General features: G+C 42.2%; 9 protein-coding genes across 16 annotated transcripts in view; 2 read left to right on the top strand and 7 right to left on the bottom strand.

Moving 5' to 3' along the window:
* Window positions 1–5,155, bottom strand: part of LOC148347875 (ras-related protein Rab-5C-like) — a 7,921-nt gene extending 2,766 nt beyond the window's left edge. Inside the window, exons 1-3 of one of the 2 annotated variants that reach the window (XM_088324297.1) lie at window positions 4,990–5,155; window positions 2,868–3,151; window positions 912–1,063 (exon numbers count right to left, since the gene is read on the bottom strand). In XM_088324297.1, the coding sequence (XP_088180423.1) occupies window positions 912–1,063; window positions 2,868–3,036 (321 nt within the window). In that variant the 5' untranslated portion in view covers window positions 3,037–3,151; window positions 4,990–5,155. Of the gene's footprint in view, window positions 1–911; window positions 1,064–2,867; window positions 3,155–4,989 lie in introns of both variants that reach the window. The other variant, XM_088324298.1, reaches the window with a different exon arrangement.
* A 14,112-nt stretch (window positions 5,156–19,267) lies between these two features.
* Window positions 19,268–59,145, top strand: cpxm2 (carboxypeptidase X (M14 family), member 2). The gene is made up of 14 exons (XM_088324290.1): window positions 19,268–19,804; window positions 27,794–27,892; window positions 33,176–33,285; window positions 35,288–35,427; window positions 37,819–37,903; window positions 41,501–41,651; window positions 41,714–41,802; window positions 46,003–46,126; window positions 47,954–48,150; window positions 50,308–50,487; window positions 53,006–53,303; window positions 54,602–54,741; window positions 55,689–55,788; window positions 57,180–59,145. Exons 1-14 carry the CDS (start codon window positions 19,555–19,557, stop codon window positions 57,434–57,436), a joined length of 2,220 nt encoding a protein of 739 aa, XP_088180416.1. The 5' UTR covers window positions 19,268–19,554; the 3' UTR covers window positions 57,437–59,145.
* A 1,089-nt stretch (window positions 59,146–60,234) lies between these two features.
* Window positions 60,235–75,354, bottom strand: gpr26 (G protein-coupled receptor 26). Of its 5 annotated transcripts, XM_088324295.1 has the most exons (5): window positions 75,312–75,354; window positions 67,290–67,406; window positions 64,655–65,218; window positions 62,642–62,755; window positions 60,235–61,880 (listed from the first exon to the last, which is right to left on the bottom strand). In XM_088324295.1, the coding sequence occupies exons 2-5, from the start codon at window positions 67,320–67,322 to the stop codon at window positions 61,674–61,676; spliced, it is 918 nt and encodes a 305-aa protein (XP_088180421.1). In that variant the 5' UTR covers window positions 67,323–67,406; window positions 75,312–75,354; the 3' UTR covers window positions 60,235–61,673. The 5 variants fall into 5 exon arrangements, with proteins under 5 accessions (XP_088180421.1, XP_088180422.1, XP_088180418.1 ...); XM_088324296.1 differs by lacking the exon at window positions 75,312–75,354; XM_088324292.1 differs by lacking the exon at window positions 75,312–75,354 and having other exon boundaries at window positions 64,655–65,631; window positions 67,290–67,384.
* A 14,538-nt stretch (window positions 75,355–89,892) lies between these two features.
* Window positions 89,893–97,852, bottom strand: bub3 (BUB3 mitotic checkpoint protein). Of its 2 annotated transcripts, none has more exons than XM_088323833.1 (7): window positions 97,703–97,852; window positions 94,594–94,788; window positions 94,441–94,510; window positions 93,574–93,725; window positions 92,400–92,558; window positions 91,242–91,416; window positions 89,893–90,254 (listed from the first exon to the last, which is right to left on the bottom strand). In XM_088323833.1, the coding sequence occupies exons 2-7, from the start codon at window positions 94,783–94,785 to the stop codon at window positions 90,034–90,036; spliced, it is 969 nt and encodes a 322-aa protein (XP_088179959.1). In that variant the 5' UTR covers window positions 94,786–94,788; window positions 97,703–97,852; the 3' UTR covers window positions 89,893–90,033. The 2 variants fall into 2 exon arrangements, with proteins under 2 accessions (XP_088179959.1, XP_088179958.1); XM_088323832.1 differs by having other exon boundaries at window positions 97,588–97,756.
* Window positions 97,853–100,177: 2,325 nt separating this feature from the next.
* On the bottom strand, window positions 100,178–107,488 carry hmx3b (H6 family homeobox 3b). Its single transcript, XM_088323834.1, has 2 exons — window positions 105,441–107,488; window positions 100,178–101,242 (listed from the first exon to the last, which is right to left on the bottom strand). The coding sequence occupies exons 1-2, from the start codon at window positions 105,667–105,669 to the stop codon at window positions 100,686–100,688; spliced, it is 786 nt and encodes a 261-aa protein (XP_088179960.1). The 5' UTR covers window positions 105,670–107,488; the 3' UTR covers window positions 100,178–100,685.
* Window positions 107,489–108,801: 1,313 nt separating this feature from the next.
* acadsb (acyl-CoA dehydrogenase short/branched chain) lies at window positions 108,802–118,794 on the bottom strand. Its single transcript, XM_088323497.1, has 11 exons — window positions 118,697–118,794; window positions 116,392–116,554; window positions 114,717–114,817; window positions 113,223–113,429; window positions 111,957–112,127; window positions 111,760–111,885; window positions 111,073–111,165; window positions 110,913–111,002; window positions 110,420–110,557; window positions 109,270–109,369; window positions 108,802–109,185 (listed from the first exon to the last, which is right to left on the bottom strand). The coding sequence occupies exons 1-11, from the start codon at window positions 118,727–118,729 to the stop codon at window positions 109,109–109,111; spliced, it is 1,299 nt and encodes a 432-aa protein (XP_088179623.1). The 5' UTR covers window positions 118,730–118,794; the 3' UTR covers window positions 108,802–109,108.
* A 173-nt stretch (window positions 118,795–118,967) lies between these two features.
* On the top strand, window positions 118,968–124,532 carry LOC148347869 (zinc finger protein Pegasus-like). The gene is made up of 3 exons (XM_088323499.1): window positions 118,968–119,386; window positions 120,770–120,958; window positions 121,586–124,532. The coding sequence occupies exons 1-3, from the start codon at window positions 119,269–119,271 to the stop codon at window positions 122,263–122,265; spliced, it is 987 nt and encodes a 328-aa protein (XP_088179625.1). The 5' UTR covers window positions 118,968–119,268; the 3' UTR covers window positions 122,266–124,532.
* pstk (phosphoseryl-tRNA kinase) lies at window positions 124,521–130,383 on the bottom strand. The gene is made up of 6 exons (XM_088323498.1): window positions 130,136–130,383; window positions 128,042–128,282; window positions 127,217–127,418; window positions 126,334–126,409; window positions 126,171–126,264; window positions 124,521–124,769 (listed from the first exon to the last, which is right to left on the bottom strand). Exons 1-6 carry the CDS (start codon window positions 130,316–130,318, stop codon window positions 124,558–124,560), a joined length of 1,008 nt encoding a protein of 335 aa, XP_088179624.1. The 5' UTR covers window positions 130,319–130,383; the 3' UTR covers window positions 124,521–124,557.
* Window positions 130,384–134,057: 3,674 nt separating this feature from the next.
* adam9b (ADAM metallopeptidase domain 9b) overlaps window positions 134,058–140,116 on the bottom strand; it is a 20,419-nt gene continuing 14,360 nt past the window's right edge. The window contains exons 17-22 of one of the 2 annotated variants that reach the window (XM_088323400.1): window positions 138,757–138,843; window positions 137,368–137,473; window positions 137,025–137,160; window positions 135,412–135,502; window positions 135,254–135,291; window positions 134,058–134,361 (exon numbers count right to left, since the gene is read on the bottom strand). In XM_088323400.1, coding sequence (XP_088179526.1) covers window positions 134,262–134,361; window positions 135,254–135,291; window positions 135,412–135,502; window positions 137,025–137,160; window positions 137,368–137,473; window positions 138,757–138,843 — 558 coding nt within the window. In that variant the 3' untranslated portion in view covers window positions 134,058–134,261. Of the gene's footprint in view, window positions 134,362–134,627; window positions 134,749–135,253; window positions 135,292–135,411; window positions 135,503–137,024; window positions 137,161–137,367; window positions 137,474–138,756; window positions 138,844–140,116 lie in introns of those variants that run through there. The other variant, XM_088323401.1, reaches the window with a different exon arrangement.

Here is a 140,116-nt window from a genome sequence, read left to right as displayed (position 1 = left end):
CATAATGAAAACAGACTTTTTACCCAAAAGCTCTAGCAAAGCAATCAGAGCCATTCGATCGGGCGTGCAGTAGGAATGGGCAGAGCTTTACACGCAGCACCCGCACTCCTCCGACCCCTCGCCCAGCGCTGTCTGCACTGAAATTTAATAGGGTATCTTTTTCCTTTGCAGTATTTGGTGACATTTTTACAAAAGAACTTTGCTTGCACCTGGCTTTGAAACTTGTTTTGTTGAATTTCGGCTCAAAGTATATGGTGTGGCTCTCAAAGAATAAATAAATTAAATCAAATAAAGTATTTTTGCTGTAATGGCTCTTTGAGTCAAAAAGGTCCGGAACTCATAATAAATGACAACCTGTTCTTAAAGCCCTCCCCTGAGTCTCCTAGGTTACAAAAGCAGTGTTTTTCAACCACTGTGCCAAGATTTGGTCAGTTATGCCGTGGGAAATGATCCAAGTTGTGTGCCTGTGCAAAAGCTGTTTACTCCAGGTTTGTGCACCGGACAAATTCAAGCCCTTTCAAGGCCATTATTTAATGTTTCCCGTACCTTCAAAGGTAAACACCTAGCGCAGTTTGAATGTGAATGGGTAAGTGTGAAGCACATTGTAAAGCACTTTGGGGGGTCTTCATTGACTTGAAAAGCGCTATAGAAATGCAGACCATTCACTATTGGATGAGTGCAAAGGAGATTCCATGGGTTGCCAGGTCCTTGTTTTGACTATTGAATCATTGACGCTATCGGCTTGGATTTAATAAAAAAAAGAGCGCTTGGAGGAGATCTTTAGAAAGGAACGAGATTTTTATAATCGGAGAGCCCTTCTCCCTGACCTCCTTGCAAGTTTGAAAACCATTCATGTCTCCTTGTCTTATTTTGAAGGTCTACTTATGTTGAATCTCAATACGGACACTTACTGTGTTGGTGATGTCGTAGACCACGATGGCGGCCTGAGCGCCCCTGTAGTACATGGGGGCCAAGCTGTGGTAGCGCTCTTGGCCCGCCGTGTCCCAAATCTCAAACTTGACCGTGACGTCGTCCAGGTTGACGGTCTGGGTGAGGAAGGCCGCTAGTTGGGCAAAGTACACACGAGTCACTATCTGAAAACATATGTGTATCTTATAAACTGAAGCTGGGTGAAGGTTTTTATATTTGATTTAATTGACTAGAAGGGATTTAATATAATACAAATTAAATTTTGTTGAATGCAGTGGGGATTTTTCACAGGGAAGGCTTTCTTGTTGTGAGTTCCTCTAGACGTGGCGGCGTCTTCCGGCGAGGAGGAGGGGACGTTGGCACCTGGCCCGCCCCAGGGAAGGAAAAAACACGCCCCGTGGGGGTTGGCCGACGCCCCGACGTGTCAAAAGGACGGAACACGGAAGGGACAAGACAGACAGGATCGGAGAACGGGAGATGGGAGGCTCAACGAGACTAATTTGACTAATTCGACAATCATTCGGCATAATTCTATGGAATTCACTTAAAAAAAAAATGTAAGAAAATAAATCTGCCCCATGTGGAAAAGCCTGTCTCTTGTCAATACGTTTCCCTAAATTAAGAAAACCAGCATGCATTGTTAGGAGGATAAAGTTTGTGTTTGGTGAATGGAGTCCGATAACTCGTCCGAACAATTTGGTAAACGCTACATTTATATTATAGTTTAATTCCTAACAATAGCCATCGCTAGCTGCCAAACTCTTCAGCCAATAGTGATGATTGACACGTTGCTTAGCCAATGAAATTGCCAAAATAATATCGTGCAATTTTAAATCAGAACCCAAACTAAACGTGCATTAATGCAAATTCAAAAACATTTCACCTGGCTAAAGCCCATGGTGGTTTGCTCGTCACCATTGTATTAGAGTCTATCTTAGTCCCGATATGACAAAAAGTATGGAAAATCCAATGTTTCCTGTGACTATATGTTTCAGAAATATTACAACCCCCACAGTGCCACTGATAGGACGAGTTTATGGCGCCAAGGCCACTAGTTCGAGTGGTAACTACTCCCATGAACTCTTCTTGCATTTTAGGTGTAATGAACAACACCAGACCCAAACTTGATTGCCAAATGAATGATTAAGTGGGCATGGTCTCAATGGTCTGAGGCCATGAGAGGGAATAAAAGCTTTTATATAACATTCTATTATTTCATTTTTTTTAATATTTCTTACTGTTTTTGTTATTTTTCTATTCTTATTTTTGTAGGGGTTATGTCACGCACAAGTGTGCAATATCAGTGATTCACTTCTGGAAAGAGAAGTCAAACATTTACAACTCTTTTACAATGTCTTAAAAAAAGAATTACAGTAAAATACACGGTCGCAACGGTTTCAGGGCTGTAAACTGGTCGTCTTTCAAATGGCTTTGACAAATGTGTAAAATGCAATGTTTAATTTTTTTTTATTTTGATCAAATTTTACCTAAGGCTTCATGCTATTGTCCCAGCTATTTTCCAGCTAAGATGCCTATGCTACACTCCACTGCAGGCATGAAATTGCAAAAATGAAATCAGGCGAGAATAAAACCCATTTTTGTGTGTTCCAACTCAGATTTCTCAATGTAAGTAGCGCTTGCAGTGATTATTTAGGTTTGGGAAAAAGCTTGACTTGGGGTACGCCCAGGATTGGGAATCTAGGTCAATTTTACAGGAACGTTAACGGGTTAAAATGTAGCAAAAATGTAACGATTTGTAGTCCCCGATTGATCGTACTTCTTCACTGCCGCCATATTTGTGGTATGAAGCGGTAGTTTAGTGTTTTAATGCCATTTTGTGGCAAGGACCTACATCGGCACAGGTGGAATATCTTCATCGAGATAAATATAAAGTTATTAAAAATCAAAACACAGATAAAGCCTACAGGTGTTAATACCTCCAATGGTGCTCTCTTGGAACTCGTGGAACTGGCCTTTGACGAAGCGCAGCACCAGGCTGGACTTTCCCACCGCCGACTCCCCGAGCAGCACCAGCTTAAATTGGAAGCTTTTGCCGGCCGCTGCCGTAGCGCCGTTGGGCCTACTCGCGCCGCCGCGTCCCGCCATTGACAAAGAGAGAAGAGTCGGATTCCGGATGGGGCGACCCCGGGCTGGGATGAAACCGGACTGGCGACTCGGGCGCTGGTGGCGAGGGAGGGTGAAGACCGCGCTCCGGGAGATGCTGCTTGGTGAAAGGGAAACAATGAGATTATCACCTCATATTTAGAATTCTTTTTCATTGCGAATGTTCATATTGCAGCGCAGGTCAGGAACCTTTTTGACCCAAAAATGTTTTGAGAAAGAGCCCAAAATCAACAAAACTGCCAAAGCCGCTCTTCAGACAGAAGCTATTTTTATTATCTATTTTATTTCACCGTGTGATGTTTGGGGAAAATCTATAAAATCTATAAAATAATAATCACAATTCCAGAGCCTGTGTCCCAAATCAATACAAATATAGCACTTAGAAGATGGATAGATGTCTAGATAGAAGTCTGGATAGAAGTCTAGATAGATAGAGATAGATGTCTAGATAGATAGATGTCTAGATAGATAGATAGATACTTTATTCATCCCCTTTGGGAAATTCACACTTCCAGCAGGCAGTGTGTTGAAATATAAAATAATAAAATAAAAGATAGAATACAAAAATACCCAATATAACGTTTTAATATAGAGTATTCAAATAGTGCTATGGAAAATACATACTGTCATAAAAATAGGGTAATATGCAAATTTGAGGGTGGGGTTTAATATGAGCTTTTACTCCTCCGGGTAGAGTTAAAGAGCCTCATGGCACGAGGAAGAAATGATCTCCTCAGTCTGTCCGTGGAATAAGGCTGTGACAGCAGTCTGTCGCTGAAGCTGCTCTTCTGTTTGGAGATGGTGCTGTGTCGTGGATGTAATGAATTGTCCATGATCGACCGCAGCTTTTTCCGGGTCCGTCTCTCGGCTACAATTATCAGGCTGTCCAGCTCTGTGCCCGCCTTCCTCACCAGTGTATCACCCTCCTGCAGTTACTTAAGAGTGTCGAGGCTCATTTTGTCCTAAATAATGGTTTGAAAATAAGGTGCAAGCAAAGTCTTTGGTAAAAATGTCACAAATTACTGCTAACGAGGATACCAACATATTGACCTTCAGTGCAGAAGAGAAGAAATGTGTGCGCTATGTGTATAGCTTCGGCCGTTCCTACCGGTCACCCAATCAAATGGCTCTGGGTGCATTGCTTAGGCTTCTTGGTGTCTACACTTTGTTCTGTGGCTTTCCATCATAAAGTGTCTCAACGATGAAAATAGATTGTTCAATCAGCTTCCATTAAAAGGATTATTTAGATAAAGAGAACTTAAAGTCATCCCCATTCCAGGATGACCAGGCCAACATGGATGTTCCAGGGGCATCAATAGACCATACACAGAAATCATAGTTTGTGATCTGTGCAACCCTCTAAACTGTTTCTCTTCCTCATGCTGAGCTTTTTGAGTTTTTCCTTGCCCTCGTGTAGCTTTTCGATCAGGGGATGATGTCATAATAGTCTGTACAGCCTTTTGAGACTTCTAGTAACTAAGCACTGAACAAATAAACTTGGCATCGCACGTAACGTGATATATTAAATTGATGTTTTTTCCCCCGAACATTGTTTAAACATTAAAACAGGCGCGTCCATTTCTGAAGGAGCAATACTCGCTTTCCTCCAGATTCCAACCCAAGTGTCAAGTGCGCTCTATCGAAGGCCAAGATTTCCTCCAAGTGTTTATTAGACGATCCATTGACTTCTGCACTGGGTGGAAAACGACGCTTCCAAGATTTTGGTGTAAAATATCATATGTCTCGTTGAGAAACACAAATTGAGAGCCAAATAAATGATTTCCGCGGACCTGTCTGGTGTTTACGTTGTGAGGTGTCAAAACAAGGCTGTCAATTAGCCGCGAGGCTAAATCCTGTTAGCAGCGCGACTACCTGTCGTCGGACGGGAAAAAAAGTTGTCCCCAAATCCAACAACCACCGCGGGAAACTTCTTACCAGAAACGAAAACTCGTTCAAAAATCAGCAGCGACCATGTCAGTCCTCCGCGGCGACAGATTTGATCCTTTTCTCGTCGCTTAATGTTGACAGGCACAACAAGAATGTTGCACTTCCGCCTTGTGTACTTCTTCTTCTGCGTTGGTTATCTAGGTCCGGGATGCCCGCTTCGTGCGCGCTACTGCCTTTTACTGGTCATTTGGAGTACTGCAAAAGATAACGTTTTGATCTGATTTTATTTTGAAAAATACAATCTTTGTTATTAGTATACGATAAGGACTGAAATTGAACTTTCCGGGCATGTCCCACCGGCAGGAGGCCCCGGGGGCGGCCCAGGACACGTTGGAGAGACTATGTCTCTCGGCTGGCTTGGGAACGCCTCGGGGTCCCGTCGGATGAGCTGGAGGAAGTGGCTGGGGATAGGGACGTCTGGGCTTCCCTTTTAACGCTGCTGCCCCCGCGACCCGACCTCGGATAAGCGGAAGACAATGGATGGATGGATGGATGGAAGGACTGAAATTAAGAAATAAAAGTGTGATATTCTAAATTAAATTACAGAAATAAAGGAAACTAAATGACTGTGATCCGGTTTTCGACCCGTCAAATAATTACCTAACTCGATTCGAATTATTATTATTAGTAGTAGTAGTATTGTTAGTATTTCTTTAGAAATATTTGTATAACAATTTAGTTTTATTTAAGTATAAAATAAAGAAAACATACAAAAACCAAAAGTACGACATTCTAAATTAAAAGAAAATGCAACCGTCGAATAATTGTGTCATTTGAATTGAATTATAATAATTATTTTATCAGATAAATATCCGTGTAGTATTTTAGGTTTATGTTGGTAATAATTGTACAATAACATGAAAAAAATAAGTACGATATTCTAAATTAAATGATACAAATGAAAATAAATCACTCTCATACGATTTTTAACTGCTGCCCATCAAATAATTTTCATTTGAAGTAATTTTTCAATTGTATTCTTTTTAAGATCGATGTTATTTGTGAACAGGGGCATTGTACTTTACGCCGCTAGAGGGCAATATTTATCAGCAAAACGGAATGTACAGTATTCCATTGAGATGAGAGCGACATAGGAGTGTAATTTAAAGGGATGGTGTCTAATATTTAGTGCCTCCTAGTGGTAAAAGTCAATTAGTAGGAAAACTAGGCAATTCCTGAATTATTATACAAATGTTCATTTTTATTAAAAAAAGAAATAAAAATCTTGGTTTGAGAAAATTATGGCAGGGGTCTCAAAGTCGGTTGAGTTGGGGGTCTTGGAAGCTGGGGTCCGGGTGAGGGCGGGCCAAAGGGGCTTTTCCACAAAAACTGTGCTGATAGAAACATTCTGTCGTCCTTAAGGGGACAGTGTTTTCTATGTGTCCACCAGATGTCGCTGTCATGTGATGTGCAACCTAACCTAAAATGAGGACGAGAAACTACGGAGACTGAAAGGGAGCAAAAAGCACCCTTTTATTCACATTTATACCCAGGATTTCTCAGAGAAAGACAAAAACAAGGGAAAAAGACATTTTTTTTAAAAGGGAATTATATTTTTCTTCTTCTCTTTTTTTTTCTTGAGTTTTACTTTTTTCCTTATTTTTTTCCTTTTTTTATCTTTATCTTTTTTAATTTTTTTACCCCTTGTTTTTAAATTTTTACCTTATTTCCTTTCTTTTTTGTCCTTTTTCTTTTCTTATTTCTCTTATTTTCAAAAGTAGTAACGTGCATTTTGGACACTTTGGGCTTCCGTATTTTGTCTTCTTCCATTGTGCCTTAAGACTTGTTTTCGGTGGCATGACAGTATACAGTGACACCTAGTGGGCAAATATTCCACACTGACCCTTTAACTTTCATATAAAGTTTATCTGGAGGGCCACAAACGGGGCGCGAGTTTGAGACCACTGATTTATACGCTTTCCTTTTGTTTCAAAAGTATTCGATGAGTTCGAATTGTGTACGGGGCAGCACGGCGGGACAGTGGTTAGCGCGTGTGCAGCACAGTTCCGAGGTCATGAGATTGAACCTCCTGTGTGGAGTTTGCATGTTCTCCCCGTGCAAAAACATGCATTTCAGGGTAATTGGCTGGTCCAAATTGTCCCTAGGTGTGAATGAGTTCTCTGTCTCTGTGTCCCCTGCCCACTGCCCGAAGACAGCTGGGATGGGCTCCAGCCCCCCCGTGACCCTACTGAGGATAAGCGGTGCAGATTACGGATGGATGGAAATTGTGTAGGCCTTATAACATTTAATATATGAATAAAGAGGTGGACAATGAAAATGTGTATTTTTATTTATCCAATTCATCGATCAATCCAAAAAATAATAATTTGATTGATTTATAATTGTTAGTTGTAGCCCTAGTTGTTACTAGGTTATTAGCAGGTTAATTATTGGAAGTAGAGTTAAATAGACTCAGTCAACCACTAAAGTATTCATTTTACTAGTAACTATTAATAATGTAATATCTGTTTGAGAAAATAATAGATAATGATAACATTTATTTTTTCGCTCCGTCGTGAACTTTGAACTTGTTTTTGAATTCTAAGAAACTTTAAACTGGAATCCCTGCACGACAACAAAATGTCTATTCAAAATATTGAATTTCCAGTGTAACAACAAAGAAACTACAAAATAAAAGAAAAAACTGTACATTTTTAATACAGTAATAATGAAAGACATCTCTGAGAAACTGTCAGGACCAGAACGGAGACAGGACCCACTTGCCTTGCGTTTCTCACAAGTCTTTATTGGAAGTAAGAGAAAGGGTTGCGCCCACCATCCGGTGTTCATTGGATGCCAGATGCAAGTCTCTCTGAACGCGTAAGTGGATCTTTTTGGGCGAGTGATGGCGGTGTCAGGGACGGAAAAAGCGGGTCAGTAGCCGGGACTGGGAGAGCAAGGCGTGGTCGGGGTCAGAAGCGAGTCGTAAGCCAGGAGAGGAGAAAAGACGTCGTCGGGGACATAAAGAGGTCAGAAGCCGGGACGGGAGAGCAGACGTGGTTGGGATCAAAAACGGGTCAAAGCTGGGGACAAACGGGACTAAAAAACGGGACAGGTGGGAGTCAGGGTCTTGCCTAGTGTTCACTGAGGTTCGCAGACGGACTGACAAAAGGGGACAGGCAGGACTGGGTTCGAATAGGGACAGGGAGCCAATCAGAACCCGCGTTCAGTTGGCACCAAAAGAGCGGACGCAGCCGAGTCACATCAGTAATCGTGACAGAAACCCTCGAAACAGTGTTGTGGAAAAAAAAAAGAAGAATTGGTGGTCAATAGTAGTGGTGCCCCCCCGTTGAGACTCTTGGCTGGCAACGGCCCTGCTCAAGACCATTTTTGTGTGATTGACATGAACCCTAATAAACAATATTGGCAGCGTTTTTGAACAACGACGATGGAAAGTGTCCTTCTGGATTCGGACCCCTTTTGACTCTCAGGGGCCGAGAATATTAATAAAGTTCACCCCGGGCAGGGGGGGCGCTAAGAGGAGGTCTTTGATTCTAGAGCCACCGGGCCGACGCGTAGGCCCACTTTGCCAAATGCCACCGGAGCGGCGGCGGGGGGGTGACGGCACAAACGGAGCAAAAGATCATGTCGGACCCCCAGGTGAATAGCGCTCGCCAGCCTTCTTATTGCTCGCAAAAATGGGAATATTCTCTTTAATGCTCGTGCAGAATCCAGGCTGAAAAACTGTACATAATCAGTTACGATTACTAGTTACTCTGATGCAAAAATGACCCCACGGGGTATCATTTATCAAAATCTGTCACGATTACTGATGCGATGCACCATTGCCAACTGCCTCGGACACTGATTGGCTCCCCGTCGCTTTTGATACCCGCGTCTATCCGTCACCTGTTGTCAGTCCGTCTGCAAACCTCAGTGTAGCTTTTTCGACCCCGACTCACACCTGTTTTTGCTTCGTTTCCCGACTTCGACCTGTATTTTGATCCTGACCACGTCTACTTTCCTCTCCTGGCTTTCGACTCGTTTCCGATCTCGACCGAGTTTTTAGATCTCGACCCGTTTTTCCCGTTTCCGACACCGCCGTCGCTCGCCGCGGAAGTCCCACTTTCTATGCTATGGGTGATTTCTTCTACAGCATCAATAAGAGCCTTTGTTGCTGATCTGTTTGCTCTAAAACCATATTGACTTTCACGAATCCATTGATGTTTATCTATAAATTGTTCTAGTCTGTTACCGGTCTATCATTTGTAAAAATGTGCTCGTTTCCATTTTTGTACATCGGTAAAACTTTTGCTATTTTCATGTGATTTGGAAATTTGCCCGTTTGAAATGATGGATTACAGATGTAGGTCAACGGTTTCACAATGTTATTTATAATTTGCTTAACGAGTACCATATCCATGTCAAAACAGTCCATAGATGTTTTGTTTTGACGGTTTAGAGCGACCTGCTTCCTGCGACCAGCGATCACCGGATTGTGGGTGCAACCCTTTCCTTTCTTCCAGAAAAAACAAAGAGAAACGTAACGCAAATGGGTCCTGTCTCCGTTTTGGTCCTGACAAAATCTGCAATAAAAAAATGATGTCATAAAGTCCCGGTAATTCTCATAAAGCATGTTCATGACATGAAGCCATTAAGGTAAGTCGTGTTTATTTGTTTAGCCATTAATCATAAGAAGTCTCAAAGAAACGTACAGACTAAGGAATTGTCAAGAACCGGAAGAGGAGGAGGACCCGGATGCGTGACGTTTCTCACACAAGCTTTATTTTACGGGAAATGGGGCAGTCCAGCACGTTAACCCAAACGCCAGTCATTCGGCGATCGTCGGGCAGAAGACATAAGGCGGCAGTCTGTCGTGACAGGAAGCCAGAGGCCGACGAGATCGATACCAATTGCGCGAGCAGAAATCGGACAGATGGGGTCGATACCGGACAGGACGGGACAGACAGGATTGATATCAGGCACTGGAGACCGGAGTCCGATAACAAGCAGGACGAGATAGACGGAAACGATCCCAGACACTGGAGATCAAAATGAAACAGGACAAACTAGACGGGAACGCTACCAGACACTGGAGATCGATAACAAACAGAACAAAATAGCCGGGAATAAAACTGGAGATCGATATTAAACAAGACAAAAATAGACAGGAACGATACCGGACAGGAAACACAAGCAGGAAACCGGACAGAGTCAAAACCCACGTCTTGCGGGTGCAAGGTTTGTTGACGGCCTGAATAAGGGTGAGTGAGAGCACTGAGCTCAAATAGGAGGGAAGCCAATCAGTAGGGAGCCGCAGCTGGCGCCAAATGGGCGGGACCCATTGGGCGCCATGGGCAACCGTGACAAGAATATAATAGTAGCATCCCCTGATCTTAAACCTACATGAAGGCAAGGTAGAACTCAAAAAACCTCACCATGAGGAAAATGAAGAAACCTTGAGAAGAGAGTCTCAAAGGGCTGCACAGACCACTTCAGACTATTATGACAGCATCCCCTGATCTAAAACCAACATGAGGGCAAGGTAAAACTCAAAAACCTCAGCATGAGGAGAATGAAGAAACGTTGAAAGGGAACAGTCTCAAAGGGCTGCAAGGACCACAGACTATTGCAAACTACAGACTTTTATGACAGCACCCCCTGATCTAAACCCTACGTGAGGGCAAGGAAAAACTCAAAACCTCAACATGACCACAAAACTATGCAGGTTCCTTCTGCCGTGATTTAGGCGCGTTTTATTAAGGTCGATGTCAGCACGAGATCGAGAAAATTAAGGCAAGCTCAAGTTATTTCTAGAGAGGCGTTGGCAGGGGGTGTGTGAGCTGGGGTTTGCAGGAGTTAGCTTTAAAAAAAAAATGGGGCTTGCGGTTGAACGGCAGTTGGCATCTATCTTTATGGTGCATTATCGCCCCCTACCGTCACACCGTTCCACTTCTCAAATCCTGTCCCGTACTCCTCAAAAACTGTTAGAGTCCTCCTCGTTGAGGCCCACCGTTTGAATCCAGCAACCGTGTCTCTGATCGTTCCATTATTCCTACTTCCACCGGCCATTTCTTCATTTCCTCCCTCTTCATGGAGTCGATTATTATCTGCTCCACCGACTTCTTGCACAATCCAGTGTCATGTTTCCCCATCGATGTCCTAGTTTAGTTTAAGGAAGCGTGTCCGATCCTTAAATGTGACGAGACAGTCTCCACTCTCTCGCATTCACCGGCAACCCTTACGGACCAAGTTTGTCAAAAAATGTCCTTTTAACGGCTTCGGTATGAATGGGTACAAGAGTGTCACAATTGTGCCCAGTTCAAAACACCGGTTGGGGCCCTCAGTACCGAAACGTGTAGGAACAAAAGCGGAGTTCGAAAACTCGATGAATAACGCATTACAGTGCTGGTACCGATAAAAGTATTCATGTTCCATTGCGTTAGTCCCAATTCAAATTTCTATTCCAGTTTCCACTCAAGCATGTGTTTCATATCACGCGTTGGGCAGGAAACATATGATGCCATTTGATGTCTTGGACATCGGTTTAAGAGCCCGGGTCAGGCTTTCTTATTCTCTTTATACCGCAGAATTCGTCACACCATCCTTTATGACCATTTGTATTAAGAACACATTTTGGAAGCTCGTTACTTTTAAGGGAGACCTCCATTTGGCGTTTTGAGGCGCCATTTTGCTGCCGCGTGGAAATTTTTGATGTGTTAGATGCCGTGGCGGACCGTGCAGTTCACACCTACGCTTTCACTCCAGTCAGAATCCGGAATTGAGCCGGTTTATCTGGGAAATACACATTTTTTCCAGGCTCCCTGTCACTAATTGAACCCAGTCCGGTCTGTCCCCTGTTGTCAGTCCGTCTACGAACCTCAGTGTATACTAGGCTAGCCTTTTTCGACCCTGACTCGCACCCGTCCCGTTTTTTTGCTCCCGTCCGTCTCCGGCTGCGACCTGTTTTGATCCCGACCACGTCTGTTCTCCAGTCCCGGAGAGGATAGCTGGGATAGGCTCCAGCACCCCCGCGACCCTACTGAGGATAAGCGATGCAGATCATGGATGGATATTAAGTATATATTCAATTTCTTCTATTTACAGGAACATTAAGGGGTTCAAAAAAAGGGCTACGGGTCACGTTTGTGCAATTTTTTTTTTTAAATGAGATTTTCCTGCAGCGTGAACTCATGATAGCATTACTGCAGCAACTTTGCGTCCATAATCCGTCCAAACACGCTTTTGTGTCTCAGTGAGTGCGAGACGAACAAACAGTACGGTCTCTTTTTGTAGCGGCATCAGAAAATCCAACGGTCCCCGAGTTCCCCTGGGTTACCAGGGCGACGGTCAGGCGCCCGTCGTGATTAAACTTGGCCTTCTGATCACAAAGACCCCCTCACCCCCCGCTAGCACTGATTGGGTCTTCACAACCGGGACATTCGAAGAAATTCTCCGATAGACTCAATTATCGTTTTTTGCGCTTGGACGAGGACCCACCAGAGTCAAAACCGGCAGAGTAGAAATATTTCTTTGGTTGGTCGTTAACGCTTCAAAAGCCATTTGAAAAGTTTCAGCCATTTTGACCACACTGGACACGTCCCAAATGTCCAGACTTCTTGGCTTTTCCATTCTTTCTATTCAGGCAACGGCCTGGACCACTACCCTTCTAAGGTCGTCGTAAAACTGAAAAGTACAGAAAAGTGCCGTTGGCTTGCCAACTGTACAGAAACATCTGGTGCTAAGCTAACACAGGCTAATACAGAGTCACACTAAAGTACGTCAATGCGTACAAAAAACGAATGAAATCATTTTCACAGAGGGTACTTTCAAAACAATCGACATGTTGACCTGTAGAGGGCGCTTAAGACCGCTCTATATTTTTTTACCCCAAGGCAGAACAGTGAGGCCACTTTGCAGTTGATTGCAAGAACACTCAACTCATACAAGAACTTTGCAAGAACTTTTCAGTCCCCAATGTTTCCAGTGAAGTGATCACATGATTCTGGTCACCATGGTGATGGCGTTCCTGCGGAGGTGCACGAAGCGTCGTCCCTCTCTGCCCCGGCGAAGAGACTTTTTATTAGAAATAATAAAGTTTGAAGGCGAAGGTGAGAAGCTCAGTCATCCAGGAGGCACTCTGTAGAGCCACTGCTCCTCCGCATTGAGAGGAGCCAGTTGAGTTGGCTCGGGCATCTGATAAGGATGCCTCCCTCAGGAGGTGTTCCGGGCATGTCCCACCAGCAGGAGGCCCTGGGCACACTACTGCCGCACCAGTCTCACAAAACTGTGAGACCGGTGGGGAAATATTTGTTGTCCTTAAGAGGGATGGGCGCCCCCAGGCTGTGCTCACCCAAGACACACCACAGGAAATGGTGCCCTTAAAACCCCAGCACCTGAGGGATTTTTGAACCGTGTCTTTGATGGAGACCATCTTGGAAAGCTGTCAACATGGCAGAGTAGATTCTCTCGGACAAGTATTTTCTCTTCTACGAATCGCCTTTGATGTATTGCGTCTTTCCCGTTATTAAATATGATTAAAAGGCGCTCTTTGAAGAGGAAAGCAGTCATTATGTTTCGCACCGTTTTCCTCAATTATTTCAAACAATCATTAGGAAAGGGAAAGGAGCAACCGCTATACCAAAAAGAGCCTTTTTAAAGGGACAGTGTGTAATATTAAGTGCCTCCTCGTGGTACAAAAAAACAACAACCTTGGATTGGAATACTTGGCGAAAATATATTAACTATCATACCAATGTTCATTTTTTTGTCAGGACCAGAACGGAGACAGGACCCACTTGCATTGCGTCTCTCACAAGTTTTATTGGAAGAAAGAGAAAGGGTTGCGCCCACGATCCGGTGATCGCTGGACGCGGGAACCAAAAAACTGGTCAGTAGCCAGGACAGGAGAGCAAAAACGTGGTTGGAAGTGAATCGTAAGCCAGGAAAGGAGAGTAGCCGTGGTCAGGGACAAAAAGAGGTCGAAAGCCAGGACGGGAGAGGAGACATGGTCAGGATCAAAAACGGGTCGAAGCCGGGGGACAGACGAGAGTAAAAAAGAGGTGGGAGTCAGGGTCGGAAAAGGCTTGCCTAGTGTTAACTGAGGTTTGCAGACGGACTGACAAAGGGGACAGATAGGAGTGGGTTTAAACAGTGACAGTCAGAGCCCGCAGCAGTTGGCGCCAAAGGAGGGGCACAGGTGAATCACATCGGTAATCATGACAAAAATATAAATATAATTTTTCTTTATTTGACATATCCCTACCTTGGATCACCGCCATGTTTGTCTGGTGTCTTGCTGCGTCCCTGGTTTGCATTGGACACAGTCCCAAAAAGGTAGCTTGATATTAGCTAGAAATGGAAACAGGTTAAAAACTAAAAGGGATCTAGAAAGCTAATTAAAAAAATTAAAAAGCCAAATAGAAAACTAGAAAGAAGACAAAAAAGTATCTTAATAACTCAACAAAAAAGTATAAATATTAGCTCGATGGCATGCAAACAAATGTAAAAAGCTAGCTTGCTAAATAGCCAAAATGTAGAAAGACAGCAAGATACCAAATTAAAACAGTACTCAGATAGCGAGCTAAAAGAAACTGCACATTTTTTGCTCATTCGCTTTATCAGACCTATAAATTACAATTAATTGTGTTGTATTTACTGTCAAATATACCGATACAAATGTTAGACACGAATTGCTAAATTAGCAACTTGGCTAGATGACTTGCTAAAAAGGTAGCTTGACAGTTAGCCAGAAAGGTAAACAGGACTATCTAAAAGGGAGATAGATCGCTAGCTAAAAGTAAAGAAACAAATAAATAACAAAATAGAAAGCTAAAATAACTAAACTACATAGTGAGCTAGAAAGAAGGCCAAAAATTAGTTCCACAATTAGCAAAAAATGTGTACTCGATGGCATGAGAAGTATATAATAAAGATAGCTTGCTACAAGGCTAAGAAGGTTGCCAGATATCTACCTAAAGAAATGGCTCATATGTTTTATAGAAGCCATACATTGGAATTGAGTTTGTTGCATTTCCTGTAAAATCAATCAAAAGGTTTGATATATATTTCTAAAATAGCATCTTTGCTAGATGCCTCACTTAGTTGCTAAAAGGGTAGCTTGGTAGTTCGCTACCACGGTAAACAGGTAAAAAAAAACTAAGAGGGAGATAAATAGTTAGCTAAAATAGTGAACAGTAATCTAAATAGCTGGATAAAAAGCTAAAAACAAAAGCTACATGCTAGCTAGAAACAAGGCTAAAGATTGTTCAGCAAAATGGTAAAATGTAAACTAGATAACATGTAAACATATAATATAGCTTGCTAAAAATCTAAAAAAGGTAGTTAGCTACACAGCTAAACAGATAGATAGCTACAAAATGGCACGTTTGCTTTAATGAACCCGTACATTGGAATTTAGTTTGTTGTATTTCCTGTGAAATCAATTTAAAGGTTTAATATGAATTTCTAAAATAGCAACTTCGCTAGATGGCTTGCTACATTGCCAAAAGGGTAGCCTGATAGTTAGCTACTATGGTAAACAGGTAAAAAAAGGAGATAGTTAGCTAAAATAATCTAAATAGCTGGATAGAAAGCTAAACAACAAAGCTAGATGCTAGCTAGAAACAAGGCTAAAAATGAGAAAAGCAGCAAAAATGCTAAACTGTGCTAAACATTTAAAAAGGTAGTTAGCTACACAGCTAAAAACGTAGCCAGATAGCTAGCTACAAAACGGCCCGTTTGCTTTATTGAACCCATACTTTGGAATTTGTTTTGTAGTATCTCCTCTAAAACAAATCAATAAAAATGTTTGTAAAGTACATTCATTCTATTTACTCAATCAATTTCTTAAAAATATTTGAATCGATTTTTTAAATTGGTATTTCTGAAACAACAACTTATCGTGTTATCACTATGTTGTTACTATGTTATTAAAAATAAGCGTAAATAGATCTTTTTACTCGAAAATCACAATGACCCAGGACCAGTAGGTTATTTTCAGAACATGTCTGCAGGCTCCTCAACTGTCCCTAGGGGGCACCACTCTTTGGGTTAGAAAAACCGGGGGGGAAAAAAAGTTTGAATTCAAATGACAAAAACTCCTGTTTTCTATTAGTTTTGACGCTGCGCACGTTTGAATAGGCAGCGGCCACATGTCTCCCAGGGGAACCATCAGAATGAAAAGGACTTGGAATGAAAAATACTCCTCGGAATGTCCGCAACACATCAGCCAAACTTTGAGGAAGGCGTCAGAAGATGGGATTGGCAGCCAAGGATCCCTTCTGCCGCACTTTCCAGCAGCTGCCGGAAACAGGACAGACAACGTCGCCCTGCTTCAGTTCTTGTTTTTTTGAATCGCCCGTGAGCAAAGGAAGGGTGGTGATACCATTTTCCTTTTGGATCAGAGTATATATATACAAATACTGTATACATTGGTTTGTTTTCCACCTAAGAAAAGGGGGAACGTGCTTTGATATGGCCACCATCTCTCACAGGCAGACAGGTTGGTTACCCTAGATGTGAAAAATGCCAAAGACAATTCACCAAGTACTTTTGGATTTGTTGAGTCAGAATCGTTTGTGTTTTTCTCCACCCAAGAAAAGGGGAAAGGGGTTTTAATATGAACACCGCCTTTCACAGGCAGACGGGTTGGTTACCCTAGATGTGAAAAATGCCAAAGACAATTGACCAAGTACATTTGGTTTTGTTGAGTCAAAATCGTTTGTGTTTTTGTCCAACCAAGAAAAGGGGAAAGGGGTTTCAATATGACCACCATCTTTCACAGGCAGTCAGGTAGGTTACCTTAGATGTGAAAACTGCTCTTGAGAAGCTGAATTTGCAATTTTGGTTTTGCAGTCTCAGCAACTTTCCCAGAAAGACATTTTACTTTTCCAGGCTGGAACAAGCTCAAATCTTTCACAACCCATCAGGTAGATCACTCTCGAGGTGAAAATGCAAAAATAAGATGAACTTACCAAGAACTTTTGGTTTGACTCAGCAGTTTTTCTGGAAAGAAACTCCCCTCTTCTAGGCCAGAACAACTATTATTTTCATTGCAATGTCCTGCAGACAGTTAGAAGAATTAATCTATAAATGTGAAAAATGCTCCAAAAAGTCGACTTAGCACTTTTTTTTCCAGAAAGATATTCCACTCTCCCAGTCCAGAAAATCATTGAAGATCAACACCAACTATTACAGGAAATCAGGTAGGTTACCCCAGATGTAAAAACTGCCCAAATGAAGCTGACTCAGAGTTTAGGGTTTTGCTGACTCAGCAGTTTTACCAGAAAGACATTCTACTTTTCCAGGCTATAACAAGCTTAGTCACAATCTTTCACAACCCATCAGGTAGATCACTCCAGGGGTGAAAATGCACTGGCAAAACAAAGATGAACTTACCTAGAACTTTTCATTTGACTCTTTTTTTCTGGAAAGAAATTCCCCTCTTCTAGGCCAGAACAACTATTATTTTCATAACAATGTCCTGCGGACAGTTAGAAGAATTGATCTATAAGCGTGAAAAATGCCCCAAAAAGTCGACTCAGCACTTTTTTTTCCCTGACTTTCTTTTCAGAAAGACATTCCACTCTCCCAGTCCAGAAAAACTTTGAAGATCAACAACGACTTTTACAGGAAATCAGGTCGGTTACCCCATATGTAAAAACTGCCCAAATGAAGCTGACTCAGCGTTTAGGGTTTTGCCGAGTCAGCAGTTTTCCCCAAAAAGACATTCTACACACTCAGGCCGGATCAAGTTTAGCTAGGATCACACTCTTTTACAAACAATCAGGTAGGACACACTGAAGGCGAAAATGCCAGCCAAGATTGGTTTTGCAGGTCATGGTCTAATTCTAGTTGTAATTTCTATTTGTATCTTGGGGGATTCAGACACCGAACCAAGTCTAACAATCCGCTGTTTGATCGTTGAATCACTGGAATGGATTTTTTTCCCCTCTACTTCTTTCCGCATCAGTTCTGTGCAACGAAGCGTTGTTTTTAATTAAGAGCGAGTTTCCTGCTTGTTGACGTTGCCAAGTTTGTCCTGTCTCAGCTTGATGAAATGTCAAAAGCCCTTGCACGTACCGTATTTTCTAAACTCGAGGCGCAGCCAGAAACCCCAAATTGGCCAGAAATTTGAGAGTCTGTCTCACAATCCGGTGCGCTTCCGTAGCGAGCGATGGCGGTGTCAGGGGCAGAAAACTGGTCGGTAGCCGGGACTGGGAGAGCAAGACCGGGTCGGAAACGAGTCGTAAGCCGGGACGGGAGAGCGGACGTGGTCGGAATCAAAAACGGATTGTAATTCGGGACGGGAGAGCGGACGTGGTTGAGATCATAACAGGCCCAAGCGGGAGAGAAACGGGAGCAAAATACAGGACAGGTTTAAGTCAGGGTCGAAAAAAGGGCTTGCCGTGTAAAAACAGAGTTTGAAACGCATGGTTAAAATAAATGATACTGCCTACGGTAACTGTTCTGCCTTTGACGAACTTCTACAAAATAACACACTCTTGTTTGAATTGTTGTTGAATGATACTGTAGCTATTTCTGTGCGCCTTATACACAACAGAAAATACGGTAGTAACAATTTGAACCGCATAGTCACTACATATGGTAACTGTTCTACCTTTGAGAAAAAGAGTGGTCCTTGACTGCCCTCTTGTGGTTAACATGTTCATCGTTTCAATTTGTGTTCAATTTTGTGGTAAAACCAGATGTCATAATGTTAGGTCCTATGTAATAATTGATTCAAATTTCAATGTATTTAGCTCAGGAGGTTGAGCGCTCGTCTTGGGATCAAGAGGTTGCAGGTTCGATTCCCGGCTCCTCCATGTAATATGTCGAAGTATCCTTGGGCAAGACACTGAATCCCTAATGCCCCCAATAAGAAGGTCTGCGGCTTACATGGCCGATTCCCTATTGCTGTGTGAGTGTGTGTGTGAAGGGGTAAGTGTGAAGCACATTGTAAAGCGCTTTGGGAGCTCTTCATTGACTTGAAATGTGCCATATAAATGCATTTATGCAACCCTAGCTTTTACTGTACTTTGAAATCCATGCGCCTTATAGTCAGTTGCGCCTTCTATATTCAAAAGATATCACAAAGTAACCATTTTTTGGGGTTGTGCCTTAGAATCCAACGCACCTTATACAGTAGGTGGGGCAAACACTCTGCAGGACTAAAGACAGGACGTTCTCTCTGCGAATTTGACGGGACGGTATACTTGTTTTTCTTTCTTCGGCTTATCAGGTGCTTGACTTCCCCCAAGGAGAGAGAGAGGAAGAACTTTCCCAGGCTTCCAGCAGACGGAGTGGGAGGAGATGGAGAGGAAAAGCCACTCTTGAACACTTCCCAAAGACTCCCTCACCCAAAAACTTTCGGAGTCACCTGCCAGCGTCCTCACTCAAAGATCCGTTCCCGTCTTTCCTCTTCCCTCGGGCGCTTCTCCCTCCCTCCCTCTCTCTGCATTTTTCACAGGCTGAGGCATCCATGGACCCTCTGGCTCCGCCGCTCTCGCCAGAGACTCGGAAAGCCGGGAGAACTTTTTGAAGTGCGCCGAGGAGTTGCCGCCACCGGGACCTTTGGGGTTAGCGTCCTCCCCCTCCTACTCGGGTGGTGTCATGAGGGGTCAGGGTCCCTGCAGTTTCCTCGTCCCCTTGGCTCTGCTGGGACTCTTGGCAGGGTCGGTGGACCTCAGCCGGGGTTCCACCAGCGAGGACGAGGACTACTACATGCAGGAGTTGCTGACCAGGGAGCAGTACGCCCGGGTTCAGGTGCCTCACAGACCCCAGGAACCCAAGGAGCATGAGCCTCCCAAGCAGAACAGCAAGAAAACGGCCAAAGGGAAGGTGGACAGAGTCGGTCAGGCAGGTAATACCGCACGATCTTTTCATAAATCAACAGAAAAATGAAGATCCGGCTAAAAGGATAAATACTTGAAGGTAGCGTTGGGTAAAGGGGCAAAGTAGTTTGATATACCCTATGTTTGGACAGGTGGACAATAGGAGTAGGTTCATGGTTAAGCTATTGCCCAAGGCCTGGTCTTAAAATTCAAGTACCGTATATGCTAGGTTTCTGTGATATTTTGAGACTTTTAGATACTATTTAAAAAAAATACATTTGTAGTTCCAAGTTGGGTCTTGTAAGGGTATGAATTCGAGGGTAAGTTTAAGGTTTACGTCATACCAAGATGCTCAAGGTGGCAGTTCTAGCTAAAAGTTGGGTTTCTTTAATGATCTAGTTTCAATGGTCTTGGGTGTGGGTCCCTGAGATGGTTTTATGGAACTGGATACGATTGGGATGGTGATTCCAGATGGGGTTTGTTCAGGAGACTAAAGTGAGGTCTTCATTCTTTTGCTGGCTGAGAGCTATTTTATGTTATGGATTAGTGTAAAGGTCACACAGTTTGATATCTATTACTAGAATAACTGCTTATGATGTTATTACTATGCTATTACCAGGTTAATTGCTAAAAATATGGTTTAACAAGGGTGGCACGATGGATGGGTGTTTAGCAAGCAGCCCCACGGGGCAGAGGTTCAGGGTTCATGTCCAGCTACCGCAACCTCCCTCTGTGGAGTTTGCATGTTCTCCCCGTGCAAATACATGCATTTCAGGGTAATTGGCCGGTCCAAATTGTCGCTAAATGTGAATGAGGGAGTGAATTGTCTGTCTTTGCGTGCCCTGCGATTGGCTGGCAACCAATTGAGGGTGTCCCCTGCCCACTGCCCGAAGATAGCTGGGATGGGCTCCAGCACCCCGCAACCCTACTGAGGATAAGCGTTGCAGATAATGGATGGGTGGAAGGTTTAATAGACACAGTTAACCACTAAAAAAAGAAACATTTTACTAGAAAATCACAATGACCCAGCACTGGTGAGATATTATCAGGACAAGTTCACTGTTCTTAGGGGGCACCAGGTTCGAGACCTCGGATCTACGGCAAAGCCAGGGGTCTCAGGGGCCAGATTACAGCAATAGTAGGTTCAGTTTGTGGATGCTAGGTTCCAGGGTTTAGGTACCGATTTTAGTTTCTGGTCAGGGGTCTCGAACGCGCAGCCTGGGGGATCATTGTGGCCCCCGGGATGATAGTTTGGAACCCCTGCCTTAATTTAAATCAACCAACCAACAGTGGTTAGCACGTTGGCCTAACACAAAAGGTCCCTGGATCGAGACTAGGTGGAAACATTTGTTGGCCTGGTGGGGAATGGTTGCCACCAGGCTGTACTTGCCCAAGACACACCACAAGTAATGGTGACCCTATTTGTTAAAGGATCCAACCAACCAACTGTGGTTAGCACACCGGCCTAACACGCAAAAGATCCCCAGTTTGAGACCAGGAGGACACATACGTTGGCCTGGAGAGGGATGGGCGCCACCAGGCTGTACCGGCCAAGACACACCACAGGAAATGGTGTCCCCATGACTCGTGTGCTAAGGGGATACACCTACCCCATTTTACAATCAAGAGTTTGAACTATAAAGGTCAAGGTTAAAACTGGTCAATGCCATTTTATAAGCTCAACAAAGTTCAAGAACAAAACCTAAAATCCCGACCATACCAATTCACGACTTGTCCTCTCGTCTTTCACGCTTCCTGAATCGGTCCGACAGAGTTTTCGGTTAGGCCGGCGTCCTCCGGGAATTGGGCAGACATCTTAAATCAATCGACGACATGATGGATGTGCCGGCCGAGCGCGCTCAAAAACAACATCCACTCCGCTCTACTCTCAGTACATCTATCAAAGATTTACGGCAGGGGTCTCAATCCTGGGTGAAAACTGCGGCCCACGGGCCACATTTGGCCCGTCAGGCTTCTTCATCCGGCCCACCAAACAAAAAGGGTCAAAATATCATGAAATCATACAGTAAACATAGTACTTGTGTTTTTGTGTTACTGCAACAAACATACTACAAAATGACTATATAACTAAATTTAAATTTAGTGCTTAAAACAGAGACTTAACACATATTTTGTCCTTATTCTGATAAGAAAAATACACCATAGATATACTACAAGGTACTACTAAAATAATACTATGATACAAAAATGTACGGATTTAACAACAGACATACTACAGTAATATTAAAAATTCTAGAAAAAAAATACTAAAAAGATATCCGTATGGAAATATTTAAAAATACTATACAAATAAAAAACAAATACTACAGATTTACTATAAAATTAAACTATGGGAACACTACAAATAAAAGTACAGTAATACCATAAAATACTACAAAATTCATACTGCAGAAATACTAAAAAAAATACACCTTAAGTTATATGACAAAAATATGACAGATATACTACAAAGATTCTACTATGGAAATACCACAAAAATACAACTAAAAGAATACCCCCAAAACAAAACTACAGTAATACTACAACATTATGACTACAGAAATACTTCAAAATAAAAGTAAAGAAATACTTGAAAATACACCTAAGGTAATACGACAAAAATATTACAGATATACTACAAATATTCTAGTATGGAAATACCAGAAGAATACAACTGCAAAAATACTACAATATCAATTCTAGGTAATACTAGAGCAATACTACAAAATGATGAGCATAGAAAGACGACAAATATACTACAACAGTAACGCTAGAGATATCGCAAAAAATCCACTTTAGAAATACAATACTACAAAAATACTAATGCAGAAATACTACAGTCCGGTGCTAGGAATGAAATGGACCAAACCACTTTGAGGAAGTGTTTTGATACTGCGTTGTTTACATTTCTTTTTGTAAATCTAGCATTTTTCAAAAATCCTATTGAAGCCTATCCTGAACATTATTAAGGAAAAGAGAGTTTTAAAAATGCTATCATTTTGGGGGGTGCAGGGGTTGAATTGAAACACCCCCCTTTTTGTCTTTCTGTGAGAAAGGTTAGGTCAAAAATGGAAGAAAAGGCGGATTTTTGCTTACTCAAAGAAAATAATTGAAAAAAAGAAGACAAAAAGTAAAACAAAAAAAAGGATGAGAAAAATAAGAAAAATAGAAAGAAAGGAAGAACAGTTTCTTGCCTAGTTCTACTTGACCAGTGTTACAGGTTGTGCGAGTTTTATTTATCCAAATTTTACACAGCATCGTTTAACTTACTTCATATTGTTGCACTGGTTCCTTTTCTTGTATGAAAATTCCACAAAGTATAGTTGCATATGTCTACTTGACCAGTTGCCTGATTAGAGATTGTGATTCATTCTTTAGAATAAAACTCACTTTCTATTATTTTACATTTGACTTTTGTTCTGGACAAGACATTTGAAGTACAGTAGGCTACGTCTACTTGACCAGTTGTCACAGGTTGTGAGAGTAACGTTGATATGGATTACGGTTTATTTTTGTTGCACTTTTGTTGTTGAGGTGCAATAAATATGACACGCTTCTAGAAACAACTCTTCTCTACTCGACTGACTTCTTTGACATACAACTTTTTAAAGAAACAGAGTTATTTTCCTTTTACTGTGGAGTAGTTTCTTTTTGGAAAAAGTAGTAAGTAACTAGAGATGAACAGCGAGAGCGCTAGTGCGCGCCACACGGTAGCGTCAAAAACACGAGCTGTTTGAACTCTTCATCTTTGGACGGGCGACAGCTGTGTTCAGAACCCGACCTCACGTGTTACCTGTCTGTCTGATTCTGGAATGGAAGCCGGTAAACAGTAAATACTCCAATGGAGGGAAGTTCCTGAAAAGGACCCGATCACGCTTACTTTAGGTTTGTTCCTGTTGTCGGTCCGTCAGCAAACCTCTGTTTTCACAAGGCAAGCATTTTTGACTGACTCTCGTCCGTTACGTTTTTTCACCCGTTCGTTCCTGTTTTACCCGTTTGTCTTTGGCTACGACCCGTTTTTTTTTTTTAATTTTTTTTTTTTTTTACCCCGACCACGTTCTGTTCTCCTGTCCCGGCTAACGACCTGTTTTTCCGGCTACTACGCTACGATCTCCCGCTCCGGGAGATCCACTTCCGCATTCCAGTGAGCACCGTATCGCAGGCGCTGCCTTTCCTCTATATCTCAATAAACTTGTGATTAATGTTACGCATCTGGGTCCTCCTTCCGTTCTGGTCGTGACCCATATTCTACTTCCAGGAGTGCTTTTTAAATCACTATAAAGTGTTACCTCTACTTACGAATTTATTTGGAAGTAGCTTTGTAACCTGAAAATTTCCTAAGTAAAATCGCCTTTTGAATGTAAATGTGTTAATCCGTTCCGAGCCCTGCAAAAATATATTTTTTAAAAAAGAGCATCTGAACGCGAAACAAATACGTATTAAAATTAGATTTCCGCACAATTAGACACATCATTTAAAAAAAATAAAAAGAAATAAAATATGTATTTACATTTTAACCGTGGACACGAAGAGCATGCCGGGATTCATGCAGCACACCGGTTGCCAGGTAGAACTCTGGGAGCGGCGCATACTGCACTGTACTTTTGACTTGAGAAAATTAGAGAAGATGAAACCGTACTCTTACTCTGCTACATTAGGCTACTTCGAAGCCGTTACTTACATTTCCTCCACGTAAATACGCATCTGCCGGTCTATGCTTTTGATTTTGTTTCTTTTATTTAGATTTAACCAGTGATCCAAACAACCACTAGGTGGCCCTCTTGAGTAGGAACATTTTTTTAACTATATTTCATTTCACATCTTTTCATGTAGATCAGGGTTCTCAAACTATTGCCCCTCAGGATGATAGTTTGAAGCCCCCTGCCTTAAAATGAAAGTTATAGGGACAGTGTGTTGAATTTGACATCCAGATGTTGCCGTTTTGTGTCGTGCAACCAAAAATGAGTGCTACAAAGCACAAAGGGAAAAAAAACAATTATAGGCGCAATATGACCCCCCAAAAAATGAAAAAAAAGCCTTGTTACTTTTAAAAAGAAAAATAAATAAAAGAAAAAAGAATTGTCAAAAATAAATAAATATTTCAAAATGAGTAGGTTCTGTTTTTTGGGGGGTAGCAAGATGGCAGACAATAAAATCAGCTCTCTTGTTGAGTCTAATACAAAATTCTCGACCTACAAGTAAATTAAAAAAATACACATTTATACAATGTATTTTTGCTTATTTAAAATCAAGTGTTTTTTTTTTACCAATAAGAAGAAATAAATAATATATACCATCACTTTAAGTGCAGTTTATGGATAAACATATTACTGATTGATTAACATTATTGTTTTGTTGATCTTATTTCGTACAAAAATCATTTCAAAGCTATTTAAGAGCGTTTGAATGTTTATTTCAGTGTTTTTTTGTGGAAAATCCCATCCGGCCCAATCTCACCTGGACCCCAGCTTCCAAGGCCCCTAACCCAATTTCATTTGAGACCCCTGATCTAGATGTTTACCCATGCATTTTCCAGGAAGCCATTTTCTTGAATTATTTATGTATTTAGGGAACTAAAAGCCACGAGTGATACATAGCTTAGTGTACAATTTCCATCTATCCATCTGTTATCTGCACCGCTTATCCTCAGTAGGGCCGCGGGGGTGCTGGAGCCCATCCCAGATATCTTCGGGCACTGGGCAAGGGACACCCTCAACTGCTTGCCGGTCAGTCGCATGGCACAAATAATTCACCTGACATGCATGTTTTTGGAATGTGAGAGGAAACAAGAGTGCCCAGAGGAACCCCAGGCAAGCACAGGGAGAACATGCAAACTCCACACAGGAGGTTCGATCTCATGACCTAACCACTGCGCCGCCCTAGTGTACAATTTGATACTCTAAATAAAGAACAACAGATTTAGCTTCCAATATCAGTTTGATCTCATGCCCTTGTGTGTAACGGAACTATGAACTGTATGCGCAGTGTATCTAGCTCTAGCCTCAATTATTTATATTTTTAATCCACAGAAGGTTCACACGAACAAACTGAGTACACAGACTGACAATTATCATATGAATCCCACTCCAATGCGCCTTTCAGGACACCGCTTTAGACAGAATACCAAACAATCATAAGGAGGTCAGGCGACAGTGAGTTCCAGAGCTGGGGGGCAGACTGGCCGAAAGCTCTACTCCCTATGGAGGTGAAATTGGCAACGGGCACAGTGAGATGGAGGGAGGAGGAAGAGAATCTGGCGTGGCAATGTGAGGGAGGTAAGGTTGTGAATGGCTATGTAGGTGTGCAGCAGGATTTTGCAGTTGGTTCTTTGGTTTATTGGGAGCTAGTGGAGTTGAAGGACAGGGGGGTGATGGTGAGTTACACAAATTACTAGGACTTGTCATTTCTTGTTGATTGGATGGACTGAGGATCTAATGAAATATTTTTTAAAGTACCAATAAATATGACACAGCTACAGTGACTCAGTTCTTGTGTGGTTTTTTTTCACCTAGTACTTTTACTTTTACTCGTCGTTTTACTTGGATTTGAGTAATATTATTCTGAAGGTACAGGGTCTGCAAAGATCAACTGAAAACGCGTTAGCTGCCGCCGCCAACGTTGACCCGAAGCGTTGCGAGGATAAAGACTTTCAGATGTGCGGCGAATTGTTATCACATGCTTGCACTCTTGACGTCGAGCCGAATACCGAAAAAAGAAAAAAAAAGAAAAAAGAAGAAAAGAAAAAATGTTCTTCTCGTTTCGTCTCGGGTGGAATGCGACTTCCAAGCCCGGTCGTGCCTCTCTGCTGTTTGATGGATGAAGGACCGGGCGATACCGGAGCGTCGATCCCTGACTCAAACTCTTTTAACTTAAAGCCCCAGTGTGTAATCATTGACCACGACTCAGTTCCGTAACGACTAATTGTTCCTGCTGTTACCGTTACTGAGGGTCAAAAACCGTGCTTTACTTTGAAGGAATTCAGACGAGGCGTTTCGGACAGGTCTTTACTTCGGTGTAACCAGCAAGTCAATTATAACACACACAACTGTTTTAGGGAACACACTAGGCATGCTCGATAACTTTGGCATCATGGGTAATGTAGTTCTCTTGGGTATGGCTCAGAGGCATGGGGTTTGAGAGTACACGAGCGTATTAGGTCTTTGAAATGAGACGTTTGTGTAGTACGTGTCTGGAGTGATAGAATGAGATTAAGGAATGAGGAAGTAAAGAGAAGAATGAGAGAGCTTGCTGTGAGGGTTGATGAAAATGTTCTAAGATGGTTTGGACATATGGAAAGAATGGATGAAGGTTGTTTGACGAAACAAATATGCAGCGTGGGAGTGTTGGGAAATAGAATGAATTGTTTTACTGAGGACTTTTCTTGTGAAGTACAGTAGTATATGTCTACTTGACCGGTTGTCACAGGTTGTGAGAGTTAAATGTATTAGACACACTTTATATCGTTTACTGCGGATAGTTATTATATTGTTTACGGTTTATGTTTGTTGTACTTCTTCTGTTTGCGTGGTGCAATAAATAATTAAAGGTTCTTTAACTCAACTAGCTGTTTTCTATTCAACTGATTGATACTGCTCAGAAAATTTCAAATTCTTCAAAGTACTTTCGATGGTATACAGTTACTTACTATAGAGTAATTCAATTACTAACTCAGGTACTTTTTGGAAGAATTAGGAAGAAACTATAACTCATTTTGAAAGTAACGTGCAAACAAAACCAGTGCCGCAGAGCACAGCACAGCGCAGCAGCAAGATGCCAGACAAACACGGCGTCGACTATTAAGTAAGGAATCCACTAGGCAAAATACATTTCTCGACCTGATTTTTTTTTTTTAGCAAAATGAACATTTGTATGATACTTTATGTATTTTTTGCCCAATATCCATTCTGTTTTCATGAAACGATTGAAAGTTTTTGGTACCACTAGGAGGCACTAAATATGACACACTGTCCCTTTAAAGATGAAGAGATAAGAATGCTAATATGTTCCATCTCTTTCAGACAAATCGTCCAACAAAAAAGCTGAAAACAATAAGAAGGGCAACCCCAAGAGCCCCAATGGCAGCTCAGAAGAAGGACAGACGAAGCGCTATAAAGACGGTAAGTGGAAGAATCTCTTTCAACTCTTCCATGAAGATACCTTTTGTGCCTTTTTTGTCAAAGCAGGGAAAATTCTTGTTCGTGGCATAAAACAACAAGCACTAATTACTAAAGGAAACAAGATGTTTGCACAGAATAACAGCTGTAGAACACTACATAGTATATGTCATGATTACCGATGTGACCCGGTTGTGCCTGCTCTTTTGGCGCCAACCGCTGAGGGTTCTGAATGGTTCCCTGTCCCTATTTAAACACATTCCTGTCAATCCCCTGTTGTCAGTCCGTCTGCGAACCTCTGTATGCAAGCCTTTTTTGACCCTGATCCCGTCTGTCCCATTTTTGCTCCCGTTTACGACCTGTTTTGTCCCCGACCGTGTCTGCTCTCCCGTCCTGGCTTACGACCCATTTCTGATCCCGACTATGTCTACTCTCCCGTCCTGGCTTACGACTCGTTTCCGACCTTGACCACACTTTGTCTCTCAGAGCTGGCTACCGACCCGTTTTTCCATCCCTGACGCCGCCACGGCTCGCAACGGAAAATCCACTTCCGTGTTCGGATCGCAGTCAGAGTCCGACTTGCTTCCCGCGTCCAAGCGAACACCGGATGGTCCTCTTTCTTTCAATAAGAACGAGTGGTAAACGTTACGCAATTGGGTCCTGTTTCCGTTCTGGTCCTGACAGTATATTGTAGAATATAGTGTCGCATGACACTAACAATTGTGATCCTCCATCAAACATTTTTTGTAGCGCGCATTGTTTACACGAATTCTTTGTTTTTATTCCACATTGTCTGTCTTGCTGTGAGTAAATAGGTGCAGCATCATGTTTGCAAAGGTTTAGAACTTGACGGGTAGGATTTCATTCAATGTACTAGAATTTTATGTAAAGTAAATCATGACAGACTTTAAGTTTGCATTGGAAACAAATGTCACTCTCTATACCATTCATACAATGCGACCCCTAACCACTTCCCTTTCCATACCATCTTTTGTATAGCTTGAAATATAAAAAGGAAAAATAGGGTGATCATTTTTATTCATTAGTATTATTTCCCTATAGTCTTGTAATATGAGCCCATGTAAATACGCAGGAGATCTGGCTATTAAGTCACGTTAAAAATAAAACTTGAGAGGTATGGTCACGTCACAAGATCTTCAGAAGTGACCAAGATAGTTCTCCATGGCCCAATCCAAGGGGGCAGAAGAAGAACTGGGCCCACACCATGAAGGAATGGACTGGTGCCAAGAACAGTGGAGAAAGCTGTCCAGAGTTGCATCCTCACCAGTTCCCTGACGACCTTAAAGGATCAGTGAAGCGCGAGGTGGGCCTTCAAGTCTGGAAAATACGTTAGTTGGCCGTTTCTACCATGTCTTCACGAGGTCATCTCGTGTTGGTTTTCACCCGGGGGGTCTCGTGCGACACGTAAGACTTTCTTGTGGGTACGCCGCGCAGATGTTTTACGACCACGCGGTTCTTCCGAAGGATCTCACACAGATGCCCTTCATGATTTACAGCTCGGCCCCCAGACTTAAAACCTCGGTGGGCCTGCTCTTCATACTCCGTTCAGGCAGCCTATGTGTTCAGCGGCCACAGACGCTGAACTCTGCCCACTAAAAGAAAAGTGGATGTAGTAGTGACGGCAGTATGGGCAGCGCAAACGCTATCGCATTCATATAACATTGTCTATGTCGGCAGACACTAGTGTGAACTCTCCTGCCCCCTACAGCACACAGTGTGTGATTCTTTCCCTTTTTAGAGAAGCGACTCTTTTGTATTGACTGACTAAAAACAGACGGTTCTTTTCGGCTCCCAAGCGGCTCTTCAGACCGGTCATATATGGATTAAGGCAATAAAAACGATGACGTAAAAGTATGCACAAAATGACCTAAAAAGAGGGAAAATAAAGCAAAAAAAGAAAAGACAGAGAAAATAGAAACAGTAAAAAAAATCGAAAAAAGTAAAAAGGGACAAAAGAGAAAAACAATAGGAAGAAAAAATAAGTAAAGAGCTAAGGAAAAATAAACAAGAAAAAATAAGAGAAAAAATAGATCATAAAAACATAAGAAAAGGTAAAAGAATTAGAAAAAAAAGAAAATAGAGAAGAAAACAAGGGGAGTAAGGAGTCAACAGGTCTGAAAAAGAAACAAACAAAAAAAAGAATAAATGACAAGAACAAAGCAGGAGATAAATGGGGGAAAACGCAAGAAAACAAACAAGAAAGGGAAAAAGGAAAGGATTGGGGGAGGGGGACTTTGATCAGAATCTTACCAATAAAAGAGAAAAGAGAGGTGAGTAGAGAAGAGAAAAGAGAGAAAAGATAGAAATAAATTTTAAATAGCTAAAGTAATGTGAGAACAAATATAAAATAAATAATACAAACATACTACTACAAAAATGCTAAAAAATGCTGCAAATATACTGCTCTGTAAATACTTCTACAGAAATAACAAGAACATACCTGTTAAGGGTTTGGGGGTGAATGATGAACCCATGTGGAGGAGGCGGGAATTGCAGGCAGAGCTTCTCGAAAAGGAACAAAGCACCAAACAAACAAAATCTCCAAACAAGAAACTACGAACAAAAAAACAAACGTGACAAAGTTCAAACTACAAACGACTGGAAATGGAAACTGCAAGGAAGAACGTAACAAAGAAATATGGTCCGGAAATGAAAATGAGCGAGGAGGACAGAAAAACGGTCTCATCGTTGAACACACCTGTGCCCAGTTCAAAACATCAGTGGGGGCCCTCTAGCGGTGGGAGGTATGCCAGACCCTAACGATACCGCTACAGTCATACTGAAATACAAATGTACCGCTACAGAAATATTACAACAGAAGTACACCAATCTACTACCATCAAAACACTTCAAGAGTACTACATAAATACTGTGAAAATAATGCTATATAAATACTACAAAATACTACAGCAGAAACACTACAAAAATAAAACTTAAAATAAAATCTGCAGAAATACCATCGAAATACTTCCAAAATATGTTTACAGAAAGTATACAAAAATACTACAACAGTAATCCTAAAATACAAAAATACTACGAAAGAAATACAACAACAGTAATACTACAAAAATACATATACAGCAATACTACAAAACTACTATAGATATACTACACAAATACAACTACAGTAATAGTACAAAAATACATACACAGCAGTACTACAAAACTACTATAGATATACTTCAAAAATACAACTACAGTAATACTACAAAAATACATATACTACAAAACTACAACTACAGTAAAACTACAAAAATACGACTGCAGAAATACAACAAAATACTAAAGAAACTACCATAATATAACAAAAATATGATGGAAAAGCTACCAGACTAACAGTAGTAAAAATTTTAATAAAATGAGGCAAATTATTCTTTATTTATCATATTAGGTTTTTTTTTAATTTATTTTGAAATACAGGAAAATAAGTCAATGCAATAATACTGCTGTGGTAGTTATGAAAGATAAAATACAAAAAAAACTAATAAAATAAATAAACAATTCAATTATTTTGTCGGTTTGCAAAATGGGGAAAGGAACATATATTTCAACTTGTTTATAAATCTTGATTTGTGAGCGTGTTCGTATGTGGCTTATAAACTCTGAAAAAGATTAACCGATTTTCGGGAAATTCTACACAGTTGTACTCTAGGCCTCTTGGAGTGTTTTTAGCTAGTTTTGGTTTCAAGGGACCCCCGATTGACTGAGAGAAACGTATGCAAGTGGGTCCTGTCTCCGTTCCGGTCTTGACACCAATAAATACCAACAAAATCAAGAAACATCTGTATTCCTGTACAAGGATCTGCAAGTGGCCATGTGGCTCTTTGGCACTCCCTAGTGGCTCCCTAGGACTTTTATTAAAACAAACCACAGCCCGACAACCTCGCCCAAGTAGAATGCTCGGCATCGCCAAGCCTGCCAAGGCCGCTGAAAGCGAAAAGAACAGTTTAGAGTCGGATAAACGGGGTCCAGAAAAGAGGTCGGCAACGGGAATCAGACAGAACACATGGCAGGATAGAATCAGATAAACGGGGACCAGAAAAGAGGTCGCGGCGGGAATCAGACAGAACACGGGGCAAGATAGAGTCGGAGAGTCACAAAAGCTTGCCTAGCTGGGAGCATAGGTTCGCAGACGATCTGACGAGTGTTTCAGGAAGGCAGGGGTTTAAAAAGAGTCCAACAGCCAATCGGGGTCCGTGGCTGTTGGCGCATCAGTAATCGTGACAAAAATGTGAAAAATGATGTGATATGTCTTTTCCTCTACGCAGCAATTTAGATTTCAGTGTTATCATTTCAAGAAATGTTCAAGTTTGAAGGCTTCCTCTCTTGGAACGAGAGCACATTCGGCCGGTGTTATGCAAGCGCTCGTAAAAAGAAACCTCTTTGTCTGGCTTCACGTACACTTTTCACACTCGTGCTGTAAAAAGGATAAATCACGCCGTTAGAATGTTCCAACTTTGGCCCCGATTCTTCTTCTTCTATTGCGGCGCAAAAACATCTTCCAATCTTCTCTCTCTTTTTTTTGCTCCCGCTTCCAGCTGCAAAATGAAAACCTTCCTCCAAACTATGCGACTTTTTATTCCCTCCCCGTTTGTTTTTTCAAAAGAAGCGAATCCAGAAAATTGGTCACAAAAGTGAGTATACCCTTAAGTTAAAGTTCCCGGAGTTCGATATATTGTGAACCGCCTCGGTCCTCCTGTCAGGAGCAGAACGGGGACAGGACCTACTCGCGTCGCGTTTCATTTCATCACGTTTTATCGGAAGAAAGAGAAAGGGTTGCGCCCGCCGTTCGGTGATTGCCGGACGCGGGAAGCAGGTCGCTCTGAACGGGGAAGTGGGACTTCCGTGGCGAGCGCCGGCGGTATCGAGAACGGAAAAACGGGTCGGTCGCCGGGACGGGAGAGGAAAAACGTCAGAAGCGAGTCGTGAGCCAAGAAAGGAGAGCGGACGCGGTCGGGGACAAAAACGGGTCGAAGCCGGGGGACAGACGGGAGCAAAAAACAGGTGGGAGTCAGGGTTGAAAAAGACTTGCCTAGTGTTCACTAAGGTTCGCAGACGGACTGACAAAAGGGGACAGATAGGAGTGGGTTTGAATAGGGACAGGGAGCCAATCAGAGTCCCAGGCAGTTTGCGCCAAAGAAGCGGGCACAGCTGATCCACATCGGTAATCGTGACACATTAACCCCAAATGAATCAATAAAACCTTTCGTGTAACATGAATGAAATGTTTTACCCAACACCGTATGGTTATGCTCTTTTGTTCAGAGTGTCCTCCCATGGGATTGGAAACGCTGAAGATCGACGACTTCCAACTCCACGCCTCCACCATCAAACGTTACGGCCTCGGTGCGCACAGAGGGAGGCTCAACATACAGGTTGGGTATTTCCTGACGGACGGGAGGAATTGGACGGATTTTCCGCTCCGGAGTATAAGTCGCAGCAAACAAAAAATGCATTACTAGAAAGGAAACACCGTACATTTGTCACACCGGAGTATAAACAGGAAGACAGAAAAAACATATATAAGTCGCTCTGGAGTGAAAGTCGCACTAGCCAAAAAAATGCATCATTAGGAAAGAAAAAACATAGATAAGTCGCAACGGAATATAATATAAAAACATATATAAGTAGCACCGGAGTATAAGTCGCATTTTCAGGGGAAATGTAAATGATAAAACCCAACAGCAAAAGCATACATGTCATCTTAAAATGCAATTTAAAATAAAAGAGAACAACATGCCGGATTGTCAAGAACCGGAACAGGATCAGGACCCAAACGCGTGACGTTTCTCACACAAGCCTTTTATTTTAGGGAAATGGGGAATCATGCACGTAAGACAGCGGTCTGGCGTGGAATGACAGGAAGCCAGAGGCCGACCAGATCGATACCAATTGCCCGAGTAGATATCAGACAGACGGGGTCGATACCAGACAGAACGGGACAGACAGGATTGATAAGGATATCGAAATAAACAGAACAAACTAGACGGGAACAAAAACCGGAGAGAATAATAAACGGGACAAAACTAGACGGGAACGAAACTGAGAACCAATATTAAACGGGACAAAAAATAAACAGGAACAATACCGGACAGGAAATACCAACAGGAAACAGGACAGAGTCAAAACCCACATCTTGCGGGGGCAGAGGTTCGTTGACAGACTGACAAAGGAAGGGTGAGAGCACTGAGCTTAGACAGACAGAAAGCCAATCTGTCATTGACATGCCTGTTGATTTCAGTCATGACGTAACATATTAAGATGAATTCTTCCGATAACATGCTTACCAAACTCATCTTTTCATTTCAAATCACAAAATCCAGTGAAACAATTTGCCGTTCCCGTCTTCCGGTTCTACTTCTACTTATCGTCACCTCAGCTTTCTTCATTTGACTATTTTCAGCTTGTCATCTACAGAATATGATTTTCTTCTCAGTGCCATTTTTATTCAGTTGTTTTTATAAATATGAAATCTCTTTTGAGCAAGTTGAAAATGTTTACTTTGGCGAAATGGTCCCTTCTCAAGGTTTCTTCATTTTCCTCATGTTGAGGTTTTCGAGTTTTTCCTTGCCCTCATGTAGGTTTTAGATCAGGGGATGCTCTCATAATAGTCTGTGGTTTGCAAAAGTCTGTGGTCCGTGCAGCCCTTTGAGACTGTCCCTTCTGAAGGTTTCTTCATTTTCCTCACGTTGAGGTTTTTGAGTTTTTCCTTGCCCTCATGTAGGTTGTAGATCAGGGGATGCGTCATTTCGCAAAAATCAATATTTTTAACTTACTCAAAAGTGATTTTTATACAAGGTGTAAATTCTCTGTGCTTTACCGATCGATTACATTTCCCCCCAAAAGAAGTTATTTTAGTGACGTATGCTGGGGGAGGGGGGTTATTTTTCGGCATCATCAACACAGGTCAGTGAAAAAATTGACGTGAAGCCCTGCCCAGTTAAATTTTCCGTCCAGGTGGAGTAAATTCCCATTTGTATTGCCCAATTTTAGACGGGCCTTTATGAGAACGAGCTCCACCAGGGGTCCCGCGGGGTGCGCCTGGAATTACCGGAAAACCCTATCAGGATGATCGGGCGGCAGTAGCTCAGGAGGTAGAGCGCTCGTCTTAGGATCAAGGGATCCCAGTTCAAATCCCGGCTTGTCCGTGTTACATGTCGAAGTGTCCTTGGGTAAGACATTGAACCCCCAATTACCCCCAATAAGCAGGTTAGCGTCTTACAGGGCTGCAATACAAGGCCGCTATTGGGAAATGTGGAACACATTGTAAAGCGCTTTGGGAAGTCATTGACTTGAAAAGCGCTAGAGAAATGCACATCATTTCATTAATTTTCCGTCCACGTGGAGTAAACGCCCATTCGTATCGCCCTTTTTTAGGCGGGCATTTACGAGGACGACCTCCACGACGGGGCCTGGTGCGCCGGCAGGGACGACCCCCTGCAGTGGTTGGAGGTCGACGCCAGGAGGCTGACCAAGTTCACGGGGGTCATCACGCAAGGTCGAAGTTCACTCTGGTCGTGAGTACCAACAGATGCCCGCCCCGTCGGGAGCAAATCGGGGGCCAAGATAAGGCCCCCCGGTGCTTCAAAAATGTGACGTTTCGACTATATTCAGGTCTGTGGTTGACTCGTCTCGGCCGACGTACGGTAGAGGAAAAAAAATAACAAAATGAAAAAAAATCAGAAAAAAAGATAATGGAAACTAACCTGCGGAAGCTTTATATTTTTGGGGCAATCTTAGCTGAGACACTCCATATCCATTTGGTCTCCGGGCTTCAAATCTTTCCAAGAGCTCCCTTCACTCTTTCTGGGTACTGTCTGAGACGTTTCCTTGTTTCTGAAGGTGTGTTGCAAATTAAAAAAACAAAATCAAACACAATTTTACAGTCAAACGCTTCCTTCCTTTGGGTTGGCCGCAAAATCTGTCACGGTTGCCGTGGCGCCCAATTGGCCCCGCCCATGGACACCAGCTAAACCGCGTTGACAGATTGCTTCCTTGGAGTATTTAAATGCTGTCCTGAGAGTCGCCTTTTGTCGGAGCGTCTGCGAAACTCCTGCTAAACTCTGTTGTGAATCCCCGTTTTTGCCTGTGTTTTTGCTCTTGTTTTGCCAAGCCCTGTGATTCTCTGTTTTTTTTGCCTGTGTTTTGCTCCGGTTTTGTTCTCGCCCCGATCTGTTGTATTTTGACCACTTCCCTGTTCCGGTCAATCCACTTCCGCGACCATCGATCCCCGGATCGAGTGTGCGCTCATTCCTCTTCCCTCTGATAAACTGCGAGTAACGTTACGCGATTGGGTTCTGCTTCCTTTTTCCTGTTTCATGACAAAATCAGAACAAAACTAATCTATTTCGAAAGCAATACACCGAGTAGATTTTTATTCATAAATGCAAATGACAGAAATTGGCCTCCAAAATTGTGGCTACATTTGCTTCAGTTGTCCTAATTGGAGAAAAATACATCAGTTTCTTTTCTTTTTTTTGGACTTGTAGACGTCGAAAAAAAAACGCTGTTTGCACCATCCGAGGTCGGTGTCAGAACGCAACAGAGCCCGAGACAGAATTTCTGGCAATTAGCTCTTCGGTCCGTGTAGCTTGCCGAGCTTCTCTCCACGGAAGCCCTTCATTAGTCGAGTCGGGAATTCCTCCGGGACAAGACCGCCCGATGTCTTTATCGGAAAGCTGAGGAATCTCCAACAAACTAAAGCCTGCGTGTACACCACGGCATTCGTACGCATGATGGGACGTTGCTGACCTCATTTACTGTGAGAGTCCAGCACGACGTTGTCCAGTACTGTTAGCTACTTTCATGTTTTGTATCACATAAGTCAAACCTACACAGTGGTACCTCTAGTTACTATGTTTCAGGTTACAAAGTACCTGAATACCTCTAGTTATGAAGGTGTTTCAGCATACGCAGTCAAAAATACAGTTCTACCTGGCAACCCGGTATGCTCTTCGTGTCGCCAGTTAATGCTAAAAGGTAAATACATATTTTCATTATTTACTTTTTTATGTGTTTTTACATGAAGTGCCTCTCTTTTGATGTTTATTGTGCGGTCATCTAATTTGATCATTTATTTGTTTGCTCTTTTATGATTTGTTTGAAAAAAACATCATACTTTTGTGGTTCTGAGAACGGATTAGCGCATTTATATTGAAAAGGCGTCTCTACTTACAAATGTTTCAGGTTACAAATTGTCATGAACCGGAACAGGATAAGGACCCAGATGCGTGACGTTTCTCACACAAGCTTTTATTTTACGGGAAATGGGGAGTCATGCGCGTTAGGCAGCAGTCTGGCGTGGAATGAGAGGAAGCTAGAGGCCGACGAGATTGATACCAATTCCGGAGCAGATATCGGACAGGACAGGACAGACAGGATTGATGTCAAAAAAGGATAACAAAATTCAACAGGACAAACTAGACGGGAACGAAACTGGAAACCGATATTAAACAGGACAAAATGAACGGGAACAATACCGGACAGGAAATACCAACAGGAAACTTTGATTGAGTCAAAATCCACATCTTGCAGAGCAGAGGTTTGTTGACGGACTGACAAAGGGAGAGTGGGAGCACTGAGCTTAAATAGAAGGGAAGCCAATCTGTCAACGAGCCGCAGCTGGCGCCACACGGGCAGGGCCAATTGGGCGCCATGGCAACCGTCCATGTATCATTTTTTACAATATCTACAGAACTTTAAAATCGAATTCTAAGCTGACCGGTAGCCAATGTCGGTTAGGTCAAATCTTAAAAGCCAAATGATGACTCATTTGGGTGGATCAGGTCACATATCTATTGCTATTTTGCTCTGCCTATCAAATGATGAATACCACCTATTTGTATTTGATTCCGTGGAATTGTCTTTATCGTGATTGATAAGAATTGGATTTTGTTGTTCGGGACCAGGAGCGATTGGGTGACGTCGTATAAGGTGATGGTGAGCAACGACAGCCACGCTTGGGTTTCGGTCAAGAACGGCTCCGAGGACATGGTGAGAAGGACTTTTGCCTACCTACGCTTAATGCCAATATTGATAGTGGTAAACATGGCCGATCTCTTATGGAGGATTTATAATCAGGAACAAGAGTGAGACATTTATAGAAATGGAACGTCCCAAAAGCAAAGGACGTAACATCATCGCCAGTTTTTTATCTAAAAATCGTGAAAGCCGAAAGTGAGATGCGACGCGAATAGCGCAACGTTTCAAAAAAGTTTTCCTCGGTGATTTAGAAACTAGTATTGTCACACATAAGAACACAAAACAGGCATGGACTGCACAACACGTAGTTAGGGCAGACAAGTGGGAGCTTTGATGCCGGAGGCTCGTCCCCTCTAAGTCAAACTCCCACCTTTTGTCTCTTTCATGAATCCATTCATTCATCTCTGAAGAGCGGTATGACGCTTTACACCGAAAAACAACGTCGACCAAACGATGAAGGTGCTGCATCTGAGTCGGATCAGGGGGCTTCACCTGCTACTAGTAACCATGGAAACCATCTGTTTCATGTGGGGGAGCAAACTCCTGTCCTAAAAAACAGTCTAGCGATAGATGGACGCCCCCAGACTGTACTGGCCTAAGACACACAACAGGAACTGGTACCCTGACAACCCTGGCGGTTAACCATGAACTATGGCACTGTATAGCACGTACAAACTAAAATCCAACCGCAAACCCTATCAACGCTAACGACCCTGCAGAATCGAGAAGCTCAGTGACTATCGCTAACTCTAATACTCGATCTTATAAATGTGACGGACTTTGCTTCATCCGGGTCGCCGGGGGAGTCGTCGGGTCTCTCGGACCCTCATATGTCTTCTCTGCGCTAAATGCCACACGGCAACATTTGTCCCTTCAAATGCCAAAAGGTGCAACGGGCGTGGGTGTCGTAAACCTTCTCAATTTTAATGACATTAAACAAGGAGTGCGAGAGCGGGACCACGTTTCGCATGATAAGTTTTCTTGCCTGTCTTGTCTCCGACTAAATATTTGACTTAGAAAAAGAGCTGAAGAGAGCGGTTGGGTTGAGGACTTGGATTACAAAAATTGCAAAATAAAAGGTATACCCTGGGTCCGAGATTAGGATACAGTCATCCCTCAAACAAGCATCGAAAAATAGCTCACCCCTGTCCTATAGCAAAGAGATTGGCCAAATGGAAAATGAAACTTAACTTGTTGGGATTTTCCGGTTGAGTAAGGAATGCCATCTTCTCAACAAACCTTCGTTCAAACTGGATCTAGCTGGCTTTTGCAGGTGTCCCGATAAGAGTATGTCAAGAACCAGAACAGGATCAGGACCCAAACGCGCGATATGTATCTTTTTTACTCTGAAATTAAAAGGGACAGTGTATTACTAAGTGCCCCCTAGTGGTAGAAAAACAATGATGATAAGTAAAAATACATAAACTATCCAGTACAGTGTGTTTGGAGCACAACCCAAAGAAAAGCTCCGATAAGGCTGTCTCCAAATATCCTTTTTTGACCTAGTAAAAGGTATTATAAGATATCTAGTTGATAAAAAAATCATTTAGATCATAAAATAATGAAATTTATATAATGTCATGAACCAGAGCAGGATCAGGACCCAAACGTGTGATGTTCTCACACAAGCCTTTTATTTTATGGGAAATGGGGAGTCATGCACGTTATGCAGCGGTCTGGCGTGGAAAGACAGGAAGCCAGAGACCGACGAGATCGATTCCAATAGCCCGAGTTGATATCAGACAGATGGGGTCGATACCGGACAGGACGGGACTGATAGGATTGATATAGAAACAGGATATCGGAATTGAACAGGGCAAACTAGACAGGAGCGAAAACTAGAGAGAATAATAAACAGGACAAAAATAGACAGGGACGAAACTGGAAACCAATATCAAACAAAAGTAAATGGGAACAATACCGGATTGGAAATACCAACAAGAAAACAGGATCAAGTCTTGGGGGGGTAGAGGTTTGGACAGGACAGGACAGACAGACAGGATCGATAATGAAACAGGATATCGAAAAAAAACAGGACAAACAAGACGGGAACGAAAACTGGAGAGGATAATAAACAGGACAAAAATAGACAGGAACGAAACTGGAAACCGATATTAAACCGATATAATTTACATGACAAGAAAATTCGAAATAAATGAAAGAACAAAGAACATTGTTGACAGGAGAAACTGTCGTTTGTGCATTTGTAGTTAAAAAGAAAAATGAGAAACTGTGTGTGAAAAAGGGAGTTGGCAACAGTGGAATTCTTTAGAGAAGCACACATTTTGAGAACTGTTCCAAACAAATGCCAACAAAGCTTAATGTCCAGCCCAAAAATGTTGTTACCTTGATGAACGAGGCCGGGTTTGTGGGTCACGTCTTGTCCAGCGCCAGGAAGCATTTGAGGGACCACAGAAGATCCAAAGATCTCGCCCTGCGAACCAACGCACCTCCGTCAGGAACAAGAAAGTGAGGGTTAGGTTTATACGATTGAATACAAATGACATATCATGCAAAAGACATTCACTGACTGTGCTGTGGTGCGAGGTCAGGGCACCCTGGTGGAACATCTTGTCTACAGGAACGGCGGGAACGGGACCTACGGCTAATTGGATCATTAGCGCATCCGGACGCTGGAAAGGCCCCGATGACGTAGAAACGCTCGGTGTTGTTTCGGGTATTGCAGACATCGCGACGCTCTTCTCCAAGATGGTGAAGCCCGGGGGGCTTCCTTGGCACGCCCACGGGAGGAGCCGGCACACCATCTTGCGGGGAGACGCGGGCCGATAACGAGAGAGCTAAAGGACTCGAGAAGAGGGCTTCCCAGAGACTCCAATGTCACTAATTCGGCTGTTTTCAACAAAGTACACTTAGTTAAATTGTTAGGGAAATAAAATCTGCCTTCGTGTGGAAATGTCGGCTTCCTGTTCATCTTTTCCCTCAAGAAACGAGCGCGCATAAATTGTTGAGTGAACGTAGGGTGTGTTTAGTTAACGGAGTCAGATGACTCATTTGAACAATTTGGTAAACACGCTACTTTTTGAAATGTAATTCCCAACAACAGGAACAGATGAAATGGTTTTTGGTTATTTCTTACGGGGAAAATTGCTTCAAGGTATGACAAATTCTAGATTCTGGAACAAATTCTGCTATTTGGGGGAAGTACCACTGGGAAAATGCGTGTCACGGGGACCGGACCAGAACGGAGGCAGGAGGCAGGAAGGATGAACTCATTCGCGTCAACGGTCCGATACTTTTATTAAGGAAGTAAAAGTCGTCCAACATTCAGGGACAAAACAAACAAAAACAGGCTTTACAGGCAAACAGGAACTAGGACCAGGGAACACTCACAAAACAGGTTTTAACTCAAGACGTGCAGACACAGATTTCCTCAAGACAGACAGAACAAAAAACGCAATGCACCAGCACCCGCAATACCCACAACCCACCCTTAAGTAGCACACACGCAAATCAGCCGATCTACTACAGCCGGTGCCCAGGGGGCGGGGCCAGACGGTCGCCACGGCGACCATGCCGGACACGACAATGTGGGGAAAACGTTAAAGCGAGGGAACCGCTCACCTAAACGAGTCCGTCTCGCCTCAGTAGATCTTCGAAGGGAACCGAGAGAAGGAAATCCCGGTGCGCAACCTGTTCCCGAGGGCCCTGGTGGCTCGCTACATCCGGATCAATCCTCAATCTTGGTTCGGCAGCGGCGGCGTTTGCATGAGGGCGGAGATCCTGGGCTGCCCCCTCCCGGGTAGGCTGGGAGTTTGGGGGTGGCTCTTTGGCTTGATTTCCATGTGAACGTTGACGCCGCAGACCCCGACAACTATTACCACCGGCGCAATGAAGTCATCACCACTGACGAGTTGGACTTCAGCCTTCACAGTTACAAAGAAATGAGGCAGGTTGGTCCTTTCGTTACCTCTGGGGATTCTCGGCTTTCCTTTCTTTCTTTTTGTCTTTATTTCTCTCTCTCTTTCGCTCTGTTTTTTGCTCTTTCTTCCATCCTTCTTTTTAATTTTCTCTTTCACTCTACTACCTTTCTTTCCTTCTCTTTCTTTTTTTCTCTGACTCTTTCTCTCTCTCTATTTTGCTCTTTCTCATTCTTTCTTTCTTACACAATCACTCTATCTCTCTTTCTTAATTTCTTTAATAATTTCCCTCTCCCTTTTGCTATATTGCTCTTTCTCTTTTGCTATATTGCTCTCCCTCTCCCTTTATGCTCTCTCCCTCTCCTCTTATCTCTCTCTCACTCTCTCTTTTTCTATCTTTCTTTCTCTCGACCTCACTCGCTATTGCTTTCTCTTTCACTCGCTCTCCTTCTCTTTGTCATTTTGTCTCTCTTGACCTTTTTCTCTCTTTCTCTCATTCTTTCTTTTGCTCCCTCTTTTCCCTTTTCTTTTCTCCTTCATTTCTTTCTTTCTTTTTATGACTCTTTGTTTCTCTCTTTCTCTTTATCTCTCTCTCTTTATTCTATATTTCGCTCTTTTTCTTTTTTACTCTTTTATCCTTTATTTTTTAAATATTTCCCTCTCCCTTTTGCTATCTCGTTCTCTCTTCCCTTTGTGCTCTTATCTCTCTCCCTCGCTCTTTTTCTATCTTTCTTTCTGTCAATTTCATTCCCTCTTTCTTTCTCTTTGTCATTTTGTCTCTCTCTTTCTCCCTCTTTCTCTCACTCTTTCGCTATTTCTCTCTCTTCATTCCTCTATTTTGCTTTTCTTTGTCAACTAATCCACCCCCCTTGAGAATACTTGTTCCCACCACGTAGGCCCTTTTGCTAAAATGAGTTTGCCCCCCCCCCCCTGCAATACAGGTAATACACACTGTCCCTTTAAGAGTGGCGACAGCGAGTCCTGTTTTATTTCTGAACAATTTTGAGGCCTTGAAAATCTCCAGTATCGCAATCAAAGGCCACTAAACGGATCGCCTCCTTCCGGGTTCTGGAACTTGAAGGGGAGGCCCCGATAGAAGATAGGAGGCGCTATTTCCAAATCGCCAGGGACTCGTTACGTCCTCCCGGCTAACCCGGCTCCTTTTGACATTTCTTTTGAGCGTGTAGCTAGCCGATAGCCGACCCGGCCCTCGACCTTGCCGTCTTTACATAACGCACTTGCGGATTCCTCGATAGAGAAGAATCCATCGTCGTAGCGACCGGGGCCGTGAAAATAAGGATGGGGCGGGGTGTTTCAAAATGAAGGAGATGAAAGAAATGGCGTCTTCTCGGGCCCCAGGACAATTCCAATACCGTCATCCCTAGTTCATTCAAAATATGACCCGTGATAGGCAAAACCCTGAAGCGGAATTTGTTTTTTATACAATGATTGTATTTTCCCCACTATAAGGTGCACCAAATGATTAGGCGCATGGAATTAAAACTACTTAAGAGCTAAGGTGGTGTAAAAAATACATTTAAATCAGAAAAGTTTGCTTAATCTACAGATACATCCTAATTTCAGCGAAGACGTGCGAACAACAATTCAAACGAGAACATTATTTTGATCAGAAGAGCGACAGTTTGTAGTCTTCCTTTGGCTCATTCTCGCTTGCACTACTTATGACAGCAACATCTAGCGAACAAATATGAAACACCGTCCCTTTAAGTAGAGTCGAATGTTTGTACGAGCGCTGTTTTTGTGGAAAACCCCTTTTAAGTGATGCTAACGGCTAAATGCTAACAGCTTCATGCAAAAAATTTATGCTGATGGCTACATGCTAAGGACTTTATATTTACAAATGATGCTAATGGACACATGTTAATGAGTAATGCTAATGGATACATGCTAAAAAGTGATGCTAACAGGTAATTGCTAATTCCTTCTTGCCAAAAAATTATGCTAACGTTAACAGCTACATGTTTACATATTATGCTAACGGCTACATGTTAATGAGTTATGCCAATGCTTACATGCTAAAAAGTGATGCTAACGGCTAAATGCTAACGTGCCTCATGCTATTCTCATTTGACCAAAACTTCAACAACTCCCCTTTTTTAATCACAGCTCGGTCACAAAATTGTTGGGGGAGGAACAAAGGAACACTCTACTATTGTATATACGGGGAAACATCAAACAGATAAACGCAGCTTTACTCCACGGGGGAAATGGTGGATTGAGTGGACTAGATCACAAGAAAGAAGAAAACATTTGACTCAACTGTAAGGACTCTGTGATGCTCAATTTTGAAGTCAATGTATTATACGTTTACAATAATCCGATCTGAAACGTTACCAGATTCAAGTCATCGCAATACATTTCATATTTTCAGATTATTATTGTCCAATTTTACCAACAAACAATTCACATGTTTAACCACAAGAGGGCACTCTAAAACCGTTCTGCATGCTTCTCAAAGGCAGAACAGTTATCATTCAATTGTAACCTTGCATTTTCAATTCTATCCACCATCCTTTGCGCTATATAAGGCGCACTGGATTATAAAGCGCACTTCCAAATTTCTGACCAATCTGGGATTTTTGGATGCACCTGGTATTATACCATGAAATCCTCTGTTACGCACTGAAACCAAAGAACCAACTCTTTTTACAAGCTCAATCGTTTGTTTCACGAATAAAGATATTGCATACACTTTTAGCTTATTTAACCAATAATTACTGTGCAGTCAGATGCTATTAAGTGAGGAGACTGTTTAACCAATCAGAATGCAGAACACAATGCACAGTGCAAATGCGTCAAGTAGCAACATTGTGAAAACTAACAAAAACCACGGGGTACAGTCAGTGCTGCTGCAGCAGAGTGTACGACAAATGAGCTATTTGCAGCAGCTGTTATTCCTAGGCAGTTTACTTTACGAGTACTAAATGTCTATGAAAAAAATTAATATGCACATTTTTTTACTCTGAAATTAAAGGGACAGTGTATTACTAAGTGCCCCCTAGTGGTAGAAAAAACTCAATCAGTTATAAAAACAGTGATGATAAGTAAAACTACATAAACTATCCAGTACAGGGGTCTCAAACTGAGTGAGTTTGGGGCGCTTCCCAAAGAAAAGCTCCGATAAGGCTGTCTCTAAATATCCTTTTTTTTCAAGCAAAATGTATTATAAGATATCTAGTTGATTAAAAAAATGACTTAGATCATAAAATAATGAAATTGATATGTCATGAACCGGAACAGGATCAGGACCCAAACGCGTGACGTTCTCAAACAAGCTTTTTTTTTCACGAGAAATGGGGAGTCATGCACGTTAGGCAGCGGTCTGGCGCGGAATGATAGGAAGCCAGAGGCCGACCAGATCGATACCAATTGCCCGAGCAGATATCGGACCGATGGGGTCGATGCCGGACAGGACGGGACAGACAGGAATGATACAAAACAGGATATTGAAATAAAACAGGACAAACTAGACGGGAACAAAAACTGGAGAGAATAATAAACAGGACAAAAATAGACGGGAAAGAAATAGGAAACCAATATATAACAGGACAAAATAAACATGAACAATACCAGACAGGAAATACCAACAGGAAAACAGGACCGAGTCAGAACCCACGTCTGGCTGGCAGAGGATCGTTGACGGACTGACAAAGGAAAAATGAGAGCACTGAGCTTAAACGGACGGAAAGCCAATCTGTTAATGAGCCGCAGCTTGCGCCACACGGGCGGGGCCAATTGGGCGCCATGGCAACCGTGACATATCATGAAACTCGGCTCAAAGGCAAAAACCTCGGCAAGTTTCGCGCAAGGTGCATCCGCTGTTCTTTAAGCTTCAGTTCAACAGCGCCCCCTCTTGATTGCGTTTCAATTTAAATGTATTATTACGTGATTCGATTGCTAATCGTGATTGCTAATATGGAAGTAGCTAGCCAATCCTATTTGAGGGCAGACGTACATCCAACATTAGCATGCTAATCGCCTGATTCATTAGCATAGGCTGCACTAGCATTTAGCGTTCTTATTCCAGCAGGGGGCCACAAACTACATTAACATCTATCGGGCTGAGAGTTTGGTCACTTTTAGTATTGATATTCTTCCTTTTGCTTGGTAGCATGACTCAATACAGCGACATCTAGTGGCCCCTGGTCGCAATTGTGAGACCCCAGCTTGAAAGTAAGTAGAAATGTTGTTGTTTTTTTTGCGCGTGCACAGCTGATGAAGGTGGTGAACGAAATGTGCCCCAACATCACTCGCATCTACAACATCGGGAAAAGTCACGGGGGACTGAAACTCTACGCCATCGAGATTTCCGACAACCCCGGAGAGCACGAAGTGGGTGAGTTTGAAAAACCGAATAAATGATTGTTCTCCACGAAGAAGTTCCCTTTTTTCCACTTTCAATTTCACTTTCCCAAAGCTCGAACAACAGACCCGGCAGAGGCGTTAGAATAATCTGTAAACATGTAGCCGTTAGCATTAGCATATTTTTTTATCAAGAAGGAATTAGCATTTAGCAGTTAGCATATTTTTTTAGCATGTACCCATTAGCATAACTCATTAACATGTACCCATTAGCATAATTTCAAACATGAACTCGTTAGCATGTAGCGATTAGCATATTTTTTTAGCATGAGGCACGTTAGCATTTAGCCGTTAGCATCACTTTTTAGCATGTAAGCATTGGCATAACTCATTAACATGTAGCCGTTAGCATAATATGTAAACATGTAGCTGTTAACGTTAGCATAATTTTTTGGCAAGAAGGAATTAGCAATTACCTGTTAGCATCACTTTTTAGCATGTATCCATTAGCATTACTCATTAACATGTGTCCATTATTATCATTTGTAAATATAAAGTCCTTAGCATGTAGCCATCAGCATAAATTTTTTGCATGAAGCTGTTAGCATTTAGCCGTTAGCATCACTTAAAAGGGGTTTTCCATAAAAACAGCGCTCGTACAAACATTCGACTCTACTTAAAGGGACGGTGTTTCATATTTGTTCGCTAGATGTTGCTGTCATAAGTAGTGCAAGCGAGAATGAGCCAAAGGAAGACTACAAACTGTCGCTCTTCTGATCAAATTGCTTTACATTCTTTGCTAGGGCTTCTGGGTAAAATGTTTGTTGTGGGTTAAAGCTTGTGGACCTGGAGCTCAAACTCGTGGGAAAACCCCTACATTTGGGACTCTTGTATTTTAATGATTGTGGAGACCTGGCTCAACCCAATAAGTGGGTTAACCCTCTTATTGCCATAGGGGCGCCGGTGCCCCCATTTTACAAGCGCTATTTAAATTACCTAACTATAAAAAAACAATCAGATTGATTCAATATAGATTTCCACAATGTAGTTTTAAACACCCACAAGTTAAAGGCCACTTCCCACAATGGCATTAAACAGGCATCCACGTGTGGCAACGGGCTAATCACAGGCAAGAATTGACACACAGAGGGCATAATAAGTAACTCATTTTTTAAAGAATTTTTTGTTTGTAACCAATGAAAACAGGTTTAAATCCTTTTGACATTAATTTTTTTAGTTTTGAATGTCAAAGGGGCAATAAGTTTGCTTCCCTATCTCCTACACAGGCCCATAAAACGCCTGGTCATGGTGAAGATTGTGACAATATGTGGACAACTGAGAGAGCAATACTCAAAAAAATCTTATGTATATATTTATAAGAGTACATCATTCCGGGTTACAACGTGTTCATATTCTAGGTTCCAAGTCGTTTTTTTGTTGTTTTTTTCATCCTAAATTGTTTTACAAAATACATGTAGTTTACAGTTGTTTCTATGGGTTTTCATCATCAAGTCTCTCAATAGATAGCATAGATTGTTATTTAGGGTTAATTTTGAAAGTTTTCCTGAAACAAAAGGGCCAAAAGTCATCATAACACGATTTCTGACATTTTCATGGCTAAAATATCAACGAGGGTCGCGGGTTGAAGTCCTTCCTAAATTGTGTTTTTACTACGACCTCTGGTTTCAGAATAGATTTCCTTACTTCAAAGTCAGGTCTCGTAGCTCTCATCAACGGCTTCGGTCCGTAAAGAAAGGATAAATCACGGAGTCATCAGCCGCTAAAATAGCGGAAAAGAATCAAAGAGCGGGTCTTTGGGGTTCCTGCCGTCAACCATTGTCTGTGTTTTGCGAGCATACAGGCGAGCCGGAGTTCCGCTACACGGCCGGTTCCCACGGCAACGAGGTTCTGGGTCGCGAGCTGCTCCTGCTCCTGATGCAATTCATGTGCTTGGAGTATCTCTCCGGCAACCAGCGAGTTCGACACCTGGTGGAGCAGACGCGCATCCACCTGCTACCCTCCGTCAACCCCGACGGCTACGAGAAAGCCTTTCAAGCGGTGGGTCCTGATTACAGTCGGGGTCGCAAAGAAAGCAACCTGGTGGACTATAAGGGGCACCTAGTGTATTTTTCAATGAAAAAAAAACCCTTTTGTACATGCATAAGCCGCACCTGACTATAAGCCGCACGGGCCCGCATTGAGATCTTCACAGAAAGAGTTTTAATTCTATATGGTACCTTAACCCCTCTGTACGATGTCACCAGAAAGCGCTAACTCTTGGGATTCAAGATATGATCACCGTTTCAAAATATACTCCTCGGAGAAAAATCCCCATCAAATAAGCTATCCCAAAACAATAAAGCCGAGGTAACTCACCATGACGTCCCACGGCCGTCCTCAATTTCTTCGCACGTCCGCATCAAAGACAATCCCTGGAATCAAATATTGACTACAAAACACACGACAATGCCAACAAATTGAAAAAAATTCACCTGGAAGCATTTCTCCTTCATTGGAAGTTCCTCGTTGTATTCAGTTCCCCCTTTAAAAATATTTATGCCTGGAGACCCAGGTCGACCGTCTTAGTCCCGGCCTCCGTGACACCCCCCCTTCCGGGCAGGAGGTCCGCTTGTAGAAGAGATTTTGAACAGCGTCCGCGCCGCTCTTTTAAAGGCTGGTGATGTCAGTCACCGGAGGCGTTCCAGTTGATGCTTTTCAAAATTCGGTTATGCAATTGATAGATTAAGTGACAATTGTTAAAAATAGTTAAGTCGGGTCAATTAGTGACTCCCTTAATCACAAGAAAACTCAAAGGGCTGTACACACTACAGACGATCATGACAGCATCCCCTGATCTAAAAGCTACATGAGGGCAAGGAAAAACTCAATGCAAATTTTAGGCAAAATAGTACTACTTCCGGTTTTTCAGTCTCACTTCCTGTTCTGATCTCGTTGTCATTAGTAGTCTCACACAATGACTGACAGGAAGGGTGCGTGTTCTAACCCATCTACATCCATACTGAAGAAATAACATGGTGTCCGTTTCTTAAAAAAGTTGAATATAGAAATAATTGTAAAAGTTCAGACTTGATTTTTGTGAACTTATTGACAGGATCTTAAGGCATTCCAGGGTGAAGTTTTCACCATCCAGAGAAGGAAAGCAAAGCCTCAGTAACACTGCGGTCACAGTCCTTCTTTGGTGGTTTAGCTCGATGTTATATCGATGACTCTACAATAACCATGTCAAGTATTTTTCATTTCATATTTCCATTTGAACTGGTGAGGCACAGCCATTCCTGCCTCCCCTTAACTGCACGTCTTCACCTAATCACAGGTTGTCCTCCCCATTGTTGGAAATTAAATGATCAAAATATAGCGTTTACCAAATTGTTCCAATGAGTCATCTGACTCCGTTAACCAAACACGACCTACATTCACACAACAATTTATGCGCGCTCGTTTCTCAAGGGAAAAGATGAACAAGAAAGCCGACATTTTCACACGGGGGCGGATTTCATTTCATTAACGATTTAACAGTACTCCATCGAAAACGGCCAAATTAGTGACGTTGGAGTCTCTGGGAAGCCTTTTTCTCAAGTCTTCTAACTTTCTCCTATCTCCTATTTTCTCCTTGCATAATGGCGTGCCGACTCCTCCCATGGTCGTGCCAAGGAAGCCCCCTGGGCTTTACCATCTCGGAGAAGAAATGAAACGCAATGAAATGATCTGCGTTTCTATAGCGCTTTTCAAGTCAATGACTTCCCAAAGCGCTTTACAATGTGCTCCACATTTCCCAATAGCGGCCTTGCAGCCATGTAAGGCGCTAACCTGCTTATTGGGGGTATTAGGGGTTCAGTGTCTTACCCAAGGACGCTTCGACATGTAACACGGACGAGCCGGGATTCGAACCGGGATCCCTTGATCCCGAGACGAGCGCTCTACCTCCTGAGCTACTGCCGATGTCTGTGGTACTCAAAACGACACCCAGCGTTTCTTAAAACAACGCCTGCCGTCCTCCGTCAGAGTCCTGTTATCAACAAAACTAGACAAAATACGATGCATTTCAAACAGCCTGCCCTGACCTTGTACATTGAACTAAAGCCCACTCAGTGAAAACCTTCATTGCATTATGAGTCAATCGTATAAAACCCTTTATAGTCAAACGTATCAAATCCTTCACCATGAAAACTGAAGCCGCGTTGGGTTTTTTTTCAGGGCTCGGAGCTGAGCGGTTGGTCCCTGGGCCGGTGGAGCAACGACGGGATCGACATCCATCACAATTTCCCCGACCTGAACTCCATTTCGTGGGAGGCCGAAGCCAAAAAGAGAATCCCTCGCAGGGCGGCCAACCACTACGTGCCCATTCCCGATTGGTACCTGTCTAAAAACGCTTCGGTGAGTGCATTGCCCCCCCTCGGAAGAAGAAATCCTCTATCCTTTGATCGCATCATATTGCTGGGGTATTCGCACGGCGTGAAGCTCAAACGTAAACAAAACACTGCCAATGATCGCGCCACTGCTCCCTAGTGCAGTGGAGGTGCAATTGCATTTCATTCTTTGAAAAGTAAATAAAAAAAAATCTTTCGACCCCTTTAGGGACCTGCGCCACTATATGAGAACCACTCATTAAATGCATTGAAAATTGTGACAAAAGATGTCGCAGGTTTAATTCCCTCTAAGCCAGCTCAAACCTTTGAACAGTTAAATTCTAGTTAGTTCCTCAGAGTTGAATACCAAAGTGTCCTTGAGCAAGACACTGAACCCCTATTGCCCCTGATAAGCAGGTGACTGTTGCTGCTATCAGTGTGTGTGTGTGAATGGGTAAAGTTGAAGTGCATTGTAAAGCGCTCGTCTTAGGATTCAGAGGTTGGAGGTTTGATTCCTGGCTCCTCCGAGTTAAATGAGGAAGTGTCCTTGGGCATGACACTGAACCCCTATTGCTCCTGATAAGCATCTAGTGGCTGACTCCGCTATTGGTGTATGAGAATGGGTAATCGTGTGAAGTGTATTGTAAAGCGCTCGTCTTAGGATTCAGAGGTTGCAGGTTTGATTCCTGGCTCCGCCGAGTTAAATGAGGAAGTGTCCTTGAGCAAGACACTGAACCCCTATTGCCCCTGATAAGCAGGTGACTGTTGCTGCTATCAGTGTGTGTGTGTGTATGGGTAAAGTTGAAGTGCATTGTAAAGCGCTCGTCTTAGGATTCAGAGGTTGGAGGTTTGATTCCTGGCTCCTCAGAGTTAAATGAGGAAGTGTCCTTGGGCAAGACACTGAACCCCTATTGCTCCTGATAAGCAACTAGTGGCTGACTCCGCTATCGGTGTATGAGAATGGGTAATTGTGTGAAGTGTATTGTAAAGCGCTCGACTTGGGAACGAAGAGGTTGGAGGTTTGATTCCTGGCTCCGCCGAGTTAAATGAGGAAATGTCCTTGGGCATGACACTGAACCCCTAATGCTCCTGATAAGCTGGTAGGCGCCTTGAATGGCTGACTCTGCTATCGCTGTGCGAGTGTGTGCGTGAATGGGGAATTCTTGAAAAGCGCTCTATAAAAGCAAAGCATTTTTCATTGACGAAGTCTCTCCCGAACTCCCCCATCATTTCCAGTTTGGCGACTCTCACAGCCAGGGGCCATCATGCCAGCAGAGGATGAAAGAGAAAAAGCGAGGCAGGAGCCGAGGTGGGGGACGAAGCGCCGTCTATTTCCGGAGGAACGGAAACGGCGCCGTCTGATAGCGACGAGCGCAAATAGAATCCGTCCGTCTATAAAAAGCGCGCTGACGTTTTCTGCCGTGAGTCACCCGCCGGGGGGAACCCCAAAATAGATGGCGAGGCGCTAGGACACCCGGCCCCCCCCCCGCCATCCTTAGGAGAAGGTTGCAGAAAACGTCTCGGGGCGTTCGGAAGAACTGGAAAAGAATGTCTAAACAGAAACTCCTTCCTTCGGGATCAAAAAGAAGTGAAGGGTTAGGGTTACGAGTTAGCGGTAATGAGTTACTGGATTTCAGGTGGACTGAAAAGCCTGATCAGATGCTCCAAAAAGGATAACGTCCCAAAAACACAGGAACAAAGTAAATAGGATCATAAAAAAAAGAGACAAAAACCAAACCTCATAAAGTAGCGGACACCAGGATTGATTTTTAAAACAGGGTGATCGTGTTAATAACCATACACAGAATGTAGTCCGATCAGTCTTTATGAAAGGGGCGGGGTAATCGCAACCAGGTGTGGAGAGATTAGGCACAAATGGGTCTTGCTCCACACCCTGTTGGCGCCCTCTGGGGGTAGGTGGCATGCCTGATCCTTGCCACTTACGAGTTACTTCATTTAAAGAGTCATTCTGCCCTTGGAACATCCATTTTGGCCTGGTCATTCTGGAAGGTTTCTTCATTTTCCTCTTGCTGAGCTTTTGAGTTTTTCCTTGCCCTCATGTAGGTTGCAGATCAGGTGATGGCGTTTTAAGTCTGTAGTCTGTAAAGTCCTTTGAGACTTCTCGAATTAGGAGCAATAAAACATGAACATGACTTGATTTGTCATGTAGCACGTTAGTCTGAAAGTAACTATCTAGTTACAAAAAAAACGTATACGCTTGCAAAAAGGCCGACCCCCTAAAACTGCTTTAAAATAGACAATTAATTTAAAAAAAATAATAGAAGAAAAGGTAGCATTTGACCCTTCATATTTCTCGGTTTATGCAATCTTGAGAGCTTCCAAAGAAACACTCGGCTGAGACACTCCATATCCATTTTTGTCCCTGGGCTTCAAATCACTCTAAGATCTCCTTCTCCATTTCTGGATACTGTCCAATTGCAATCATTAGTCATCGATGAATAGATTTGTCTGTAAGCCCTCGCCCCCTGCAGTCAGCTGTCCACCCCTCCTTTTAAAGCTCACCTCTTTTCTCCATCCACCTGTAGGTTGCCGTGGAGACGCGAGCTTTGATCACCTGGATGGAAAAGATCCCCTTCGCGTTAGGAGGCAACCTCCAGGGAGGCGAACTGGTGGTCACCTTCCCCTACGACAAGACCCGTTCTCAGGGCGTCACCCGGGAGGCCACGCCCACCCCCGACGATCACGTTTTCCGATGGTTGTCCTTCGCTTACGCTTCCACCCATCGCCTCATGACGGCCGCCAACCGCCGCGTCTGCCACCGGGACGACTTCGCCAAGGAGGACGGGACCATCAACGGAGCCTCCTGGCACACGGCGGCCGGAAGTTAGTAACAGCATTGGTCGAAAGTTACTAGTTACTCGGTTTTAAAAGTCAGTCTCCGCTTGAGGGTATCCCAAATCCATGGGTATGTGCTATAACAAGATGATTCTCAAAGTTCAACAGTCAAGAGTAAAGGAATAGTCCGATTCCTACCGGGACCTTGGTGTGGAGCGCTGTCGTGAATCAGATCCTTGTTGGATTCCGGTTTTGGCTTTCCAAACGTCTATTTGCCTATTTCCTCAGACATTCATCTTTTCATCTTATTTTTTTCTTTAAATTCTTTATCACACATTTACCCTGGATCCCAGTTAGCTTGATAATTAGCAAAAAAAAATCGAATATGAACTAGTCTAGCTAGAAAGGAGGCCAAAAGTTAGCTTGATAATTAGCAAGAAAAGTCGAATATTAGCTAGGCTAGCTAGAAAGCAGGTCAAAAGTTAGCTTAATAATTAGCAAAAAAAAATCGAATGTTAGCTAGGCTAGCAAAAAAGGAGGCCAAAAGTTAGCTTGATAATTAACAAAAAAGCCGAATGTTAACTAGGCTAGCTAGAAAGGAGGCCAAAAGTTAGCTTGATAACTAGAAAAAAAAATAATATGTTAGCTGGGCTAGCTAGAAAGGAGGTCAAAAGTTAGCTTGATCATTAGCAAAAAAGTCGAATGTTAGCTAGGCTAGCTAAAAAGGAGGCCAAAAGTTATCTTGATAATTAGCAAAAAAAGTCGAATGTTAGCTAAGTTAGCTAGGGAGGAGGCCAAAAGTGGTTTGTATTATTTTGTTTTATTCGATTTTACTCTTGCAGGACTTTATAGGCAGTTCCGGTCGTTTTAAAGTACTGTACTTAAGGAACCTTGAGAAGGGGTCGCAAGAGGTTTTGAGTTTTCTCTTGCCCTCATGTAGGTTCTAGATCAGGAGGATGGTTTAGTCTGTACAGCCCTTTGAGACTTCTCGTGATTAGGGGATATACAAATAAACATGACTTAAACTACCAAAAACGCCGCCCAGTTAGACACAGCAATTTGATTGGGTGTGCGGTAGGGTTAGGCGAATCTCTTCACACAAAGCACTCTTCCTTCTCTCTTGCCCGAGGACACCGAAAGGAAATACTGTACGGCCGGAAAAGTTTCGTTTGCAGAATTTTGTGACACCTTTAAGAAAGTGCTCTGCTTGCACCTTGTTCTAAAACAGTTCAAATGGAGGTCAAAGTGAGCCTTATGTAACTGCGGAAGGGGATATAAGTTAAAAGTGCTTTATTTATTGAAAGGTGAGACAGGAACGAGACTTTAACGGAGAGGTTTTTTTGCAGGTATGAACGACTTCAGCTACTTGCACACCAACTGCCTGGAGCTGTCCATGTACGTGGGCTGTGACAAATTTCCTCACGAGAGCGAACTGCCAGAAGAGTGGGAGAACAATCGCGAGTCTCTTCTCGTCTTCATGGAACAGGCAAAAAAACAAAACCCAGCGACACACGAAGCCCAGGCGACAAGAAAAACATCGTTGGGCAAACAATCGTAAACAACTGGTCAAGTAGACATGGCCTTCTGTACTAGGTCATTTCTCCACAACAAAAGTCAATTGTAAAACAATCTAAATTCAGTTTCACTCTATAGAGTAAATCACAATCTCTAGTCGGACAACTGCTCATATAGACATATGCTACTGTACTTTAAGAATTTTCACTCAACGAAAGTAAACAGTTCAACAATATAAAGTGTGTTTAATAGATAAAATCTAACTCTCACAATCTAAGACAACTGGTTAAGTAGACATAGCCTCCTGTACTTCAAGTCAATTGTAAAACAATCTAAATTCAGTTTCACTCTAGAGAATAAATCACAATCTCTAGTCGGACAACTGATCATGTAGACATATGCTACTGTACTTCAAGTATTTTCACTCAACGGAAGTTAACAGTTCAACAATATAAAGTGTGTTGACGATGAAGAAGATGTAGGTTCATTTATTCGCAAAACTGACTTTGCCTCCCTGGACCCGAACCTCACCGCACATCACTGACTAATAGCATGTAGTTAGTTGTCCGGAGTAGTTCACTAGTTTCTATTACCGTAGAAATATAATTAGGAAATAGTGGGGTACCCCCGCCCCCACCCCACCCTGGGGAAGGCGCGTTTGGTCTCTGTCAGTTTTTATCATTTTTTTAACCGTCCTAGAATAAAGCGCAACTGCACCTCCACTACACCAGGGGGCAGTAGCACTCTCGCAGTAGGATTTCTTCTTTCTACAGGGGGGCGACAGATAATAATTGAGAATGACTGCTTTAGATAAATATCAAGGATTTTCAATATCATAAGACATTTAAATAAGAGAAAGATAAAATCCAAATGAAATACATTTTAATTTCAAAATTATTATTTTTTTTCACTACCCAGGTGCATCGTGGGATTAAAGGCACGGTGAAGGACTTGCAAGGCAACGGAATAGCCAACGCCACCATCGCCGTGGACGGCATCAACCATGACATTCGGACAGGTACGAAAGCAAAAAATTTTCTTTAAATGTTTTGAAATAAAAGGCCTTGAAGTCAATGGTTCGATTCTACTCCTTAACAGTAGATGGCGATAACGCCCTGCTTGATCTCTACTTCCTGTTCAGTCAATCGGCCCCGTCCCTATGTTAAGGACGGACCACATCTCATTTTGTCTTATTTTTGTAGAGGACATTTCCTTTTCATACCCATTACAATGGGTCCCAGGCAAGTGAGTGATAAGGGAAAGGTAAATTGGAAAAAAGAGTCATCAAGTCGTAGAAAGAATTTTTGGTTTCCGGCACAGGAGTCAAACAGGCAGCCAGCAAACTAGTTCGGGCCCCCCAAAGGTTTTAATCCAGCCCGCAAGACGATAATGAGAGAAGCGCAAAAAAAAATTGTGCTACAGTTTTGAATATGTCATACCAAAAAGAAGGGGACCTGGTATTGCGCCCTGCGGAACGCCACAGGGAACCTTTATAATCCTCATGCTGAGGTTTTTTGTATTTTTCCTTGCCCTCATGCATGTTTTAGATCAGGGGATGTTGTAATAGTGGTCTGTGCAGCCATTTGAGACATTTTGTGCAACGTGTAATAAATATGACTTGATTAGACTACTTCAAGCACATTTATGCCTGTTTTTCTCCTTAACCCCTGACCCTGTAAAATTCACCGTTAATCCCAATCCAAGATGACTAATGCGCAGCCTGAAAAACTTTGCATTTATGTATTTTACTTTGGCCAAATATTAGTTATTGTGAAAGAGTTGTAAATGTACTTCTTTCAATGTCAATCCATGATTGTGCACACTTGTGGGTAATACCCAAATTGCATTTGTGATCTTTTATCTTCAAATCCGATCGCAATACAGATTGTAAAATTGCGTAAAATTACTTGGAGAATTTGATCGGCTAACCAATGTGTCAATCCACATTTCAATCGGTCACTGTTGGCTAAATATTTTTGAAGCCCAATTGATCAAGAGGTTGTCACGGGATTGTAAAAATAGCCTGCGATTGCCCGAGAGCGGTGTCAATCAGAAGGTCAGGGAATAATCGCTACATCGGAAGTCATCTGAGAAGTCGGTTTATTTTCAAAGGGGAGTTTTGAGCCAAACAGATTACAACAATGATCTTCCAGTGAATCAGGAATGCTTTTAGGCGGATTTTTTTTATATCTGTCGGCATTATCCTGTTTTGGAGTAAATGTGTTGGATTCACCGGACTGTCGTGATTATAACCGCGCCATGCTTCACGAGTGGAATATAACAGGACTTTTGGGTGAGTTGTACCGGTTTTATAGTTTTGGGGTTCGCTGTTCAAATCACGTCCCAGTTTCTTAACCATCTGAGGGCTTGGATCTTAGAATGGTTCATTCGAGCGTGTTTCCGTTCCAGCTGCCGACGGGGATTACTGGCGGCTGCTGAACCCGGGCGAGTACCGGGTGACGGCCAGGGCGGAGGGCTTCGGCATGATGAGCAAGAAGTGCGAAGTGGGCTACGAAATGAAGGCCACCCCGTGCCACTTCACCCTGGGGCGCACCAACCTGGCCCGGATCCGAGAAATCATGGAGCGCTTCAAAAAGCAAGACCCCGGGGCGCCCGTCAGGTCCTTGAACGCCCAACGCTTGGGAGACAGACGGGCGGGGACTTAACCCGAAAAGGACTTGGACTGTGGGGGAGAATTGAGGGACGGAAATGATATAGAAAATAAAAACATGGCTAGCTAAAAAGGTAAACAGGTAAAACACAATAAGGGAACTAAATAGTTAGCTATAAGAGTAAACAGCCATCTAAATGAAAGCTAAAAACAAAGATAGCTAGCTAGAAAGGAGTCCAAAAGTTAGCTTGATAACTAGCAAAAAAAGTTATATGTTAGCTAGGCTAGCTAGAACGGAGGCCAAAAGTTAGCTTAATAATTAGCAAAAGAATCGAATGTTAGCTAGGCTAGGAAGAAAGAAGGCCAAAAGTTCGCTTGATAATTAGCAAAAAAATCGAATGTTAGCTAGGCTAGCAAGAAAGGAGGCCAAAAGTTAGCTTGATGATTAGCAAAAAAAATTGAATGTTAGCTAGGCTAGCTAGAAAAGAGGCTAAAAGTTAGCTTAATAATTAGTAAAAAATTCGAATGTTAGCCAGGCTAGCTAGAAAGGAGGCCAAAAGGTAGCTTAATAATTACCCCCCAAAAAATTCGAATATTAGCTAGATAGCATGCAAAACAATGTAAAAAGCTAGCTAGATAGCTTACTAAATAGCTAAAAAGGGTGGAAAACAGCTAGCTACAAAGCTAAAAAGATAGCCAGATAACTGCACAATTGTTGCTCATTTGCCTTATAAAATCCATAAATTGGAATTAAGTTTGTTGTATTTCCTGTAAAATAAGTCAATAAAAGGAAGTAGATGTTTATTTTGGTCCATGAGCCAGTCAACCTGAATTCGATTATTTAAATTTTCCTAAAACAACTTTTTAGCATTCATTTTTGGTAACAGCATTTTGGTTACAGCATAATGTTCATTAGAGCACTAGCTGTTAGCTTATGCTAACAATCTTAGCAACACTTTCATTAGAGCGCTAGCTGTTAGCTTATGCTAATAATCTTAGCAACACTTTCATTAGAACACTAGGTGCTATCTTATGCTAACGAGCATAACATAATGTTCCTTAGAGTGCTAGCTGTTAGCTTATGCTAACAATCTTAGCAACACTTTCATTAGAGCGCTAGCTATTGGCTTATGCTAACGATCATAGCATAATGTTCATTAGAACACTAGGTGCTAGCTTATGCTAACAGTCATAGCATAATATTCATTAGAGCGCTAGCTGTTAGGTTATGCTAACAATCTTAGCATGATGTTCATTAGAACACTAGGTGTTAGCGTACACTAACAGACATAGAATAATGTTCATCGGAGCGCTAGCTGTTAGCTTATGCTAACAGTCTTCGTACAACGTTCATTAAAAAGCTACCTGCCAGCTTATGCTAACAATCTTAGCATAATGTTCATAAGGAGACGACACTAGCACAACCGTGCCTTTCAAAGCCTTCGTGTGGAATATTCGACCAGCAGATGGCGCTGTGTTGTCTGGTCTGAGCGAGGGCTAGTGATATAAGCAGGATGCCGGAAGAAAATGCTGCCAAACTAAGAAGGGATTTCACCGTAAAGTAATACAAATGTCTTTTTATATCTGAATTCAAACTAACATTTTGTTTTTTTGCTAGAGGAAAGTTTTTTTGTACCACTAGGAGGCACTGTCATTATAAGGAGACACAGCATAATGGAAAAGAAAGGGAACGAAGTACTTCAAAATGTAAATAAAAGAGACAAAAAGTGAAATCTTATATATTTGTACATAGAGGACCTCCTAAATGATAATAATAATAATAATAATTTCCTTGTATTGTCATTCTGTGTAACAATGTACACAGAACGAAATGTCGATTGCACCTGACCCGTTGTAGCGAGCCGATGCAGCCGCAGCCAACAGAGGGCGATGTAAACCACGACAGATTCAAATTTGTTGCACAAAGAAATTCAATAAATACTTTAACATACCGCTGTCATGATTACTGATGCGAGTCACCTGTGCCCGCTCCTATCTGTCCCCTTTTGTCAGTCCGTCTGCGAACCTCAGTTTACACTAGGCAAGCCTTTTTCGACCCCGACTCCCACCTGTTTTTTGCTCCCGTCTGTCCCCCGGCTTTGACCCGTTTTTGATCCTAAACGCGTCTATTCTCCCGCCCCGGCTTTTGACCTTTTTGTCCCCGACCACGGCTACTCTCCTTTCCTGGTTTACGACTCGTTTTCGACCCAGACTACATTTTTGCTCTCCAGTCCAGGCTACTGACCTGTTTTCCGTTCGTAACACCGCCATCGCTCGCCACAGAAGATCCGCGCTCAGAGTGACTCGGTCATAGTCTGTAGTTTGCAATAGTCTTTGGTCTGTACAGCCTTTTGAGACTCTGTGATTAAGTGATAAGCAAATAAAATGACTTGACTTTAAAAATGGTAAAATGGAAGGCATTGTCACTCAGGACCTCAAAGTGCTTTCCGATACACTTCACACTTTCACCCATTCTCACACATCGATTCAAGTGTCAGCCATCCGAGGCGCCGATCTGCTTATCGGGGGCATTCTGGGTTCAGTGTCTTGCCAAAGGACACTTCCACATTTAACTCGGAGGAGATAGGAATCCAACCTGCCACCACTCGACCCCCAGACGAACGCTATACAACCTCAGTTTGACACCTTTTTAAATCAAGAAACCTGCGGACTAGGTTTGGGTGAGTCAAAGGAGCTCAGCGTAGTGCTAAAGTATACCGAGGGCTACACTGCCAATTTTCTTCTTCTTGTCTTTTGCCGGTGAAATCTGCTCCCGTTCGTTTGGATCCAATTAAGGACAACAATCAGCCAAGATTGTGTTTTACACTTTAATCACAAAGGTCAGGCCATCTCCGAACCGCATTACAATTGTAGGAAGCGTTATCGTTCATATCGTTATCCGGACCTGGTGCTTATTTGCATTTCTCCACAGAAAACACGAATTTCTATCAAAGTACATTGAAAAAGAGGACCACCCATCATAAGGGGAAGAACAAGGTGGTCCATAGAAAACATCTGCCACACAAGAGATACAAATTCTAGATCATACGCAAACCTTATAAGGCAACAGTCACGAGGTAGGAATACACTATTCCTCTCACTTGCCTGGACTAATAAATGAGACAAGAAGAGAGGGAGAAAAGAAAGAAAGGAAAAAAGAGAAGAGAGAGAGAGAGCGAGACAGAGAGAGAGAGAGAAAAGGAGAGTAAAAGAGAAAGAGAGAGGAACTGAAAACCAAAGTGAGAGAGAAAAAGAGGGATAAAGAAAGGGATAAAGACAGCGACAGAAAAAGAGAGAGAGAGAGAGAGATTCAGAGAAAAGAGAGAGAAAAAGAAGCAAAAGAGAAAGAGAGAGATAAAAAGGATAAAGAAAGGGATGAAGACAGCGACAGAGAAAGAGAGAGACTGACAGTAAGAGAGAAAAGAGAGAATAAGAAAGGAAATGAAATGAAAGAGAAACAGAGAGAGAGAAAAAGAAAGAGAAAGAAAGGGATAAAGACAGCGACAGAGAGAGTGACTGAGAGAAAGAGAGAAATGAGAGAGAATAAGAAAGGAAAGAGAAAGAGAAAAAGAGAGAGAGAAAAAAAAGATAAAGAAAGAAATAAAGACAGCGACAGAGAGAGAGAGACTGAGAGAAAGAGAGAAAAGAGAGAGAATAAGAAATAAAAGAGAAAGACAGAGAAAGACAGAGAGAGAGAAAAATATGAAAAAAGAAGAGATAGAGAGAGAGAGATACAGAGAGATAGATAGAGATAGATAGATACCATAGAGAGATAGATAGATACCATAGATAGATAGTTTCATGTGGCTTTTACTCCCCCGGGTGGAGTTAAAGAGCCTCATGACATGAGGGAGAAATGATCTCCTCAGACTGAATACACCACTTCTGCAATTATACTCCACTTGTTATATTATATATTTCACCTAATTTTCTAGTACAGCGTTTTTTAACCCTTTCTAGCCAGGACACTTTTTCCCCATTAAAATAATCTTGCTTAAATGACTAATATAAAGGATTTTCTTAACGTATGTGGTCAGGAGGTCACACAGTTTGTCCGTTTTTGCTTAATAATATAGCACTCGACTATATTTCTAACCACTTTTTAGAGGTTGACTACATATATATCTCTTTTTCGACTTAAAATGAGGAAAAAATATTTGCCAGCAGGACAGTCGAGTTCATCCAGGGCGCTGCAGACTAACCTTCATTGAACAACTCACTCCAGCGAAGAGCAAGAGAATCCAGTCCGGAGACCCTCGAGTCAAAAACCGCCCGACTGCGCCCCGGGTAGGCTACGGCCCGGCGGGCTGGGTTCCGGCGGGTCCGGAGACCGGTGGCGCTTGAGGATCCGGTCCATGATTTGGCCGCAGGTTTTGCGGTACTGGCTGCGGAGCAGCGAGTAGACAAAAGGGTCGCATGCCGCCTTGCTGTACGCCAAACACTTGGACACCGCCCCCCAGTGGGGATTGATGGGCACCGCCGGGAACAGTTCCAAAATCCTGCGGGCGGAAGCATGTAAGATTTGAGTCCTGCACGATGAATTGAAATGTAATGGATATTGCGATTGTGTCATCGCAAGACACGGCGGTTTTCAAGGATTTGTGAGTGTTTTGGCCAACCAGAATTGTCACCGTTCGGGTTTTAACGGCGTCGGCCAATCAGAGGCAAGTTTAAACGAAAGTAGCCAACCAACAACAGCGCGCGACATGACAGCTAGCTTTTAGCGGCTCTTTCCATTAAAAACAATTTCATCGATGGAATCAGACTTTGAGGAAAGGAATGCTGATCACCAGCAGGTGCTCCGTGGATTGTTATCGCATCCAGGAATGGACTGAGGCGGCGTCAGGCGAGAAAGCAATAGGGAGGCTGCGGGTTCGGCCAACTGCTACGGCCACCTACGCCGGATCTGTTACCCATGAAATGAATGATCCGGAGCTACAACTGGCAGGAAACTGCTGCGCTCGTGATTCTTGGATTTTAAGACTTCGCTTAAGTCACAGTGACGCAATGCTAACCTGCAGCTAGCCAGACGCTTTCTAAATCGCTTTCTTATTCTGGAAGAAGAAACCCTCCAATTACTTTTATAGAATAACGATAAATACTATTTATTCTAGTGCAATTGTTTTTATTTATTAGATTTCTACTCATTATTTTGTCAGTCGTACGCTCTCAGTCGGTAATGATTGCGAAACAGGGCTGAAAATCGCTTTATTTTTTCCAGTTCTTCAAGACTTTCTCCCTCCAATGTATTGCGGCTCACCTGGTGATGACGTAGGGAGCGAAGCAGACCATGAAGGTGCCGATGAAGGTGCTGATCTTCTTGGTGGCTCTCTGCCGCCGCCGCCTTTGTTCCTCTAGGCAGCGCTGTCGAACACTGCAGAGATAAAACACGGTCGTACCTCCATATAAGAGCACCTCCAGATTCCAGGACTCGGTTATTCCGGATGTATATGGAACAGAAATCTTACTCGACATACTACGTGAGACCACTCGAGACCATTTGACCCTTGAGACAGCCGACTCCCTGTCACAGACCAGGAACGGAGACCGGACCCAATTGCGTTCGTTTTAATCAGTTTCGTTCCCGTCTAGTTTGTCCGGTTTAATTTCGATATCCTGTTTTGATATCAATCCTGTCTGTCCTGTCCGGTATCGACCCCATCTGTCCGATATCTCCTCAGGCAATTGATATCGATCCCGTTGGTCTCTGGCTTCCTATCATTCCACGCCAGACCGGCTGCCTAACGTGCAAGACTCCCCATTTCCCCGAAAAAAAAAAAAAAAAAAAAGGCTTGTGTGAGTAACGTCACGCGTTTGGGTCCTGATCGTGTTTCGGTTCATGACACAAAAGAAAAATAAGGAAAAAGTTATTAAAAGAACAAACAAAAAACAAGCAGGAAAAAATAAAAAGGGGAAAACAGCAAGAAAGAATTTTAAAAAGGCTAGGAGAAAAGAAACAAAAGATAAATCTGAAAAGGAACAAATAAATATAAAAGTAGGAAAAAAGACAGGTTTGGGGGGTCCCTTTGTTAAGAATATTGCGACTAATCAAATAAGGAAAAAAACAATACTAAGAACGAAGAAAATAATCTTGGTCTTTTGTTACCTGAGCTTAGTTGCATGTACATCACCAATCAACGATTGTGACTATTATTAAAATGGAGGCGAAGAAAGCAAAGAAATCTTCTGGGTGCAGTACAATCCACGCAAGTGGAAGATTTAAACCCATTTGATGTTCAATCTGCTGTCTCTGCATCCACCCACTACTCCACTGTGCCAGGTCAAGTCAAATGACATCACACCATAGGTTAATGAAATTTAAACTTTTCCATTACATGTTTATTTATTTATAATATAATATAATATATATATTAATCCCTAATGCCCCCTGCATGCCTGACTCCCTATTGGTGTGTGAGTGTGTGTGTGGATGGCTAAGTGTGAAGCAGATTGTAACACATTGTTGACTTAAAAAGTGCTATGTAAATGCAGTCCATTTACCATTTAGCATCTTGATTATCCTCAAAACATTTGGAGGCTGACTCCCTATTGATGTGTGAGTGTGTGTGTGTGAATGGGTAAGTGTGAAGCACATTGTAAAGTGCTTTGGGAGATCTGTATTGACTTGAAAAGCGCTATAGAAATGCAGACCATTTAACCACTACCATTTAACATTTAGCATCCTGATTATCCTCAAAACGTTTGGAGGTTGACTCCCTAATGGTAAGTGTGTGTGTGTGTGTGTATGTGAATGGGTAAGTGTGAAGCACATTGTAACACATTATTGACTTAAAAAGCGTCATATAAATGCATTCCATTTAGCATTTACCATTTAGCATCTTGATTATCCTCAAAATGTTTGGAGGCTGACTCCCTATTGGTAAGTGTGTGTGTGTGTGTGTGTGTGTGAATAGGTAAGTGTGAAGCACATTGTAAAGCACTTTGGGAGCTCTTCATTGACTTGAAAAGCGCTGTATAAATGCATTTACAATTACTAATAATATCCTGCACATAATGAATGAATACGTTTTAGAGGAATCTATTATGCTAGGAAGTTAAAATAACAACTTTAAACCGGAATTGAGACAACAAATGTCTATTAGACATATTTTCAGTGCAGCAACTTGGAAACTGCAAAACAGAGGAATAAACCGTAACAATAGCTGACTCCCCCGCCCCCCCATGAGTCTCGTGTCCCCGCACTGTCCCTTTAAAGTACTCGGCGGGGAAGCGCCATTATGGAGTTGTTGAAGAAGGAGTAGAAGTTTCCTACCTGGGATGGATGTCCACCAGGAGCACCAGGGTCTGCATGGTGATCACGTCGATCCTCCGGCAGTGGAAGCGGGCCACCTTCAAGACCTTCAGGTAAGTCACGCACAAGACCACCAAGGAAAGCAGGAACGTGAAGGAGTGAAACAGGACGGCGAAGACCCGGGAGGACCCGGACCCGGGCGCGGCCAGCGTGCACGCCGCGTAGAGCCGGTGGTATCCCGGCCGGGAGAGGCAGGCGGCGGCGGCCGAGAAGCCCGCCGAGTGCGCCCAGGCGTACCCCAGCAGCAAAAGCGCGTCCCGGTGCCTCATCTTGGAGCGGTAGCGCAACGGGAAGACCACCGCCACCCAGCGGTCCATACTGAGCGCCGCCATGCTCAGCATGGAGTTGGCGGACAGGAAGGCGTCCAGGAAGCCGGCCGCCCGGCACGCGCCGTCCCCGCCGGGGGGTCGGGAGCGGGCCGCCAGCGCCGCCAGCGTCAGGGGCATGTTGGCCACCGTCAGCAACAGGTTGCAGAAGGTCAGGTTGAGGTCGAAGAGTCCCGGGACCTGCTTGCGGATCTCGGGACTGTAGAGGAAGCAGACCAGAACCAGGGCGTTGGAGAGCAGGGACACCACCAGGACCAGCAGGACCCAGGCGAACACCAGCCCCTCGGCCGCCTCCATCCTCTCATGGCCGGAGAATGTCTCCCCCGGTCCGCCCGCCCCTCGCCCCCCTTTCCGCTACATCCGGCGATCCGAAGAGGCGAGCGATCGCTGCCGACGTCCCCGCCGTGTGGGGGCTTGCGCTCCCGTCTAGACCCTCAAAAGCAGACGCGCACTTTGCTACGGGAGGGCGCACGCACGGAGCCGAGTCGCTTCATTAGGAACACCTCCTCGCCACCGGCGTTAGGAGGAGAGAGCGTTTTAGCGCAGCCTGCGTGATTTCATATCGCGTTAGCGATCCCTCCTAGTGTGAATGCCGTACGGCTGAACAGAAACCTAACAAAAAGATTAAAAAAACTTTCCAAATGAATAAACATGTTAAGAAAAAAAATGACATGTGTTTACTTTTACAGTAACATGACTCAAGCTGGTACATTGGAGTGAGCGGGTGGATGCAAAGGGGGCAAGAATCAGCAGATTGGGAAAAAAATGGTCATGGCTTTGGTTCCCTCTGGTGGTGAGAAGTATGCCCGACCCTAACAAAAAATCAGATCAATGAATTAATCAAGAATATTTAAAGCCCCAATAGCGTTAGAATCCCGACCTCGAATGAGGAGCAGACACCGTTTTCATATCGCGTTAGTGATCCCTCCGAGTGTGAATTCCGTACGGCTGAGCAGAAACCTCACAAAATAGTGTACCGAACGTACTACTTATTAGTAGAGGATTAAAAAACATTTAAAATGAATAAATATGTTGAAAAAAATGACATTTTGTTTACTTTTACAGTGATATGACTCGAGCTGGTACATTGGAGTGAATGGGTGGATGCAGAGGGGGTAAGAATCAGCAGATTGGAAAAAAAAAAATTGTCATGGCCTTGGGGCCCTCTGGTGGTGAGAAGTACGTTTTTTATATTAAGCAACTGTAAACTGGAATTGACACAACAAACGTCTATTAAACATATTTCCAGTGCAACAACCTGTTAAAAATATGACATTTTGTTTACTTTTACAATGATATGACTTGTGCTGGTACATTAGAGTGAGTGGGTGGATGCAGAGGGGGTAAGAATCAGCAGATTGATTGCTTTGGGGCCCTCTGGTGGTGAGAAGTATGCCCGACCCGAACAATAAAACAAACAAATGTTTCAATCATGCATATTTAAAGCCCCAATACTGTCACGGTTGCCATGGTGCCCAATTGGCCCCGCCTGTGTGGCGCCAGCTGCGACCCATTGACAGATTGGCTTTCTGTCTATTTAAGCTCAGCGGTCTTATTTTTCTTTTGTCAGTCCGTCAACAACCTTCTGCCCCGCCAGACGTGGGTTTCGACTCGGTCCTGTTTCCTGTTGGCATTTCCTGTCTGGTATTGTTTCCGTCTATTTTGTCCTGTTTAATATTGATCTCCTGTTTTGTTCCCATCTATTTTTGTCCTGTTTATTATTCTCTCCGGTTTTCGTTCCCGTCGAGTTTGTCCTGTTTAATTTCGATATCCTGTTTCATTATCATTCCTGTCCGTCCCGTCCTGTCCGGTATCGACCCCATCTGTCTGATATTAACTCGGGCAATGTGGCCTACCATATCATTTTATCACGGTTCGTACGTGTGCTTGAAATCCTCAAAATGATTGTCTTGTCTTTAAGGACTGAAAAGTGCTTGTTTGCCTAAAAAAGACGACAAGAATCAGCAGATTGAAAAAAAATTGTCATGGCCTTGGGGCCCTCTGGTGGTAAGAAGTATGCATGACCCTACCCTAACAATAAATCAGATAAATGGTCCCTGTTCTCCTTGCGAGTTCATCGATGCCTTCGCTCTTAATTTTGAGCGTCTCACGGTTATTGGATCCCTTAATCACTAGGGTCATTGGGGTACTACTTCCCATGTTGCCTATTCAGCAAGTATACCGGGCATCACCCATCCCTCTCCTGGCTGTTTTTGGGGTAGGGATTGGCTCCCCCACAGGAAACAGATAGTACTGGTTCCCATGCTTACCAGAAGCATCTGACTCTGATACAGCACCTTCATCGTCTGGTCGCTGTTGATTTTTAGCGTAAGGCGCCATCCCGAACTTCAGAGACAAGTCAGACCTCCGCATTGACGACACTGAAACTGAGGAAAAACGATTTTATTCTGACATAACGAGTTTCACATTGTAAAATACGCATTGTTATTGTTGAAAAATATACTTTGTGTCAGGACTAGAACAGAAACAGGACCCAGTTGCGTTACGTTTCTCAGGGATGCTGCTGGAAATGTGAATTTCCCTTAGGGGATGAATAAAGTATCTATCTATCTATCTATCTATCTATCTAAGTTTTATGAAAGGAAAGACGAAGGGCCGCGCGGGAAGCAAGTCGCTCTCGTACTCAGTTTGTGATCCGAACGCGGAAGTGGATCTTCCGTAGCGAGCGATGGCGGTGTCAGGGAGGGGAAAACGGGTCAGTAGCCGGGACAGGAGAGCAAAAACGTGGTCGGGGTCAAAAGCGGGTCGAAGTCGGGACGGGAGAGCAGACGCGGTCGGAATCAAAACCGGTCATAGCCGGAGACAGACAGGAGAAAAAATGGGACAGGTGGGAGTCAGGGTCGAAAAAGACTTGCCTAGTATTCACTGAGGTTCGTAGACGGACTGACAACAGGGGACTGACAGAACTGGGTTCAAATCGTGACAGGGAGCCAATCAGAACCCGCGGCGGTTGGCACCAAATGAGCAGGAACAGGTGACTCCGATTGGTAGTCGTGACACTTTGTGGCGTTGACGTTCGATCCTTGGCCTAGGTGACCCATCAAAGACTCTTCGTCCCATGAAGGACTCTGCAAGACAAGTCATAGTTAAAGCAAGTCTCAAAGGACTATTGCAGACTACTGACTATTATGAGAGGATCCCCTGATCTGCAACCTACATGAGGGCGAGGAAAACCTCAACTTGAGGAAATAGAAGAAACCTTGAGTAGGGAGAGTCTCAAAGGGCTGCACAGACCACAGACTATGCAAACCACAGGCTATTGTGACAGCATCCCCTGATCTGCAACCTACATGAAGGTAAGGAAAAACTCGAAAACCTCAACATGAGGAAAATGAAGAAACCTTGAGTAGGGACAGTCTCAAATGGCTGCACAGACTACAGACCATTATGAGAGCATCCCCTGATCTGCAACCGACATGAGGGCAAGGAAAAACTCAAAAACCTCAATATGAGGAAAATGAAGAAACCTTAAGAAGGCACAGTCTCAAAGGGCTGTACAGACTACAGACTATGATGACACCATCCCCTGATCTAAAACCTACATGAGGGAAAGGAAAAAGTCAATAACCTCAACATGAGGAAAATGAAGAAACCTTGAGTAGGGACAGTCTAATACAGACTTATTATGACAGCATCCCCTGATCTGTAACAGACATGAGGGCAAGGAAAAACTCAAAACCCTCAATAAACCTTGCGACGGGACGGCATTTCGTCCATTTTTCTTTCTACTCCCGGTTTCAGACCCTCACTCAGGCATTGCCAACGTGTTGCTTCGGAGTGCGTCTTGTGTCCGGCCGGTGCATTTCTTGACATTTTTGAGTCTTATCCTCGGTGTCGGACGAGCGCTTTCGGGAATCGCCGCTTCGCCATTCCTCCCCGCGGCGTTTTCCCATCTGCCGCTTCCCATCTCACACTCGATTGGCCGCTGACTGACAGCCCCGCCTACTCGCCGGGCGGAGGCCCCGGGGCCCCCCTCACCTTTCTCGGGGGGCCCCTCTCCAGGAACGTCATCGGGGAAGAGCTTCACCTAGACCGTTTCTGAAAGGTGAAGGAAACGTCCGACAGTTCTTTGGGTTTTTTAAGCTGTGGGAGTTAATGGCCCCAAAGAAGAGAAGCCTTTATTTTTAACGGCATCACGCTTTTTAGCATTTAAAAAGACAGTGTGTAATATTTGACCACTAGATGTCACTACCGTGTAGTGCCACTGGAAACAAGTACGACAATACGCAAGGTGAGTTGCTTGGTCTGATCCCTTAACCACTATTTTCTGCGGTGTGTCTTGGGCAACTATAGGCCGGTGACGCCTCTCCCTCTCTAGGCCAATTAAATCAATCAAGGAGAAAAATATATCATGAAATAAATGTCAAAATAATAGTTTAGAAAAATATTATTACAAAATAAAACAATAATTTACAACGTAGTTCATTCGATAAAGTTGAAAAACATATTACATAGATACAAAAAAAATATTTAGAAAAACTAGCTGAAAATAATATGAAAAAAGTAAAAGCAATCATAAAAGTAAAGCACATTTTCAAAATAAAAGTAAAAAAAAATCCATTTTAAAATGTGCTTATTTCAAAAAATTTAAATCTAGTAATAAGAAATTCAAAAAAACAGAAAACACATTAGAAAAAGAAAGAAAAGAAGGAAAGATCAATGGAAAAAAAGGAAAAAGAAAGAAAAGGGAAAAAAACTCATCAAATACTTTAGAAATACTTAAAAAATCAAAATGCAGAAATATTACAAGTAAAATACAACTACAGTAAGAGACTACAGTGCCGTTTTCTTTTTTTCCTAGATTTTTTTCTTACAATTCCCTTTTTCTTGATTCCCCTTCTTTATTACTTTTTTCCTAAAATTATTTTGTCTTTATTTATCTATTTATTTATTTATTTACCGAGCTTTTTACTTTTTTCATTGCTGTTATTTACTCCTTTTTTTCTCAATCATTCACTTTTATTCCTTTCTTTACCTCTTTTTACAGGCTGCCCTCACTGCTACATCCAGTTTTCTTTGGGTGGGCAACATTCCCCCCCACCTTGCCCCTGGTTACGTCCCTGTCTCTCCGTATATTTATTCATTAATGACAATAAATAGAATCTGTCTCCAAGATGGCCAAATTTTGTAGCCCAATGCCGCCCTCTAGCGGTTCTAAATAGTTGCACACCTATGCTAAAAAAAGGGGGGCAATTTCTCTAATAAGGCAGTTGTACTTTCCGGCTACTGCTCTCTAGCGGTTCAATGCAGCATTACAATATACGGCTAAAACTATTCCACGAGGTGGTTCATTTTAATCCATGGCGCCCTCTTGCGGTATGAAAAAATAATCTGCATTAAAAGGACGCAAATTGAAGTTTGCATTGATTGTAATATCGTTGTTTTATCGGTAGGTGGCGTTAAATACATATGATCGGAGATATATTACCGTTTTATTTGGACTTATTTAATAAGTAATAATATGACTTGACATATGTATAAAAAGTTTAAATCAGTTAAAATAAATAGAATGAATAAAGTAAAGCATGGGTTGAAAAATAAATCCATTAAAATAAAAAAATCTTCCTATACATATATTTCTTAAAAGATAATGATAAATTAAAAAAAGAATTCATGAACTTGAAAAATAGATCAAATTTGCAATACATGAAACAATATTTATTCATGAAAAATAATAGAAAATAAATCAATAAACGATTTTTAAAATGAATTCAAATCAAGTTGTAAAACACAGTTGATAGACTATAAATGTAAAAGATAAAAAGAATAAGAATGAATGATGAAAATAATAAAAGCAAAAATGAAAAGTAAAGGTAACAATAACAATTAGAAATGTGCTTTTTTTAATCCTAGTTCTAATCTCATCTCATCTCATTAGCTACGCCGCTTATCCTCAGTAGGGTCGCGGGGATGCTGGAGCCCATCCCAGCAATCATCGGGCAGTGGGCAGGGGACACCCTGAACTGGTTGCCAGCCAATCGCAGGGCACACAGGGACAGACAACTCACTCGCTCATTCACACCTAGGGACAATTTGGACCGGACAATTCACCTGAAATGCATATTTTTTGGAATGTGGGAGGAAACCGGAGTGCCCGGAGGAAACCCACGCAAGCACGGGGAGAACATACAAACTCCGCACAGGAAGTCTGGAGCTGGATTTGAACCCACGCAGGAGGTTCCCAAGACATGAACTGTGCCGCACATGCGCTAACCACTGCGCCGCCGTGCTGCCCCTAGTTCTAATCATTCGAATGTATTTTTATAGCTTGTAATCACAAAAAAAAAACTCAACATTTAACATAAACTCTTACTTTGTGTCAGGTGTTGGATTCATAATTCTTGGTTTTGGTTGGTGTAATACCCTCCTTTTATTCCTATATCCGTTGAATAACCCCTCATCTATCCTAATTTCATGTTATCAGTCGCAAAATTTACTTTTTGTGCATCCCTGTGTGCCCTGTGACTGACTGGCAAGCGGTTGAGGGCGTCCCCTGCCCACTGCCCCAAGATGGCCGGGATGGGCTCCGGCGTCCCCGCGACCCTACTGAGGATAAGTCCTGCAGGTCATGGATGGATGGAACTAAGATATCCTTCTTATAACATGCTAACTTGTCATTTTTTGTCAAAGGCGTATCAAACTGCTAGTCCTTCAGAACAGGGATGGGCAAACTACGGCCCACACGCCACACGCGGCCCGTCGGGCCAAAATAGTCCAAAAGATCACGACAACGTATCAAAATATACAGGAAATTCAGGGACCCGGTATATTATTTTGTCATTCTGATAAGAAAAAAAAATTTGAAATACGACACCGTAGATCAGGTGTGGCAAACGGGCAGCCCGCGGGCCGGATCGGGCCCGCTAAGGGATTGAATCCGGCCCGGGAGACAGCGCTGAGAAAAGCGCAAGAGAAAAACCAGCTGAAATATGTCCACTTGATGTTGCTGAAGCCAGGTGCCTCTCACAAACACTGTACTTGGATTTTTTTTTTCTCACACTCTCTCTCTCTCTCTTTCACTCTCCCTGTCTCTCTTTTTCTCTTTCTTTGTCTCTTTCTTTCTGTGTCCTTTTAATTTGCTTCCTTTTTTCTTTTCTCTCTCTTTTCCCTCTTTCTCCCCTCCTCTCTGTCTCTCCTCTCTTTTTTCTTTCCATTTCTCTTTGGATTTCTATCTTTCTCTCTCTTTCTTTCCTCATGAGTTCTCTTTTTATCTATTTTGTTTCAGAATTTCTCTCTCTCTTTTCCTTTCTACCTTTCCCTCTCTCTTTCTCTTCCTCCCTTTCTTTCTTCATTTGTCCTACCCCTCTCTTTTTCTCTCTCTCTCTCTCTTTCTTTCTCTCTAATCTACTAGTCCGGCCCCCGAGAGAATGCTTGTTCTAATGTGTGGCCCCCGGGTAAAATGGAGTTTGACAGCCCTGCTGTAGACCGTCATCGCTGTCCCTTTAAATCCAAAAGGCCATTTTGATATTTTTAGAAATGAAATATCTGCCGGACGGCTTCGGTTTGATCGTGCCGGTTAACTTCTCGATGCTCTTCGCTGTCAAATGGGGAGAAGGGAGAAGGGGGGGGGGGGTCAATGAGCGAGGGTCTCTCCTGTTAATAATTTAAAGACCAGAGCGTTGAAATGAACGGTGCCATTAGGACACTTTGCCAAATGAGACACTCGGCTTAAATGGATTCTTTAAAAATGGAAATGTTAGGGGGAGGGCGACCACCAGTGCTATGCATACACATTTCCATACAATGGTACAAATCGGCCGAGAGAGCGCGAGAAAGAGAGACAAAAAGGGAGAGAGACAGAGAAAGGGAAAGAAGAAACAGACAAGAAAGAAGGATGGAGAGAGACTGAAGAAAAAGAGAGAAAGCGAGATAAGAAAAAGAGGGCAAAAAAGAAATGACGAAGGAACATAAAAAAGAGGAAGGAAAGAGAGAAAGAGAAAGACCAAGAAAAGAAAAATAAATCAAAAGGTAAATAAAACAATGAGAAAGAGAAAAGGAAAGAAGAAACAGACAACAAGAAAGAGGGATGAAGAGAGGCTAAAGAAAAAGAGAGAGAAAGAAAGCAAGAAAAGAAAAAGAGCAAAAGAGAGATGACAAAGGAACATAAAAAGAGGAAAGAGAGGAAGGGAAAGAGACAGAGAGAAAGACAAAGAAAAGAAGGAGAAATCAAAAGGGAAAAATGAGAAAGACAATGAGAAAGAGGGAGACGGTAGAGAAAAAGATGAAAATGGAGAGAGACGGAGAAGAGAAAAAGAAATCAAAAGGGAAAAAAACAATGAGAAAGAGGGAGAGAGAGAGAGAGAGAGAGAGAGAGGGAGAGATGGGGGGAAATGAGAGAGGAAAAGGAGAGCAAAAAGGAGATGGGGAAGAGAGATAAAAAGAGGAGAGAAAAAGAGAGAGATGAAAAGAAGAGAGAGAGAGACAGGGAGAGAGAGAGAGAGAGAGAGAGAGAGGTAACAAAAGAGAGATGGGTAAAAGAAATCCTATGAAGAAAGGCAAAGGAAAGAAAAGGAAAGAGCATTTGGAAATAGTGGAAAAGTCAAAAAATACTAATTAGAAAACAAAAATTGGAAATAACGTAGGAAATAACGATCAGTCTTCTGCGCAAGCTAGGGCATTTTGGCAGAACACAAGTGGAAAGTGAAGAATGGATAGAGGCGGAAAAGAGGGGAAGTTGAGAAGAGAGGCAAGATTTGGCCAGGGATGAGGGAATAGGATCCAGCTGACACGTGGAGGGCTTGGGTAACGGATCAAGTGTTACTCCAGACAGGAAAGGAGAACGGTTCAGGTGTCGGGAGAGGTAAAGGGTAGGAATCGAGGAGATGGTTTCGTCTTTAAAGAGTAACTATACCGATAGTCCAAAAAGTTTTCCTTCAGCCGTCCCTTTTCAGGCATTCGGGTAAAAACACCAGTTAGCGTTGGGTGCGATCGCCCGACCCCAACAATGCGCCATCCTCTTTTGTCGGCGAGGCCCCGGCCGCTATCGCTTGAATTCCCTATCTGTTCATCGAGCTCCGTTCTTGCTTTTATTGAGGTTGCGCATGCGCGGCGTTATCGTCGGCAAAATTGTGAGAAGTCAAGAAAATCTCCGATCTTGGAGCGAGGGTCAGGAGAGGAGGAGAGCCCCCTTCTTGTTTATTGGCTTCCATGGGGATTTCCCTATCTCTTCTCATATTAAGCTTTTCTTGCGCCGCGCGCGGATATTGTTTGCGAGGGCACGGAGATATTTTCTCCGCCGCCGGATAAATTATATATGCTGGCCTGGCTTTTGTAATATCCTCTCTCGGGATGGCGGAATGTCGCCCCGTCTTTATGTTGACTATCCAGATCAAGAGGGAAGAATTTATACCCGATTTTTATCTCCGCCCGAAAAATTTGATTATTATTACATTGTAAAAGTGAAGTCAGGTTTTGATGTGACGCCAGTGTTTCTGCTTAAAGGGATAGCCAGATTCTAAAGCATACGAAATGAGAGTAAATAGTACCTGTTTTTTGCATAATATCTAGATATAGGTCATCGATATATTCCAATTATCTTCCGCTATAATGACTTTTGAAGGCGGCAGCGGTTAGCACGTGTGCGGCTCAGTTCTGAGGTCGTGAGATCGAACCTCCTGTGTGGAGTTTGCATGTTCTCCCCGTGCTTGCCTGGGTTTTCTCCCACATTCCCAAAACATGCATTAATTGGCCGGTCAAAATTGTCCCCAGGTGTGAATGAGAGAGTGAGTTGTCTGGTGACCAGTTCAGGGTGTCTCCTGATCCCTGGGATGTGCTCCAGCACCCCGGAGACCCTACTGAGGAGAAGCGGTGCAGATAATAGATGGATGGACTTTTGAAGGCAGGCCGACTCATCTTCGACTTCTTGAGCTGTGATATCATGTAAAGAACACCAGAACCCTAGCTAACCGGTTATCAAATTGGTTGACGTGGTAATTTGTCGAAAATGTTTTACCTGTTTTGATCGTTTTTGTGGCGTTTTGTCCTTTATACAAATTAGCATTGTATGATAGTTTGTGTGTTTTTGTCTAGTAATCAAATCAATGTGTTTTATTTACTGAATGAAAGTTATTTTGTACCACTAGGATGCACTTAATATTACACACTGTCCCTTTAAATCTTGATAAAAATGAATTGAAGTCCTTTACAATTTCAAATAGGCACACGGCCTATTTTTTTTTTGCTTGCATTACAATAAAAGTGCGATAAACTCTCCCAAAAGGTAGGCATGTATGCAAAAAATAATATATATACGTATTTTCAAATATACTTACATACATTCGTATAAATGTGAAAATTGGTCGTCAAGTGTTTACTTTAAGACGTCTACTTTGTCAATTAGGCGCTCTATGTGTAATTGGCGCGTGGTGATGACGTCATCGCACACGGGCTTCCCCGACATCATGACGTCATGAGAAAGTTTGACGCCGCGCGTAGCACACGTGGCTCCTTGTTTACATCCAAGGAGGGAGACGAAGGAAGGGGGCGCTCACGTTTTTCAAAATGGAGACTCTTCTGCTTATGACAACACGGGCAGGCTTTTATTGTGTTATTTATAAGAGGGATGAGGAAAACTGGCTTTGAAAGTATTTTAAAAGTGCTTGAATTTGGCCACGAAAAGGGGGTATGAACAGTATTTTCCGGTATATAAGGCGCACTTGGAAATTTCCAACCAATCGAGGGTCTTTAGGTGCGCCTTATTACCCGGAAAATGCGTTCAACTTTTTGAGGAATCTCTTGCTTTGACGCAAAACCCTGTCGAAGGCCAAATTGGTACCTTCACGTTCAAGAAAAAAATTGGAACTTGGGCAACACGTGCATCGAGGACCCCCTCGAGGCCATGGCGGTTCAAAAAAAAGGAACTTTTCAAACAGCCGGTGTCAAACGGGCACACTCGTGCGCGAGGTCCACGCAATTGTCCGGCAAATGGTTTCCACGGCAGCCCGAGTTGGGGTTAAGAGAGTCACCCCGCCGATTTATATGTAAATTCTCCGCACTTCCCAAACTCGCCGAGTGGCCGCACTTCAACGGAAAGGCCGCAATTACGGTGGGCGAAACGGGCAGGTGCCTCATAAAAAACACAGCCGTCTCCTCGCTTTAATCGCTCGAAACACGATGGGAAATTATTCAAACGGGCTCTTTTAACTTGATCAGTTTACACGGAATGCCTCTAATCGTCCGTGGCAATTATGAGCTCGTGTCATACCTGAGAAACGGAAGAGGGGCTATTTCGAAAATGGCGTCCCACACTTCACTCATTCTATGTTATAACATGTAAATAAGTTTTGAGAAGCATCGCACCAGTTGGCTTCGGCGAAGAAGGTCCCGAGGACCTCAGGGACGTGGGACCTGATGTGGTGAACAGACTTTAAATATTGTGGCCGTATTGCACTGAACCCAACCTGACCGACATGTTGGTGTTTTCTCCACACAAAAATAGGCCTTAACCGAAATCTCAGTCAGGTTGGGCTCAAAATGTCAATCATTACCTCCAGGTTCAGGCTGGGTTTCTCTCTTGTTGACTTTGGATTGAAGGCAGACAAAGTCCCCCCTCCCCTACAGAGTCATCTCCAATAAAATCTGCAATTTCACGTTTGTTACGGGCTTGGTCCCTCAAATCTAATAAATTGTTCGGGCTTTTTAATACTTGCGGACCTGAGTCGACTCTGGCTTGATTTTTTTTTTTTTTTAGAAGTAAGATCTTACCCGAACTGAAATTCAGGTGACGCCAAAAATGTCAATCATTCAGTTTGGGTTCGGGCCAGGCCTCTATTTTTGGAGAGGACGTCGTCCCAAAATATACGCAGAGACAGAAATATGACGGAAAGGGCACGTACTATATCACCCCGTTCGAAATTCGTCCAAGAGATGCTGGGATTTATACTGTGTTCAACAAGATCACGTGATGTTTTTCTCAGATCCGAAAGTGTTTTTTCGGTCGCAGCTCGCTTAGTCAACAACTTGTGACTTCTTGTATCAACATTATCTCATAACATCCTGCCAGATGTCTTGTCCGCTCGAAGGCTGCTGACTTACAGTTAATCTACAACACTATTTTGCTGGTTTTGAAGTGGAATCGCCATAATCTCACCTCTTCCTCCTGAGTCCTCACAGAAAGAATATGATCATTCGTGTTGGTGTCAGGGTCTCTCTTTCTCTGACATCAAATGAATCACCCAATCCGATGAAATATTCCCCCTCGTGTCACTTTTACTGGTAAACAACTCTTAAAAGAATATAAGACGATAAATGTCCACCACAACAGGACATGGTTGAAACGATCAACACGAGCACGCCATCTTGTGATCTCGTGTAAAAATAACACATGGAATGATATACAGTACCTTCCATAAAAACCTATAACTTAATGTTTTTATAATGTGTTCATACTTTCGTATACAAGTCTCACCGGAGTATATGTGGCATCCCCGGCCAAACTATGAAAAAAATGGCGACTTATAGTGGGGAAAACATGGTAGTCTGTAGAGGAGGAAGGGGACAACTCCTTCCCCTAGGCTCTCCCCCCAAAGTGGAGAATAATGGAGTAAAGAGGTTGTCATTTATGAATTACGCGCTATATTCTTAGACCTCAGCTCTGAATTTCAGACATGGTTTTCTGGGCAGTGATGAGAATTCCGGCTTTTACTGAGAAGCGGCTCTTTCGGCTCGGCTCACTAAAAAAGAGCCACCTCTTTGGACTCCAAAACGGCTCTTCGGTTTTTTGCTGTAGCTTTCACGCGAATTATATATTAATTTAAAAAAACTGTAGAACTTATACACAAGAAGAGGAGGTAAAGCCCTCGTCTTTGGATAAAAGGGTCGCAGGTTCGATTCCCAGCTCCTCCGTGTGATTTGTGGAAGTGTCCTTGGGCAAGACACTGAATCCCTAATGCCCCCAATAAGCAGGCCGGCGCCTTGCATGGCTGACTCCCTATTGGTGTGTGAGTGTGTGTGTGAATGGGTAAGTGTGAAGCACATTGTAACACATTGTTGACTTGAAAAGCGCTATAGAAACGCAGACCATTGACCAGTACCTGTTGTTAGCGGGTCAATTTTGACCGCGGGGTCCAACTCAGTCCAGACCAGCAAAACGGAAGGAGTATCACTCCATACAGTTAAATCATTTGATTTTATGGCCCCTGAGATACATCAGTTACTACATTTTACAACCTTGAGGTGACTCACTGGGGACCCTGGCACTATATAAGGGTTAACCGAATTAGACTGAAACTAACATCCATCCATTCCACCCATTATCTGCACCGCTTATCCTCAGTAGGGTCGCGGGGGTGCTGGAGCCCATCCCAGCCATCTTCGGGCACCCTGAACTGCTTGCCAGCCAGTCGCAGGGCACAACTAATTCACCTGACATGCATGTTTTTGGAATGTGGGAGGAAACCGGAATGCACGGAGGAAACCCACGCAAACGCAGGAAGAATATGCAAACTCCACACAGGAGGTCCGATCTCATGACTTCAGAACTGTGCCGTACATGCGCTCACCACTGCGCCGTCGTGCTGCTGATAAAATTTATATTTGCTTGAATTTCAAATATTTAGCAAAACAGTCATTTTTTATGCATTTAAATAAAATAATTCATGAATAAAAGAAAAGACATCATTGGAATTAGTAGTTATCTGCCAGTTTTGACGGAAGATCAGTCAATTTGTGTGTTTTGGTCTTAAATTTGATTTAAAAAGTCTTTAAAAGTCTTCAATTCAACTTGCCTTAAGCTGGAGGAACCCTGTCTTCCGTCCATCCATCCATTATTTGCACCGCTTATCCTCAGGAGGTTCGCGGGGGTGCTGGAGCCCATACCAGCTTTCCTTGGGCAGTGGGCAGGGGACACCCTCAATTGGGTACCAGCCAGTCGCAGGGCACATAGAATCAGACAATTGTCTCGCTCATTCCCACCTAGGGACAATTTGGACCGACCGATTCACCTGACACGCATGTTTTTGGAACGTGGGAGGAAACCGGAGTGCCTGGAGGAAACCCACGCAAGCACAGGGAGAACATGAAAACTCCACACAGGAAGGTTTGATCTCATGACCTCAGAACTGTGCCGCACACGCGCTACAACCACTGCCCCACCGTGCTGCTACTGAAACTAACAATTCTTTGAAAAATACAAACCCCAAAAATTATATAATCAACTTATCAATGACAATTAAGACCATTCTAATACATATATTGTATAGAGAGGGGGCTATAGATATAGATGTATAGATATACCGTTTTCAATTTGGCTGGTGCCAATCTCGGTAACTGCGCCTCTTCTGATAACATATGTAGCGCTTTAATTTGCAGCAACTTCACGGGTGACCCGAAAGGAGTCCCACGCATTCGCCGAAGCCAAATGAAGAAACGCAAACGGGCAAAATCCGGGACGGCGCTCGGCTTTGTGTAATTGCGCGCCTGGCTCTCGAATCGTCGTCGCAAATCATTTGCGTGTAGGAAGCCACGACGCAATTACGGAGCGCCGAGACCGAGGTCCGGTTTGCAGCCCCCGTGAGGCGGAGGGCCCTTGTGCCTCACTTGTATTCATTTATGTGGGAGCGAAGCGAGGGGCGGGGGCTCGGAGAGTTCATACGTTCTAAAAAAAAACATTCATATTCATCGGGGGATAATTGATTTGACGACAGATTGAAGTGAGTTGTGTCAAAGCTTCCGTTTCAAACTATTACCAGGGAAATTGTAACATTAACACCCCCCCCTGCTAACCCCCCACTCTAAAAGTGCTTCTTCTTCTGGCTGAAATGATCATTGCAGCTCCTTTAGTCGCACGTGCAAGGGTGTGACATTCAAAGATGCGCTCGGATAAACTCTTTTTGGAGGGTTTGAATGAACATTCGGACCGTTTTTAAAAGAGTCCTTTTCTTACTTTCACCGTTTTCATCGGAGGATAAAAGAAAACCATCAGCATGCAAGTGAAATCACTCATCCCTCAGTTAGCATCGATAACACTTAAAAGAAAATATTGAAAGCCCCGGTGTGTAAAAGTCGACCACTAAACAGCACTGTATTGTCTAATGCAAATGAAAACAGTGTCACAGAGCACAGCGTAGCAGCAAAATGCCAGACAAACATGGCGGCGACCATAGGTAGGAATTCAAAAATATACAAATTTCTCCACCAACAATTTTTGGGGAAATAAAAATGGGCATTGGCATGATAGTTCATCCATCCATCTATTATCATCACCGCTTATCCTCAATAGGGTTGCGGGGGTGCTGGAGCCCATCCCAGCTATCTTCGGGCAGTGGACAGGAGACACCCTCAACTGGTTGCCAGACAATTTACTCACTCATTCCCACCTAGGGACAATCTGGACCGGCCAATTAACCTGACACGCATGTTTTTGAAATGTGGGAGGAAACCCACACAAACCCATGGGGAGAACATGCAAACTCCACACAGGGGGTTCGATCTCATGACCTCAGAACTGTGCCGCACTAACCACTGCTCCGCCATGCTGCCTATGATAGTTCAGGTCAATGTTTTTTTTTTACTGCATAAAAGTTTTTTTGTACCACTAAGAAGCACTAAATATTACACACTGTGCCTTTAAATGTAAAGTTATTAAGGACACCTCAATCTACGCCCCCCACCTTCAATGATGAATCAGTTCTTAATGAAGTGGCACTGACGAGTAGATTCTCCGTTTTCCTTTGAGGTAGCTTCCATAAATGCTTTCGTTGCAATATTCGATAGGTTCCTCACATTTTTTCCTTTAATTAATAAAGAAAAACTGGTGACAATTATTAGTATATAAATCCAAAGACCCCCTGAGTAGCCTGCAGATCAGTTCTGAAATATATTACGGGTCATTGTGCTTTTGATGTTTCTATCTGGCATGACGCTTAGTGGTTCATAAGTCGGCGAGAGAGAAGCCCGGCCCGAACCCGAACATAGCGATTGACCTGTCCGTTCCGGCACATCGAGGAGAATGGAGACGGCCTTCTGCTTTATTTCCTCCCGCCATTTGACATTTTCAAACGAAAATGAATGGTCTTCGCCCCGAGTATTGTCCTTTTAATGCAAAGGATCATTGTGGCCAGCTATCTGTGAGTTTGCCGAAACGAGCGCTAAACGACTTAACGGACACTTTGGCCCGTTGTCCGCCGCCGTCATCATCGCTGAGAATAACGGGCGTCGTGGAAACCAGATTTGGGGAGTTAATGGAGTCGGATTCGAGAGAGGCTGCTCTTAATGCTATTAGAGACGTTGTTAGAGAGCAAATTCAATCGGTCGTGGATTTTCGCTCTTTACGCGCAGACGGACAAGCCGAGCCATTGAGGAGAAAAGAAGAAAAGACGGAGAGAGGGGGGGAAGATTCGCAGCCCTCCCTCGCAGACATGTGGAAATAAAAGTCTGGACGTCAGAATTGGTCATTGTATCGGAGTCTAACGCGCTTCCTGGCCATCTTGGCCCGATGACAGCGCGCGCAGATGCCGGCTTCAAGTTCATCATTTATGACTTTGGCGGGCCTGGGGATTCATAACGGGCACCTAAAACAAAACAAAATTTAAAGGATAGTTTGATGACCACCATTTTGAAACAGAGGTCACAAAAGCTTAGCACTTAAGGTCCATCCGAAGAGTTGCATACCCTAAAGCAGGGGTGTTAAACTGGTTTTAGCTGGGGGGGGGGCACAAATGCTATAAAAAAAATCTCACAGGGGCCAGACTAGTAGGTTTAAGAGAAAGAGAGAGGGAGAGAGTGATAAACAGGGAGAACAAGGGAGAAAGTGTAACAGTGAGAGAAAAAGAGAGGGCAGAATAGAGATATGAATGGAGAAGAAGGGGGAAATGAATGGAGAGACAAAGAAAGTGAAAAAGGAGAAGGATAAAAAGAATAAGAGAAGTGAAACCACAAAAGGAAAAAGTCAGCAGGAGAAAAAGAGACAAAGTGAGGTGAGAGAGAGAGGTTGAAAAAGGGAAAGAAGGGGTGAGAAAGAAAGAGAAAAGTAGAAAGAAAGAGAATTAAAGTGTAAATGAGAGAGAGAAAATAGAAAGAGCAAGACAGAGAAAAAAAAGAGTGAGAGAGAAAGAGAGAAAAGAGAAAGAGAGAGTGAACAGGAGAAAGTAAAAGGGAGAAATAAATAAGAAAAAAGTGAGTCAGAGATATGGAGAAATGCTACCACAATTGTTTCGCAAGTGTTAACTGGCTTGGGTGACATCCGGTGGAAATATTAAAAAATACAGCTCATTTTCCTCATGCGCTTCTCTCACCGTTCTCTTGCAGACCGGATTTGAACCATTGGTGGGCTTGATCTGACCCGCGGGCCGCCTGTTTGATAGCGGTGCCCTGAAGCAAACTAAATAGTCCAAAAATGTATTTGTCTGTGCCCCTGGGCTACTTTTTGAACCCAACATTGCCCGCCCCTGCTCTAGATCTATCTATCTATCTACCATGGTCATATCCCTCGAGAGGGGTGACCGACAGCAAGACAAACCCATGCAAAAACAAAGAAAAGAAAAGAAAATGAAAAAATGAAAAGGGAAAAAGTCCCCCCCCCCAAAAAACACTGACAAAATGTTTTGGACCATGGCCAAGCCAAATGCCCAAACACCCAAACAAGTGAAGCACCTCGGCACCCGAGTCGGTCATGCTTTCGTCCCTCCAGATGTCACTCGGGTAAGGGTGACACAACCCACTCTTCTGTTCAACATCAGGGCCTGACAGCTTTTACTGGTTTACCCCTGCCACATCATATAACGCGTCTAAACATCCCACTATCCTTTGACAACACCTCTCCACTCATTCTTATCACCAACAAGCGCTCTAGCTTCCACTAGATTTAGACCTCTTTTCTGCAGTGCACTCATAACTCCATCCAAAACCTTCCTCTTGGTCTCCTTCCATTGACTTTTGCTCTGTAGATCTTCTTCAACACTCGCTCCTCATCCATCCTCTACATGTGTCCAAACCAACCGGGTACTCTCTTATCCACACGCTTGCTCCGATCCACGACTACTCCGGTTCTGTCTCTCAGTTTCATTTCTCAATCTATCCAATCTTGTCACTCCTAACATACTCCTCAAACACTTCATCTCAAAAACATTGAATTTCTTTCTCATATCTGCGTTCAGGCTCCGAGTCTCTGCACCGTACAACACAGTCGGCACAATCACACGCTCATACAGTCCCCTCGTCACATCCATACTCATACACTCCTCAGAGCACCCAAAACCTTGCTTCCTTGATTGCAATACCCCTCACTCCATCCCACCAACTGCAGCCACATCCCAACCCAAGTACCTAAAGCTTTCAACTTTTTCCAGCACTTGTCCATGCAACCTGATTTCTAACGCCATGCCTGCTCTAGATACAATTCCTGAACCAAAACCGCGCTCTCAACCTCCGAGTCATTGCGGACCGGACTTTGGTGCCATTGTTTGCTAATGATTGAATATTCTTTGGCGGCAATCTGCGACATCCGTGTCTTCTTTGCCACCAGCCGTCATTTTTCTTCTTTTCTCTCCCTGGGCTTTAACAAATGAACACACCACCCCTGGAGTGTGTGAAGTAGCTCATGCTTTTCTCCTAACGGTGTCCGTCCGACTTCTTTTTACGGAACGCTCGTTAATGAGCGAGTCGAGGGTGGCAAAAGGTGCATGAGAGGGAACGATAGCGGCTATCGTCGACTATCGGTCTTTGAGTTTGCCGAAAGAAAAGGTTAGGCCAAGTGTATTTGCGGCAGCGTGCTCGGCTTTAATCGGGTGCGAAAAGGTGAATGAGGGAAATGATAGCGGTTAATCGATAGCGCGGAGAGACGTGCAGGTCCGGGGCCCGGCCACCAGGGGACGGGGGTCCACGTCGGCTGCGCTTCCTCACTATTAAAATGATGATTTTCGATAGCGGACAAAAAGGGAAGCGGGAGCGAATCTAGCTGCGGGTATTTTCCTCACCTCTAATGCTTTATCTGCCTTTTGATGCGTCTCTGGTAAAAGGCTTATTGGGTTCTCACAACGAGCCGGCAAATGGAGACGGGCGAGCGTGGCCGACCCCCCGCCGTCGCCGCCATTAACTCAAAAACGCGGACATGATGGGAGAGGATGAAAGAAGACGGAGTGGGGGGGCATGTAAGAAGAAAAATAACAATAATTGAAAAATTGCCTGATGCTAAAGTGAAAGAAAATGGAGCTGCGGTGTCCTGTTATCTGCGGTAAATGCGGCCAAACAAGGCCTTCCGTTTGAAATGGATATGCTCGGATGAGGTGGAAATCTCCTCGGGACGGCCATCGTTCCCATTAGGGACGGGATGGCCGAGCGAACCGCACACCGCGTCACCTGCCACAAAAACAAAAAATGTTACAGGGTGCGATAAAAGGGCTTAGCTCGAATGTTAGCTTTGATTAGCACGTGGGATGGGCACGAGAGGTACGCGGATTAACGGTTCCGCAGGAAATGACTGAAATGCTTTTTGTCTTACACTGAAAATCATACTTCAACCCATTAAAAAAAAAAGAAAGATAAAAGGATGAAAAGAAGATAAGGAACAGTGAGAGAAAGAGGGGAAGGACAATAAGAATGGGAGTGTAAAAGAAGGGAAAAGACATGGAAAAAGAAAGGTAGCAATAAAGAAAGAAAAAAAGACAGTGAAAGAAATGAAGGAAAGTAAGAGATTCAAAAGGAGAGAAGAGTAAAAATGAGGGACAGTGAGGGGGGAAATGACAGTGAGAGGAAGAGGGGAAAAACAGTAAGAATTTGAGCGTAAAAGAGGGAGAAAAAAAGAAGGAGAAAAAGAAGATTTGGAAAAAGGGAGAAATAAAAAGAAAAAAAAGACACAGTGAGAGAAAGGGCAGGAAAGAAAGAGAGAGGGGAAAAAACAATAAGGTGAGTGTAAGAGAGGGAGAAAAGGAGAAAAAAAAAGTAAGAAATGAAGGAAAGTAAGAGATTAAAAAAGAAAGAGGGGGGTAAATGAGGGACAGGGAGAGAGGGAAATGTAATGAGAGAAAGAGAAAAAAGAAGAGATGGAAAATAAAAGGAAGGAAGAAAGAAAAAAAAACACTGAGAAAGAGCAGGAAAAAAGGAGATTAAAAGAGAAAAGAGGGGGGAAAATGAGGGACAGTGAGAGGGGGAAATTAAACAAATGAATAAAGAAAGGCAAAGAAAATAAACAGATAAAGAAAATATCTTAAAGCCAGACTGAAAGTCTCTGTTTCTATTTGGAATTTCTACTTCATGTGCAGTTAAAAGGACAGTGAGTATTATTTAGCACCCCCTACTGGTATAAAATACTTCATATATATATATATATATATATATATATATATATATATAAAAACATTTAGATTTTTTTTTTTGAAATACGTGTCAGAAATTTGCATCAAAGGAGCTAGATTTTTGGGGCCCCATCTTATACTTTTACGGCTGACCCATTTTTGAAAGCCGTCCTCTCTAGCTCTCTCACCTTTCCTCACTCATTCTCTCTCTCTCTCGTGTAGTGCAACTGAAAACGAGTGCTGAAAAGCACAAGGAAGAATACAAACTATGGTGACTCGAAGCACCCAAAATGCACCGTTTGACTTGTATTTTTACATTTTTATGTTAACAGTGGTGCTCCACAGGGCCCTGTACTTGGTCCCCTTTCTTTTTCGTATTCATCTGCTTCTGCTGGGTCATATTATTTGCAAGTATATACGTTTTTTTTTTAGATTTTGGGTGCCCGTAGAAGCAAAGTGGCGGAAAATTGTGTCTGTTCCTTTTCAAGCAAGGCTCATATTATTTAAAACATTTTTTTTTTTTAAATGTTGACCTGATCGTGTATTTACATTCGCTTATTATTATTTCTTAAGTAAATGTTTTTGTCACCATAAGGGGTGAAATACTACACACTGCCTCTTTAACTATTATTTTGTCAGGGTCAAATTGGTCTACAACTTGTCAAACTCCTCGATTTAAAAAAAATCGATGAGACGAAGAACGGTTGGTGACAAGCTAACAAGGTAAAGCTCAATTTGGGGCTTCTGTTTTTTAACGGGAATTGATCTTCAACTCAAACGGAATATCGTATCGTCTTAGGAGACGATCGATAGTCGGCTTTTGAGTCTGCCTGGACAACAGGTGCTCAAAATGGCCGGAATTAGATTTGAAGGAGGTCTGTACTGGAATATTGAAAGATGTCACTGCCTATATTATATCCTTTCTTCCTTTTTTAAATGGGAATTGTGCAACTTGCGTCCTATCTTATAGTCAGAAGTGGCCTCAAGTGCCATTGTAAGGCTTTTCAGAAGATAACAGGGACGAAAGATGCTAACGCGTGTACAAAGATCTATGTGGCTCCTTGCTAATGTTTTGTGGGCCCGATGGATGGCTTTCGCGCCTCTTTATTGCGCCAATGAGTGAATTGACACGGGGCTAGGGACCATTTTGGGACGGCCCGAGGGACTTGTTGAGAGACATTGCAACGAGTTCATGCATTTACAAGCACGTCACAGACGATTCGAGCGCTTTTCAATCCTTGAAGACGCAACATTAAAATAGAAGCGTTTAAAGATTTCACGCTGTAGTGCTTCGTTTGAGCAGAGAAAAAACATACCTGTCAACCTGTAGGTTTTGCAGTACAAAGTACGTTTATGATGCATTTTAAGGCGCGTACGACGTACAAGAAAATCTGTACGGAAAAACTCAAATTTGGCAATGACGGGTACCATCCGGTATACACCGACTATCACCAAACGGCAAATCGATCGAGTCAAACGAGTTCGCCGCGGTAGCCTCTATCTCTCGGTATCGTTTTTTTTTTTTTTTGGTTGCAAAGGAAGCCAGCAGTTTGATGCTACTGCGAGCATGCATCTGCTGCCTGGGGATTTCCCATCATGCAGCATTTCGATCACACGTGAACAAAGCGAAAGCAGAGCAGTAGGCCTACATTACAACATAGTTTTGAATTTTCTTTGGATACAATCATCAAGTCGCAATGGCCGAACCTGAATTAAAAAGTCATTCTGATCTGAAAACAACAGGCAGGGTTGATTGAGTAAAATTGAAATACATGTGGTCTTAATAAACATCGGATTACATGTGGTAAATGCATAGTGAAAGGAAGTCAGTCTCTTTTCAGAGAACAGGCTTTTTTGGCTCAACTCATTAAAAAGAGCCGGTTCTCCAACGGCTCACTTGCTTTGATGCATTATATTAAAAAATTATGATGTATAAAGAAGTTAAGAAAAAAAAGGGAGAATAAAAGAAGAAAATGGAAAAAAAAGACAGGTTTGTGGTTATCCCTTGAATCAGTATATTACCAACTTTAATTTCATGCAGAAAATGAATTCATAATTTGAATAAGAAAATTGATTATTCTGCTTCTTTCTATTTGCATGTATTTTTTTCCTTCTACAGTGAACGTGCAAGCGACTTCATTTTTGAACCTTTTTTATAATAAACCTCATTCATGTCGAGCAACTCAAAATGTTAATTAACAATATATATGATATAAAGAAACACATGTACAATAGAACATGTTAAAAGACATTTTGAAAAAAAAACAAAAACGGATTTGTTCATAAATGAGGCTGCGTGTTCTACACGTGTAAGCTATACTCGAATACGGTCAGTCTATATTTCTTCCTTTATGAAAGCGCAGTTCGTTAGGGGATAAACAGGTACCAAACAAAGGTCAGCGGCGTAAATACCATTTCATATTAGGCCGTGATCCGATCATGGGAATGAGTGAAGCCAAAGCCGGCTAATCGTTTCCAGGATGCGGCAGAGGCCCATCCAGTCATTACCACTTAAATAGAATCATTGGCTGTATATCTCCATCTTCTCTGCCGCTTTGGCTGAAGGGCCCGGCAAATTCGATTAGGCGCAATTGAAAATCCAAACCGGAGGAAGAAATTGGCCGCGGTCGCTTCCGTATCTCGACCATCTAGATCGGAGCGTCCTCGTCATTATTTTGGGCGCGAGTGGGTTTCTCTGCCCAGCCTACCGGACACAGACCGCCGCGATGACGTTCCCGGCAATAAAGCCGGATCTGGCGTAGTCCGCCCATGTCTTATCGGTGTCGGGTCATCGTCTGGGTGAAGCGGCGAGACGCATACCGAAGAGAAGACCTCAGAGCGACTCGTACGACGGAGATCCCTGGGTTATCGCGGTTAACGGGGACGAGAACCACCCGTAAAAAGTGAAAATCCGCCAAGTAGAGATAAACCTTCATAAAAGCCCCCAGGAGGTCAACATCGACCTCTTACATGTTGTGGGAGAGCTATTTACAAGTTGCTGACGCTAGAAAAATACACTAGGCATTCAACCTCTTTTTTTACAACTGCCAGTTGGAGAGGGGCCAGGAGAGGAGGAACTTACCTCCCTCTCCTTGGCCGCGCTCCTAACTCTGGGGGGTCCTTCCCCAACCAAACTGCATTTATTTAGGCAGAACAAAGAAAGAGGAAGAAAGGTCCCTTTGGGCGGTACCAATATTTGAAACAGAAACGTGATACCATCAGGTTTAGAAATACACACTTTTTGTGGAACTCGTCCAAGCCCACTTTACACTTACCTCCAGATGACGTCATGACTGAGACCATTCGACTGTGACAATATACCAAAAGAAATACACAGAACACAGATTTGCGTTGAAGGGTTTTCAATTTTATTATACAAAAGTAAAACAGAATTGGAGCGCTTCTCCTTTCAGAGTATAAAAAGCGTTAAGAGACCGGCCGGTTAACTGCACACTAGCTTCGGGGCACCTCAGATCGAGCCATACGAGTTTCCCACGAGTTGTAGTACCAGGTCATCTGTTTTATGGGTAATGGATCTGGCGTTGGTGAGATACAGGCTCGGCAGATTTGGCTCGTTAGCCTAGCGGTAGCACTCCGCTAGACTTTCAGCCTCGCTTTTGCTTCCGACGACGCCTCAGTCGATTCCCAAACTCGATAAAACGATCCACCGAGCACTCGCTGGTGAGGACCATTTTTTTTGCGATCGTCCGACCATCTTCAGAGTCAGATTGAATTCCTAATTTTCCTTTTAACGCAACAAACCCTTAAAAGCCAGCCGTCGCCGCGCTTCCTAGTTTGTTTTGCTTCGGAGACGTTGACATGTGCGCCCGCCCACCCTGGCTGTTTGACTGACAGCATACAGCAAACATGCCCTCCCAATACACACAGCCGCACAACCTGCCCTTCGTGATAGCTTTGTGCTCTCTTTTTGAACAAAATTAACAATACTTTGATATCCAGAGGTAGGTAGTAACATAACATTTACTTGAGGAGGTTTTGGGACATTTTGTCCTCTGGGATTATTTTTGACTCACTATACTTTTTACTTGAGCAGATTTGTGAAAAAGAAACTGTACTCTTACTCTGCTGCATTGGGCTACATTCATCCCGTTACTTAAATCCCCTTCATGCAAGTACACGTATGTCTGTTTCTGCTAAGGCGCATTTATTTTGTCAGTGGCAATTCATTTTAGAGTTGACCAGTGACCCAAAGAACTTGGCACTTGTGAGCAGGGTTTTTACTGTACTGTATGTGCAGTTATATAGCTGTAGCCTTGCAAAATAAAAATCAGCTTTAATCCACAGAGGTTTCACCCAGACAAACTGAATGCACAGATTTACAATAATACAGACTAGTAATTTGTCGAGTTGATGATCTTATTGAACGGTTGTACATGAGTAGTGTTTTCATCAAGTACTTTTTACATGTACTCAAGTAATTATTGTAGGACTATATTTTACTTCTACTTGAGTCATATTATTCTGAGGTTACGGTACTTTTATTTGAGTAAAGTTTGTGCCTACTCCATCTTTGTTAATGACAATGAAGACAACAGAGTTATATAATCTACAAAGGATTATTGAACAAGTGATAACTGAAGCGCGAATTAGAGAGGGGTCTCTGTCAATGTAATCAACTCATTTAATAGACAAGCAATAACAGATGATGGAGGCATAGGAAAGAGACAAATACCCATATAAAAGGAATACAAAAGAGGCCTTTTCCATAATCCAAATTTGTGTAAAAGCCGGACCCGGAGACGACTCACTTGGGCTTGGTCTCGGCGTCGGTGACCTGTCGGATGAAGACGGCATCTTCGGGGTGGCTGATGTCGCCCAGCTCGTGCATGTAGGAGGCGGCGATGGCGATGAGGCTGCCGTCGCTGTTGAAGGCCAGCGAGGCGATGCTGGTCATGTAGCGGTGGAACTGACACAGGCGCTTCTTGTTGAACGGGTCCCAGATGTTGACGAAGCCGTCCGAGCCGCCTGGAAGGGAGGGACGCTGATCGGTTCTTGCTCGAAAACGGGCCAGACGGTCGTTTTGGCAAGGGCTGTCGCATGCGAGATGTTTTCACATTCGCGATGAACGTCTTTACTTCATTTTCAATGATGTCATGTTAACAGAGCTTAACATGCGTACAGAGCTGGAGTGCCGCGTCCAATTTCGTTGTCACAATATGTTCAACCCAATTTGTAACAATGACGATAAAGGTATATTCTATTCCAAACTGTGCAGTTTTAAAATTTATAAGAGAAACTGCACGTTTACTTAATTACATACCTTATTTTACTTTTTACCAGTCTTTGTTTTCAAAGCCTAAGAACATTAAGAAAAGAGACATTTGTCTGCTGCTGTTAGCTGCATTCACTTTAAATGTGTAGAAATCTGAAAACTCTTAAAGTTAGAGTAGTTTTTCAGCCCTTTAATATGTGATGCATTAACACGGTCTTTAGAAATTTCTTCCCGTATGCATTGAATCTTCTTATCAAAGGAGACCATAAAGTCATGGGCTGTATGGGTAGAACTATCTGGGATAATTGTTCCCTCGTTAGCGAAGCCACAGTCTCGAAAAGGATTTTGGGGTTATTCTTTTGTGCCGCAATCATCTTCGAAAAATAGGCTGATCCTGTAACCTGTAATCTTCCCTGTGCATTGTTCCTCAAAAGGTTTTCACCTAACATGCTGAAATCCTACACTGTTGCAGTCGTTTCAATAAAAGGAACAGAATGTTAAGTTAATCGTGATGTCTTCATTATTTCTTGCCTTGATTTCTAAACCATGACATTGCTCTTCTTAAGGTGTACAGTATGCGTGATATTGAGCTGACGTTGTTCTGGGGATTTTTTTCGTGTGTGTGTGAAGGGGGGGATAAATGTATTCGTTGATCGTAATCATATGTGTGACAATTAATCGTCTGCATAAATTCCTCATGGCGACAGCCCTCGTATTCTGAACGGACAAGACGGCCGTACCCGTGGCGAAGGTGTTGTGCACGCTGTGAAAGGAGATGGCGTTGACGGGAAAGACTTGCTCGACCGTGTCCTTCAGCCGGTGGCACTTGAAAGCGTACTTCTTCTTCTGGACCTCTGCGCTCGGATCCAGGTACTCCACGGCCACGCGGCCCTCTATCGAGCTCAAGACGTAACCCTGGGGACGAAAGGAGAAAAGTTTGCAACTGCAGCGTCGTCATGAGAGACTATCGAGATCATGTGTGTCCAAACTACGGACCAGAGGCCATTTCAGGCCTGCAGAATATGACCAAAAAAATCGGTCAACTTTGAGATTTAATTTCTTGGGTCCCGCAGTACGTGGAATATTTTGCGAGATATCTGCATGATTGCGGGGAGAAACAGTACCTGCTCTGTGCCTAATTGAAAAAAATATTTTTTACTTTTTTTATTATCTGTGAAGCAATGAGTCTTTTTATTTTGGGTCAGCCTTCAATAAATGTAACAAATCAAAACCCGGTATGCATTTTAAATGAGTTGAATTTACTTTGGTTTATGGTTAAGGCAGTATGATAAAAGGAGCAGGACACAAACAGAAAAACACAGAGCAGGTTTCCAATCACAATACAGTATAAAAAACGCAATGGTGAAATGACATCTGAGCCCTTTAGTGTTACATATGGTGTTCCGCAGGGTTCAGTCCTTGGCCCCCTTCTTTTCAGCATTGACAATTGACATGCTTCCATGAGGCGATATTATTCGCGAGTATAATATCAGTTTCCATTGCTAAGCAGATGAGACTCAACTATATCTTCCGATGCAGGAATCTGCCACACTAAACTGTGGAAATTTGGAAGAAGATTTTATTCATGCACGTCTAAAAAATGCCAGCTACTTGCACGCAAAACATGTGTAGTCCTGCCACCATCACCTGGCCTAGTCATGATTGCAACTCTAAGTTCACAAATGGCGTATTCCACCTTTTGGTCAAGAGTTGCTGGCCAATCGGCATGTATCTTGGTCAAAAACGTTCCTCGGTGGTGCAGGAAGCATCCATTGTTTTTTTTTACGTTTTAATCCATTTTTTTCCCTGCAAAAGGCGTGAACCAGCATAACCGAAGCACCAAATGGCGAGGGGTCTCCGTACGACAATTCCCAGGCGAAACTACACCGAGGCCACACCTGCTTGTTGGGGAAGGCTCGGATGCAACGGGTCTGGAACTTCAGACTGGACTCTCGCCTCTGCTGCACGTATCCCATGTTCCTCAAATCCCACACCAGCACACGTCTGCCCGCCGTGCCGACAATCAGACGGTCGCCCGCCACGGACATGGTGTATACCTTGAGAAGGAAAAAACAAATGGACACTTAAACACTTCATTAGATACTAGCAGTCAACCGATTATTGAGCGGGCCACTTATTTTCACTGACATCTGGGAAATTGACGGATATATTTCAATGGATTTTTTATTTATTCGACAGGCTTAGATACAGCAGAGCCTTTCACTCCTTTTCTCCCCCGCTTTCTGTCTCTGACACAACCCACCCTGCGCCTTCTGATTGGATAAGTGACCGGGAGCGGAGCCACTAAAGAAGGAAGAATAACATCAGATTGGAGTAAACGTCGGCAAATTGGCTACGTGATGAGTCCTGACATGAATCAAGACCACCGTTGATAAAATTTTTAAGTAAATGGAGTTTGTGGTAAAAAAGAATGTGTGTGATTAAGAGATAGCGGGAAAGGTGTGGTTAACATGTTTTAGAGAAGCACGTTCAAGTGGAGACTGACATATTAGCTCTTTACATAAAATGAGTTTGTCAATCAGGCGTGTGTTTTTAATATTGAAAGCATAAAAAGCACACCAAAGTGGAAGGCTGAGTGATTAGCTGTTACCACAAAATTAGTTTGTCAATCTGAGTGCCCACACTTTTCAATCTGCCAGCTCTTTGGAAGTTTCGATGCATCTTTTGTTTCAAGTTAATTTAAGTCTTGTTGGTTAATAGTGACATTTTTATTGAAGTTTTTCTGTATCTTTATGAGACTTGTTGCTAAACCTAATTTTATTCCCTGCACAGTAAAATCTTGGTTTAAGTGAAAGATTAGTCATGTTAAACGTGTTGAAATTCTAATTTATTTCCTGTAAAACGTTTTCTGGGGCTATTCAAGTTTTATTTGAATTTCTAAAAAATATTATTTGTTTCTTTTAGCATTATTAAAAATGTCTTAAGCCAATTTTTAAGCTTTTACATCAAATGAATATTAGCGGACGCCTCTTAATACTAATGAATGGCCCTGAAAACCCCATATCAGTCGATGCTTAAGAGGTACTGCCGAGCAGTCCAACAATGTCGTACCCTTTCTGGTTGAGTGAAGGTGCCAGCGTTGCAGGGTGCTCTGGGATCCCAAAGTCGGACCGACCTGTCCCAGCTCCCCGTGACCATGACGTTCACCTCTGGGCATTGCTCTACACAGCGAATGGTGCCGTCGTGCTTTCCCACGACGGTATCTGTGTAACCACAACAAATCACGATACATCCCTACAATTTCTTTGAAAAGTTTTCACATTAGATGTCTTTTGATGTTTTTGCACCTATTTTACACTGCACTATTCTCAGGTCCCATTCCTCACAATGTTGGTCTGTGCCTTTCCATAATCATATTTAATTTCTACTACTATTTAGTTGCATTTTAATGTATTTTAACCATTGTGTATGTCCGTGTAGTACGTGTTTTGGGGTGTTGGGTGGGAATAAAGGAGGCGATTTTATTGTCTTGTTGTACACTTATTATTTTAGTGGCATTTTTTTGCCTGAAAGGTGCTTTACTAATGATTCGATTTGATTACATAAAATAAATCTGATTTGATTCATTGAACTATCATTATATATTAGTCTTTACGCACTGACCTCAACCTCAGTGGAACTGTTTAAATCTGTTGAGGTTTTTGAGTTTTTCCTTGCCCTCGTGTAGGTTTTAGATCAGGGGATGGTGCAATAATAGTCTGTGGCTTGCAATCATCTGTGGTCTATGCAGCCCTTTGATACTCTTTGCTATTAAGGGCTATACAAATAAACATGACTTGACTTAAGTAGTAAATATTTTGCCTATTGATCCTGACATTTTCTCTTTTAAGTCTTCATTAAATGTTTAACCTAGAGTTCAATGTCAAATCTAGTTGTAAACCATGTTGTCACCATCAATTAAAACCATTGTAATTCTACCTTGGTCCGTATTCAAGTCGTGCATTTTCAAATTTCCATCCAGATCTCCGCTCCAAGAATGTGTTGGGTCCTGAGAGGGTGCAAAATGAGAACATGGTGTTCTTCTCATACATTGCCAATATTTTGGGGAGAGAAATAAAGCCTGCTACATACATAAAAAGCACAATCCAGAACCGGAGACGCATGTTGATACTTCATGCGCATGGTGTTTGCCACGACGTCGTAGAGTCGGACGGTGCAATCCCAAGAGGACACCAGCAGTAGGTTCGCAGTGCTGGGACTGAATTTGACTGCAGTGATGCCATCTTCCGGACCCTGGTTCAGTTTGTACTCGCTCGCGACCATCCTCTGGGGAACACAATTCATTTCCACCAACTTAGTTTTATGAACAGTTTGCATGTTCTTCATATGCACGATCCTGACAACTTTCTTCTGTAATCGAATAAGCGATTCTATATTGCTTCTGTATGTATTTCCCCAAATCTCTATACCAAGGGGTCGGAAACCTTTTTAAACCAAAGAGCATTAAAAGCAAAAATCAATGGTTTATTTTTCATTTGGAGAGTGCCATGCTATTCATTTAATTTAAGACAAAATTCAACAAAACCGCCAAACCTGCTCTACAGTCTCAAGCTAATTCTTCAGCACATTTTACTTCATTGTGTGTCATTTGATGATTTGATCAACTCTATGAAATAATAAAAATGCTAAAGGTTTCAAAATGAGGTGTAAGAAAAGTTCCTTTGTAAAAATGTGACAATACTGCAAACGAGGATACCAGCGTATTTACCTTCTGTGCAGTTGTGTCTAGGCGGAGATGCGCACGCTGACGGAATAACCCCGCCCATTACTATCGCTCCCCCAATCAAAATTGTTTTTGGGTGTTTGCAGTTTTTGTTGTGGGTATTCATCTTTCATGGTAAATACACTACTTTTGTACAGTGCTTTAACCAGTCACTAGGGACCTCCAAAAAGCTTACAAAGCAACTTGTCATGTTGACTTGTTACAGTTTTAAGTTAAATATCCCGGTTGAAGTGCAAAACTTGGTTGCGTGTAGTTTTATTTCAGATGCTAATTCTTTATCAGAGGTGAACACTTTATATTTTTCTATTTATTAGTCTTTAAACTATGTTTATTATGCCATATGGAGTGCAGCTGTATTTTTGTTGGAGCAATACAATGATAATAAAGGTGACTCTAAATCTGACTTCAACAGTGAACATAGATTGTTTAATAAGCTTCGATATAAAGCATTCCTTAGGCGAAGTACAGAAAAAATGGGGTCTGTTAGTGTAAGAATGTCTGTAAACTAGTTGAAACTGCGTCCTAAACTTACTGGACCGAACCCTTCACGTGATCAGTGGTGTCCTGGCTTTGTACATGCTAAAACTGGCTAAACATGCAACAATGTAGCAAATACATGTGCACATTTTCCTTTATCTCCAACCGGATGTACTCATAGAAACCAACAATGGCTCGCGAGCCATAGGTCCCTCACCCCTGCTCTACACAGTACCTTAAAGCCCAAATGTTTAATATTTACCCGCTTGATGGCACTCTGTTGTCTAGTACGAGCAAGGGCCAGTTATACAGGGCAGAACGAGGTGGCAAGGTACCAAAAGAACAAGGTGCCAATCCAAGAAGGGAAATACAGATTTCTCAACTTATGATTCTTTACAAGAATTAACATTGGTATGTTGGTTCATGTATTTTTGCCCAGTATTCAAATCCATGTTTTATTTTTACTGAATGTAAGATTTGAAGTACCACTAAATAGTACACAAGATTTTAATAAAGCAAAGTTAATGAAGTGTACATTATTTGAAGGGTTTTCTGATCAAATATGTCTGCAATCGTTTACAACTGCAACCTAATTTGCAAATTTGGATTGTATGCAGGCAGCACGGCGGTGCAGTGGTTAGCGCGTGTGCGGCACAGTTCTGAGGACATGAGATCAAAGCACCTGTGTGGAGTTTGCATGTTCTCCCCGTGCTTGCGTTGGTTTCCTCCCACATTTGAAAAACATGCATGTCAGGTGAATTGGCCGGTCCAAATTGTCCCTAGGTGGGAATGAGTATGTCCCTGTGTGCCCTACGACTGGTCGGCAAGCAGTTGAGGGTGTCCCCTGCCCACTGCCCGAAGATAGCTGGCATGGGCTCAAATTCCCTACAAAATATAATTTTTTTGGTAATTCCATGACATTGTACTTAATTTTTAACCAATTTATACTCTTCTGGGGTATAAAACTATTGAGAACTATTAACCCATTTTACAATATTTCTACTGAAATTTATAACTCTGTATTTTTAAAAAAAAAAGTTAACTTCTAGCAGGTTTGAAATTATTTAGCCAATATACTTCTTTTTTCTTATCTTGGTAGAAAATATAGTCGGGCCTCAGTGCTGTAGAATGCTCTTCACACGGAGATTTGATCTGCAACCTCAGCTTAAAACACACTTCTATTCTATAGCATATGAATAACTTAGATTTGATGTTGACAATATCTGTGTATTATTAGCCCTCATGTCGGTTTTAAATCAGGGGATGGTGGTCTGCGGTTTGCAATAATCTGTGGTCTGTGCAGCCCTTAAAGACTCTGTGATTAAGGGTGTCACAAATAAACGTGACTCGACATCATACTCCAACTTCCACTTTTGCTGCAAGTGGCGGCCCTCTCAGTCAACTCTCTTTTTTTTTAAATTAACAATCGTCATGTTAGAAACAGGGTGGGCTAACAATAGTGATTTATTTATTTTTCTTGGTACCAATTTTTTGTATACTGCAGTCAACATAACTGATTGGCCACATACAGTCAATTTGATGACAGAGGCTGCAGACCCGTAAAAATTACAACAGGGGCAGTAACTGGCCCCCGGGCCGGACTTTGCACATCTTGAACTAAGTGATGGTTTGGTATTGAAAAGCGAATGGGAGAGAATTAGCAACTATATTCAACGACCATGAATCCAAACCGATTCAGTTAACAACATATTGTTGTTTATTTAACATATTTGAGAACCGAGTAGGGAAAAAAAACACAGAATTACAAAAGGAACTCGCCCATTCGTGAGTTAGCATTAGCCTACAGCTAACGGCTTCTTGTTATGCTAACGCTAGCAGCAGTGAAACAATAACTTAGCACTTACCGTTTGCAGTCGGACAAGAGACACCGGTGGTAAATTATTTTATTTTCGACTAAAAATAAATCTGTTTTTAAATAACTGGGAAATAATTTACGAAATAATCTCAAAAATCACTCGCCGATATTGACGGAGCGTGAACGCTGAAGAAGTGAAGTGTTGATGCTGATTGGCTGAAACAAATTGTCGAACTTCCCCGCTTTGCGTGATGATTGGTTGCTTTGGTTTAGGAAAGGACAAGAAGAAGAAGAAGTGGGCTCTACTCGATCACGTGACTTGTGCTGCATTCCTGAAAATAAAGAGTTCGGGTTTTCCAACCTACGACCAGGGAAAAACAATATGAACCCCGACTTTGAGAGTGGGACCTCCCAGTTTGAGTGTCATTCCAATGATATTTTCCTGATCAGTGCTTGTAAAACCGGACTTTCCACTTTTCTTGAAACGCTTTGGTGTCGTATCTGGTACCATTCGTGGAGGAAGAATCCGACTTCCCACGTATCTGGAACGCAACAATAGAAGGCGCATGCGCACTCATCCCAAAAAGACGGAAACCTAAAAGCTCAACAATTTTACAAGAAAACTTCAATAATTCATCACAAACAATAAGTCACTTTGCTGAATCAATATCTTTACTGAGAAATGATAAAATATTAAGTAATAAATGTGAAGTCATTCGGAATGTATAGCCAAAGAAAATGTAACATTTAATTTAGAACACGAACTTCCATCCATCTGCACCGCTTATCCTCAGTAGGGTCGCGGGGACCAGGAAGGGAAAATGGCACAATTTAATCACACAACTTTACATGATCACAAGCACAAACGAAAGTCCTTTCTACATTATTTACAATTTTACACAAGAAAGAAACACTTAAATGTATAGGAAAGGATTGATTTTAAATAACAATAAAATACAACAAGCAGCACTCGTTAATCTGGTAAAAATGAACAGTAACAATATTGTGACAACAAAACAGCAATCATATTCTTCAATCAAACACAAGAAGCAACACTCAATGCATTTATAAATAATAAGAATAAATAGTCACAGTATTACAAATTCCTTACAGCTCAGCAAAGAAATCTGTTTTATTTATAGAAATCGGAAAAAGCTGTTCCCAATAATCTCACCGAGCAATATTTACTCTTTAAAAGTATCTGGTGCTCAGCTCTGGTCCTTAAAGGGATACCTCAATTCCTGACCGACTAAATCCTAAAATATACAAAATGTGAGAAAATAGAACGTTTTTTTTTGCATAATATCTATTTATACTGTATGTATGGCCGACCAAAAGCATGCAGTAGGCAGCCAGGGTAACTGGGAGCCATCAACGAAGAACTATTACGTCACCCTGACGCGAGAAATAACAATGATCACGGCAGGCTAGCCAGCTAGCCGATTGCAAACGGGGCTAACCTGTGAATTGCGGAATTTGCCTGCGCAAAATAAAGCTTCGAAGAAAAAACCAGAGGGTCAATTACACTCCTTACAGTAGCTGGTGATAATGCCCTTCTCGATCCCTTCTGCCCGATCAGTCTTGTTTGAGAGGGACCACATCTCATTTTATTGTAATTTGATGGTTTTATTTCCTTTTGCCGCCCATAATAATAGGTCCCAAGAAATGTAGTGATGAGGGGAAGGAAATTTGGAAAACCTTGACAACAACGATTAAGTGGAAGTGTTTTAGGGGGTTGTTTATACGCAATGTAGGCTTATATGCGAGTGAATATGATTTTCCTTTTCCATCTTTCATTTTCTCTTTCACTCTCTTCTGACCTTCTTCCTTCCCTTCTTCTTTCTTTCTTCCTCTCCTTCCTTCTCACTTTCTTGATAACTTGCTTTTCTTATTTTTCTTTTTTCTTTCCCTTCTTTCTTTACCTCAATTCTTCCTTTCTCTCTTCTCACTTTCTCGCTTTTTTCCTTCATTTGTCTTTTTCCTTCGTTGTCGAGCTTTTCCTTCCTCTCTCTTTTTTCACATTTTCCCATATTCACACAATTATCAATGTTTAGGTACACACTTTATTCCTATTTTGAATTTCTTTCAGTGTGTGGTCATTTTAAAGGCGTTTTAGGGGGTTGTTTATACGCACCGTAGCCTTATATGCGAGTAAATACGATTTTCCTTTTCCATCTTTCATTTTCTCTCTTTCTCTTTTGACCTTCTTCCTTCCTTCCTTTATCTTTTATCACTTTCTTGCTTTTTTTCTTCATTTCTCCTTTTCCTTCTTTCTTTCTCTTTTCCTTTTCCCTTTCCATCTTTCTTTTCTCTCTTTCTCACTCTTCTGACCTTCTCCCTTCTTTCTTTCTTCTCTCTTTCTTTCCTACTTTCTTTCTCACTTTCTTGATAACGTTCTTTTATTCTCTTTTTCCTCTCACTTTTTTCCTTTCTTTCTCCCTCTCTTCTCACTTATTTTCTGGTCATTTATATATTCTAGTATCTCGAAATTGCACAATGCTTCCATTCGAGGAAGGACATTTTCTTTCATTATGTGGGTTGCAGCTTGACTTTATGGTAGAATGGTGGCTCCTCAAGTCAGACCAGTTGAGAACCTTGGTACTCAAAATAACCTTATCAGAAATGCACAACGGAAACGGTTAGAGACACACTATATACTTTATAAGTACTAAAGGATTTTATACTTTTGACTCTAAAGGAATTTATACAATTGACTCATAATGCAATAAAGATTTTCACCGAGTGGGCTTTAGTTCAATGTACAAGGTCAGGGCAGGCTGTTCCAAATGCATCATATTTTGACTCGTGGGGCGATGTTGTTTTGGGAAGCCAGACATCAAGGCGCTCGTGGATGAGATTGTGAAGCCCAGGGGGCTCCCTTGGCACGCACATGGGAGGAGCCGGCACACCGTGATGCGGGGAGAAGATGGCCAATAAGAAAAAGCTAAAGGACTTCCCACAGACGCCAACGTCACTACTTCTTCAGCCGTCTCCGAAGAAATACGCTTGAAAATGTCGTGTTTGGTGAATGGAATCGGATAACTCAATCGAACAATTTGGTAAACGCTACATTTTGATATTTCATTCCCAACAGTACAGGAATTCCTATTTCAAGTCATCAAAAGAAATTCATAGTACGCTCCGGTGTTAAACAGGTCTAAGCAAAGGAACTTGGTGGGGGTAGTACATAGGATGAGAGAAGGCCAAGACGGAGGTCTGAACGTTTGCTGAGGGCCCCGCGGAGGTCCCGCCGCTTTCCAGAGCTCCGTTCTCGCGGTAGAGGACGGGAACCCCGAGCATCCTCCGCGCCGCCGCCCGGTTCAGGTCGGCCGCCTCCAGTTCGGCCGCCAGCTGCCTCTTCCACTTGTTCCTGCGGTTCTGGAACCAGATCTTCACCTGAGTCTCGCTCAGGTGCAGAGAGGCGGCCAGGCCGGCCCGTTCCGAGCTGCTCAGGTAGCGTTTGATGTCGAAAGTGGACTCCAACCGGAAGACCTGGCTCCTGGAGAAGACGGTACGGGTCTTCTTCTTCCTGCAGCTCTTCCCGTGGGAGGAGTCCTCTTGCTTGGTCCAGATGTCCTCCGCCCGGTTGGAGTTCTTCTTGGATTCCTCCGGGTCGCTCTCCTCTTCTTCGGCGCTTTCTTCTTTGGTGTCCGTCTCGCTTTTGGGAAGGTCCGGAGAAGGTCTTTCGTGCGACAGGAAATGATCTAGGAAGACCGTCAAAAGTCATTCCCATGAATAGTGACGAGAAATAAAGGTAACTCTTCAACATAAGCTTCTTGGAAGTTTCCTACTTCTTAAATGGACAGTGTGTGGGACTTCGAATGTCCTCATGATAGTCAAATCCTTCACCGAAAACTTGATTGTTAGCTAGAAAAGAAAAAACTAAAAGGGGGCTAAATAGCTAACTCAAAGAGTGAAAAGCTAACTAAATAGCTGGATGGAAAGAACACCAAAAAACAAAACAAAAAAAAAGGTCAAATTTTAGCTAGATAGCATGCAAAAAATGTAAAAATTTAGCTAGGTAGCTAAAAAGGTAGCTTGATATTTAGCTAAAAAACATAAACAGGTAAAAATCTGTATGGGAGCTAATGAGCTAGCTCAAAGGGTAAAAAGCTAACTAAATAGCTAGATGGAAAGCAACACCCCCACCCCCAAAAAGGTACCATTTTAGTTAGGATACCATGCAAAACATTTTCAAAAGCAAGGACATTTTTTTCATTTTGCTCCTTTTCTTTTCATTGTTAGTAATTTTTCTTTCTTTGATTTATTTCCCCCTTTCTTCTTTTTTTCTCATTTCTTTTTTCCCTTTCTTTGGCTTTTCCTTTATTTAGCAGGTTTCTTTCTTTTTTCCCCCCTTTCTGTTTTTCTTCTTTTTTTCCTATTTCTTATACTTCTTTCTCTTTACCTTTTTTCTTTTCTTTCCTATTTAAAAAATCATTCCTTTTTTCCATTTAGTTTTTTCATTCCTTTCTACCTTTCTCTTTGAATCTTTCCTTCTTATGTTTTTAAATTCCTTTTTAATTTTCACTTTCCTCCCTTTCTTCATAAAAGGGTTTGCAAAAAAAAAATATGAGGGGAAAAAAATTGTTGTATCGGTCACGGAGTATCCTGTAGTTTGTTTTCATCCCCGAGCACTCGATTTTGGTTGCACAACACCATACAGAGACATCTAGTGGTCAACTATTACACACTGCACCTTTAAGTAAGACTGAAATATTTGACATAGCCTCTGTAAATAATCCAATTTGATTGAATTGTTCTCAGTATGAATCTATTTTTTGAAACAAAAGATTTCTTCTTCGTTGGTAAAATTTCCTTTCAAATGTGTTATTGAACGCCTACTAAACGTATTCATTCGTGAAATTCTTCGACTTTTGAACAAAAATATATCGTTAAGAGGATAAAATTTCAATGCGTTTTCTCGTTTTAGTAAGAAAAAAATGAATTGAATTTTCGTGTATTCAACAAAAAATATCCTTAAAAAAAAGCTCAGATTCTTCAATTCTTTATCGGTATTGGAGATCAATTAGCGGAGATTTGAACGATAATAGCTACACGAGGATTCTTCGATTTTGATTTCCGTCATGTACTTTATATACGATATCATCATTGAATGTATTCGATTCATTTTCTCATGAAATCGACTTATCGATTTGTTTTACGGGGTTTGGTTTTTTTCCCTCCTCAAATTTGAAGCCGACTTTTTTCGGATGCAAGCGCAGGAAACAAATTTATTTTCAAATCATAAAATAGAAGTTTTTCATAAATGTATTACAAATATGTTTTGGTTGGCTATTGGCTACTTTATATACTTGTATTTATTCATTTATTTCAATTCAATATATTCATTTATTTCTATTTTTGACAGTGAGTTCCACAGATTTTAGTGACAGTTTTTCAGGTGAATGAGGAAATACATACATGAAATGATTCAATAAAATAAGTATAGAATCATTTTTAGAGTATTTTTAATTAAAATATGAATATAGCTTTCATTAATATTCCTATTGAATATATTCCTTTATTTATTTTACAGTTTTATTTATTCAAATATTATCCGGGAGATCGAGAAAATACATACATTGAAATGATTCAATAAAATAGGGTTTAGAATCATTTTTAGAATATTTGAATTACAATATTACAATATATTTCATGCATTTTCCTATTCAATCTATTCATTCGTTGATGTATTTTACAGTTGTATTTATTCAATTATTATCCAAGAAATTGAGGAAATACGTTAAAACGATAAATAATAGGTATACAACTTAAGGTTCAAGAAACTGCAGTTTTTCAGAAGTTTAAAGAAATATTTCATCGATACCTCTAGAAAAATGATGCCGTATAAAAGTATTTGATTTTCTTCAAACGCAAAGAAAATCAGGATTACTTTTACCATCATAGTTTTTCTACTCCAAATATACAACAGAAACAGAAAAAAAAGGAGAAAGAAAGGAAAGGAATTAGCCGGCCTTCACAATGGCAAAAATCATTACAAAGCAATTACACCCCTTACCAGTAGATGGTGATAATGCTGTTGACACTCGCTAGTTCACACTGCAGAAAAAAAAGTTTTTTTTTTCTATTCGTTTTTTTTTTCTTTTTCCCTTTTTCAATCATTTTCATTTTTCCTTTTTTTTCTTACATTTTTCAAACTTTTAGTCCTATTTGTTTTTTGTCTTATTTTCTTTTTTTTAAATTTAAATTTTGTCATCTTTCTCCTTTTCAAAAGTGCGTTTTGGTCACTTTGAGTTTCCGTATTTTGCCTTCTCCCGTTGTGCTTTTTAGCACTTGTTTTTCGAGTCACCACAGAATACGGCGACATCTAGTGGGCAAATGATACCCACTGTCCCTTTAATTTTCATTTGACGGCAGGGGCCTCAATCTGAAGAAAAGCACCAAAAACGGTAAATGGAAGAAAAGAAAGAAAAAAGGAAAGAAAAGGAATTAGAGAGAAAATGAAAAAGAAAACAAAATCTTTTTTTTTTCTTTTTTCCTTTTCTTAATCAATTTTATTTTATTTTTTTCTTACTTTTTTTTTTCCCAAACTTTTAGTCATATTTCTTTTCCCATATTTAAAATTTAGGTGTCATATTTGACCCTGATCTATCCTTTGAGATGCATGTAAAGCAAATTACTAGAACTGCCTTCTTCCATCTTCGCAACATTGCTAAAATCCGTTCAATACTGTCTCAGTCTGATGCGGAAACAATAATTCATGCATTTGTTACCTCCCGTCTCGATTACTGCAATGCACTACTCTCCGGTCTCCCGAAGTCCAGAATCAAGTCTCTTCAGCTAGTATAAAATGCCGCAGCGAGGCTTTTAACCAGGACAAAAAAGTACGATCACATAACACCGATTTTGGCTAACCTGCATTGGCTCCCAGTTAGCCAAAGATGTGACTTCAAAGTTCTCTTAGTATTGTACAAAATCATACATGGACTTGCTCCCTCTTATCTTTCAGATCTGATCTGCCACTATGTCCCGGTCCGAAGCCTACGATCTGAGAGTGCTGGTCTTCTGATGATCCCGAGAGCAAAGAAGTCTTCTGCTGGTTCGAGAGCGTTCTCCATCCGGGCACCGGTGCTGTGGAATGCTCTTCCCCCTGAGATCCGATCTGCAACCTCAGTGGAAATGTTTAAATCTAAACTTAAAACTCACTTCTACTCCATTGCATACGAATAACCTACTCCTCTTGTCGGTTGAAAATAGTTTGTGTAATATAGTGTAACAATCTGTGAAGCCCTTTGAGACTCTTCGTGATTTAGGGCGTCACAAATAAAAATGACTTGACTTGACTATTTTTTGGTCTTATTCTTTTCTTCATCATTTTTTTTTTACATTTTTAAAAAAGTTCTCATCTTTCTCCTTTTCAAAAGTAATAAAGTGCGTTTTGGTCTTTTTGAATTTTCATATTTTGTCTTCTCCCGTTGCGCTTTTAGCACTTGTTTTTCGAGTCACCGCAGAATACGTCGACATCTAGTGGGCGAACGATACACGCTGTCCCTTAAATTTTCATTTGACGGCAGAAGAAACCTTGAGAAAAAGCCGCGCATGGATGTTACATTTGATAATGTTAGCAAATATATTCATAGATGTAAAATGAGCAAGTCAAAACTTGTTTTTTTGTTAAATTTTAAAAGAATAAAAGGTATATTTGCATCCTTGAACAATTTTTTAGAATAGTGTCCCCGTTTTGAACAGAAGTTTGAGACCTCTTTGATGCGTTTCTGTCTTATCCTTCTCATTGGCTTCTGTTTTATGGGGTTTGTTTTGTCCCCTTCTATTTTCAAGTGACTATTATTAAAAAAAGACACCGTTTATGATTCGGCAGCTACGAGAGGTCCAAAACTTGATCCGCGAGAACCGAAAACCGGATAAAAAAAAAAGAGGTACCTGTGTTCCTGAGTCGGGCCCCCAAGGCATAGGGATACCACCAGGGGGACGCGGAGGGCAGAGCCAGCCGAGGGACGGAGACGCCGGCCAAACGGGAGAAGAGGTTTTCTTCCGGGAAGCTCGCCGGCCCGAGGAACCTGCCCCGCTTCTCCTCCGTTCTCAGGAGGTTCTCGATGGAGAACTTGGCGGGGTCTTTGGCGGACTCTGGTTGCGCTTCAGAGTCCTTCATGGTCCTTCAGTGCCCGACCATGAAACTCTTTGAGGGTCCCTTGTGGACTTGGAGAGAAGAAGAAGAAGCAGCAGGAACCGTATCCAAAACTCTTGACGGTGCCCTCTGGGTTCTTCCTGAAGATCTGATGAGGACATGGATGTGACGGGCCGCTTTAAAGAGAGCGGGGCTTTGTGATTGGCCCCACAGCCGGCCAATGAGCGAAAAGGGGACCCCCCCGCCGTCAAACCCCGCCCCTCCCAAAACAAAGAAACTCCATAAAACCAGAGGGTATTTAAGGCTGGACGGCAGACACTTATTGAGTGGAAACCTCGGTGGGCAACCCGTAGTCCGGGGGGCCGCAAGAGGCCTTCGACGAAAAAGAGAAACCAAAACGAGAGAAAAGATAAACAAAAGGGAGAAAAAAATAAGAATAGGGGGAAAATGAAAGGGAGAATGTGAAAAAAGTACAAGAAAGAAAAAGAAAGAAGGAAAAGGAGAAATGAAGAAAAAAGCAAGAAAGTGAGAAAAGAGAGAAAGGAAGTGAGGGAAAAGTGAGGCCTACGACAAAAAAAAAGAAACAAAAACGAGAGAAAAGAAGGACAAAAGGATAAAAGAAAATGAGATTAGGGGAAAAAAGGAAAGAATGGAAGGGAAACGGGTGAGAGAAAGAGAGAGGAAGGAAAAGAGAAAGAAAGAAGGAAAAAGAGAAATGAAGAAAAAAGCGAGAAAGTTAGAAAAGAGAAAGAAGGAAAGTGAGGAGAGTGAGGCCTTCAACAAAAAGAAAAATGAAAACCAGAGAAAAGAAGAACAAAGGGAGAAAAAAATGAGAATAGGGCAAAAAAGAAAGGAAGGAAAAATGTGAAATAAGTTAAAGAGAGAGGAAGGAAAAAAGAAAGGGAAAAGGAGAAATGAAGGAAAAAAGTGATAAAGTGAGAAAAGAAAAAGAAAGGAAGAAAGTGAGGGAAGAAAGTGAGGGAAGGTGAGGCCTTAGGTCTTCAACAGAAAAGAAAAACAAAAATGAGAGAAAAGAAGAACAAAAAGAGAAAAGATAATGAGAATAGGGGAAAAAGAAAGAAAGGGAAAATGTGAAAAAAGTGAGAGAAAGAGAGAGGAAGGAAAAGAGAAAGAAAGACAGGGAAAAAGTGAGTGAAAAAAAAAGTGAGGGAAAGTGAGGCCTTCAACAAAAAACAAAAACAGAAATGAGAGAAAAGAGGACAAAAGGTGAAAAGAAAATGAGATTGGGGGAAAAAAGAAAGAAAGGAGAAATGTGAAAAAAGTGAAAGAAAAAGAGAGAAAGAAATAGGGAAAGGAAGAAAAGAAGGAAAAAAGCGAGAAAGTGAGAAAAGAGAAAGACGGGAAAAAAGTGAGGGAAAGTGAGGCCTTCAACAAAAAAGAAAAACAGAAACGAGAGAAAAGAACAAAAGGTGAAAAGAAAATGAGATTGGGGAAAAAAGAAAGAAAGGAAGGGAAAATGAGAAAAAAAAGTGAAAGAAAGAGAGAGAAAGGAAGAGAGAAATTAATAGAGAAAGGAAGAAATGAAGAAAAAAAGCAAGGAAGTGAGAAAAGAGAAAGACAGGAAAAAAAGCGTGGGAAAGAAAGTGAGGGAAAGTGAGGCCTTCAACAAAAAAGAAAAACAAAAGCAAATGCAAGTCATAGGGGGCACCCTAGATCTAAATTGCCTTGGGCCGGCCCTGGAGTGCCATGTCTAATCTCGTTGCTTCCAATCTTGACCAGTTCGACAATAAGGACAGTTCAATTGAGAGGATGCTGCCACCTAGCGGCCAGAGAACGCACAGCAAAAATGGCTTCAATGAAAGAAAATATTGCTTATTACAAGTATGACTTAGCTTTTTTCACATATGACCCTCAAACAAGAAATACTTAAAGGGACACTGTGTAAATGTGTGTAACTGGAGTGCCACGTCCAATTTCGTTGTCACAATGATAATAAAAGTATATTCTACTCTAATATTTGATACCTAGATGTGGCTGTATTGCGTATTACAACTGAAAACGAATGCTAAAAAAAGCAGAAGGAAAAATACAAACTATAGAAACTATAGAAACTCAAAGTGACCATTTTATCGTTTTTTTTTAGGTATCCGTTAGCAGCAGGATGTCAGGCAATCATTTCAGCTCCCTCTGAGTGATTCTCATTGTTACAAGGAATAAAGTTGAAAGTTCATGTATTTTTTTTTGATGATTATTTAAATGAATATTGTTTATCTTTAAAGGGACAGTGTGTGTAGTGCCTCCTGGTGGGACAAAAACTTGGATTTGAATATGAGGTCAAAATACTGTCATACTATCATTTTTATACAAAAAAAAATCATAAATGGAGAAATTCTTATTTCTTTAACATCCCGGCCTTGAAGTGGCCACCATGTTTGTTTGGCATTTTGCTGCTACGTTGTGCTCTAGTTTTCCTTTGCATTGGACAATACAGTGCCAACTGGTGGTCAAGTGGGACACACTGAGGCTTTAGAGTTTTAATATTCGAAAATATTTTACAATATAGATTTGAAATAATTTCAATATTTTGTCGACTCATTTAAGGGACAGTGTGTCATATTTAGCGCCTCCTAGTGGTGAAAAAACTTTACTTCGGTAAAAAAAAAAAAAAAAAAAATACATGAACTATCATACCAATATTCATTTTTACAAAAACCTCATAAGTATCTCTATTACATAACAGAATCCCTACCTAGAAGCCGTCACCATGTTTGTCAGCCCTCTTGCTGCTGCGCTGTGCTCTTGCCACTTATTTTTGTTCAAATGAGAGAATACAGTGCCATCTGGTGGTCAAATGTTACACATTGAGGTTTTAGTGATTTAATATTCTAAAATATATTACAATATGGATTTTAAACTGTTTTCGCCGACTAATTTAAGGGACAGTGTGTCATATTTAGCGCCTCCTAGTGGTGAAAAAAACTTTACTTCGGTAAAAAAAACAAACAAAAAAAAAACATGAACTATCATACCAATATTCATTTTTACAAGAAACTCTTAAGTATCTCTATTTTTTAACTAGAAGCAGTCCCCATGTTTGTCAGCCATTTTGCTGCTGCGCTGTGCTCTTGCCACTGGTTTTTGTTCAAATGAGAGAATACAGTGCCATCTGGTGGTCAAATATTACACTCTGGCGCATTAAGGAAAAATAGCACGTTTTTTTATTTTTATTTGCAAAGATCAAATCCGGCAATCTCCCGCGGCCCGCTAGATGAGTTCTCACAGCACGGGAATGTGCCCCCGGCACACGGGTTGAAAAACACTGATGCTAGCATGAAATCCATTAGGGGCACTAACAAACTGGCGGGATCGGGATCGAAGGAACATAAGTAGGAAGTGTAACAGCACACCAAAGTCATATTAAAGACAGAAAAGGGCATTTCCCACTCAATGGGACGGAGCGTAACGTAGCAGTACGATCCCAAGCGATATCTCTCGTTAGCTATCAAACCTCATACTCCCTATCGATGAATTTAGCCATGGTGGAGAGTTGGATGTTGGTGGTGCCTTCGTAGATGGCGCCTGCGGACCCGAAACCAAAGAAAAAAAAATTGACGCCGTGGTTATTTGTTTGGGGGTCCGGAGCCTTTGAAGAGACGTACGTACCGATTTTACAGTCCCTGTAGTATTTCTCCACGGGGTAATCTTTGGTGAAGCCCACCCCGCCCATCCATTCGATGCATTTGGATGTGGTCAAGGTTGCCACCTGAGGGAGACAAAAACAGGACACATTCAGCAGCATCAAAAACAACACACGGGATATTTTCAGATTTCGGACAAAAATAATAATACGTTCCTACTTCAAAGCGACTTTAAGGACAACCGCAAAACAAATAAATAGGAAATGAAAATAAGTAGAGTGAAAAAGGGGGCAGATGATCAAGTCTGAAGAGTCTAGAGTTAAGGGTGGACAGGGTGGCAGAATTCTGGAGGTCAGGCAAAAATGAGTTCCAGAGCTGAGGGGCAGAGCAACCACTTTACTACACTAAAACTTTTGCAAATTTGTCTGGTATGTGTTTGAGTTTTAGAGGGGTATAAACAGTTTTCAATGTGGACTGTCAGATGAAGCAGAAATGCTTTTAGGTGGATTTTTTTTTCCATCTGTCGGCAGGAGTCAATATTTTAAACAGTTCCAATGGACTTTTGTGAATATAACCCAGACTGTGTTTGCGGGGCAATGAGTTCCAGAGCCGAGGGGCAGAGCGGCCACTTTACTACACTAAAACATTTGCAAATATGTTTGGTTATGTGTATGAGTTTTAGAGGGATACGAACAGTTTCCAACAAGGATCGTCCTGTGAAGCAGAGATGCTTTTAGGTGGATTTTTTTTCAACCGTCAATATTTTAAACAGTTCCGATGGACTTTTGTTGCACGAGTCAAATCTTTACAAGACTTTTGGGTGAGTTATTATTGCTTTGTACTTTTCAAGTATCTTGTTTCAGACCGATTGTGATGTTTTGTCACGGTCCTCCAATCCCAAGAGTCCAAGCTTGATATGGTCGTATTTTAGTGACCGGTGGCATCGTACAGACGCGCATTCGTTTATTTGTTGATCATTTATTTATTGTTTATTTGGTTATCAGGATTGTCTGATGAAGCGGAAATGCTTTTAGGTGGATTTTTTTTCCATCTGTCGGCAGGAGTCAATATTTTACAATAGACTTCTGTGAATTTGTTTATCAAGAGTCCGACGGAACTGAATGAGATTCGGAATGTGACGCGTAAAACGGAGGGATTTGGATAAAAGGGAGGACCTCGGCGGCAAAGTATTTGGCCATGCAGGCCTCCTTGATGAAAGGTCTTCCGGCTTCCTTCAGACGGGCTGCGTTGTAGGTCAGCAGTCGGGCGGCTTCGATTTGCGTGGCCACGTGAGCGATTTGGTGCTGCATGCCCTGAAAAGCAAAAGCGTCCAACCAGAGTCAGTTCTTTCCGACCGCTTGACACCGAGTCTGCCCGATGAGGAGAATTCTGGTCTTTTTCAAAATCCGTATTGGTGTGGTGCTCCATCTTTTTCAGAAGGGGGACAATTTGGAGCAGCCAATTCACCTGAAATGCATGTTTTTGGAATGTGGGAGGAAACCGGAGTGCCCGGAGGAAACCCACGTGAGCGCAGGGAGCACATGCAAACTCCCCACCGGAGGTTCGATCTCGTGACCTAAGAACTGTGCTGCCCACAATGAGAAACCTTTTTCGATCATCTGAAAATTTTGGAAAGGCGGAAAAGAAAGCGTTAGACTTTGAATTTACCTGGAAGTCAAAAATCCGTTTCCCGAACTGCATCCTCTGCCTGGTGTAAGGAACGGTGTGATCGAAGCAGCCTTGCGCCAGCCCCAGCATCTACAACACAAGGTAACTGTCACTTTAAGACTTTTTTCTTTTCGCACACCGTTCAAAAACGTTTTTCTACCTGTGCCGCGATTCCAATCCTGCCTTCATTCAGCATCCCGATAGCGTATTTGTAACCGTGACCAATTTGGCCTAAGATGTTCTTCTCCGGCACCTGAACAACAAAGAGCGACATTTTCAACACTTTTTTTTCCTCACATCGTTTCTCTGTGCCCCTAGATGTCCATTGACATCACGTATGTAAACGTCAAGGCCCGCGAGAAGGTTTTCTATAGCCCATTTTGATTCATAATTGGATGATTCACCAGGAATCGTTGTTTTTTTTTTTCACTTCTCCTTTATGAAATTGTTGTTTTTTTGTTCATATATGTTTGCACAGGAGGTCGACCGGTTATCAGGCACCGATTTTTAGAAATTTAACAGGTATCGGTATCAGAATTTTTATATATTTGACGGGTCGAAAAATGTTTAAAACATGGTTATTTAGGCTCAGATGGAGCCAAGCCTCTCTCTCCCTCACTCAAGTTTGCCATGGCAGAATAATGCTAAAAAGAAATAAATAAATAAATCATCACCTGCGCGATCTCCTGTTCCAGTTTAACAAGGACAATACGAACATCTTTTCTGTTTTCTCTTATCCCCATTGTAAAATGTGAAACTGGAGTGCCACGTCCAATTTCGTTGTCACAATATGTAACAATGACAATAAAGGTAATTTTATTCCATCTGCAAAGACTCGAATTCAGACCTTGACGTTGTCGAAAGTGAGCGGGCAGGTGGAGGAAGCCCTCAGCCCGAGCTTGTTTTCCTTCTTGCCGATCTCCAGGCCTTCCGTTTCGCCGTCCACGATGAAGCAGGTGATGCCTCTGTATCCCTGCGGTGGGCGCGTTTTAAGAAAAAGGGGGGCGCTCGTTTTCGCAAGATACGGGGAGGAGAAGTACTCACGGCTGCCGGATCGGCGTTGGCCATGACCAGGAAGACGCCGGCGTGCTCGGCGTTGCTGATCCACATCTTGGATCCGTTGATGAGGTAATAGTCCTTGTGCTTCTCCGCCCGGGTCTTCAGGGCAAAGGCGTCGCTGCCCGACTCCGCCTCCGACAGGCAAAAGCTGCCGATCTGGGAAGCGGGTGTCATGGGGTCACGGTCTTTGCTACGCCGTTTATCTTTCGAAATCACAGACAACTGAGGGAACCGCCCCTTTATGCCTAGAAAAGGCCGGGGGAACGCCATTGATAGAAATTCAAAGTAGGTCTTGCTAGCCCGTGAAAAGCCAGACCCTCCAAAGTCTCCCGTTCCCCACATCCTCTAGCAGTGTTGATCTTCCCGTATTGCAAGGATGTGTCTTTTAATATCTAGCCATCTCTAAATCGTGTAAAGAGCTACGGGTGGGGAAAATACCCTGCGGCTTATTTAGTGATGCGGCCGATTGATGTCATTTTTCTAACGGCCGCCAGCGGAACTCGAGTACAAAAGGTCTACATGACAAAGTTTCTTTCCGACACTGAAGAAGACGACTTCGCTGGCGTCAGTTCTAAGGAAGAAGATGAGGACGGTTTACCGTGATTTCTACAAGTACGGTATGTTTTTTTAACAGACCCGTTTACTGTGTTGCGAGCGTGTTGCTACCATTAACTGCCCTGTCACAGAGACCATTTGGGATGAAAGTTATATTGTTATCATTAAAGCTTTAAAAACTCTCTCGGTGTACCGTCTTTATTTGTAAATATCAGTGAATATTTCAATTAATATTTCATGTGTTTTGCAGGGATACCATGCAAAACATATGGAATGACTAACTACTAAATAATTCGGTATATCATGTTTTATTATATATGATAATATATCACAAATGAAATATGAGGAAAGGTGTAAGGGCCAAAAGAGCTGGCTTGCCTCACTGAGCTGAGCCGACCGAACCACTTGTCACTTTTGTAGTAGACCTCTAGCGTCCTCTGTTGGTTGGAACTGTAAATAGTTAACATTTTTGTATTTTATCCTTCATTTATAGCACTTAAAAGTTCATGTTTTTAATTCATATTTGATCGTTTTGGATTTTCAGGGAAATCCGGGCCACTTGTCACTTTTGTAGTAGACCTCTAGCGTCCACTGTTGGTCGATTTGAATAACTGCGATACATTATCCCCAACAAAACTAAATATACTAAAGCTAATTCACAAACCCTTAAACTGTTGTGAATGGGAGATTTCCTACCATGTCAGTGGACAACCTGCCGAGATATTTGTCTTTCTGAGCCGCTGTGCCGAGTTGCACGAAGAGCGTGTTGATGAGAGTGTTCTGGATGTCGCACAAAACGGCCACGGAAGCATCCACCTTGGCCAGCTCCTCGATGACCAGGATGGAGGAGAAGAACGAGGATCCGGTGCCGCCATATTCCGCGTCGATCTCGATGCCCATGAGCTACCCGGGGAGGGAGAAAAAGAAGATGAGCGACCGACGAACGACGTTTAAGGACAGGGGTGCCAAACATAGGGCACGCAAACGGACTAAATCCGGCCAATGAGGCTATGTCGAGAGAAGCACAAGAAAAAAATGAAACGCATCGCGCAAACGATGACGTGCAGTTCCATATATGTCCACTAGATATCATCAAAGCAAAACGGCTCGATTCCCTGAAGCATTTGCCGAGTAATTTAGACGAGTGGTTGGTGAATGCATACTTAATAGAGAAAATATTGAATTTTCAACATTTTAAGGACCCCTCAAACTACGAACCCTACCTTTATGGAAACAGCCATCTCAATGGTCTCTTTCATATTTAAAATTGAAGTCTCTGAACTGCTGTTTGAAGGTTTTAACTAGGAATTGGCAAGTGTGGTAAATGGTATCATTCTTATAAGCTGCTAAACGATCCTTTTATCCCCCGTATTTTGGAATATCAGTTAACACACAGATTAAAAAATACAAAATTGAAGGAAATCTAACATAAAAACGGCAAATGTTTAAAAATGCAGGTCAACATTTTCATAAACAATAAATAACAGAAGGAGCTTTAGATTATGAATTCAATCGTTTAAATCATTTGCACTTAAATTAGTGTGTGTGCTATTTGTGTCACTATCCAGTTTGCAAAAGTTTCCCTGAATTTAATAAAATGTAGTAAAAAAAAATGGTTTTCTTTTTTTTCTTCTTCTTTTTTACAAAAGCACAGTTGATAATCACTAGAAGAGATTCAATCTTAGTGAAGGAAAAAAAAACAGAGGGGAAAAAACATCAATAACTATTTTTATAAATGAATCTTAAACCTTGAATCATGGATGGATGGATGGATGGTAGATAGATAGCTAGAAAGAGAGATACATATATATTGATAGACAGAGCTAAATAAATAGAGATGGAGCTAGATAGATATGGATAGATAGCTAGATCTAGAGCGAGAGAGAGAGAGAGATGTCTAGATAGATGTCTAGATAGATGGATTTCTAGATAGATGTCTAGAAATCTAGATAGATAGATGTCTAGATAGATAGATAGATACTTTAACCATCCCCGTATTCATAATCGTAGTTTAATGGTGAGGCTCCTAAAGATCCCCAACACGACAGCAAACGCACACTTTTGATGCCATTCATTTACGAGTGTGGCCCCCGCCTTGTTAGAGTGTTTTTTCTACCGTGCGGCCCCCGAGCTGAAATGAGTTTGACACCCCTGTTTTAGGACAATCCTTGGGAGAAAGTAGCTTCTTACACCCTGTGCAAAGAGAGACTTGATCAGCGAGTCATCCATTCTTGATTCTTCGTCCATCTTGGCCACATGGGGAGCGATACATTCTTGAGCGTACTTTTTCACTGGCAAAGACAAATCCAGATCAGATTTTCCCAATCATATGATTTCAATCCTCACAAGCCGTTTTCATGTGTCGGCTCAAGGTTTCCCGTACCATTTAAAGACCCTGCCGGGGTCTCATAATTGTTTTTTTAAAAGTAAAAGTCCTTTAACTTGCTTTTGGTTCATGTTTTTTTTGGTTAATAGGAGAGTTTTGGTTCACTGAGCAGAGGAAGGAAGGGTTGGCAGCATATTGATCACAGGAATGGTTGAAGAGAGATTGGAATACGGAGGACAAAAAAGACGTTTTTTAAAAAAAGGATCCTTGTTTTGACTCATTTTAATGATAATAATGGCTCCACAATATTGTGCATTGTTTGTCATTGACAGAAGAATCGATATCAGTCCCTCAACACTTTACACTTTGTGATCCTAAATGCCAATATTCAGTAGACTTGTGGTATTTTTGTTTATGTTATACACATTTTATCCATCCATGCATTATCTGCAGGGCTTTTCCTCAGTAGGGTCGCGGGGGTGCTGGAGCTCATCCCAGTCGCAGGGCAGTGGGCAGGGGACACCCTCAACTGCTTGCCAGCCAATCACAGACAACCATTCACTTGCTTATTCCCACCTAGGGACAATTTGGACCGGTCAATGAACCTGACATGCATGTTTTTGGAACCCACTCAAGCACAGGGAGAACACGCAAACTCCACACGAAGGTTCAATCTCATGACTGCAGAACTGTGCCGCGCGCACGCTAACCACTGTGCTACCACGCTGGCTAAACACATTTTAATCGATTTTTTTTTCTCGTTTTTCAATGTTTTTTGTGTTGTTTAGGTCGACATCTGCTATAAGTTGAATTGGAAATAGTTAAAAGTTTTTGTATTCAATTTTTTTTTTATAACACAGAAGAGTTCATATTTCTATTCTTTATGTTGTTGTCGTTTTTAAGGATTCCGTGTTGTATGACATTAAAGTTGCATGGTATGAAAAACTAAAAAAAAAAAACTAAATGAGTTCAAAGTTCACTAGAGCAAAAAAAAAAACTACACGTTGCCGGAAACCCCCTAGACCAGGGTTCCTACCACTTCATGTAGGTTAAATTCAAGACTTTTGAATGCCTTTTGGAATCAAATTTAAGACCAAGTTAACAAAACAAAAAAACAATATTTCGTGCCTCGTACACATTACTTTGCACAGCTTCGAGCAATGGCTCAACTCATTAAATTTGCATTTGGTCCAAAGTAAACATCTCTGTCCGAAATTGAAAATGTGACTGCTCCGAAAGACCCGACTGAAAGCACATCCCCGTTTTGATAGTTTCGTAATTGCGGTCACTTGATGTTACCACAAAAGTAAAAAATCGGTCAAATGTTAAAAAAGAAAACTGCTAAATGTTACAAAATCTTTTGAATTCAAACAAATAGAAATCTTATTACACACTTTTAAGAAAAATTGGATTGAAGACAACTAAGGCCTTTTGAGGGGGAATCATGAATTCAATGCCCTTTAAGACTTTTCAAGGATCTGCGAAAACCCTGCTTTAGACCGTCCACCCACCAGGGTCTCACACATAATAGATACTCACCCGACTCCTTCATCATACTCTCCTCCTCTGAATACGACTGCAGGGGCGGAAAATTCACAATTCCGCCCGTCTCCATGGAGTCCACATTCGGAGCAGACTTGGTGGATCTGGTTCTCCATCCTGTTTGGCATCCGACCCACGAGCGAGTCAGATGTCTGCCGGACTAATAAAAGAGCAAATATTTAATCGTGTTTGGAAAAAATGGTCAAGAAACATACATACTCGTGTATTGCTCAGGAAATTGAATTGAAACAAAAAACAAACCTCATACATCATTAAATTGGCGGAGCTTTGAAACAATATATAAATTGTAGCTTAGAAAAGTGAAGTTGATGCCCTGCTTCTTTTGAATAAAATTTCGGTCTTTTCAGAGTTAAGGCGCAAGAAGATGAGTGACATCCACTCTTTGATCTCAGTGAGGCAGGCCTCCAAATTTCCACAGTTTAGTGTGGCAGATTCCTCCATTGGAAGATAGAGTTGAGTGTCATCTGCATAGCAATGAAAAGTGATATACTTGCAAATAATATCCCCTCATGGAAGCATGTCAATGCTGAAAAGAAGGGGGGCCAAGTATTGAACCCTGCGGAACACTGCAGGTAACATTAAAGGGCTCAGATGTCATTTCACCATATTTAACACAGTGCGTCCTATCCGAGAGGGAGGATCTGAACCATAAGAGGACGGTTACTGAGAGACCGATCCATTTTTCCAACCGTTCTAGTAAGATATGATGGTCCACGGTGTCAAAAGCAGCACTAAGGTCCAGCAGCAGCAAGAGTAATGAAGCGCCATTGCCAGTAGAAGATCATTGGTTACCTTAATCAGGGCTGTCTCAGTAGAGTGGTTAGCCCTGAATCCTGATTGCATAAATTCAAAAAGATTGTTCGCGGATATAAAATCATTCAGCTGCTGTGCCACAACCTTTTCAAGTACTTTAGAAAGAAACGGTAGATTTGACACAGGTCTATAAACACAACAGCCTCATGTTAAGTAAAACAGAAATTTCTTGACAAACAAGTATTTAAATTATTTTAAGCATGTTTATATAATAGTTTGTTAGTGGCTTGTGCAGGCCTTTTGACTATTTTTGTGATTAAAGGGCTATACAAGAAAAAAAACTAGACATGCTATGCTAATACTCTCACTTATTCCATTGTTTGGGGCTAAGGTGGAGGCCAAATCAGAATCCTTGGTCTCACCATCGCCCTCCGCCACAAGGCAAGAGAATTGCTTGCCTCACTCTGCGTCTGCAGATGCTCAGCACAGTAGTACGTTACATTTTAGCTTGCTAATACTATCATTTGTTCGATATTTATAATCAAATTGTCTTTGTCATTGATATCAACGTTGTGAAATGTTTGATACAACGAGATTAGACATGGTACTCCAAGGTAAACATATAATAAAGACTTTAAAGAGAAAAAAAGAGAAAAGACCATCAGGAAAAGGCAGCAAAAATGAATAGTTAATAGTTCATTGTATGAATAGTGCAATAAACACATTTAACAGCAACAAAACTACCAAAATAAATCGTAACACATTTATTTGAAGATTTGTGCACCCGTTTAGGGTGGTGATGGCCCTGGGGAATGAGCTGTCTCTCCCTGTGCCTTTTTCTCTGTGTTTGAGGGCCCTGTAGCGCCTACCAGTGGGCAATATTTCAAAGGAGGGCGGTGGCCAGGCTGGGATGTGTATTTTACAATGTTGATGGCTCCGCTACGGGATTGCAAACCAGAGATTTACAAATTGTCCTTGCCCTCGTGTAGGGGGATGGTGTGATAATAGTCTGTATAGCCCTTTGAGACTTCTTGTGACTAATAAACACGACTAGACTGGGCAGAAAGCAGCCGATGATATTTTGGGCAGTGTTGATTAATCACTGTACGTTTACAACACGTAGGAACACTTTACTTGAATGTATGTGTAATATATTCAATAAAATATCGATATAATATTAATATAATATATCGTTTTGCTTATATAATGTTTTCACAAATCACCTCCCGTTGATCTGTTGTTATGACTAAAAACGAGAACCCTTGTATTAAAATCGCTAACTATTTTTATTTGATATAAGAGTGAATTTTAAACACTATTTAAAGAAAAAAAAACTAAAATAAAAAAAGAAGGGCTGTGTGAATAATTCCGAACGGAAGCTATGTTACTCAACGCCAATGTTAGAAGCTATCGTGCTAAATGTTTTAGCAACCTAGCGGTTGTAAAGGAATTTAGTAGAATGAAATAAAGGACCACAAAAGAGACATTTTCGAATTGAGTCGCAAGAATTCTCGTTTTGGTGATTTACCTTCGACAAAGTCCTCAGCAGCACGGCCGCCATGTTTTCTGTCACAATGTTTACTTCCTCCTGAAGGTTGATGTTGCGTTTACAAACATTAGGTTCTTCTGGAAAATCAGCGATTAAAATGACAAACTTTTAAAACATATTTTACGGTGTTTATGTTTCTTAAAACATATTCACGCAGGTTGTATTGTTTTTGTTATGTCAGAGGTAGAATTGGAGGGTTGGGTCAAAATAACGTTTTGAAAAAAATAACACAATTTCCCATTGTATTTGAACGTACCAGTTGCTAGTTAACCATTATAGATTGGAAACTAACTAGCAGCACTTTTGCGCTAAACTGCTATAATGATCAAAACCGTGTTATTGAAAAATATTTTATTGAAAACTTTTGTAAGTATTTGTGAGATGTGTACAGGTGACATTGATGTGCAAAGATACCAGTGAGTGCAAAAAAATCGCGTGCTAACGTTAGCCGAGTTGCTAACGTGTTCATCGGTGAAAAGTGCACGTTCTGAATTGGACAAACCAGATTTATTTTTCATTCGACGATGTTATTTATGAGATAAAAGTGAAGCATGGAAGAAATTAAGACGGAACCGGTGGATTTCGTGAGAGAATTCCAAGAGTACTTGACGCAGCAAACGCAGCACGTCAACATGATTTCGGGCTCCATTTGTGAGGAAAAGGACCCAGGTATACATTTAGACATTTCACTTACTCTTTAAAATAATTGCGCATTTCCAATAACTATATAGCTAACTAGTACCGTTTATGTCCAACAAACCCCTCGAATTGCATCCATTCTCATTCTCTACCTGAATTCCTTGAAAATGCTTGAATTTCAATGCGTTTTCAAGGTGCTTGAAGTTTCGTTGACGTGTTTTTAAATGCCTGAAGTTTCTGCCATGTTTCTCGATAAATATGCCGCCGACACTGCTCTCTGCTGGCTTCGCTCTGCCATAGCATTTCTTCTCCCCTCGTGATGAACTGCATCCGGCATGAGTTTGTACGACATTGTCCTTTGAAGCGTCGTTGCCCCCTACAGGTCACGCCCGAGACCAACAGGTGCATGTTACATGTAAACAGGGCACTATGGATGTTTATTAAGGGCCATGCAAAAAAAGTAGAGAAGTGTTTCCCAGTGGTAAATTGTAACGGGAAGTAAATGACTTACGACAACACATTTCTTTTAAAGTTAAAGAAGAAATTGGAAAATTGGCCTTAAAAGTCTTTAAAAAGTGGAAGAAGGAAATTAAAAAAGGAACGGAAAAAAAGAAAAATGCAGAAAAAGACAGAAAAGAAAAAGAAAGAATACACACTACAGAGACTCAGTGTCTAAAACATGATTATTTCCCTCACTTTTTTGCCTATTCTTTCACAAAGAAAACAAAAAGGGAAAAACAATTAAAAGAAAAAAAGAAAGAAGAAAAGGTGGAAATAGAAACCAATGAGAGAAAAGAGAAAAATAAAAGATCAAATGCAAAATGAATGAGAAGGGAAAAAAGCCATAAAAAATAGACACGAAGAGAGAGAAAAAAATGATCTTTTCTTTACTATGTTTAGAAATGATTTTGTGTTATTTTTCCATGAAAAAAGAAGTACTGTAATCAAAATAATGTGAAAAAGAAAGAATATTGTTTGACAGCAAGATGCCGAACAATCATGTTAGCGCCCTGTAGGTGAGGATTATCCTACGTCCAATAAATGCCCATATCTCAATGTAAAAATATATATTTTTAAATGTTTACATGACAGTTTATTCATTTATTTAAATCAATAGATTTCTTTCTAATTGCGTTTTTCAACCACCAGGAGGTGCTCAAGACATTCTTTTTGATATATTTTTACATTTTTTATTTCCATGATGATGTTCGGTGTCAGGTCGGGAAGAGCCAAGTGGAATGAATGTTTGGTGAATGGGAGTGTGTTCTTGACTCTAGCCTCCTTCCACTAGGGGGATACACCTTCAGTAAATTAGTATACAGATGATATATACAGTTTTAGGACCAACTTGTTATCATATTTAGCTTAACACAAACACTCCGGGGTACTCATCCGTTTGTGTTTTCCTGTCAGTGGCCCCAAGGAGCGAGCACAAGGGTGCGGACCCCCCGTCGGTGGAGGTGAGCCTGCCCGTAGAAGAGGGTCCGGACGTGCAAATGGAGGGCCTGGAGAGGACCTGTGACGGCAAATACAAGTGCAGCTTCTGCAGCTACGCTAACAAGGGCATGGCTCGCCTGATCGAACACATCCGGATCCATACCGGTTAGACCGCCGCCGTTATCATAAGCTGTCGTTCACCGGTTTACCCCTTGCGACGTTTTCTCTAAAATAAGTGGCGCCCAAAGTTGGGCGTCGCTCCAAAAATATACGCAGGGAGGAGATATGGCAAAAATGGTAACTGGCTTCATTACATTCAAAACACGTTCAAAGTTCCAGACGTTCAACATTGGTCTTTGCAGTGTTCTCAAATAAAGTTAAGATATCTCGTGAAGGTCGTCCGCCCCGGCAACAACGTCATTCCACGACCTTCACCAGATGCCTACATACTTATCATTAATTATTATCCACATTCCACAATACTGTGTATCTTTCTTTGAGAGAATGTCACAGACTTTTGGAGCTATTTAGCACTCTACCATCGATGTTTGTAAAAGACAAGTGAAGGTACCGGGTAGAAAAGTTTGAAAAGACTAGCGGAGGGGTCATGTAACAGGCTGCACACGTTCCAAAATTTTGACTTATAGTTCACTGTTGGCTTCTTAATTAGCAATTTCAAGCCCTGATTTTCGTGAGCTGGCCAGATTTTCATGTGCGCAGAAAAGCTCTGGGCAGTGCGCAATAGCTCAGAGGGAACATTGGTCCCAACCCTGCTTTTTTGTGCCCCTGCAGGCGAGAAGCCCCACCGTTGCCAGCTGTGCCCTTTCGCCTCGGCGTACGAGCGCCACCTGGAGGCTCACATGCGCTCTCACACGGGCGAAAAGCCCTACAAGTGCGAGCTGTGCGCCTTCCGCTGCAGCGACCGCAGCAATCTGTCGCATCACCGCCGCCGCCGCCACAAACAGCCGCCGGCCCGGGCGGCCCGCCCGCCCTTCGCCGGGAAACGAGGTCTGGCCACCCTGCAGAAGCGGAACGGCGCGCTGGGCTTCGGACGCCGCCTCCTGCTCAATTTCGCCCCGCCGCCGCCGCATCACCGCAACCCGGCGGAGCATCGGACGTCCCCGCGCTTCAACGGCCCCTCGGAGCAGCCGGGCGACATTTGCGTCGAGAAGCCGGTCGCCGTACGGGAAGTCGCCGGCGCCCGAAAAAACGAAAACCCGGAACGCGGGGGTCGGGAACCCGGCCCAGTTGGCGACACCAGCGGCCGGGCGGGCACGCCCCTGGACCCCGACGGCGAGGAGGCGCAGCGGTGCCCGCACTGCGACATCCGATTCCCCGACAACATCCTGTTCACCGTCCACATGGGTTGCCACGTTTACGAGCATCCCTTCCGTTGCAACGTCTGTGGACACACCTGCGGCGACAAGTACGATTTTGCCTGCCATTTTGCTCAAGGGCAGCACACAAAGTGAATCGCTCAAAGTTGGGCACTTTCCTTCAACAAAGTACTTCTATGTTTTTCGTCCCGTTTGACGACACTTTGGATGACTTTCTATGCTATGGTTATGGGTTTTAACGCACAAAAATGCCTTTATTCAAGGAATCGACTCCTTGCCCTGAAGAATTCTCGAGCCAGCGTGATGAGGGGGCCCTATCGTGGAGCTAGCTAAGCGGCTAGCGGCGTTATAAGTCTTGGGTACCGTCCGTAATCATGGGAAATGTGAACTCTACTAAATAAGACCGACGAACTGGCTGTGCTGGTGAAAAACATCAAAGTATACATGGAGTGCAGTTTGCGGTCTTTTACAAAACGTGGCTCACGGCTAGCATCCCGGACGCTAACGTGGAGCTACCTGGCTTCAGCGCTGTTAGATACACAAACGCCTGCGGGAAGCGGAGAGGAGGCGGACTCGCTATCTACGTGAACACGAGGTGGTGTCACCCTGGGCACAAAGATTTCCATCGGCTGCAGGGACGTCCAACTTTTGGACTAGCGTGTGACGTCATCCACGCCGCTCTGGCTAAACTACAACACAACACCCTGAGGCCATCCTGTTAATCTGTTCATAAGCAACAAAAGGATACTGCTGGAATTGTGAATTTCCCTACGGGGATGAATAAAGTATCTATCTATCTTATAGTTACTCACTACTTCTTCCACAATGAGTTACAGACTGAATTACTTTGTAGTAAAAGTAACTGGTCACCAGGGAAGGTGACCATTTCTGTTACTTTCAAAAGAAGTTGTTGTGTGGCAAAGAATTTGAACATTCCGAATCCAGTACGAAACATCACGAATTTTACTTTATTTTACATCGACTCTTTTTAAACCCCTGGCTTCCAAGAGGAAGCTGTCAGACCGTCCTGAGAACCTAGGCTTTGCTAGGCAAGCTTCGTACCCTCTGACAATCTCCTGCCCCGTTTTCTCCTGCCTGTTACCTGTTGCCGACCTGTTTCTGGACCCATTCTGTTTTGCTCTTCCGTCCCGGACATCGACCTGTTTTGCCCTGTTTCCTGACTGATCCTTGTTGCCGACCTCTTTTCTGGACTTGTTACCGCCCTTGCTCCCCTATCCTGGCTATCGACCAGTTTTCCCGCCGCCCACGACGATCCTCGCTCGACACGGAAGTGCCCCTTCAGCGTTCCTGCCATCAGCTACCCGTGACCGACGATCATCGGGTCGTGGAAGCAAGCACTGCTCTCTTTCTCAATAAAACTGAGTAAAACGGACGCTATTGGGTCCTGTCTCCGTTTCTGGCTTGTGACTTGCCCACTCAAACCATTCAGAGGTGGACTTAATGGTGTGTTTCGGATGGTTGTTCCGCTGCATGATCCAAGAACACTTGAATTTGAGACACCAACCAGACGTACTCCTTCAGGATCCTCACTAGAATTCATTCTGTCAACCACAGCAAGTCGTCCTGTACCTGAGGCAGCAAAGCAGCCCCAGACCATCACACTGCCACCACCTTGCTTTTCTGTTCATGACTCCACTATAAGTCATGTTTATTTATGACGCCCTTAATCACAAGAAGTCTCAAAAGGCTGCCCGGATCCAAAACCCACTATAGGGGAATCTTCAAGAACCTCTGCATGAGGAAATAAAAAAACATAAAGTTTTTAACGCCCAAAAGGTCCCATTTCAATTTTCTTTGGTCTTCCTGATACTGTCTGTGTTCCAGTGTCTCCTTTCACTGACCTCTAAGCCAGGTGCATTTAAACTGGGACTCTTTTTGTCATTGTTAGTCATTTAGGTTGAGATCAGGAGTCAGTTGGCTGAGCTGAGAAAACAATAGGCCAATATTTTTGCACCACTTTTCAGTTTTTTGTTGTATTTATAAAATAAAATGTTGATATCATTTTGTTTCACTTCTCGATTGTGTCTCATATAAAATTGTTTCTAAGAAAATATTTCCTTTTTTTTCCCCATAAGAAAAACACTGGCTAAAAATGGCCTCCATGGAAGTGTTCCCATTCAAAGAAAAACACCGCTGTCACAAAAGAACACAGTCGTCTCATTTTTGCCAACGAGCATCTTGATTATCCTCAATATTTTTGGAGAAACATTTGGTGAACTGGACTGAATTATCTCTGTCTTTTTTTTTTTATTCTTAATTACCGTATTCCTTTTACATCACTGTTAATTTGTTCAGTCACTGAATTGAACAACAGTAATTTTTAAAAGGATTTGAAGATAAATAGGGTTTAAAAAAAATACCTTTCAATGTAAATACAAACAGATTTTAATACAATAAACGCATTTTTTAACAATGCTCCTGGAATGTTTTCGAGAGGATTTCTTGTCTTTCGCTCTCGAAACGTGCGACTGCCGTCTTCACCGAATGATCCACTTCCTCTTCTTGACTAAAATTCACATTGGAAAGGAGGTCTCGGCGCAGATTGCGGAGGAACTGCGTTTTGGATTGGCCCAGCCGAGCAGCCAAGGACCTCATAAGTGCAGAAGATACGCCCGTTTCTGAAAATGAACAATGGAAAACTTCTGATGAGCTGAAAGCACAAAACTGAAAAAAAACAACAACTATTTACCCCTTACTGCAGTAAACCCTCGTTTATTGCTGAGGTTACGTTCCATAACGTTTGTGAATTTCCCTTCGGGGATGAATAAAGTATCTATGTATCTCTATCTATCATAAAGAAACAGGTGATATCCTCCGAGGAGAAACTAAAGGGTGGCCCGATTATCGGCAGCGATACTTGCTAATTTGACGGATACCGGTTCTGCATTTTAATTATTCAACAAGCCGATTACAAAACTCTCTGTCCCTTCCTCTTACTCTCTGTTTCTTGGTACCCACCCCGCGCCTTCTGATTGGATAAGCGAACGTGGGCGGAGCCTCTGAAGCAGGAACACAATCACGTTAAGCAGCAGCTCGGCTAACTCGTCCCAACATGTTCACATAATGAATAATTAAGAGATAGCATAAAAAGTGTCATTTAAAGAGGCGTGTTCAAAAGGAGACTGATATATTAACGTGTCTAAAATATGCACCTATGTTAACACGCAAGTGTAGTATACCGTGTTCTCTAATTTGATCTTAAATTGCCTTTAAACACTCCACCACTATATCACAAATACACTCTATATCTGTAACAATTAGTACTCAAATAACTTATTAATGATTGCGAATCCTCATTATAAAGCGATTATAAACCCTGCAAACACAACGCGGGACCTATTTACTCACAGCAAGATAGAAGGTAGAAAATCAAGACAGTATTAGCATCCAATCTGACGTTGTCTTTTGTTACCAATTCCAGGCCAAATGGGAAGGATGAGTTCGATCTAGATAGAGCGCTCGTCTTAAGATCGAGAGGTCGCAGGTTCGATTCCCGGCTCCTCCGTGTTATATGTGGAAGTGTCCTTGGGCAGAAGCTGAATCCTTAGCAGGTAGGCACCTTGCATGGCTGACTCCCTATTGGTGTGCGGGTTTGTGTGTGTGAATGGGTAAGTGTGAAGCACATTGTAAAGCACTTTGGGAGGTCTTCTTTGACTTGAAAAGCGCTTAGAAATGCAGTCATATTTTTACTACTGCACTTAAGGGAAAGACGATGAGGCCTGGGTTGCAGAAAATGTAAGCCCTGTATTTCTAGATGACAGCTCCAGAGCAATCATACTGTGGAGAATAGTGCCCGATTGCAACGCAGAATTATGAAATAGCCTATTTTTTCATTATATTATTATAACAATATTGGACAGCCTTTCCTTTTCGTGTAAGTAGAATAAATGACGCTGCCCTACTTACAAACAAGATGGTTTGTAAGTTGAATATGTTCGTAAGTAGCTTCAGTGCTAAATTTTGTATGTTTAAGGCTAGAATAAGATGCCGCTATCGGTTCTAATAGCGTTTAATCCGACCTTTGGCTTTCCCCATGGCCTCGGAGACGAGCCGACGACAGGCCCGGTCGGCCCGGTGAACCACGCTTGCGGCACATCTTTGGCGGTCTGCCTCCTGCAAAGGTAAAACACTAACTTGACTGCTTTTTCGTAGCAAATGCATCGTTTCTCATCTTTCACGAACCTTTTGTTCTCCGTCGTCCTCAACAGGGCCCACGGGGTCACTGAGCGCGAGGGAAACCAACCCCATTACTCTTTGACTGAAAAGGAAAAGCCAGAGTCTTAGAAGTATAGATATTGAATTCAGTGGTCTCCTGGGGAAAATTCACATCCAACGGTTAAACTCTGGATAACAAACATGGCGTCAGAAAAACACTCAAATACAGTCAGTAACGGCTCTGGCGATATCGACACTATGACTGTTGGCGCAGGCTCAGTTTCATCACTGAGCCAAATGAAACGAGCCATTTACGGCTGTAGAATAGGCTTAAACGTATTTCCTCAAAAGTGTGTATTTCTAATCAGATGGTATCATGTTTCTCTGTTTCAAAATGTTGGTACCGCCCCAACAGGCGAAAGGGGCAAAAGAGTGTTTATTTTCTTCTTTGTCTTTATCCAACCCGTTGTGACTTAAATAAAATACAGTGGAGTGGGGAAAGGGCTGCAGAGGGAAGGAACGCTGCCGGAGAGACGAACGCGGGTAAATTCCTCCTCTCCTACTGGCAGTTGTATAAAGTCTAATGCCTGGTGTATTTTTTAGCATTAGCCAACTTTCAAATAGCTCTCCCACATGTAAGAGGTCGATTTAGACCCCACAACGGCTCACGGGCCATAGGTTCCAGAGTCCTGGTGTAGAGTGTGTACAGAAAAGGGCTTAGCATCCATCCCTGTGGAACCCTATTATTAAAAACTATTACTGTCTGCAGTCTCTAGGTGAGGAGGTTGTGGGTGAGGTGGATCAGGTGTAGTTTCTGGAACAGTAGGTGATTTTATAATACGCTAGAGGCCAAGCTAAAATCTACAAATATATGTATAAAAAAAGAAGTTAAGAATGTTGCTCATCTTACATGTCAGACTCGGACAAACGATCCGAGTTGTCCACCGTGATGCTCTTTGCCTCCCACGGATTTCTATCAGGGTTTGGACACTCCATACGCTCCGCCATGTCCTGGATGACCTGGGAAGGAACGGGACGAGTCCGAAGTCTGTTCCGGTTGATGCACGTCTCCAAGTGGCACTCGACGTACACTTGGCAAAAGCCCAGTGAATCTGCAACAGAGGCGGTGTGCAGAGGTGAAGTACATATTTGAAGGAAATATAATAGGTGATCTTTGTAGGCCCAACACTGTAACACTTGCACTTTTCGGAGCAGCCCGTGAAATATGCCCCAGAACTATGCACAAAGAGCAGAGAAGTTTTGGCAGGAGAGGGAGAAGCCATTTATTAATGTTCATCAGTGTCCAAAACAGAGTTCTCATTCGTCTAAGAGACAATCAGCGCTCTTATACCCTCCGGAACAAAAACATCACGTCAGAAATATAACATGTTGCTTAGTGCGTTCGCTCGGAATGACGCACTTGTTTTTCTCAAAGTGCATGCTTCCAGGAATTGACGATGGTTTTTCTCAGAATGTTTTCGTCCTCTTTCGATTCTCTGAAGTTACACCGATTTCCAACAAAATCGTTGGAGTCCGCCTGACCTAGCCAAATTCCTGTCAGCTTGCAAGCTGTTCCAGACCAAGGATGACATTTAAACTCGGGAGAAACAAGCCTGGAATTTCCTGTCTTAAACAAATGTGTCCTCAATATGTCAAGCGCCGACTCCATTAAAAAACACTTAGCTAGAGCGCTACATCCCATTTTTTGCAAATAGGATAAAAAAAAAAGACTTACATTTCCTAGCCAACTGGAAGACCTGATATCTCATACTCGGGTAGTAAAAGTTGTCATCCAGCAGGAACAAAATAGGCGCCGCGTCGGCACGTGAAGGAGTCGGGGGATCTCGAGGGCAGGGATCCCAAACGACGCCATCGATACCACTCATGCCAGGAAACGTGTCGGGCGTTTCCCTTTTCTCCAGGAAATCCTCGATGCGCCGCAAAACCGCGTTACGGTGACGCTTCCAATCGGTGCGCTGTAAAAAGTGAACAAAAATGCAAAGGAAATCAGTGCGGCAGTCGTTCAGTCGTTCGATGCCAAAGACGGATTTTCACGAGATTTACATTCAGGGTGTATTGTGTTATTCACGGCCGAGTACAATCACTTCTCAAGGACTTTCAAGGCCTATTATACAATTTCTCCAGTACCAATGTGTAAACTTAACCACTACATGGCGACATTGTTAGCATTTGTAAGCGGTTTACCCAAAATGTAAGCACTTTTCCAATCTTGAAAACACAACATTAATCTTCAAGCATTTTCAAGGATTTCAAGCACACGTACTGTAAGGTTTTAACACATTCTAAACAGTAATCTGACTCGGAAGACACTTCACGTGTCTTGTCTAACCCCTTACAGTTGGAGCATGTCCAGAAGTGGGAGAAATTATTGAGCCAAGCGCCGAATATAGTCCACATATTCATTTATTTTGCCGAATCAAAAAGTTGAACGAATCAGGTCTCTGCCTGTGCCAATTTTACAATCGTGTGCAGAAAAGACGACAAGGTTTCAGGGTCTTTCCATGTGATAATCCATGCTGATGAAATGTTCACGCCCCATGACCAAGCCTCTGGCCGATTGGTCCGCGGTCGTCGATGCAAATTTCCCAACCATGATTCGAAGAATGGGAGGAGGGGTGATAGGTTATCACCCTCCCGAGAGAATGTTACTGGGCACATACTTCACTACTCCAGGCGAGTTGATAAGTCATTTTTATCTGCACAGAATGGAAGAAAAGGCACATTCCAAGGCAAAGCACGATTCACAATACCCCTCTGAAGAGTTTCACTCAAGGCTGAGGTCAAACTTAGGACAAGTATTTTTGAGTATAAGTGGGATAAAACAGTGTATAAAATAGTATGTAACTTTAGTACGAACCCAGCAGCTTCCAAAAAGTTGGTGACCCCCGATAGAGAATAAGACTACCATTACAACATCCCCTGATCTGAAACCTACATGAAGGAAAGGAAAAACTCAAAACCTCAGGAGGAAATGAAAACACATTGAAAAGGACTGCACATAAGGTAAACTAGGGATATGGTTGAATGTTGGTTACTCAGCGGAAGAAAGCAAATATACTTAACAATCGCGTGCTTTTTCGAAAGGATGAAATTGATCAATATCATTCTCAAACCGATGCCTCACATTCAGTTCGATTGCACAACTGTGGAATTCAGTGTCAACAAACAAGAGTAGTAAAATGCTGAAAAGAGGGGAAAAGGATCAATTTGACTCCTTAACTGTAGGTGGCAATCCTGCTCTGCTCTCCCTGATTTCTTATTCCTGTTCCGTCAACCGATGCTGTCCTAATTGCGTTTAAATGGGACCACATCTCTTTTCATGTGATTTTGTCGTTTTTTTTTCTTCCTTTTTTGGTTTTGTAATAATGGTTCCTCGAGCAGCAAGGCGGCGCAGTGGTTAGCGCGTGTGCGGTACAGTTCTGAGGTCGTGAGATCGAACCTCCTGTGCAGAGTTTACATGTTCTTCCAGTGCTTGCGTGGGTTTCCTCCGGGCACTCTGGTTTCATCCCACATTCCAAAAACATGCATGTCAGGTGAATTATTTGTGCCCTACGACTGGCTGGCAACCAGTTGGGGGTGTCCCCTGCCCACTGCCTGAAGATAGCTGGGATGGGCTCCAGCACCCCCACGACCCTACTGAGGATAAGCGGCGCAGACAATGGATGGGTGGATGGTTTATAAGAAAGTTAGTGAGTAGAGAAACACGTACTAATAACCCGATTTTCTAGGTTGCATGTTTCACCTTTGGTATAACATCGAAAAATCAATGTAAAACACACGAAAGAAGATAATATTTGAAGGATTTTACCGCATCTGGCGACGTCGCCTCGTCCTCTTCTTCCCGGTTTAAAAACGCTCGATCTGGAATTAACTCATCGTAATGCAAAACAGTGCTTCTCCAGCCCCGCTGCCTCGCGGTGATGCAGACGCGGCGAGAAAGCGAAGACTTCCCCGCTGCCGGTAAGCCGCACAGGACGCACAAACAAGCCATGCAACCGCCAAGTAGATGTTTACGACTGGACCGCGGCCATGTTTGTTTACACTCTTCGGGTTACTTCCGTGTTGTGACGTCAGAAAGACACACTTCCAGTTGCTGAACCTACTATTTCCGGTAGAATTTTGTTTTTCGTAATCAGATTTTTTTTTTATTATTGCATGCACAATTAGAGATAGCGTCCGATATGGTAATTGAAAAAAAAACCCAATACGGGGTTAACAACTTTCAACTTTAGAAATAGAAAGAAAAATGTAATAAAAATACAAATTAAGACACGTTTAAATCAATACATGGGGGAGAAATAAATTAACTGACAACGTTATGAAAAACAGCTTTACACTTTTGATGTTTTTTTTCTTTTGTGGATGAAAAAAATGATGTACATAAGATACGATTTATTGAATGTTCGTTATTATTGTCCTTTAAAATGAGTCTAAATGTTATATGATCCCTTGTCAAGTTGGTAAAAAGTGGAGATGTACATTCTGCAAGAACTCTCGTATAATAATTAGATACATCGGGATGGTCGGTGGTTCCTGTAAAAGATGGACGGAGTCCTCTTTAAACCCAACATGAACTTGTTTATTTACAGAACACGATCTAGCGTCTTTGCTAGTTTACAAACATGTCTCCAGATACCACGCGGTCTCCCTGTGTGTACCGTAATAACGCGTCTGCCGCGCAGGCACAATCAATTACCATACATGACAGTTCCCGTTTCCATTTTGCAAAACGAGGAGATATTATCTCCAAGTTTAAAACGTGTTTGATAAATCATTTGATGGATGGATATTTTTCATCATTTTAAACCGTGTTCCTTTTAACTTTAGGGGCTCAAGGTCATTTAAAATAAAATAAAGTTCTCAATCTAGTTTTCAGTGTCATCGCATTTATAACAAATTTCATTTTTGTTTTATTTTCTATGAAATGTCACTTTTGTTAAGCATTGTCTTATGAGGTTATGTGGTCCTGGTCTAGTGTACTAATTGTGATTGTGGTTGTTCTTTATGATTTTTGCAATCCGTAGATGGAATAAGAGCTTGCTCTGTCCACTCCACGCATCGGCCCGGTATTGCAGTACTTCGGGGAACGTTCCATTCGCAATGATCGCAGCAAGGCTTTAGGGCTAGGACCTTAGCTTGAGAGTAAGTGTCCCAGGTCCTAGGCTTTGTAGCGTATTATGAACTGACCGATAACGGATAATGGATAATGAATAACGAAGATAGAACAATAACCCTTAAAAACCCCAAACCCCCATGAGGTTATTATTACATCTACAGAAATGTATCCCCTGTATAAAAAGTGGAGGTATATCGGTAATGGTCGAATTCCAAAACACTCAATACGTCACGGCACTCTGGCAGCCCGCTTACTAGCGTGCCTACGTGGCGGCCATATTGGACGGGTCAATGTCCCCGTTGAGGCAATGGATGTACATTGAAAATAAATCATAACTTCGTTTTACAACCTATTTTCAGACATTTTTTGTCAACATAAACTGTGCTGTTATTACAGAAAAGTAATCAAAAATATACATGAATGGAAAAAGTCCTAAAAATAGAACGTTTTTTTAAAACGAATTTATGAAAAGTTACATAGAACTCCATTAAAATGTTATTTTTTCATGAAACTCATTGAAAAAACGATTTAAAACTTTAAGTAAGTGTTAAGAGGATATTTTAAGACCATTTTTCTAAACAATGTATTTTTAATTTGCAAAATAAAAACACAAAGGAGGTTATTCATCTTGTTTCGATATCTACTGAAGTGACTGTATGCAGTACGCTCATGTTGGACAGTTAGTAAAAAGCGCCACTAGAGGATGTCCTTGCACCGTCTAGTGTTTTCGGGCTTATCTCTTATCTTATTGTCAAAATATTTTGCAATGGAAGGCATTTTAGTTGTATTGTGGACATCATTATAGAGTGTTTGTATTCTCGATTGCTCCTTTTTTGGTTTGACTCTTAACTTTTGCTATGAATCAGTTGCTCAGTAAAAATATCTTCTATAGTGTTAAACGTTTTTTTACATTGTATTGTTTGCATCATAAATCATTTATTTATGACTACATTTTAAAATATTGAGCAATAGAAAGTATTATAGTTGTCATGCCAGCATTGTTGTACAGTATGTGTTTTAAAAACCGCTGCTTTTTTAGTTTGACTGTCTTGGCTTTAAGGAACAACTAAAAAAGGAAAAAAAAATCGAGAATGGATCACACAAGAGGTTATTAGTGTCTTATCTGTCGAAGAACTTTCTGGGACATAACAATCTGGCCGACCAAACCTCGTAAACCAACCTTGCTTTTGCACCTAAAATGAAGAAATAGCAGTTTTTACGCCAAACACATACAATTACAGTATATGAATGAACAAATGGAATATTCCCAATGGCTTTAAATAATGAAAAAATAGGTTGTTCCAGCTTTCCGTGACTCTATGCTACGTCGTTGAGTGCATCCACAGGCAGCACAATGAGCTGCATAAGCTAACCAAATCAAAACCCTAGTGGCCCGAAGTGAAAAAGTAGTGGCCCCTGAATCTAATAGCAAGTTGGACCACCTTTGGCAGCTGTAACAGAAATCAAACGTTTCCGATCATTGGTAATGAGTCTTTCACGACGCTGTGGAGGAATTTAAGCCCACTCTTCTTTACAAAAGTGTTTCAAATCTGACATATTGGACGGTTTTCTAGCACAAACTGCCCAAAATGGGCCACCTTTGGCAGCCGTAACAGAAATCAAACGTTTCTGATCATTGGGAATGAATCTTTCACGACGCTGTGGAGGAATTTAGGCCCACTCTTCTTTACAAAAGTGTTTGAAATCTGACATATTGGAGGCTTTACTAGCACGAACTGCCCAAAATGGGCCACCTTTGGCAGCTGTAACAGAAATCAAATGTTTACGATCATTGGGGAAGAGTCTTTCACGACGCTGTGGAGGAATTTTGGGCCACTCTTCTTTGCAAAAATGTTTCATAACTGACATATTGGAGGGTTTTCTAACAAAAAGCTGCGTTTCTAAGATCAACACAGCATTTGAATAGAATTTAAATCCAGACATTGACTTTGCCATTACTGAACCTTAATTTTTTGGGGAGCCTGAGGTGGACTTGCTGGTGTGTTTCAGATCATTGTCCTTCTGCATGATCCAAAATCGCTTAAGTTTGAGGATGATGGCAGGATGTTGTCTTTCAGGATCTTCTGGTAAACACCAGAATGCATGATTCTGTCCACTAAACCAAGTTGTCCTGGTCCTGAGGCAGCAAAACAACTCAGACCATGACATTGCCACCACCATGCTTTACAGTTGGCATCCTGCACTTTTTGTCAAATGCTATCTTGATGCACACCTTCCAAAAATTTAAAATTTTTTAGTCATTGGTCCACAGAGTGTTTCTCCAAAAGTCCAGCTCAACTTGCAGTGTAAACGTTTGATTTCCGATATCGCTGCCAAAGGTTTTTGTGCCTTAATGGAAAGTGCATTTTGTATTTCCTTGGCTCGTCGCCGTGTGCAAAATGGGACTTTCTCCCGGCACCGTAATTCCCGGTTCTGTTTATCTGCAGCACAGAAAGTGCTTTTACTTGGTGACGTACTTCAAAAGGTGCAAATAGGTCAAGGATCCTGGACTCCCTTGAGAAAAACTACACACAAAAACAAAACGATGTGAACGGGGAAGAAAATGTCAGTCTCAAGTCGTGTCACACACATGTACACTCTCATAGACACAATGAACAGTTAACATTTCTTTTATTTAACAAAAATATTAAAACTCATTTAGAAAATATACAAATCTATACAATAGCGGAATGCAACAACAAAGCCTTAACACATGACGGCCACGTTCCAACAAGTGATAAATATTCCGGGGTGCGTCCCATTGAGCAGATTCCGTTCCGCTGAAAATGTTACCTCACCGAAAAACAAACCGTTGGTTTCAGGATCGCGGAGAAGGAATGGCTTTAGGGACGCCGGGCCCCTGCCGGGGGCTCACGTTGGACTCCGTGTTCCAATAATCGAGCTCTCCGTACCTGAAACTTAAAGTAAACGTTGAAATAGTTTGAGACTTATATTAATCCAGGTATTAAAATGGCTCAGCGCTTAAAAAGGTGAAAAGGGTGTGGAGGCAAAATAATACATGCACTGGTCAGAAAACAGAGGAAAAGAACGCTATCGCTACTCTCTGGTGATAAAGAGAAAAGTTAAAGTACTCCTACCCGTGCAAACTACACCCATTTTAATTTAAATGCACCACCTCAAACACCGGATTGATTCTGAGGAAATCTTAAAACCCCCTTCTCACCTGATAATCTTTTCACCTCGGATCTATACAATTCACATAGGTCACCCTATTCTCCTTAAACACAGGAGTCAAACAGGCGGCCCGCGGGCCAGATCAGGCCCGTTTAGGGATTGAATCCGGCCTGCGAGAGAACGTTCAGAGAAGTGCAAGGGATAAACGAGCTGCAGGTTGAAATATACTTGATGTTGCCAAAGCCAGGTGCCTTGAACAAAGACACTGTACTTGTATTTATTTCTCTCTCGCAGTCTCTTTCTCTCTCTCTTTCTCTCAATCTCTCCCTCTCTCTGGCGGTCTCTCTCTCAGTCTCTCACTCTCTTCCTACCCTTGGCGCTTTCTTTTCTCTTTTCTCTCCTTCTGTCTTTTTATTTCTCTTTGGTTTCTTCCTCTCCCTTTCTTTTCCCCCTCTCTCATGACTTTTTATCTTTTGTTTCTCACGCTCTCTCTCGCTTTTTCTTTCTTTGTCCTGCACTCTCTCCTTTTCCCTCCCTCTTTCTCTTATTTCTTTCCCTCGAATCTACTGGTCCGGCCCCCGACAGAATGTTTGTTCTATGGCGCGGCCCCCGAGCTAAAACGAGTTTGAGAGCCCTGCCCTAAAAGGTGATGATAGCAATAACGGAAGTTCTTACCCAGAAATGGGAGCAGACTGTGGCGGCGGATACGGAGGCTGAAAAGGATCAAAAGTAGCACAACGACATCAAACACTTGGAATGTAAATCCAAACCAGTTCTTCTGGTTCCAAAATACACACTTGATCAAATAATGAAGTCTAACAAGAAATATTGACCCTTTGTGGGGGAGCTTCAGCCGGAATCTGAGTAGTAGGATGCCTTTCCGTACTTTGGTTTGAACGTCCGTTGGCCGCTCCTTGGTTTGACCTGGAAAAACAGATATAGGATAGAAATACCAGAGAAATACTACAGTACAACTACAAAAATACTTCTACGGAAATATTACGACAGACTAACTATGAAAATACAACTACGTACAGGAATCCGGCTGCAGAAACACTACAAAAATACCACAAAAATACTGCTAAAGCAATACTGTGAAATTACTGCAGATAAACTAAAGATTTTACGATGTAAATACTTTAATAATACAACTGAAAATACTCCAAAAACAAAACTACAGTAACATTACAGGAATCTGACTGCAGAAATACTACAACAATACCACAAAAATACTGCTAAAGTAATACTACAAAATTACTTATCATATACTAAAGATTCTACTTTGGAAATACTGCAATACAACTGAAAAAAATACTCCAAGAACAAAACTACAGTAATACAAAAAAAAAAAATAATAACACTGTAGAAATGACAGCATACTTCAAAATAAAAGCACAGTAATACTAAAGAAATACTACAGAAATACTTCAAAGATACCACAAAAATACAACGAAAGTAATACTATGAAAATATTGTAGATATACTGCAGATCCTACAATGGAAATACTGCAATAATACACCTGAAAAATACTCCCAAAACAAAACTACACAAATAAAAAAATAACACTGTAGAATGACAGAATACTTCAAAATAAAAGTACAGTAATACTAAAGAAATACTGCAGAAATACTACAAAGATACCACAAAAATCCAACTAAAGTAATACTATGAAACTACTGCAGATATACTAAAGATTTTACTCTGGAAATACTGCAATACAACTGAAAATACTACAAAAACAAAACTACAACATTTTAACTACAAAAATACAACTACGGCTATAATACAAAACTATAACAGATAGACTACAAAAACACTACTGTGGGAATACTACAGAATAGTTGAAAATAAATGTACAGTAATACTAAAACTACTACAGTAATACCACAATACAACAGAAGCAATACTACAGATGTACTAAAGATTCTACTATGGAAATACAACTGTAAAAATACTCCAAAAACAAAACTACAGTAATACTAAAAATAACACTGTAAAAATGGGACAGAATACTTCAAAATACAAGTACAGTAATACTCAAAAAAATACAACAGAAATACTACAAAGATACAACTAAAGTAATACTACGAAAATACTGCAGATATACTAAAGATTCTACTATGGAAATACCACAATAATACACCTGAAAAATACTACAAAAACAAAACTACAGTAATACTATAACTACAGAAATGCTACAACATCATAACTACAGAAATACTACAAAACTACTACTGTGGAAGTACTACATAATAGTTAAAAGTTGAAGTACAGTAATACTGAAAATACTACAGAAATCCTACAAAATTCCCACAAAAATACAACAAAAGCAATACTAAAGAAATACCACAAAATACAATTGCAAAATTCCTACAAAAATACTTCAAAACAAAGCTGGCAGAAATACTACAAATGATATATATATATGATATATTTTGGATCTACCTGGAGCGCCTGACTGATTTGAGGCAGGGGTTGAAGGTCTCTCTCCTGAAGACAAAGAGGAGCACCAGGATCAGAAGAACCAGAAGAGGAACCACCAGCAGGAAGAAGATCAACAGGCCGTCCCTGAGGGAGTGATCTGGAGGGACACAAATAGAGATATATAAAATCAGGTTCCAAGACACCAATAAATTCACAAAAGTGCTCAAATTAGAAAAAAAAAACCCTTCAGCTTTCCAGAACATCACTCGCCCCATACGGGGGCTCGGAATGGACACCGAGGGAACACTGTATAGTCCTAAAACCCAATTTAGGGGAATTCCTTGGAAAAGAGCAAATGAGGCACCTATCTGAGGCGGACCGCTGTCCACGCTGCCGCCTATCCCTGCCCTGTCGCACGTCGGCGGGCTCCATCCGTGGTCGCAGTGGCAATTCCCTTGGTCGTTGCACACCTACTGACAAAACACAGAGGGTCTGTACATAAGCTGTGCATTAAAGGGACAGTGGGTTTTATTTGACGGTGTTCGTTTCACCAAAAAGAATTAGCAAAATGACAAGGTATCCTACAAACGTGTTTTTTTTTTAATTAGTACTTGTTGGTCAAGGGGTTTTTATCAATTGTTACATGAGCCTCAGAGGGAATCGAACCTGCGACCTCTTGGTCCCAGCCACACATGCTCTACAGTGTATTTGATTTACTTTAACCATCCACACACACACTCACACACCGATAGTGGAGTCAAAGGTTCAGTGAGGGGTTCGGTGTCTTGCTCTTCCACATTAAACTCAGAGGGAATCGAACCTGCGACCTCTTGGTCCCAGGGACGAGTGCTCTACAGTGTACTTCATTCACTTTACCCATTCACACCCATTAACTCAGCCAGGAATCGAACCTGCGAGACAATGAACCCCTAATGTTGGGTCCCAAGGCCAACGCTCTACCTGAGCTACTGCCGCCCCAGTCTTGTACTTGCATATAAACCTACATCGCATATAAGCCACCCTTCAAAAAATAGCCACATAAAAGCAATTCATATCCCAAGTATTAAACCGTATACATAAGAGGGTTTTGTACACCCTTTTCAAGGCCAAATTCAAGCACTTTCACCAGTACCATTTAAAAATCAAAATACTACATTATTATATAATTAAAAATAATAATTGATTACAGCAATTTGAATTATAATTGTTATAATCGATTCCACCAACACTAACGATGTATTTAAAGGTGGTGTTCATAATATTATACTTGCTCACGCCATCTTCTGGCTTGTGCCATCGTAGCTTTTTCAAAAATAATTGGAGACAATAAGAAAAAGAGCAAAATACATATTTTTTTTCAATATTTGGTTCCTGTAGGAGGACAAACACAAATCAAACATTCTTAAAGTTTATCGGATTGTAAAAAGCAACACTAAAACCTTTGCAAATTTGTACTTTTCTATGGCCAATTTCTTAGACATTGTGAAAGAGTTGTAAATGTTGGACCTTTCTTTCCAGAAATCCAATCAAATACATATTAAATGAGTCACTTTTATGTGTAAATCCTTCTTTTAAAAACATTTTGATTCTAAAAAGGCTTATATTCATTTTTTTTTTCGCGGCTGCAGACGTTTTATCGGATTTCTTCTGTTGTGACACTTTCAACACTTTGAGTTGCTGAACCCCTGCGCAACACAATCCAGTGGTCAAATAGGACACACTGTCCCTTTAAAAAACAAAAAGACATCCTGACCCCATGGCTGTTGCATGTCTTTGCGGCGTCGCAGTCCAGGTTTGGCAGTAGGGCGGCCGCGTCCACGCATCTGAAATCGATGCAGGTCTTTGTGAAAAGGAGAGAACGGAGAAAAGACATTTGTGGTCAGTCAGAACAAAAATTTGGGGGTATTTCAAGTGCCTTTAAAAAGGGACAGTGTGAATTATTCAGCATTTCCTAGTGCAGGGGTGTCCAACTCACTTTAGCTGGGGGCTACATGCTAGAAAGAAAAGAAGAGAGAGCAGGAGGGAGAGAGAGAAAGGGGGAGGGAGAGAGAGCAGGAGTTAGAGAGAGAGAGGAAGAGAAGAAGAAGGAGAGAAGGAGAGAAGAGAGATAGGGGGGAGGGAGAGAGAGAGAAAGAGAGAGAAGAAGAGAGCAGGAGAGAGAAGGAGAGAAAGAGAAAGAGCAGGAGAAAAGGAGAGAATGAGAGTGAAGAAGAGAGAAGAAGAGAGAGAGCAGGAGAGAGAGAAGAGAGACGAGAGGAGAGAAGAGAGAGGGAGAGATAAAGAGAGAGCAGGAGAGAAGAGAGAGCAGGAAAGAAAGAGCAGGAGAGAGAGAGAGAGAGCAGGAGAGAAGAGAGATGGAGAGGAGAGATAGAAAGAGAGAGCAGGAGAGAGAGAGAAGGAAAGAAGAAGAGAGGAGAAGCAGAGTGCAGGAGAGAGAGAAAGGGGGAAGGGAGAGAGAGAGAGAAAGAGGAGGAGAGAAGAAGAGGGAGAGAGCAGGAGAGAGAGAAAGGGGGGAGAGAGAGAAAGAAGGAGAGAGGGAAGGAGAAGGAGTGTTAGGCGAGACAAAGAACACAATAAAGAGAGAAAGAGACTGAAAAAGAAAGAAATGAGGGAGAAAGATCAAAATCATGAGAGAAGGGGAAAAGACAAAGAAAGAGTGAGCATGAGAAAGAGAAAGGGAGAAAGAAGGGGGAACAAGTGAGAAAACAGAAGGAAAGAGCTAAATAGAAAAAAAGAGCATTCTAACTTGTTTAGTGTCCATTCAAAGTGACAGTGTGTGTGTGTGTTTTAGCGCCACCTAGTGGTTCAAAAAATTATTTATTTATTTACTTATAATTTATTGAAAAAAAAAAAACAATATTGATTTGGGTTATAAGCAAAAATACATGAACTATTACATAAAATGGCATTTTTTTTAATTCTTCAATTTGAGAAAGGTCTATTCCACTAGAGGGAGCAGACATGTTTGTCCGCCATCTTGTTTTCCTTTTTCTTGCATATTTCTTCTTCTTTGCTCCCTAATTTATATTTATTTTCTTTTCCTTTTTTCAAAATACTTTTCTTTCTTCCTTTTTTCCTTTACCTTCCCCTTCTATTTGTTTTGTTTCCTCATT

This window comes from Urocampus carinirostris, chromosome 19 (genome assembly GCF_059441175.1).
Source record: "Urocampus carinirostris isolate Australia breed hairy pipefish chromosome 19, RoL_Ucar_1.0, whole genome shotgun sequence".
In the NCBI taxonomy this organism is placed as follows: domain Eukaryota; kingdom Metazoa; phylum Chordata; class Actinopteri; order Syngnathiformes; family Syngnathidae; genus Urocampus; species Urocampus carinirostris.
The sequence above is the reverse complement of the archived record's forward strand: the minus strand, read 5'-3'. Positions and strand labels throughout refer to the sequence as shown.

What these genes read in the sequence shown, in the direction of transcription:
- acadsb (XM_088323497.1), bottom strand. Translation starts at nt 118,729, where the DNA reads ATGGCGGCCGTGCTGCTGAGGACTTTGTCGAAG. An exon ending in TGCTGAGGACTTTGTCGAAG is followed by an intron (nt 116,555 to 118,696) that starts GTAAATCACCAA and finishes CTCTTTTATTAG; the next exon opens with TCCGGCAGACATCTGACTCG. An exon ending in GGATTGGAATCGCGGCACAG is followed by an intron (nt 111,003 to 111,072) that starts GTAGAAAAACGT and finishes CTTGTGTTGTAG; the next exon opens with ATGCTGGGGCTGGCGCAAGG.
- cpxm2 (XM_088324290.1), top strand. Translation starts at nt 19,555, where the DNA reads ATGAGGGGTCAGGGTCCCTGCAGTTTCCTCGTCCCCTTGGCTCTGCTG. An exon ending in AGAACGGCTCCGAGGACATG is followed by an intron (nt 37,904 to 41,500) that starts GTGAGAAGGACT and finishes TCGCCTCAGTAG; the next exon opens with ATCTTCGAAGGGAACCGAGA. An exon ending in CCTGGGCTGCCCCCTCCCGG is followed by an intron (nt 41,652 to 41,713) that starts GTAGGCTGGGAG and finishes TTGACGCCGCAG; the next exon opens with ACCCCGACAACTATTACCAC.
- hmx3b (XM_088323834.1), bottom strand. Translation starts at nt 105,669, where the DNA reads ATGAAGGACTCTGAAGCGCAACCAGAGTCCGCCAAAGACCCCGCCAAG. An exon ending in GGCCCGACTCAGGAACACAG is followed by an intron (nt 101,243 to 105,440) that starts GTACCTCTTTTT and finishes CGGTCTTCCTAG; the next exon opens with ATCATTTCCTGTCGCACGAA.
- LOC148347869 (XM_088323499.1), top strand. Translation starts at nt 119,269, where the DNA reads ATGGAAGAAATTAAGACGGAACCGGTGGATTTCGTGAGAGAATTCCAA. An exon ending in TTGTGAGGAAAAGGACCCAG is followed by an intron (nt 119,387 to 120,769) that starts GTATACATTTAG and finishes TTTTCCTGTCAG; the next exon opens with TGGCCCCAAGGAGCGAGCAC. An exon ending in ACACATCCGGATCCATACCG is followed by an intron (nt 120,959 to 121,585) that starts GTTAGACCGCCG and finishes GTGCCCCTGCAG; the next exon opens with GCGAGAAGCCCCACCGTTGC.
- pstk (XM_088323498.1), bottom strand. Translation starts at nt 130,318, where the DNA reads ATGGCTTGTTTGTGCGTCCTGTGCGGCTTACCGGCAGCGGGGAAGTCT. An exon ending in AGGACGACGGAGAACAAAAG is followed by an intron (nt 126,265 to 126,333) that starts GTTCGTGAAAGA and finishes TTACCTTTGCAG; the next exon opens with GAGGCAGACCGCCAAAGATG. An exon ending in GGCCATGGGGAAAGCCAAAG is followed by an intron (nt 124,770 to 126,170) that starts GTCGGATTAAAC and finishes GTTCATTTTCAG; the next exon opens with AAACGGGCGTATCTTCTGCA.
- bub3 (XM_088323833.1), bottom strand. Translation starts at nt 94,785, where the DNA reads ATGGTCGCGAGCGAGTACAAACTGAACCAGGGTCCGGAAGATGGCATC. An exon ending in CCTTCACTCAACCAGAAAGG is followed by an intron (nt 92,559 to 93,573) that starts GTACGACATTGT and finishes TTCCTTCTCAAG; the next exon opens with GTATACACCATGTCCGTGGC. An exon ending in GAGCCTTCCCCAACAAGCAG is followed by an intron (nt 91,417 to 92,399) that starts GTGTGGCCTCGG and finishes TTTCGTCCCCAG; the next exon opens with GGTTACGTCTTGAGCTCGAT.
- gpr26 (XM_088324292.1), bottom strand. Translation starts at nt 65,316, where the DNA reads ATGGAGGCGGCCGAGGGGCTGGTGTTCGCCTGGGTCCTGCTGGTCCTG. An exon ending in CTGGTGGACATCCATCCCAG is followed by an intron (nt 62,756 to 64,654) that starts GTAGGAAACTTC and finishes TTATCTCTGCAG; the next exon opens with TGTTCGACAGCGCTGCCTAG. An exon ending in GCTCCCTACGTCATCACCAG is followed by an intron (nt 61,881 to 62,641) that starts GTGAGCCGCAAT and finishes TTCCGCCCGCAG; the next exon opens with GATTTTGGAACTGTTCCCGG.